The following is a 119,939-nucleotide window of genomic DNA, read 5'->3' as shown; positions in this document are numbered from 1 at the left end:
AGTATTCGTCAAAGCTCTGTGAGCTCCCCTGGAAATACCTCGTTTTGATCATAAGTCCACGTAAGAACTTAGGCACGTGTGATTTTTGATCCCGTTGATAAGGTCTACATTAACGCTCAGTCCTATTAATACACTTAACAGAACGTCACGCAGACTGAAGTTGAATGTCTAAGAGAAGTCTGAATATTCCAAACCGTTACCATCATAAACCACATTAACAATGCAGTAAAAAGAATAATTTTACTACACCTATTTGGCACAAAACCGTGATGACTGACAGTATTTTTGCTCCTGCCTTCTATTCCCTACCGCTTTGAATCAGTAGAGAACGGGGGGGTGAACAAGAATGTCAGTACTACGGGAAGTTTGCTCCATTGCGCTGCTCTCCTTGCCTCGTGCTGGAGTAGCTATACCACGTTTGTACAACTGATGGTTAGACGTGAGTCCATACGTTTATTTTTTGGCGCTGTCCGAATACTGACGCTAGCACACCAGCTTTTCAGTTTCTTACGCTGTTACTCTCTCCTTATGCTGAGGGTTACTGTTGTTTACTAGATCTCCAGCTAGGGAATCTGCACAGGCGTCTTTGTGACAGCGCGAAGGGTCCCATTCAGAAGCACTTTGTCGATCTGACCGTAAATGTAATCCTGATCTGAGCTTCTGAACTTTGGTTGTGTGCTTGGTGTTCACATCTTCAAAACTGTAACCTCTCTCCTGGGCAGAAGCAAGTTGAAATTGCTTTTTTTCAGAGAGCAGAATAAGAAGAGGCGACACGGGGCTAAGACACATGCAAACCAGAGCCAGCATTGCATAAGGTGCCATTTTATTTCTGTTCCGTTATGTTAGCTTTAATTGTGTGTAGCTCAATCTTTACGTCCTTTTATTTTGTTTGAGTAGCTGCCCTAGGATAGATGCGTCCCAGTAGAAGTCTTGCTCTTCCAGGATTATTCATTTCTTGTTTGGGCTTCCGAAAAGGAGGGTCACAGTTCATACACATGCACAGGTCTCTCTCCTTGCCCGTGTTTTTGTTCTCGCATACTCCTATTTTGTCCCCAGAAATCATTTGCTTTATAGGCTCGAATACTCATCGTAAGGTGAGGCGTGTGACAGCACCAGCTGAATCTGAGAGGAATATGGGTAAAAGGCAGGGAGCCGCCTTGCCCAGAGGAGTTCATCCCGTTTCTCACATCTATGAGCCTTGATTCTTTGTCTCTGGCTTGGCAGAAATCCTTCCACTAAGACAGAGAAGATCAGAGGTCCTGTTTAGACTAGGAGAAAAAAATTGAAGTTACATACAAGTTTGCTAACATTAGCTAAATTCAGTTACTTTCCTAACCAAGAGAATGCTCATGAGTAGCCACCAAAATCACATTATCAGCAATTGCTCGCCAGTTTTTTTCATTTTTAAATACTGTGTGAGTGGGTAAGCCTCATGAAGGTCCGTCTTAAGAGTTACTGAATATCAGGTTTTATTAGTTACAACCACATTTGGATATTCTGAGTTATTTATTGAGGTTATGGTATGTATATTTGTTTTAATGCAGACCTGGATATTGACTAATGGGAATCAAAGTTCTGAAACAGGTAGCCTATGAATCCCATGCTCTTAAGAGATGCAAGTGCATTATCTCATCACAGGGTAACATCTGCTGAAATAGATTCAAACCACATTTCACTGGTGTCTGGCATTCTAAATGTCCTGAGGGTTTTTCATTAAAGAAAATCAAGCCAAAAACATCTCGGACTTTCTCAGATAAAAATGCGTTACCCAACTCTTATGTGACCCCAGAATTATTTCTTAAATATCCTTATACCATGGTAATCTTTATGCCCAAAGGACCTCTGATGGCCTCCTGATAATCTTTTTTTTTGCAAAGTACGGGTTGGACGTTTCACTTGTTTTAACACAAGTTCTCCTCCCTGTCTTTATGCCATATTCATGTGTCTAAAGGAACCAGAAACACTGGAAATGCCAAAAAACTGAAACTGTGTTTAAAAAAAAAAAAAAGTTGGTCCACTAGTAAGAACGAAGTTGTTTTGTCCTTTTTACTTTGTTTTGCTGCTGCCTGCATGAATGTCAAATCCCAGTGAGATTATTTCTCTTCACTTGTTGTTTGCGTGGATGTTTTTCTATGCTTGTACGTAACCTTTGGTCTCATGTTCTTTTGATGTTGGTTCCGTATTTATACATATGTACTCAACCTAGGTGAAAGTTGTTCTGCGCAGTCATTAAATACAACTTTGCATTCCTTTTGGTTGCTCATAATCCCCAGGCCCGGAAGAAAATGTAATTTGGCAATTGAGGCAGGGTGTTTTTCTGTCTTTAGGTAACTGAAGGAAAAGGTCAGGCTCTGCTAGGTTAATTCAATTTTTATCCATCCATCCATCCATCCATCCATCCATCCATCCATCCATCCATCCTTATTCACATTTCTAGTATACCTAACTGGAAGACTCGACAGCTGATAAAAGTTTAACCCCTATTGTATCTAGAAAAGATAAGACTTCTACTGTGCTTTCCCTCTTGACTAGTTCATGAGTAAGGAGAGGCTATGTTCTTCTCAGCTGACCGTTGGAGGCTGAGCACTTTATTACTAGAGGTATTTCTGCAGCATAGACGTTGTTCCTATTATTTTATCTTAGTTTTCATCATTATAGATCTTTTAGCATGTGTTGCTATTCATTCCTCATCTCCGGTCACAGAAATTGTTCTCTTTTGTCTCTTCAGGCAGAGCAGTCGGTAGCAGAGTTGACGGGGGCTCAGAATAAGCTGACTGCTGAAATAGCTGATCTCCGTGGTGCAGCAGCGAACGTGGGCAGCATCAACGAAGCTCTCGCATTGGATGAAGTGCAACTGAACAAACTTGTGCTGCAGGTGAGCAGAGTTGCCAAAGGTCTTGCCAGGTGTTTGTCTCCAGCTGCTGCTTCTTCTCAGACTTCTTGCCTTCCGGCAGCATGGCTGACTGAATATGGAAACGTTGTTCCTTTTTCCGTCCAAGGCAAACCTCCTACAGGGTAAATCTTACTGTCTTTTCCTTCCTCTGTGCTTCCGTGATTGCAGCTGGAGCAAGAGAATGAAGTTCTGTCGGGTAAAGTGGACGAGATGGAGAGAGCAAAGATCTGTGACCAGGAGAAGCTGAACTTGTGTGAAAGAACAAATGAAGAGCTCTGCGCAGAGAAAGCCCACCTGGAGCAGCTGCTGAAGAAAGCAGAGGAGCAACAGGGCATCACTGCAAGGAGATTTCTGCTCAGAGCCTGTGCACTGTTTTGGAGAAATCAGTGTATTGAAAAAATAAAACCAGACAAAAGGTGTTTGTATGCAGTACAGAAACCGACAGGAACAACCTAATGTGCAGGGCTGTGTGGAGACTGACAAGGCACGCTGCGATGGAGTGCTCTGGACGAGAAAGAAATTTTACCTGCTCATCAGGTTCACCCTGCTTTTCCAGGCTTACGACTGACCCCATCCACACAAGCCAGCACCAGTTTTGTCCCAGCACTGCTTCTGCTGGGGAATCTGCAGTGAACACTGTGCTCTGAACCTTCATCTTACTTTGGGACTCATGCCTTGAACCAAGCCCCCTGCCACAGTTCACCTGCTCCAGCAGGTCCCTAACTTGGCTCCTGCTGAGGCCTTTTGCCGTACACTGGTCCTGTTACCTCAGGTCATCGCTTCTGGCAGATCCGGCTGTTGAATGCAACGGCTGTCTCTCAGGAGACTGATGGTCCGGAGGTATCAGTGCCAAGTTAAGGTTCAGAGACCGATCCAGCTGCCGGGTCTCTGCCTCCAGCACAGCAGCTTCGGGCTCCCTGACCACGGCTGCTAAGGAATAAGAGAGCTCTTGGTGAAGGTCTGACAGCTCCTGGCTGGTCTTTGCGCAGCACTCAATATAGTCCTGCTTGTATTTTCGTTCTCGTGCCAGCTGCGTCTGCAGAAGGGACACCTGAAAGAGGCAAAAGGCCGCGCTCAGCCAAGCCCACGCCGTTAGGACCATCCGTAGCCCCACTGTACCGGCTGTCAGGGAAGACGCACCCTCTAACTCCAGCCCTGGCAAAACTTTGTCCTTGTGGAACGGGAAGTAACAGGTTCCCAGAGTCGCCCTGAACTGAACTCAGATTATCAACAGTCCGAGTTTCTCTCTGGCATACCATTCACATGTGCAACACCGAGACATGACATGTATATTAGAGAGAGAGGTTCCTACAGGAAACTTGACAGCTAGCACATGAAAAGGGAGCAAACTCTCATTTTTCCTAACTTTAGAGCATGTCACAAATGAGCTGAGCATAATTTGATGAACACAGCCCAGGGGGGGAAATGAGCCTTAAAAGACTGCCGAAGCCTTGAAACTCCTCAAATTCTATTCTTTCCTGACAACACGGTGTTGTGCCTGCTGGGCTTTTTGGTGGGAGAGACCCAGCTGCTCTCACCTCCTCTTAGGTTTGCAGGGCAGGCAGGCACAACAGTCACACGGGGAAGGGGGTTCAGTTAGTTAACGGTAGCAACAGAACTTCAGACACTGAGGCTTCCTGGTGAAAACAGCCTTAGGATATACCTTGATGGCTTCAGCAGTATTCTCGGCTCACTTGCCAGAGCTAAGCATCATGTACTTTACTGACATAAATATTATATGCGTTTTGCCTTGAACGCCTGTGAAGATTCACCTCCTCAGGGAGGCCAGGCTGTACCAGACCCGTAAAAGTACATGGAAGAGAAGTCTGGCGACTGCTGCTGCTGCTGCCAGTACCGCTCTCAAAGGATGCAATAGGGTTCAGTAGCTGGAACGTACATTCTTACACTGATAAAACAAACGTACATACGGTGCTTAGGTCTCTGACTCGGTCAGATACTGGGATCGTGATTAGCACAGCATGGCAATACGAGACTAACGATTGCCTGAAGGCTCTGATATGACGCAAGCTCCACTGTTAACGGAGCCAAGGGAAAACGGAAACAGTCGACAAGACGAGTAAGACTCAAGGGGAGCACCCTTAGAATATTCTCTATTTTCAGGCAAGTTCCAGTTTTCTGAATTGCCTCCAATCCCTCTCCCACCCTGCCTGACCTTTAGGCAAGCCAGAGACTAGAGCTAGGTGAATGATGTCTGGCCGTGGCCAACAGGTGTGTCGAAGTGACACTGCCTGGTGTAGTCACTTCCTGACAGCCCAACCCAAAACTCGGGCCATAGCATCAGGCAAAGTTGTGCCCATCAGTACAGCCACAGTGGCTTTTGGTGACAGCTTTCCTACTCCTCACCTGGTCCTGTAACTCAGCTAATCGATGACTGCAGTGATCATGAGACTCCTCCTGTGAAGAAAAGGCAAGGATTTCTGTTAAGTCTCCAGTCTGGTCAGGGCCGTGGTCTATATTCAACTTCTATTAGGTCGATACCGGGGGGCTGCTGCTGCCACTGGGATTTGCCATCGTTCCTCCGTACGGCCAGAGCCTCCTCCCACCAACTAAGATTCTGTTCTCACCTGTCTAGAAGCAGGCATCTTGTGCTGGTCAGACTGGGAGAGAGAAAATCCGCATGCATCTGGCAGCGACCGACCACCATAAGCTCTCTTCAGCCTCCTCCGTTCACGTTCCACCTGCACGTTGGATAGGAGAAAGGGTCACAGAAACCTGCCACCAAACAAGGAGCAAAAGGACCTCTGGATGTCGTGGCAAGGAGATGTCCGCTCAGAGACCGTTAATTGCACCAGAGAACGTTGGGGCTAAGAAGTACTCAGTGTAGGCTATCGAAAAGAAAGAGCAAGAGGAAACAGTTCCTGACACAAGAGAATCAAATGTGTGTGTATGGGGACGCTGGTGCAACAAGGGTGGTACCGGCGTGAATGTACATTTGTGAAGGCAACGGGGTGCCAGAAGAGAGAGAAAATACAAAAGTGTGTGTCCACAGGGGGAAGTGGGAGAGGGAAGGAAACAAGCAGAGGACTCCAAAGTGCTGTCTGTGGAAACGTGGTGTTGTTCCAGAGGACCATGAGGCTTTGCAGAGGCAGCGAAAGCCTGTTCTACCTGCTCAAGAGTCCGCCTGAGCTCAGCATTGAGTTGCTTCAACTCCGTCTTCTCCTGCTCCAGCCTTGCAACATCTCGCTGCAGACATTCCAGCCGCTGCGACAGGAGTCTCTTCTCTGAGAGCCAGGATAGCTGCTCGCCTTCTGCAATAGCCTGCTGCGTATTCAGAGAGGAGATTCTGTGAGCTGGTGCCACATAAAGGTTAGGAGGGCCAGAATTAACACATCAGGGAGAGCGACCGGACTCAGCAATGGACAGCGCTAAGTCCCTTCTTCTCCTCCTGGTCCGCGGGCCAAAACAACACACTCTTTTCCTAGGGGCCCTCCTCCCGATCACCTTGGAGAAATGGAGTTGCTTGTTCTGGACATGCTTCCTGCTAGCTTTGTTCAGTGTCCCCCATTCTGGTTTTGAGAGAGACTGGAAACATTCATTTCCTATTCAGCCACTTAATGGTTTTACAAAGGTCCCTAGCATTTCCCGTTCCCTCTCTCTCAGCCATTTCTTGTCCATCATGAAGACTTCCACGTTGACCTGTCCCTCTTGGGGAAGCCATGTAACATCTTTGGTCATCCTCTTTGACCTTCACTGCATGTCCTCCTGTCTACAGTTCTACTCTCTGCCCTCGGACAACCAAACAATATGCAAGATGTGGGTGAAGCATGTATTTCTGCAGTGATAAAATACTACCGTTTTGTTCTCTGTTCCCTTTGCCTGTTACATCATCATTACAGAACCGCTCTTTGGAAAAAATCACGTTACCAACCAAGCCCTCTGCACTGCTCTGAAACTAGCCAAGAGCCCCCTCCCCTCTCATGCGTTTCTTGATGAACTGCTCCTAGAAGCAATTTCTGACAGCATCGATGAATGTAGTCTTGATATCAGGACTATACCGATCTATATGGCTGCAACCGCATTACCTGATCTAATGCTGCTGCGTACCTGATCTATGCGGATGCAGCCGAAATCTCCCATTGTTTTCACGTTCCCTGCCCTTGTCACTGCTTTGCCTCCCATCAGCAGATCACAATACCTGTCACCATCCTGATCAGGCTGGTAGTAATATTCCTCAAGTAACGTATAAATGTATGATGCACAACTAGAGTATTTTATTAGTAGCATTTTTTATATGCCTGTATACTAACGTAATGCTAAAAGTACTGGCAGAGTCCCCGGCAAGTTTGCAGCCCAGGCTGTTGCAGCTGTTCCACCAGCAGCACCCGAGTCAGATCACCTTGCAGAAATCCAAGCAAGTTTGCCTTCGTGCTTTTTGGACTGCGGCACAGGTACATCCTATCCTGATCAGGCAACGGTACGAATTCCGTTCTTTTCAGTACACCAGAAAAGCCGTACCTCAGAAATCTACACCTCTGAAAGCATCCTCTAAGCACCATCAGTGTAGCTGCTGTTCAGCCATCGTTATATAATTCGACTAAGTTTAGTGCGTTAGTCTGGTCAACTGTGCCCTTTCCTTTCCATGCCAAATCCTAACCACAACACGTTGGCTAAGCTTGCCTAGACAGGAGAGAACCAATTACCCACCTCCAGCCTTTGGACTTGATTTAATTTTAACAGCAAGCTCTGCAAAGTTCTTTCAGTAGTTCCGGGCTTGACAGGCAACTTTCTGGCCGGAGCTATACAGACAGGCAAACCTGCTGGCTGGAGTCACGGCTTCTTTGGCCAAGCAGGTCATATATTTATGGGAACATATGTTCCCATATCTTTATGGGAAACATCATGAGAATCCTTTATAGACACATTTTAGTTGACTGGTGATCAGTCACAGTGCCTACCTGAAGACGAAACCGGTCCTTGTCCCTCTCTGAAACCATACTCCGCAGGATAGCTATTTCTTCCCTCAGGGTCTCACTGGCCATTTCACTCTTGGTAAGGGCAAGAGTCAGTGCTCGTGCCTTCTCTTTCCATTTGTCTTCTCCGCTTTCATTCTGCTTCAAAATAGCAATCACGCGCTCCAGTTCTTCCCCCTTTGCTTTTCTCTCATCTTCCAATTGTTGCGTTAGCTCCTTCTGCCTTTTCAAGAGACAGCCTCTCTCCTGGAGACCTTTCCTCTTCTCCGCTTCCTCTCCCTCCCATTTTTGGAGCTTCTGTAGGGGGTCCCCTCCATCCTTCCATCGCAAAGCTGATGTTAATTCTTGCAGGAGTTGACTCTGCCTCCTAAGCTCTTCTTCTCTCCCTGTCAGGCTCTTCTCCAAATACCCGACTCTCTCTCTCTGGTACTTGATCTCTTCATCCTTCTTTGACAGAGTCTGCTGAACATGCTGGAGATCTTCCCGAAGACCTCTTATTTCCTCTTCTAACTCTTTTTGCTCACCTTGAGCCTTGGTCTCTCGTTCCCTCTCAGGCAAGGCTTCTTCCAGGAGCTTCTCTTGCTCGCTGTGGTGTCTAACCTCTTCATTCTTCTTGGTTAGCCTAAGCTGGAGATTCTGCAAGGTCTTCAGGTCTTCTTCTTGGCGCTGGAGTTTTTGCAGAAGAGTTTCATTGTCTTCACCTCTCTTCCTCACCACTTCCTCAAGCAGTTTCACTTGCTTCTGGCACGATGCTAGTGCTACTTTCATGCTTTCTTCACGAAGCTGGAACGTGTTCATTTGCTCTGTCTGCCTGAGGAACTCCAAATGGTTCTTCTTCACTGTTTGGCTCATCTTCTCTAGATCCTGCTGTAGACTCTTGGCCTGCTTGCCTTCTAACTCCTTCTGCGCTTGAAGGTCCTGGACGTGCTCTTGCAAAGACGCTACCTCTTGATCTCTAGCTTCTAGAGAAGATTCAGCATATTCTAGTTTTTGCAGTATGGCTTTAGTCTGCATCGCTGCCTCCTCCTTTTGCTGTTGAAGCTTAGAGATAGCCTCCTCCAGAACCTCTATCTTTTCTTCTCTTTCTTTCAGAGTCCGTTTTGTTGCTTGAAGATTTGTTTGCTCAGCTTCATGCTCTTCCTCCTTTTCCTTGCATGCCTCATGTTGCTTTCTAAGGGATAACATTTCTTGCTCTTGTTCCTTTAGTGCCACTTGAAGATGCTGCAGAGTTTCCTTCTGCCGTTCAGAGTCTTGTTCTTGTTTTTGGAAGGTCTCAATCACTTCCTTCTGAGATTCAATCACGAAATCCTTTTCTTCCAGTATTGCCTTAGTGTATTCTAAGTCTCTACGTAAGACGTTCATCCGTTCCTCTGTTTTCTCCTCATAGTTCCGTGTTTCTTGCTTTTGCATATCTATGAGTCTGTCCTTTTCTTTTAAGGTTTCTAAGGTCTGCTCCAGTTGGTCACGGACAGCCCTTAACTGCATTTCCATGACTTCTTCAGCTTCCTGCATTTGCTTTTGTTGTGACTCGAGCTCTCGATCTTTTTTAGATAAAGAAAGTGCCATCTTTTCTACTTTACCATGAAGCTCTTGCAGGTGCCCCTCTTGCTCTTCCTTGTACTGCTGGAAGAGCTTTAACTGATCCCTTTGAGAATCGCACTCACTCTCTCTGACCTTAAGAACTGCCCTCAGGTGTTCAAGGCTTGCGTGCAGAGATTTCACCTCTTCTCTCTCCTTTTCTAGTTCCCGGATCTGCTGAGTCTGAGACATAAGCTCTACGTTTTTCTCCTTCAAGCTTCCTTTCATACGATCAAGATCCATGAGCAGATTTCTCACTTGTGATGCACCGTGTTGTTCTAGAATCATTATTTTCCCCTCCTGGAATTTGATCTCCTGGTCTCTCTCCTCCAGCTCTTTGCTCATCTTGCTCACAGCAGCCCTCTGCATTTCTCGCTGCTTCTCCAGCTCCGATATCAGTTCTTGCTGGGATCTGATCTCCTGGTCTCTCTCCTCCAGCTCTTTGCTCATCTTGCTCACGGCAGTCCTCTGCATTTCTCGCTGCTTCTCCAGCTCCGATATCAGTTCTTGCTGGGATCTGATCTCCTGGTCCCTCTCTTCCAGCTCTTTGCTCATCTTGCTCACAGCAGCCCTCTGCATTTCTCGCTGCTTCTCCAGCTCCGATATCAGTTCTTGCTGGGATCTGATCTCCTGGTCCCTCTCTTCCAGCTCTTTGCTCATCTTGCTGACAGCAATCCTTTGGTTTTTTTCGTGCTTATCCAGCATTCTCATCTGTTCCTGGTGTAACTTGACTTCTCCCTCCCTCTCTGACAGGATGGCAGTCATACGAGTGAGATTCTCCTGCAAAGCTTTTACCTCTGCTGCCTCTTTCTGTAGCATCTGGATTTTCTCCCACTGCGTTTCCAACACCTCATTTTTAATTTTTAAAAGAGACAGTGTAGTTTGGAGTTCTTGTTCAAGGGAGTGATTCATATCTGTTGCTGTATTTGCTCGGGTTTCAGAGGCTGTGACTGAATCCTGAAGAAGTTTGATCTCCCATACCAGTTTTTCTTTAACTGCTTGCAGTCTGTCCCGTTCATGCTGCAAAACAGGGAGGAAAAGATTCAGTAACTCCATCTATATATGTTTGGTTTTCATACTAGGTTTGAACTCCTGCTCCAGTGGCAGTCAAGGGCTGAAGTTTGAGCTTTTAGTAGAAAATTCGAGCTATTCAGTTGGTTTCCCTGTTCAATGCAAGTTTTCTACTGTCACTGAAAAAAGATTTGAGAACTGTACTGTATTTGTCAAACTCTGTCCATAACTGATTTTTGGAGTCATTGTAAATGGAGAAGGAGGAAAATATTGATCATGTAAGAACAGCTGCACTGGCTCACATGTCTAGGCTAGTATCCTGTACGTAACAGTGCCTCCAAGTGCATACCCAGGGAAGAAAGCCTAAGAGTGGGGTAGACTTCCATGATACCTCCCCTTCCCAACCCCAGCACTGTTCCATCTTGTGAGAACTTTCACAAGTCTCCTCCTGACCCCATATAGACCTGCTGTGTTTACAACGCCCTTTGTCAAGGAGTTCTCTGCTCTGCTGTAAGTATAGCACCTCCTGTCACTTGCTTGCAGCACGGCTCTCACTACCTTCATCAGACGGCTGTTGCTCCTCTCTTGGAAAAGAGAGTGAACAACCGCTGCCCCTCTCCCTCTGCTTCTCAGGATGTTGTAGACCTTTCCTGCGCCACTCTTTAGGTTGCGTCTTTCCTAGCTTACTCAGCTACTCCCACCTTTCTTTTTGCCATTCTCTGAACCTCTTCTGGCTCTAGTGAGTTCTTTTGGGGAGGAGCTGCCAGCACTGCAGCCAGGATTTACAGTCCAGACTAAGCATGATTTAGGCAGTGGCATGACGGTGTTCTCTCTATTAGGAAGGGAAGAGAGACCAACCCAACATTCGATTTACCTTTTTTTTTTTTTTTTTGAGAGCAACCCCAGGATTTCATTTACCTTTTTTTGTTGTTTTTGGACCTCTACTGTGTAGAATTTTCATGGTACCATCCTCTAGAACCCCACTGTCCCCTCTTGAAGGAGTAATGGTCAGATCACAGTCTGTCATTCTATTTCAAATCAGAACTAGTTTTCCCCTCACAGACACACAAATTTAGCTGGATCAGCACTTTGGTTTCTCAAACGTCTCTATTTTTTCCCCACTGTCTGTTCTCAGATGGGCAATGTTGAACAGCTTTCTGTTATTAGCAAACTTGGTCTTCTCACCCCTTTTTCCATATCCAGATATTTAGACATCTAAATATGGATTTGGACACAAACAATTAGAGACAAGTTTGAAGATTACTTTGACTAAAGCTTCAAGGGCAGAAATCTTCAGGATTGAGGAAAATAAGCACCCTGAATCATAACTGAGTTTTATATGGCTATAGCATCTTTTCCTACTTATTCAGAAGAATGCAACTGGAAAAATTAAACCAAAAAACAAGTTGCTCCTTAGGATTATTAACAGAAGGCCAAAAAATATGTAAGAAATGGCCCTTCGTGGCATCTGCCAGCCTCACCAGGACATCCTTTCTTTGCTTCTCCGTGCTCTCGAGTTTCCTTTCCAAAGACGCCACTTCTTGATGTAGAGTCATAGCTTCCTTCTTTAGAGACTCTTCAGAGGCTGCTAGCTGAGATGTCAACTCTTCCACCTCAAGTAGAACAATAACAAAGCAGTCAAAGACTACAGCTTGTCACTGTTAGCCCTACATATACGGTGAAGAAAGGGAAAGAACAACTTTAAAGTTCACCCTATCATGAGAGTACCAGATTCACAATGGATACAGCTGACTTGTTTAAAAATCGAAGTGGGTCACCATATTCCTCTGAAAAACCACCTTAAAAAACAAGGCTAGCAGTAAGAGGCCAGCAGAAATCCATTCTGATGATTGCTGGCAAACAGCCAAAAGGACTAGCCCCTCTGTGCAGGGCAGCAGCTGAGATTCAGCTGACCAGTAAGTCTGCTTCAGACCAGCTGAGAGAGGCCACAGTCTGATGGCAGTCAGAGGGATTACCCCATCAGCCTGCTCTGCAATGGAAAGGCAAGAAGGGGAGAGACCACCTGTTTGATGACGGGAGTTATCTACTGCTGTTTCAGTCACCTGTTTTTGTAGACCATCCCTCTGCTGAAGAAGGATATTCATTTCCTCTTTGATGGTTTTGATTTCTTCTTTGTGCCTATTCTCCACTGCCTTGATCTTACGCTGAGTTTCCTGCAGCTCTGCTTGCAGCTTTTCTGTGATGTTCTGTGAACACAAAGGGAGAGAGCAAGTTACTGGGACCTGCCGTCAGTTTCAGCTTTTTCCTCTTTCTGTCTCAAAATGACATTCCTTCAGCCGCTCCTTTCTGCTTTTCTACCCAGCTCTGCTTCCACTGTCACCCTTCCTCCCTGTTGCTGATCTCTGGAGCTTACCAGGCTCTTCTGTGCTTTCAGTGCCTGCAGTAGTCCTTACCTCCTCAGTCCCTGGACTTACATTTTATTTCCTTGTTACTGCCCTTCACTCTGTTACCTGGCTCTCTCAGTCTCTCCCTCAGCTTATGTCCAATTGCCAACTGCCTGTTCTTTCAACCTGCCCTACTAGTCAGACTTACCTGCCCATTATCTTGCTGCTCTTTCATCCCCTGCCTGAGCTGCTCTAGCTGCTGGCAGGCTTCTCTTAGCTCTCCTTGAGTTTGGAGTAGCATCTCTAAGAGAGCATCCTTCTCACTCTCCTTTTCTAGCAGGACCTGCACAGAAATAAAGACAAGACGGGCTTAAACTTCCCATACAAAATTTGTGTGGCAAGACCCCAATACTGATGGGCTCAGACATTCTCAGAGGACTATGCTGCTGGTCTCCTAGGTCATTATCTGCCCACTTGGAGACACAGCTTCCTAAGTGAGACTGGCAGTATAAACACAGTCCATCCATGGTCCATCTGTGATTGACATTCCAATAAACTCTTAGTCATCTAACAGGAAAATGTGTGGCATTTCTCAAGTGTCTCATCTTGCTGGTGAGGGTATCCCTTGTCTTCTGCTGTGTCCCATTTGTCTTTCAATAGAGACTTTTGCACCGAGTTAACAGTAGAGAAAATGCAAGGCTGCCAGAGGGCTGAAGCTAGCAGCTCCTTCAGAAAACTCCTGTATGCTAAGAGGGGTTTGGTGAAAATGCCTTCGGTTTTAAGGTATTCTATAGACTTTGGTAAAGTACTGACATTACAGGCACACACTGTCATCTCTGAGCACTGCCCTGTCACTTCAATACCTGTAGACACAGTTGGGGGTACCGTCTGCATAAAGAGGACTTTGGGTAGGACATAAGGAGGACTCTCAGTATATGACAGGGTTGCTTTTGGCACAGGAGATCTGGGCACAAAATAGCTTACCAGCAAGTGACTTAAAACACAGCCCAGAAGTCACCTCTGTTTTACTGCTCAGAAATATTTCAGAGGAGTCTTTAAAAAGATTTTTCTTTTGGCAACAATCCTGCTGCACCCCTCCCCGTGCCCCCCAAACAAAAACCCCGTCCTCGTGGGGGTTCAGTCCTACAAACTCTGTTTGGTCCTTAATGGAGTTAAGGCTATAAACACGTATCAATAAACATCAAAAGAGGACCGTTAAGACAACGGTGAAAATACTCTGAGGTAAGTCTTAAAAAAAACCAGAATACAATAGCAGCACAAAAATCTAAAATGAAAGGTGACATTTCTACCTGGCTTCCTATGAGAGGTCTCATTCCTAGTCCCAAAGATAGCCCTGCACACCTTTCACCTCACCAAATTCCATGCAGAAAATATGTAGGGCATGCTCTACACAGCCCGATATCCAGCCACCTCCCACAGCTCTAGCCTTGCAAAAAAACCCAAACAAATTCTCCTTTCACAGTCTTTACTTCTTGCGTGGCATTTTCGACTCTGGTTCGTTCCTCCTCTTGTTGAGCTTGCATGGTAGCAACTTTCTGCTTCATATCTAACAGCTTCTTCTCGTGCTCCCCTTCGGTCTCTGCCTTCTCCTTTTCCCATCTGTCCAGCATCTCCTGCAGCTCTGAATGGTGCCCTTCACGCTCGCTTGCCTGATGAGTAGAGAAAAAGACTTCAAGATGGACTCCCAAACAAGCTCCTCAAAAAAATGTGACGCTTCGTCCCTCCCACAACCCCCCACCTGAACAGTGCACAGTAGTGGCTTTGTGCCCTCCGCAAATCACGTCCTATCGAGAAAAGGAGCTGCGACCTTTCCCTCTCTGATGGTCGCCTGTTTCCTAGCACCACTCTCTTCAGGATTTCTCTCGATTCTCAGAGTCTCCATTTTCAAAGCTTACCTCCCTTTTCATCAATGAAAAGGTGCAGGTGGACTGCAGGGTGAGAAAGAGACCAGTACCCTGATGTCCTAGTTACAAGACAGGCCACAAACTGAAGTACCAGGAACAAGGGGCCTGTTCTATGTGCTTCAAGGCCAAATTCAAGCCCATACCTCTGTCAACCATGAAAGCACAGAACGAAAGGAACAAAGTTTCCATGACTGCAGTTCGCAGCAATGTTAGGAGTCTACTTCATGGTAGACAGGAGTCTGGTAAGATCCTACCCCTTTGCTGCCATGCTTTGGGTGGGGACCACGCAACCTTCTGTCAAACTCGTCTTACGCCCACACTGAATCTGTGGCTGCATTTACTGTCCCAGCATCGTCCTGTGGGTCTTCATGTGTCTTCAAGTATGAGCCATTGGCTCTGCTGCCCGGCCTAGCAACATGTGGCCTATGACAGACGACTGCTGCCAGTTCACACGCTCAGGCTATTATTCTTCTAAAGCCAGCCCACAAAGCTTGCTTGAAGAATTCAGAAGTATATTGTTTCCTACCAGGTCTTGCAGGAGCTTGTTTATTTCCACTTCATGATCAGTTTCCTGAAGTTTGAGGGTACTGTTATACTGCTGTTCTGTCCGCAAGAGCTGTTGCGCCATGTTTTCCCATTCCTGCTTCATGAGGGATCTCTCCGCTTCCAGCTCACACTGAAGGCACTTCACTTCCCCTGCAAATGTGACAAATGACAAGATTCAGAATTTACACAAACAATGGTTCTGCCTTTACTGACCTTAAGCCATTTGAATTTCAGTGTAGGAGGGATCTGCTTCTACCTCCTTCACTCCTCAGGAGCACTGTGGACAGAGGGCTGTTTTTATACCACCTTGCCTAGGCAGGGGGATCACCAGAAACAAGGCTCTCACCTTGTATCACCTCCTTGGCCTGCATGACTGCGTGAAGTTGGATTTCAAGCTGACTCCTGCTGATCTCCAGCTGAGATAAACGCTGCTGAGCCTCAAACAGGCTGGATTCCATGGTCTCCTTCACTGACCTGCAAGTTGTGAATACGGAGAGAAATTAGTCTCTTGCTCCCGACACCCACAGGGAGTCTCTCCAGTAAGAAGCCGTCCAAGATCCCTCCACCAGACTATGGAAAATGGGTAGCATGGAAACCTGTATAAAGAAAATACATTGCTACTGTTTAAAATAGCAGTGCAGGCCCCTCCGAGGGAACGTCTAGGGTTTCCTTATGACCTAGCATAACACAGAAAGCCCAGCCAAATTTGATCTCAATAGCCAAACTTTAAATTGCTGTTGTCTGATCTATGACATGCAGGTAGCTGTGCTCACAAAGTCTGTTCCAGCAAGCAAAAGCCCGGTCTCTGCTCACAGCCCTTATCTCATCAGCACTTCCAAGTTCCTCTGCAGGGGGACAGAATAAGAGTATCTCCCTGGCTGACTCGTGGCTTTTTAATACTGTTCATAGTGTAGGTATAGGTAGGTAATTTTCCAAACTCTCTATATTTAAAAGGGACTAAAGAAATACCTCAGATGATACAGTAAAATCTCATGCTTGTAGCAGCATTTGTAAGAAATGAGAACTAGATTTTATCTGAACAAGAACCATCTGACAGGAGAGACAGGTATCCTTCGGTTTAAGCTGTTGGAAGTTCAAGAGAAAAACTTGCTACCTTTATTTAAGTGTTGCTAACTAAGTAGGCAGTAGCCCAAATGACCTGTCATTCTTTAAAAGGGAAGGTGCTGTACTGCAGATGCAAACTGTTACATCCATAGACTTCAAACAACTGGTGCATGTGACACACAGGATTCTGGAATCAGGAGCTGAAGTTACCTCCCTGACCTAACACAGCGTCCTGTGTGCCAGTTTCCTACACTACACAGCACTGCCTCACTCCTACAGGGGTGCAATCAGGGTAACATCCTTCAAGGTAGAGGGGCACCTGAGTGGTACAACAATAAAACCCACAGGAGAAGGATTTCACTACTTTGGTGGACAATGGAGGATATATCTTCAAGAAGGAGAACAAGCACGTATTTCTAATCGTACCAATCTCTGGCAGTCCAAAGTAAATATGCTCCATTTTAAGGACAAATAGAAGTCAGTCTCTAAAACAGAACAGAAAGGATAGAGTCCAAAACTATGACAACAAAAGGCTCTTGAGAACAACATCTGTCACGAATAGTTGCTGATTTTTGGTTATCTATTGCCAAAGGTTCTTCAGAAATCATTTATCCCTTTTTAAAAAAATAATTTATCCCTTAAAAAAAAAAAAAGGAGGAGCTGAATATTTAATAATCTCATATCAGCCCAATAATTGACCAAACATAATTCAGCTGGATCAAATAAGAGAAGCTGGAGCTCAGAAGCAGCAGCAGATCTCGAGAAACACACTGAGTCAAAATGGTGTTTATAAGCCTTGCTAACAACATACTCTGGAGTGGTAAAGCGTAAAAGTCAGGAAGTGTGACAAACTATTTCTAAAACATCATTTGTACAGCTCTGCCACCTCAGCAGGTTTCTAAACAACACCTAAGAGGAGGACAAATATCTCTATACTTTTTTCCTTTTTTTTTTTCTTTTTCTTCCTTTTTTGCCCCTTTTTTCTTTTTTTTTCCTTTTATTTTCCTTTTTTTCCCCTTTTCTTCCCCCTTTTCTTTCTCCTTTTTTTTTTCCTTTTTCCTTTTTTTTTTCTTTTTTTTTTTTCTTTTTTTTTTTTCTGGAAAAACAGAACTTGTCACAATTAAATCCAGTTGGCAGCCAGTCACAAGTAGTGTTCCCCAGGGCTCAGTATTGGGGCCAGTCCCATTTAATATCTTTACCAATGATCTGGACGACAGGATCCAGTGCGCCCTCAATAAGTTTGCAGACGACACCAAGGTGGCCGGCAGTGTCGATCTGCTGGAGGGTAGGAAGGCTCCACAGAGGGATCTGGACAGGCTGGATCGATGGGCCAAGGCCAACTGTGTGAGGTCAACAAGGCTCAGTGCCGGGTCCTGCACTTGATTCACAACAAGCCCATGCAACACTACAGGCTTGGGGAAGAGTGGCTGGAGAGCTGCCTGGTGGAAAAGGACCTGGGGGTGCCGGTCGACAGCTGGCTGAATAGGAGCCAGCAGTGTGCCCAGGTGGCCAAGAAGGCCAATAGCATCCTGGCAGTGCTACGTTAACGGTTGGACTTGATGATCTTAAAGGTCTTTTCCAACCTAAACGATTCCATGATTCTGTGATTCGATCCTAGAAATCTGATACAGCAGAAGCACAGAATCTTCTTCCTTCCCTATGTAACTTCTCCATGATGTCTGTCCCTAAACAGCAGGTGGTAAGGAGTACAGGACCCCGACATGAATGATGGGCAAGAATCCCCGAAGACTGTTGAGAACTCAAAAGACGTTTCCCTGCTGCTGGTGTAACCAACTCTAGGTCCTGCACCACACTTAACAAGAGTTAGCTTAGAAACAGAAGGCCCTCAGGATTTTCAGCATGAGCCTCTAGCTTCACCCTGAATGGCAGTGTCCTACTCACAACGTCCGTATGTAATAGCCTTGAATTCTGAAGAGCCCACGTCCAACTACTTGAGAAGCAAAGATCTACGTTCAAATGCTCAGAACAAGAAACCAAAACCAGAGAGAAGCTTCAGGTTTCCGTAAACGACTGCACGGTTGAAGTATTACTCAATTCAGGGCCAAGTTGGCTTGCTTTGGACTTCACACAGGAAAACGCAAGGGGGCATAAACATGAGCCCAAGGCTCAGGAGAGCTCTGCTAGCTGTAGCTGTCAGAAAAATAACATCCAAAGCATGGTCTAGGGTTTTTTTCCCCCCTTGAGATTCTTCCATTTTCTGTCCAGGCAAGGTGAAAACATCTGAAAAGCACGCAGGGTGCAATGCAGTAAACCCCCGTGTAATGATTACCACCTTTATAATTACAGACATTAAACCACGTCCTGCCTAGGACATGCCTCCCTGCCTTTACCTGGCCTCTGCCAGCTGCTCTGAAAGGCCTTGTCGGTCCCGCTCCATGGCTGCCAGTCGCACCTCTAGGGCAGCCTTCTCATGCACCAGCAATTCCTTCTCTTTGGACACCTTGGCCAGCGCGTGCCCTTGGCGAGAGGACTCCTGGCGCAACTGCTCCAGACCACTGCTAGCCCACTCTTGCTGGCGGTAAACCTGAAAGCGGGACAAAATACGGTTAGAGTCCTTTCTCTGGAGTTCTGTGCAGAGCCAGCCAGTGCCACTGCAGAATCGGCTAGAGGAGAAAGAGCTCCTGTACTGCGGGCTGAAAGTTTAAGAGCATCTGCTGTATACCGCCCTAATACCCTGGGCTGCCAAAAGGCACTGGCACTGTTAACTTGAAAGGGACGTGTAAGGCCATACTGGGTTGCCTGGGACCAGACAGCTCCTTCACGACAAACATACATACCCCAGGCTATGTGTTTTCATGCAAAAATACTGCATTTTCCAGAACTGCCACCTTGCAAACTAAAATTCTATCAGAATCTATGCCAGTGCTGGACATTTTCAGGAAAGGTTGAGCAAAAGCAACTTTGCTCGCTGAAGAAAGCAAAATGAAACACGTGGTTTCTCCTTCTAGGAAAAACAAAAACAAAAACAAAAACAAAAACAAAAACAAAAACAAAAACAAAAACAAAAACAAGAACAAAAACAAAAACAAAGAAGAGATCAAAGTGTCACCTGCTTCAGTGTGTAAAGCAGTTGGATGCAATGAGGTGATGCTCGGCAGGGAAACAGCCCTTGCGGTGAGCAGTGGCATTTAGTGGTTTATGAAAGTCTGGCTGATGTGGCCAAAGAGATGGTAGGCTCTGTTTGTACAGTAGTTCATGTCAGCAATACCGTTTACTTGTCTCACACAAAGAAGTTGTCTGATATACCTTGCCGGCATTCAAGTTTGAAGGTTAACTGTGATTTTTTAGCTTTTTTTTCTTCAGTGCAACACCTCTGCTGGATATTTGCCAAACATCCCACCTACTCCAAACCTAAGACTACCTAACAGAGAACAGACCATCGGAAACAAACAATTCTCTCAAAGTTATCCCATAACACTGTACACTATGAAACTGATGTTTAAATGATGACAAACTCCCTGGTCTCCTCCAGTGACGTGATTCTCCCAAGCTCTTTTGCCAGGCTACCAAAATCAGTCAGTCCAGAGTGCAGAGTCTTGTGTGATCACCTCTGTCTCATCTTCTTCCTCAAAGCCGACAGAGGTTCTAGCAATTCATAGAATCACTTAGTCTGGAAGATGACCGAGTCCAACTGTAAACCTAACACTGCCAAGTCCACCACTAAACCATGTCCCTAAGTGCTACGTCCACACGTCCTTTAAATACCTCCGGGGATGGGGATTCACCCGCTTCCCTGGGCAGCCTGTTCCAATGCTTCATAAGCCTTTCAGTGAAGAAATCTTTCCGAATAGCCTATCTGAACCTCCCCTGGCACAACTTGAGGCCGTTTCCTCTCGTCCTATCACTTGCTACTTCGGAAAAGAGACCGACCCCCACCGCGCTACAACCGCCTTTCAGGCAGTTGTAGAGAGCGAGAAGGTCTCCCCTCAGCCTCCTTTTCTCCAGGCTAAACAACCCCAGCTCCCTCAGCCGCTCCTCATAAGACTTGTGCTCTGGACCCTTCACCAGCTTCCTTGCCCTCCTCTGGCCACGCTCCAGCACCTCAATGGCTTTCTTGTAGTGAGGGGCCCAGAACTGAACACAGGATTTGAGGTGCGGCCTCACCAGGGCCAAGTACAGGGGGACGATCACTGCCCTAGCCCTGCTGGCCACACTGTTTCTGATACAAGCCAGGCTGCTATTGGCCTTCTTGGCCACCTGGGCACGCTGCCGGCTGATATTGAGCCGGGTGTCAACCAGCGCCCCCAGGTCCTTTTCCCCCAGGCAGCTTTCCAGCCACAAAGTTGCCTCTATGTCTTCAAATGCAATTTCAACCATTTCGGGACGTCATTCCCATTCTCAGCAACACGAGACAGCAGACACTGACTTGCAGCTTTGTCCCGCTCTCTAGGCTCAAACCAATGGAGTTCTGAAACTTGCAGACTTCCCAACAAAAAGCATAAATAGAAACATGCAGCCCTGGGTTTTGCCTCAGAAAAAGGATTCAGAGCATCACGGTTTGTTTCTTTTGCCACACGTGAGAGTAGCAGCCCCACTCAGACTCAGGGACAACACAGTCGTCTCTTTGCAGCTCATCAAAAGCCAAAAAAGAGGCCAACACAGAGAGGTGGATTAAAAGAATCTGTAGAAGCAGAGAACAACTCGGAGAATTGCAGAACAACTCTGCAAGCCATCAACACGTTTCCAAAAAGAAGTAAACTAAGCCTTCTGACCTCCAGCACTACCAAGGGTCTCCTTGACAAAAGCACTGCAGGATCCAACAGGTAAGAGCTTCACTGAGCCAAGCAGCCAAATGCCCACCCAGAAGCACCAGGTTTTTGGTCTCACCTGACTGAGTTTCTCTTGGGTTTCTTCCTTCTCCTCTGCCAGTATCGTCAGCTCTACCCGCAGCCCCTCCTGTTGCTCCTCTGCTTTCTTCAGCAGCTGCTCCAGGTGGGCTTTCTCTGCGCAGAGCTCTTCATTTGTTCTTTCACACAAGTTCAGCTTCTCCTGGTCACAGATCTTTGCTCTCTCCATCTCGTCCACTTTACCCGACAGAACTTCATTCTCTTGCTCCAGCTGCAATCACGGAAGCACAGAGGAAGGAAAAGACAGTAAGATTTACCCTGTAGGAGGTTTGCCTTGGACGGAAAAAGGAACAACATTTCCATATTCAGTCAGCCATGCTGCCGGAAGGCAAGAAGTCTGAGAAGAAGCAGCAGCTGGAGACAAACACCTGGCAAGACCTTTGGCAACTCTGCTCACCTGCAGCACAAGTTTGTTCAGTTGCACTTTATCCAATGCGAGGGCTTCGTTGATGCTGCCCACGTTCGCTGCTGCACCACGGAGATCAGCTATTTCAGCAGTCAGCTTATTCTGAGCCCCCGTCAACTCTGCTACCGACTGCTCTGCCTGAAGAGACAAAAGAACAACGTGACAACAAAGGCAGGAAAATCCCTGACTTCAAGCAGCAACTCCACATCCCCTGCGTGTCTCTGACATACTCCCAGTTCAGCGCTCCCAGTAAGCACGTGGGGACTGACCACCCCAAAGAGCCTGCGTGGTCTGACCACCATTTTCCAAGGAGAACAACATTTTCCCCGTCTTCTGCTGCCAGCAACAGCAGCTGCGCTGGTCTTGCTATCACAACTCCCTCTCCCACAAGTGCCACCCAGGAATAAGGTGACCATACCTTCTCCAGTGCCGTGGAAAGCTCCTGTTTCTCTTGCTCCAGCAGATCCCTCTGAAGGTGCGATTCCTCCAGCGCCTCTCTCGCGACTACCAACTCGCTCTGTAACAATGAATGTTTTCCTTCCAGTGCAGCCAAGTCCTTCAGTCTACGAGAAGGGGAAAGACAAACAAGTTTTTAATGTAAAAACATTCTCATTTCCAAAACCAAGGGCCCGTACTGTGTCCCAGATACGGCAGTTTGAATGGTTCACAACAGCTTTCTATTGACACCTAAAGAACGCCGGCATTTCCTGACTAGAGCTGCATCGCTCTTGGTCATTGATGTAGGTGCAACGTGCGTCACTGAGGAAGCAGAACAAGCTTCCAGAAATCACAGAACGTTTCCAAAAAGTTCAGGTACTCTCAACTTAACAGAACTTCCTGCCGGTTAGTTCTCTCTCTCCTTTTTGATACACTCGATACAAGACTTTCCAAAGTTCTTCTTTGGGTAAGGCAGACTTTTTAAGTCCAGATAAACGTTCCCGCAATTACTCTTGCCTTCGGCAGGGAAACAATGAAAGAGCCTGCAGTCTGTTTGGGGAGGAGATGTGTATGAATTTCCAATCCCATAACGACAGGATCACAGGACGATTCAGGCTGGCAAGGACCCCAGCAGGCCTCTAGCCCAATCTCTTTGGCTCAAAGCAGCTGGGGTCAGCTCTGGGATCAGTCTGGGTTGCTCAAGGCTCTAGCCGGTTGGGTCGTCCGGATCTCCAGGGATGGAATCCGCACCACCTCTCTGAGCAACCTGTTCTGCTGCGTGACTGCCTTCACGGTTCAATTTTTTGTTCTCCTTAAATCCAGTCTGAACCTCTCTGGTTTCAGCTTATGCCTGTCCTCAACTACTCCGGTCAGGTAGGATTTGGAATGATTTTTTAAAAGGGTCGTAAAGAAAGTACAAGCAGGCAGCTATGCTGTACGTTAGTAGGTAGCCAGACCTGCCCGCGTGCTCCCTTCACCCTTCTGTGCTACGAACGACGAGCATGCAAAATTCATTCTTTTACGGCGGGCCTCCTGAAGTCCACCCATGCCCACCCCTGCCCAGAGGAAGCTTTAACACTCACAGGAGCTCCTGGTCACGACGCGCTCTCTCCATCGTCTGTTGCTGCTCCGCCTTTTCCCCCTGGGCTGAATCTTCCTTCAGCTGCAATTCAGCGTTACTTTGACGCAGACGCGAGGCTTCTTGCTCCGTTACTTCAAGCTGTTGCTGTAGCTCTTCCCTGGTTTTCTCGAGGTTTGCACAGTCACTGCAGAGACAAAGCTCGGTCAGAAGAATGAAGAGGCCTGAAGAGTCACGGATCCCATTCTCATCATTCCAGGGTGGAGTTGTGGGGAGCACGGTAAGGAAGAACTTGCTCTTGCCCTCACAAGGAAACTGAAGAGGGAAAGAGAAAGGAAGGCGGGCTTTTGCCTTCATTCGGTGAGAAGCAGTGGCTAGGACAGGGCACCCAAAGAACAGAATTCAGAGAAGCAGCACGTCAAGAGGGAGGCGCCTTGTATCCCAACCTCACGCTGAGTCTGCAAGACAGCCTTAGGATTCACAGCAGAGCACGAAAAGCAGGGACAGGAGGATGCTAAAGTGCCAAACGGAGGCATACGCGTGGTAGGGCAGGCGAGTTCTTTGCCCGTAACACCTCTGAAGTCCCGGAACTGGAAGCAGATTGCCTCTAGAAGGCAGGAGAAGGAGGAAACACTCACCTTCTGAGTGCTTCTACCAGAGACCGGAGGTGCTGCAGGTGGCTGCTGGATGTCTTGCATTCCTCCTCCAGTTGCTCGAGCCTTTGCTGCAGGTTCCTGCACTTCTCTTCCTGCTGCCTGTGCTGGTGCTGCAGGAAATGGATGGAGTCCTGCCTGGCAGAAAGCTCTTCTCTTAGGGCCTGCAAGGAATGGGCAGGGGAAGAGCACAAACAAGCAGTAAGGAGCAGGGAAGATGGCTCCAGGTAGCTGGGAGAAGAAACAAGCAGCGACACAGCTCACCTGAAGGCAAAAGCTGTGATGAGGGGGTGGAGATCAAGGAGAGAAAAGCAGAAGAACACAGAGCTGGTGAGACTGGCAAGGCAATACGGTACCAAGAGTGGGAACGCTTGAAAGAAACTGGCTAAACAGGCTAAAGTGAATGGAAGGGTTTCAAGCTAAGTGAGGCATTAGCAGCTGAGCCTGTGGCCAGTGGTGAAGACAAGCAGAAATTCTCACCTGTGTTGCTCCTCGCCTCCTTGCCAGTGCTTCCTGAACCACTACAAAGGCATGCTCTGCATCAAGGGAGCTCAGACAAGAGAGGATGTTGCTAGACTCTGCGTGCCGGGAACTGTCAGTGCAGATAATGCTGACCGTGCTGGCACTGTCATCTAACACCACCTGAAAGCCCACATCAAGCTGTTACTCTTTGCTCCTTCTACTTGGTTTTCTTCATCTATTCCTCCTTTTTCCCCCACTTCACCCTAGAGTCTTTAAAAGCTCATTTCCTCAGTCAACAAAGAAGTTTTGTCCCTGTGGCCGCAGGTGCTCCAGAGGTTTCTGAGTACAGCTACTATAAACACGAAGAGACAAGTGGGAAGGGGCTGGAGGCTGCCTGATCGCTCCATTTCTTGAAGCTCTCAGGAATGACTTTGGTCTCCTTCAGCTTTTTAGAGCCACATACACGAGCACCAGATCGACACTGGAAATAGCAATGAAAGGAAACATTAACGCTGCCCAGGGAAGAAGGAAGCTGATGAATACTGGAAAACAGCAATGAAAAAGCTGATGTTTATAATGACTCTGAGCAGTAGCACAAGAGGATAAAAATGACTACCTAAGGGGAAAGAACTGACTTTGTGAGAGGCCGTGTAAAAAATCTGATGATTAAACCGCCCCTCCCCAGAGTGAAGTGTAGGACTAAGTTAAAGTTTCCCCCTAAACAGTTAGACCAGTTGCGATTCTGGGCAGATAATAATGGTCAGTGAATGCAGAGTGAAGGAGCAGAGTTGGCAAGTGCGCTGACTGAGTCGGTGACCTTTTATAAAAATCTGAAGAACAACAGAGTCATTGTTCAAGGAGGGTGGGGGCAGCCTGCAAGCAACACTGGAATACAAATGTCAAGTAGGCAGCTCAGAAAGCACAGTCCAAGAGAGACCTTAGCCGGACGGTGAAGGCGAATGTATTGAAACTTGTAGAGACTCAGCTGAAGTGTCACACGGCAGCCAACTTGGAAGTTATAACAGGTTTTATGTCAGAAAAGTGGTATAAAAATTAAACAGCCAGTAGCATTTAACAGAGACAGTCTACAACATACATCTCTGTTTCCTGGGCTAGTCTGTTGCCTTCCACAAGTACTTTTAAATCAAAATTACAGGGGTGTGGTCCCAACTCTGTACTCACCTCGGTTATATCTTTTATCAGCTTTTGGAGAGAAACATTCTCTTCTTTGGCACTTTTAGTCAGCGAAGCTTCATATTCTTTCTCTAACCAACTTGCTTCCTGAGAACAGAATAAGAAAAAGGTGGGCAGTGAAGAGCTGCTCCCCTCTGTAGCGTTCCCATCCTCAGTAGCATTGTCATGCCGATAAGCCTCAGCCCTAGAGATTCCAGTATATTCCTTCCCAGTTCTGTTCAATTTCTCCTCTGCTAAAACTAAGAGGAGAAAGACGAATAGCTACTTTTTACAGACTGCTATGAAGCTGTCAGTTCCAAGGAACTTTGATCCCTAGAGACTTAAAGCCACAGGCAAAATAGCATTGGTGCAACCCCCCTCAGGAAGACACCTCAGTTGTCTGCAGCTCCCCTGCCACTGCCTGAACCTGGGCGGACTCCACGTGTGCCAAACACACAAGGAGTATTTTGGCAATGTGCCTGATGTTAGTTAGACAGTTAGCATCTTTACCACTCTTTCTCTTGAGGTAGCCACACCTCTTTGTGCTAAGGCTGCAGAGCAAACACTGGGCTATCTCCCAGATAAAGGTAAAACATACTAGAATCTCCACAGTGTCATTAAGTGCTTTCATGGTCTTCTCCTTCTCCTCGTTCTGCTTCTGAGACTGTGCAAGCAAGGCTGAGAGCTCCATCACCCTGAGAAGAGAAGGTCCACGTGCCATTCCAAAAGCATTGCACACCGTCACCTGTCAAAGAGCTAAGCAGCTCCCAGAAGCATAGCAGAGAAAGTCCAACCCAGAAAATACAGCAAAGGCAGCGTTCATCTCTACAGCTTAATATGCTTGATGTTGCAAAATGGCACTTCTTGCCCCAAAGGCCGCCTGCACTCAGTCTAGCAAGGAACTGTCAGTACAGAGGTGCTGCATTGCTTACGATGGCCCTGGGCTAATTCCTCCCAACTCCCTTTAGCACAGCCCTGGGTGGCAAAAGGGCTGTACAAGAGACACAGCTCTCTTTATACTGGTCTCAGTTTCTTACCAACAATCAGTTAACGGCAAAAGCATTGTAATACGCAATCTCTTTTCTTTCTTGTCTTACTCAGAAGAGCTTCTCTCAGTCAGACAGTTTTTTTCTGTCCTTTCTGTTGAAGGCAATAGTTTGACTAGAGACAGAAACAAGGCTGTGCAGAATGGGTCTGTTTTTTAAATGTGAACACAGCCCACCTATGAATCAGCGAAGATGATGTTGTTAATAGCAGAGATTAAACCACCTTTACCTGTCTTGAAGCTCCTTCTTCTCCAGGTCCCCCTTGACTTGTAAGCACATCGCTTCCTGCATCGTCTGGCTTATTTCGTGTTCCGCTTGCTGCTGGGCCTCATCCTTCGGGACAGGTCTACCCAAAGTGATGCAATCCCAGCGCTGGACACCAGACTTTAGACGGGAGCAGTTCACAAGTACAGATCCAGAAAGCCTCATTTGCTCTGCCTTCAGCTCTGACAAATCTCTGAAGAAGAATAAAGAAAGAGCTGAAGTTCACACCACCATCTTTAGCAGCTGACACAATTCTGAAGCACGTCATTGCACAACAGTAGCAGCTGGCAGGAAAGACGGCCTCTTTGCCGTCTAAATGAGTCCATTTAGCTGACACTTTGGGATAAGGACACATCTTGACAGCTGAGCAATGACTCGACTGGATAGTTAAGGAATCATTCTGTTCTCTCCTCAGAGACAAGAAGAAATGTATGGCACAGCCAAAAGGTGTCCAGGACCTCTAATTACTCTTATTAACTGTTGCTCCTGCTCCGTCTTCTTAGCATACTCTAATTATCATTAATAGATGTAAGGAATTTACCAAGGTCCCCAGCTTTTATACCTAGGGGATCAGCCTTAAGCGACCGATTATTATCAGCACTTGGACTGCTAAGAGGCTCGTGGCAATATCTCCATAACAAACGTTTCAGGGAGGTGGTGTAAGAATAAGCCTAAAATGTGGTAACAAAAAAGCACAAATAATACAAGAATTAAATAGTAGGTCAGGCGTACTCTCACATGGTGGAAGGCTTATCAGCAAGTAAGATAAATGGCTGACAGTAACCCAGAGTTTGAAATTGCATGCTGACACCAGAAGAATGTACTCTTAAGGCTCCGCTATTTTTGTTTGTGTAGAAGGCAACCTCAGAGAGCCCAAGAACAACAAAACAGACTGTCAAAGGAGAAATCACATCCCTAGCCGCAACTAACATAACACTGAGGCTCAAAAAGCAGGTGTGAAGGGAAGCGACATTTTTTTCTGCAAGAGATCTAGCCTTAACTTCTACTCACCGGTCAGTGGCAGTCTTCATTTCCAGGAAATGACGGCGGAAGGTTACCACCTGACGCCACAGGCTGAGCAGGCGGTTATGTTCACCCTTTAAGTAGTTTTCATAAAGCTAAACATGCAAAGACAAAAAGAAATGCCAATTCAGCCTTCACTGTCACTGTACGAGTCTTTCAGATAGGGGAACGTACAACCACCATCACCAGGTCTTCTTGAATAACTATTGCAACACGGGCATCAAGGACTGAAGAGGCACCAGAGAAGCATCCTCAGTAGACCTGCCGCCTGACTTCATGATTCGTCATCTCGCCTTGCAGAGGTGTCTAACAGTCTCGGTGGAGGAAGACAAAACCAAGCCCCTCCAAGACGGGTGTCAGATTTGCTTACAACAGGCTACTGGTAAGGGAGGCCTGTCTTGTTCTTCTGTTGACTACTCTCAACGTGAAAACACACAGACCTCTCTGGCCTCCCCTGCTCTAGACGGAGATTTAAGAACTATTAAAAAGATGAGCGGCCCTGTGTGACTGCCCTACAGTGCCCAGCAACAGCAAGCGTTTGCCTTTAGGAGCGAGCAGTATGGTCACAGCAGGTCGGCATCTTCCATCACCACAATTTCCTGACACTCCTCCAGCTCACACCCCTGTCTTCTGCTCGTCAACACCACTACACCTTCAACAGAGCCACAACTTTCCCACAGCAAGTTCTCTGTGCCAGAAATAAAACGCATTCTCATTCCACTCTGGCATCGCGTCTGACATCCCTGTAGCCTGTACTTACCTCACGTTCATTGCGCCATTCACTCTCCTTCAATTCCAGCTCCTCCCGGGCCCTCATCCAATCCGCCGTCAGTTTTCCAACATCTTCTTTAAGGGCTGAATTGACCTCATTCGCTTTATCGAGGCGCTCCCGCAGGAGACTGTTCACTTCGGCCAGATTCTCACACCTTGGAAAGGGAGAAACAGCAAAGAGGTCACTGAACAACTGCCATCCACAATTTCCATCTACAGTTTTCGTTTCCCTTTCCTCCTCAACTTTGATGATGCCCACAGTTAACGGCTTGCCTCCCCTTTGTGCTCTCTCATCGCTGGATGCATCACCTTTCTCTAGCATTGTCCCTAGATTGCATTGGCTCACCTACTGAGCCACAGAATAATTTAGGCTGGAAAGGGACCTTTGGAGGTCACCCGGAATAACCCCCCGCTCAAAACAGAGCCGTTCAGCACACAACACTCCTACTGCACCACAGAAAACAGACTGTGGACCTTTCTCGAAACTCTGCTTCAGGGAAACCTAGGGTCGAGCCTGAGGGGAGAGCAGGGGCCCGAGGGTGAGTGTGTGAGTGAGCGAGGAGTCGAAAAGGGGCACCCGTCAGCTCAGCGGAGCTGCCCGCTGCAAGGGGACTCCGGTCCTAGCAGTTAAAGTCTCGGGTGCTGTGCGTGCGGCTCCCTGAATGGTGTGTGAATGCTCGGGCAGCTGCTGCTCCTTAAACGCTCCGTTCAAAGCGGCTGGCCCAACCGCTTCCCTTGGGAAGACGAGGTAGCACTGACAGGTTTTCCCTCACTTCCATGACCATCCAGGATACCAGCTATGAGGGAACGCTTCTTCCTTGTACCTTTGCTGCTCCTCTTCCACCTGAAGCAGTGCTTTCTCCAGGCTGTGGTCTTCTGTGGCTTCCCACCTGCCTGGGAGGGATCCCTAAAGAAGAAAGGAAAGGTTTAGTCAAATTCTTGTGTTCCCTTCACTACTGCTAGCGTCCATCGCTTTCCCCTCCGCTGGTTGGGTATCTCAGGAGCTCGTGGCTTCTTCCAGGCATGACGGTGTCGTGACTACGCAGGGGAAGGGCGTTACTCAATGGGAGTAGCTCTCCTCAGTCTCCCGCTGTTGCACTCTCACAGCTCATGACCTCGAGTGCCCACTTCGACTTGAAGCCTGCAAACGCTCTCCTACTCTCCTGCCTTTTGTTTCCTAAGTTTACTTTAGCCGTGAAGCAGAAAGAAAAGCACAGGGCCAGCTCCGTATGTTGAACGCCAGCATGCTCGCCTTCCAAAATGCCATGTTTCAACCGATCCTTTTTCAGAGACAGCCATATAATGTAACAGACCTAGGACAAAATGTTACGCCAGCAATAAAGCACTCTTTCACAAAACTAAAATCCTTCTCGATAGGGTTTTCTGGACTGGCATTTCTGGGACTACTGGCTGCTCTAAGAACGCCAACGGGACAAAACACTGATGGGCAAACTTACGGCACTTCTTTAAACCCTCAGGCAGCAAAATCTTGGTTTCCTCTGTCATTGCTTTGGGCAGCTTTTTTTCCCAGCGTTAACGAAAGCTGCATACGCTATCTTTAGTTAGCAGCCTGCACACTCACCCCTCCTGCTTCCACTTGCTGCTCCAACTCTCGACACCAAGTCCGGTACTGCAGCACCTAGATGGATACGCAGAATGAAGATGAGCGAATGCAGCTTGTAACAGGCTCACTAGCTTTTCGCTAAGTCTTTACAAGCCCAAGCACAGTACGTTTCACAGTGCTGCTGCTGATACAGTCAACAAGAAGTCCTTACGATATCGGGAAGCTTCACTTTATCTAACAGTAAGGAAAGCGAGACAGGGTTTCTTCTACACGTAGCGCTATCTGCTCATCCTAAGACAGCGATGGCAAGCAGAACGACGAGACAGACGTAGCCAGCCATGCCTGGCCAATGGCCACCAGGTACCCCAGATCATTAGTTCCTGCGGGCTAAAAGGCCAGTGGGTCGCTGAAGCTAGAGAAATGAGTTTTCAAAACTGCTTTTCAATATTTCGCAAGTAAAGTTAGTTCTGACCACAGTCCTGCTCAGCCACTGCAGAATGCGGATTTCTGTTCAGCTGCAGAAGACAAGCACGGGCCACAAAAGCAGGGTGCCCTCACCGCAGCGCCGTGACCACCGCCGGGCGCTGGGCCGGGCCCGGCACGGCCTGCCCCGACCCTCCGCCCAGCTCTGGCACCCTCCTCGCTGCCAGCGCTCCCGCGCCCCGGGCGAACCGGGCCGGCGCCGCCTCCGCCCGGGGCCGCCCCAAACCACCCCCGCCGCCCCGACTCCTGCCTCGGGGACAGCCCCCTGCTCACGTGGCCAAACGCGGGCGTTGGCGGGCCAGGCGCCTGTACTCTACTACGGGGAAGACCTAACGCGAGGCTCGGGAGGGTGGCGGCGGCACAGCGAGGCGCCCAGCGGGCCGGGCCGGGCCGGGCCGGGCCGGGCGGAGCAGGGCGGCTCCCGGGGCCTCCCCCGAGCTCCGGGCTCGGCGCCGGCCCGGCCGCGGCAGCGGCAGCGGCAGCGGCAGCGGCAGCGCCGGGGAGGGCCCCGTTGGGGCCGCGCGTTCGCCCCCGAGATCGCCGCCGCCGAGTCCCCTCTCAGCGCGGCGCGGGCGGCCCGGGCACCCCGACCCCGACCCCGCGGCCCGGCCCCGGGCAACCCCCCGCCCCGGGCAGGCGCCCCCGCTCCTCACCTTCGCCTGCAGCTTCCGCACCAGCACCGCTTGACGGTGCTGCGCCTCCTGCGAGCTCTGCAGCCGGCGCCGCAGGGAGGCCTGGCTCCGCGCCGCCTCCCCGGCCCCCGCCGCCATGGCCTGCTCGGCAGCCGGGCCCGCCGCCCGCGCGGCTGCGCCCCGCCGCCTGACAGGCCCCTTGGCGGGGGCTGCTCCGCCGCCTGCCCCGGCGGACCGCGCTCAGGCGGCCCCGGGCCGCGGCCTGGCGCCTGCCGGGGCGGGCGGAGCGGCTCACCCTGCCCGCCGGGCGCGACCGGGAGCCGGGCCGCGGGGCCGGAGAGCCGGGCTCGCTCGGGGCCGCTCTTTGGCAGCGCTTCGCTTCTCGCTGACGGTGCCGCGCCGGGCTGCGGTGCTATCCGCGGGGGAGAGGCCGCCCTGGCTGCGGTTGCTCCAGCAAGTTCTGCTCGAGACCGTTAACGGTCCCGGAGAACGTTGGGGCAGAAGGCGGTCCCTGTAGAATCTGGGAGAGAAGGAGCAGGAGGAAACGGTCCCCGACACCAAAGTGTTGGATGGGGGGCATGGGGCCACTCAGGCAAGAAAGGGTGGGACTGCAGTGAGAGCAGAAAAGGTCCATCGCGCAGGGAAACCAACTGAATAGCTAGAACTTTCTAGAAAAAGCTTACACTTCAGCCCTTGACTGCCACTGGAGCAGGAGTTCCAATCTAGTAGGAAACCCAAACATACGTAGATGGAATTCTTTAATCTTTTCCTCCCTGTTTTGCAGTATGAATGGGACAGACTGCAAGCAGTTAAAGGAAAACTGGTACGGGAGAGAAAAATTCAAATTCACAGGACAACATCCTCTGTGAATGAAACTTTATTTCATGAGCTCATGAAGAAATGCAACAAACACACATGACAAAGACGGTTCAGTCTCCTTTGCCCAGACTAGTCTGTTACATGAATTCACTTATTCACCACAAAAGTCATGAGGTTTTGTAATTTATAACCTGTAACAATTCGTGTGCTTATGATAAAAAAAAGCCAACAGTGACTGCTCATCCTTCCTCCTCCATCATGGTGCGGGCGTCCCCCGTATCGCTCTGGGAAGCACGCAAGCCTCAGCAGTCCAGCTGCTGTAGGGTCTGCTTCAAAGGCTTTTTGGGTAATGCCACAGAGGTACATCATTGAAACTAACCCAAACGAAGGACAAGCTCAAACACCTTCATTTCACAAGACAACCAAAACCACACAACATAAACCACTGAGAAACAGGGGTAAACCACAATCAATCAACACTCCAATAACCAATGGCCAAGAAGGCCAATAGCAGCCTGGCTTGTATCAGAAACAGTGTGGCCAGCAGGGCTAGGGCAGTGATCGTCCCCCTGTACTTGGCCCTGGTGAGGCCGCACCTCAAATCCTGTGTTCAGTTCTGGGCCCCTCACTACAAGAAAGCGATTGAGGTGCTGGAGCGTGGCCAGAGGAGGGCAAGGAAGCTGGTGAAGGGTCCAGAGCACAAGTCTTATGAGGAGCGGCTGAGGGAGCTGGGGTTGTTTAGCCTGGAGAAAAGGAGGCTGAGGGGAGACCTTCTCGCTCTCTACAACTGCCTGAAAGGCGGTTGTAGCGCGGTGGGGGTCGGTCTCTTTTCCGAAGTAGCAAGTGATAGGACGAGAGGAAACGGCCTCAAGTTGTGCCAGGGGAGGTTCAGATAGGCTATTCGGAAAGATTTCTTCACTGAAAGGCTTATCAAGCATTGGAACAGGCTGCCCAGGGAAGCGGGTGAATCCCCATCCCCGGAGGTATTTAAAGGACGTGTGGACGTAGCACTTAGGGACATGGTTTAGTGGTGGACTTGGCAGTGTTAGGTTTACAGTTGGACTCGGTCATCTTCCAGACTAAGTGATTCTATGAATTGCTAGAACCTCTGTCGGCTTTGAGGAAGAAGATGAGACAGAGGTGATCACACAAGACTCTGCACTCTGGACTGACTGATTTTGGTAGCCTGGCAAAAGAGCTTGGGAGAATCACGTCACTGGAGGAGACCAGGGAGTTTGTCATCATTTAAACATCAGTTTCATAGTGTACAGTGTTATGGGATAACTTTGAGAGAATTGTTTGTTTCCGATGGTCTGTTCTCTGTTAGGTAGTCTTAGGTTTGGAGTAGGTGGGATGTTTGGCAAATATCCAGCAGAGGTGTTACACTGAAGAAAAAAAAGCTAAAAAATCACAGTTAACCTTCAAACTTGAATGCCGGCAAGGTATATCAGACAACTTCTTTGTGTGAGACAAGTAAACGGTATTGCTGACATGAACTACTGTACAAACAGAGCCTACCATCTCTTTGGCCACATCAGCCAGACTTTCATAAACCACTAAATGCCACTGCTCACCGCAAGGGCTGTTTCCCTGCCGAGCATCACCTCATTGCATCCAACTGCTTTACACACTGAAGCAGGTGACACTTTGATCTCTTCTTTGTTTTTGTTTTTGTTCTTGTTTTTGTTTTTGTTTTTGTTTTTGTTTTTCCTAGAAGGAGAAACCACGTGTTTCATTTTGCTTTCTTCAGCGAGCAAAGTTGCTTTTGCTCAACCTTTCCTGAAAATGTCCAGCACTGGCATAGATTCTGATAGAATTTTAGTTTGCAAGGTGGCAGTTCTGGAAAATGCAGTATTTTTGCATGAAAACACATAGCCTGGGGTATGTATGTTTGTCGTGAAGGAGCTGTCTGGTCCCAGGCAACCCAGTATGGCCTTACACGTCCCTTTCAAGTTAACAGTGCCAGTGCCTTTTGGCAGCCCAGGGTATTAGGGCGGTATACAGCAGATGCTCTTAAACTTTCAGCCCGCAGTACAGGAGCTCTTTCTCCTCTAGCCGATTCTGCAGTGGCACTGGCTGGCTCTGCACAGAACTCCAGAGAAAGGACTCTAACCGTATTTTGTCCCGCTTTCAGGTTTACCGCCAGCAAGAGTGGGCTAGCAGTGGTCTGGAGCAGTTGCGCCAGGAGTCCTCTCGCCAAGGGCACGCGCTGGCCAAGGTGTCCAAAGAGAAGGAATTGCTGGTGCATGAGAAGGCTGCCCTAGAGGTGCGACTGGCAGCCATGGAGCGGGACCGACAAGGCCTTTCAGAGCAGCTGGCAGAGGCCAGGTAAAGGCAGGGAGGCATGTCCTAGGCAGGACGTGGTTTAATGTCTGTAATTATAAAGGTGGTAATCATTACACGGGGGTTTACTGCATTGCACCCTGCGTGCTTTTCAGATGTTTTCACCTTGCCTGGACAGAAAATGGAAGAATCTCAAGGGGGGAAAAAAACCCTAGACCATGCTTTGGATGTTATTTTTCTGACAGCTACAGCTAGCAGAGCTCTCCTGAGCCTTGGGCTCATGTTTATGCCCCCTTGCGTTTTCCTGTGTGAAGTCCAAAGCAAGCCAACTTGGCCCTGAATTGAGTAATACTTCAACCGTGCAGTCGTTTACGGAAACCTGAAGCTTCTCTCTGGTTTTGGTTTCTTGTTCTGAGCATTTGAACGTAGATCTTTGCTTCTCAAGTAGTTGGACGTGGGCTCTTCAGAATTCAAGGCTATTACATACGGACGTTGTGAGTAGGACACTGCCATTCAGGGTGAAGCTAGAGGCTCATGCTGAAAATCCTGAGGGCCTTCTGTTTCTAAGCTAACTCTTGTTAAGTGTGGTGCAGGACCTAGAGTTGGTTACACCAGCAGCAGGGAAACGTCTTTTGAGTTCTCAACAGTCTTCGGGGATTCTTGCCCATCATTCATGTCGGGGTCCTGTACTCCTTACCACCTGCTGTTTAGGGACAGACATCATGGAGAAGTTACATAGGGAAGGAAGAAGATTCTGTGCTTCTGCTGTATCAGATTTCTAGGATCGAATCACAGAATCATAGAATCGTTTAGGTTGGAAAAGACCTTTAAGATCATCAAGTCCAACCGTTAACGTAGCACTGCCAGGATGCTATTGGCCTTCTTGGCCACCTGGGCACACTGCTGGCTCCTATTCAGCCGGCTGTCGACCGGCACCCCCAGGTCCTTTTCCACCGGGCAGCTCTCCAGCCACTCTTCCCCAAGCCTGTAGCGTTGCATGGGCTTGTTGTGAATCAAGTGCAGGACCCGGCACTGAGCCTTGTTGAACCTCACACAGTTGGCCTTGGCCCATCGATCCAGCCTGTCCAGATCCCTCTGTGGAGCCTTCCTACCCTCCAGCAGATCGACACTGCCGGCCACCTTGGTGTCGTCTGCAAACTTATTGAGGGCGCACTGGATCCCGTCGTCCAGATCATTGGTAAAGATATTAAATGGGACTGGCCCCAATACTGAGCCCTGGGGAACGCTACTTGTTACCGGCTGCCAACTGGATTTAATTGTGACAAGTTCTGTTTTTCCAGAAAAAAAAAAATGAAAAAAAAAAAAGAAAAAAAAAAGGAAAAAGGAAAAAAAAAAGGAGAAAGAAAAGGGGGAAGAAAAGGGGAAAAAAAGGAAAATAAAAGGAAAAAAAAAGAAAAAAGGGGCAAAAAAGGAAGAAAAAGAAAAAAAAAAGGAAAAAAGTATAGAGATATTTGTCCTCCTCTTAGGTGTTGTTTAGAAACCTGCTGAGCTGGCAGAGCTGTACAAATGATGTTTTAGAAATAGTTTGTCACACTTCCTGACTTTTACGCTTTACCACTCCAGAGTATGTTGTTAGCAAGGCTTATAAACACCATTTTGACTCAGTGTGTTTCTCGAGATCTGCTGCTGCTTCTGAGCTCCAGCTTCTCTTATTTGATCCAGCTGAATTATGTTTGGTCAATTATTGGGCTGATATGAGATTATTAAATATTCAGCTCCTCCTTTTTTTTTTTTAAGGGATAAATTATTTTTTTAAAAAGGGATAAATGATTTCTGAAGAACCTTTGGCAATAGATAACCAAAAATCAGCAACTATTCGTGACAGATGTTGTTCTCAAGAGCCTTTTGTTGTCATAGTTTTGGACTCTATCCTTTCTGTTCTGTTTTAGAGACTGACTTCTATTTGTCCTTAAAATGGAGCATATTTACTTTGGACTGCCAGAGATTGGTACGATTAGAAATACGTGCTTGTTCTCCTTCTTGAAGATATATCCTCCATTGTCCACCAAAGTAGTGAAATCCTTCTCCTGTGGGTTTTATTGTTGTACCACTCAGGTGCCCCTCTACCTTGAAGGATGTTACCCTGATTGCACCCCTGTAGGAGTGAGGCAGTGCTGTGTAGTGTAGGAAACTGGCACACAGGACGCTGTGTTAGGTCAGGGAGGTAACTTCAGCTCCTGATTCCAGAATCCTGTGTGTCATATGCACCAGTTGTTTGAAGTCTATGGATGTAACAATTTGCATCTGCAGTACAGCACCTTCCCTTTTAAAGAATGACAGGTCATTTGGGCTACTGCCTACTTAGTTAGCAACACTTAAATAAAGGTAGCAAGTTTTTCTCTTGAACTTCCAACAGCTTAAACCGAAGGATACCTGTCTCTCCTGTCAGATGGTTCTTGTTCAGATAAAATCTAGTTCTCATTTCTTACAAATGCTGCTACAAGCATGAGATTTTACTGTATCATCTGAGGTATTTCTTTAGTCCCTTTTAAATATAGAGAGTTTGGAAAATTACCTACCTATACCTACACTATGAACAGTATTAAAAAGCCACGAGTCAGCCAGGGAGATACTCTTATTCTGTCCCCCTGCAGAGGAACTTGGAAGTGCTGATGAGATAAGGGCTGTGAGCAGAGACCGGGCTTTTGCTTGCTGGAACAGACTTTGTGAGCACAGCTACCTGCATGTCATAGATCAGACAACAGCAATTTAAAGTTTGGCTATTGAGATCAAATTTGGCTGGGCTTTCTGTGTTATGCTAGGTCATAAGGAAACCCTAGACGTTCCCTCGGAGGGGCCTGCACTGCTATTTTAAACAGTAGCAATGTATTTTCTTTATACAGGTTTCCATGCTACCCATTTTCCATAGTCTGGTGGAGGGATCTTGGACGGCTTCTTACTGGAGAGACTCCCTGTGGGTGTCGGGAGCAAGAGACTAATTTCTCTCCGTATTCACAACTTGCAGGTCAGTGAAGGAGACCATGGAATCCAGCCTGTTTGAGGCTCAGCAGCGTTTATCTCAGCTGGAGATCAGCAGGAGTCAGCTTGAAATCCAACTTCACGCAGTCATGCAGGCCAAGGAGGTGATACAAGGTGAGAGCCTTGTTTCTGGTGATCCCCCTGCCTAGGCAAGGTGGTATAAAAACAGCCCTCTGTCCACAGTGCTCCTGAGGAGTGAAGGAGGTAGAAGCAGATCCCTCCTACACTGAAATTCAAATGGCTTAAGGTCAGTAAAGGCAGAACCATTGTTTGTGTAAATTCTGAATCTTGTCATTTGTCACATTTGCAGGGGAAGTGAAGTGCCTTCAGTGTGAGCTGGAAGCGGAGAGATCCCTCATGAAGCAGGAATGGGAAAACATGGCGCAACAGCTCTTGCGGACAGAACAGCAGTATAACAGTACCCTCAAACTTCAGGAAACTGATCATGAAGTGGAAATAAACAAGCTCCTGCAAGACCTGGTAGGAAACAATATACTTCTGAATTCTTCAAGCAAGCTTTGTGGGCTGGCTTTAGAAGAATAATAGCCTGAGCGTGTGAACTGGCAGCAGTCGTCTGTCATAGGCCACATGTTGCTAGGCCGGGCAGCAGAGCCAATGGCTCATACTTGAAGACACATGAAGACCCACAGGACGATGCTGGGACAGTAAATGCAGCCACAGATTCAGTGTGGGCGTAAGACGAGTTTGACAGAAGGTTGCGTGGTCCCCACCCAAAGCATGGCAGCAAAGGGGTAGGATCTTACCAGACTCCTGTCTACCATGAAGTAGACTCCTAACATTGCTGCGAACTGCAGTCATGGAAACTTTGTTCCTTTCGTTCTGTGCTTTCATGGTTGACAGAGGTATGGGCTTGAATTTGGCCTTGAAGCACATAGAACAGGCCCCTTGTTCCTGGTACTTCAGTTTGTGGCCTGTCTTGTAACTAGGACATCAGGGTACTGGTCTCTTTCTCACCCTGCAGTCCACCTGCACCTTTTCATTGATGAAAAGGGAGGTAAGCTTTGAAAATGGAGACTCTGAGAATCGAGAGAAATCCTGAAGAGAGTGGTGCTAGGAAACAGGCGACCATCAGAGAGGGAAAGGTCGCAGCTCCTTTTCTCGATTGGACGTGATTTGTGGAGGGCACAAAGCCACTACTGTGCACTGTTCAGGTGGGGGGTTGTGGGAGGGACGAAGCGTCACATTTTTTTGAGGAGCTTGTTTGGGAGTCCATCTTGAAGTCTTTTTCTCTACTCATCAGGCAAGCGAGCGTGAAGGGCACCATTCAGAGCTGCAGGAGATGCTGGACAGATGGGAAAAGGAGAAGGCAGAGACCGAAGGGGAGCACGAGAAGAAGCTGTTAGATATGAAGCAGAAAGTTGCTACCATGCAAGCTCAACAAGAGGAGGAACGAACCAGAGTCGAAAATGCCACGCAAGAAGTAAAGACTGTGAAAGGAGAATTTGTTTGGGTTTTTTTGCAAGGCTAGAGCTGTGGGAGGTGGCTGGATATCGGGCTGTGTAGAGCATGCCCTACATATTTTCTGCATGGAATTTGGTGAGGTGAAAGGTGTGCAGGGCTATCTTTGGGACTAGGAATGAGACCTCTCATAGGAAGCCAGGTAGAAATGTCACCTTTCATTTTAGATTTTTGTGCTGCTATTGTATTCTGGTTTTTTTTAAGACTTACCTCAGAGTATTTTCACCGTTGTCTTAACGGTCCTCTTTTGATGTTTATTGATATGTGTTTATAGCCTTAACTCCATTAAGGACCAAACAGAGTTTGTAGGACTGAACCCCCACGAGGACGGGGTTTTTGTTTGGGGGGCACGGGGAGGGGTGCAGCAGGATTGTTGCCAAAAGAAAAATCTTTTTAAAGACTCCTCTGAAATATTTCTGAGCAGTAAAACAGAGGTGACTTCTGGGCTGTGTTTTAAGTCACTTGCTGGTAAGCTATTTTGTGCCCAGATCTCCTGTGCCAAAGCAACCCTGTCATATACTGAGAGTCCTCCTTATGTCCTACCCAAAGTCCTCTTTATGCAGACGGTACCCCCAACTGTGTCTACAGGTATTGAAGTGACAGGGCAGTGCTCAGAGATGACAGTGTGTGCCTGTAATGTCAGTACTTTACCAAAGTCTATAGAATACCTTAAAACCGAAGTAATTTTCACCAAACCCCTCTTAGCATACAGGAGTTTTCTGAAGGAGCTGCTAGCTTCAGCCCTCTGGCAGCCTTGCATTTTCTCTACTGTTAACTCGGTGCAAAAGTCTCTATTGAAAGACAAATGGGACACAGCAGAAGACAAGGGATACCCTCACCAGCAAGATGAGACACTTGAGAAATGCCACACATTTTCCTGTTAGATGACTAAGAGTTTATTGGAATGTCAATCACAGATGGACCATGGATGGACTGTGTTTATACTGCCAGTCTCACTTAGGAAGCTGTGTCTCCAAGTGGGCAGATAATGACCTAGGAGACCAGCAGCATAGTCCTCTGAGAATGTCTGAGCCCATCAGTATTGGGGTCTTGCCACACAAATTTTGTATGGGAAGTTTAAGCCCGTCTTGTCTTTATTTCTGTGCAGGTCCTGCTAGAAAAGGAGAGTGAGAAGGATGCTCTCTTAGAGCTGCTACTCCAAACTCAAGGAGAGCTAAGAGAAGCCTGCCAGCAGCTAGAGCAGCTCAGGCAGGGGATGAAAGAGCAGCAAGATAATGGGCAGGTAAGTCTGACTAGTAGGGCAGGTTGAAAGAACAGGCAGTTGGCAATTGGACATAAGCTGAGGGAGAGACTGAGAGAGCCAGGTAACAGAGTGAAGGGCAGTAACAAGGAAATAAAATGTAAGTCCAGGGACTGAGGAGGTAAGGACTACTGCAGGCACTGAAAGCACAGAAGAGCCTGGTAAGCTCCAGAGATCAGCAACAGGGAGGAAGGGTGACAGTGGAAGCAGAGCTGGGTAGAAAAGCAGAAAGGAGCGGCTGAAGGAATGTCATTTTGAGACAGAAAGAGGAAAAAGCTGAAACTGACGGCAGGTCCCAGTAACTTGCTCTCTCCCTTTGTGTTCACAGAACATCACAGAAAAGCTGCAAGCAGAGCTGCAGGAAACTCAGCGTAAGATCAAGGCAGTGGAGAATAGGCACAAAGAAGAAATCAAAACCATCAAAGAGGAAATGAATATCCTTCTTCAGCAGAGGGATGGTCTACAAAAACAGGTGACTGAAACAGCAGTAGATAACTCCCGTCATCAAACAGGTGGTCTCTCCCCTTCTTGCCTTTCCATTGCAGAGCAGGCTGATGGGGTAATCCCTCTGACTGCCATCAGACTGTGGCCTCTCTCAGCTGGTCTGAAGCAGACTTACTGGTCAGCTGAATCTCAGCTGCTGCCCTGCACAGAGGGGCTAGTCCTTTTGGCTGTTTGCCAGCAATCATCAGAATGGATTTCTGCTGGCCTCTTACTGCTAGCCTTGTTTTTTAAGGTGGTTTTTCAGAGGAATATGGTGACCCACTTCGATTTTTAAACAAGTCAGCTGTATCCATTGTGAATCTGGTACTCTCATGATAGGGTGAACTTTAAAGTTGTTCTTTCCCTTTCTTCACCGTATATGTAGGGCTAACAGTGACAAGCTGTAGTCTTTGACTGCTTTGTTATTGTTCTACTTGAGGTGGAAGAGTTGACATCTCAGCTAGCAGCCTCTGAAGAGTCTCTAAAGAAGGAAGCTATGACTCTACATCAAGAAGTGGCGTCTTTGGAAAGGAAACTCGAGAGCACGGAGAAGCAAAGAAAGGATGTCCTGGTGAGGCTGGCAGATGCCACGAAGGGCCATTTCTTACATATTTTTTGGCCTTCTGTTAATAATCCTAAGGAGCAACTTGTTTTTTGGTTTAATTTTTCCAGTTGCATTCTTCTGAATAAGTAGGAAAAGATGCTATAGCCATATAAAACTCAGTTATGATTCAGGGTGCTTATTTTCCTCAATCCTGAAGATTTCTGCCCTTGAAGCTTTAGTCAAAGTAATCTTCAAACTTGTCTCTAATTGTTTGTGTCCAAATCCATATTTAGATGTCTAAATATCTGGATATGGAAAAAGGGGTGAGAAGACCAAGTTTGCTAATAACAGAAAGCTGTTCAACATTGCCCATCTGAGAACAGACAGTGGGGAAAAAATAGAGACGTTTGAGAAACCAAAGTGCTGATCCAGCTAAATTTGTGTGTCTGCGAGGGGAAAACTAGTTCTGATTTGAAATAGAATGACAGACTGTGATCTGACCATTACTCCTTCAAGAGGGGACAGTGGGGTTCTAGAGGATGGTACCATGAAAATTCTACACAGTAGAGGTCCAAAAACAACAAAAAAAGGTAAATGAAATCCTGGGGTTGCTCTCAAAAAAAAAAAAAAAAAGGTAAATCGAATGTTGGGTTGGTCTCTCTTCCCTTCCTAATAGAGAGAACACCGTCATGCCACTGCCTAAATCATGCTTAGTCTGGACTGTAAATCCTGGCTGCAGTGCTGGCAGCTCCTCCCCAAAAGAACTCACTAGAGCCAGAAGAGGTTCAGAGAATGGCAAAAAGAAAGGTGGGAGTAGCTGAGTAAGCTAGGAAAGACGCAACCTAAAGAGTGGCGCAGGAAAGGTCTACAACATCCTGAGAAGCAGAGGGAGAGGGGCAGCGGTTGTTCACTCTCTTTTCCAAGAGAGGAGCAACAGCCGTCTGATGAAGGTAGTGAGAGCCGTGCTGCAAGCAAGTGACAGGAGGTGCTATACTTACAGCAGAGCAGAGAACTCCTTGACAAAGGGCGTTGTAAACACAGCAGGTCTATATGGGGTCAGGAGGAGACTTGTGAAAGTTCTCACAAGATGGAACAGTGCTGGGGTTGGGAAGGGGAGGTATCATGGAAGTCTACCCCACTCTTAGGCTTTCTTCCCTGGGTATGCACTTGGAGGCACTGTTACGTACAGGATACTAGCCTAGACATGTGAGCCAGTGCAGCTGTTCTTACATGATCAATATTTTCCTCCTTCTCCATTTACAATGACTCCAAAAATCAGTTATGGACAGAGTTTGACAAATACAGTACAGTTCTCAAATCTTTTTTCAGTGACAGTAGAAAACTTGCATTGAACAGGGAAACCAACTGAATAGCTCGAATTTTCTACTAAAAGCTCAAACTTCAGCCCTTGACTGCCACTGGAGCAGGAGTTCAAACCTAGTATGAAAACCAAACATATATAGATGGAGTTACTGAATCTTTTCCTCCCTGTTTTGCAGCATGAACGGGACAGACTGCAAGCAGTTAAAGAAAAACTGGTATGGGAGATCAAACTTCTTCAGGATTCAGTCACAGCCTCTGAAACCCGAGCAAATACAGCAACAGATATGAATCACTCCCTTGAACAAGAACTCCAAACTACACTGTCTCTTTTAAAAATTAAAAATGAGGTGTTGGAAACGCAGTGGGAGAAAATCCAGATGCTACAGAAAGAGGCAGCAGAGGTAAAAGCTTTGCAGGAGAATCTCACTCGTATGACTGCCATCCTGTCAGAGAGGGAGGGAGAAATCAAGTTACACCAGGAACAGATGAGAATTCTGGATAAGCACGAAAAAAACCAAAGGATTGCTGTCAGCAAGATGAGCAAAGAGCTGGAAGAGAGGGACCAGGAGATCAGATCCCAGCAAGAACTGATATCAGAGCTGGAGAAGCAGCGAGAAATGCAGAGGGCTGCTGTGAGCAAGATGAGCAAAGAGCTGGAAGAGAGGGACCAGGAGATCAGATCCCAGCAAGAACTGATATCAGAGCTGGAGAAGCAGCGAGAAATGCAGAGGACTGCCGTGAGCAAGATGAGCAAAGAGCTGGAGGAGAGAGACCAGGAGATCAGATCCCAGCAAGAACTGATATCGGAGCTGGAGAAGCAGCGAGAAATGCAGAGGGCTGCTGTGAGCAAGATGAGCAAAGAGCTGGAGGAGAGAGACCAGGAGATCAAATTCCAGGAGGGGAAAATAATGATTCTAGAACAACACGGTGCATCACAAGTGAGAAATCTGCTCATGGATCTTGATCGTATGAAAGGAAGCTTGAAGGAGAAAAACGTAGAGCTTATGTCTCAGACTCAGCAGATCCGGGAACTAGAAAAGGAGAGAGAAGAGGTGAAATCTCTGCACGCAAGCCTTGAACACCTGAGGGCAGTTCTTAAGGTCAGAGAGAGTGAGTGCGATTCTCAAAGGGATCAGTTAAAGCTCTTCCAGCAGTACAAGGAAGAGCAAGAGGGGCACCTGCAAGAGCTTCATGGTAAAGTAGAAAAGATGGCACTTTCTTTATCTAAAAAAGATCGAGAGCTCGAGTCACAACAAAAGCAAATGCAGGAAGCTGAAGAAGTCATGGAAATGCAGTTAAGGGCTGTCCGTGACCAACTGGAGCAGACCTTAGAAACCTTAAAAGAAAAGGACAGACTCATAGATATGCAAAAGCAAGAAACACGGAACTATGAGGAGAAAACAGAGGAACGGATGAACGTCTTACGTAGAGACTTAGAATACACTAAGGCAATACTGGAAGAAAAGGATTTCGTGATTGAATCTCAGAAGGAAGTGATTGAGACCTTCCAAAAACAAGAACAAGACTCTGAACGGCAGAAGGAAACTCTGCAGCATCTTCAAGTGGCACTAAAGGAACAAGAGCAAGAAATGTTATCCCTTAGAAAGCAACATGAGGCATGCAAGGAAAAGGAGGAAGAGCATGAAGCTGAGCAAACAAATCTTCAAGCAACAAAACGGACTCTGAAAGAAAGAGAAGAAAAGATAGAGGTTCTGGAGGAGGCTATCTCTAAGCTTCAACAGCAAAAGGAGGAGGCAGCGATGCAGACTAAAGCCATACTGCAAAAACTAGAATATGCTGAATCTTCTCTAGAAGCTAGAGATCAAGAGGTAGCGTCTTTGCAAGAGCACGTCCAGGACCTTCAAGCGCAGAAGGAGTTAGAAGGCAAGCAGGCCAAGAGTCTACAGCAGGATCTAGAGAAGATGAGCCAAACAGTGAAGAAGAACCATTTGGAGTTCCTCAGGCAGACAGAGCAAATGAACACGTTCCAGCTTCGTGAAGAAAGCATGAAAGTAGCACTAGCATCGTGCCAGAAGCAAGTGAAACTGCTTGAGGAAGTGGTGAGGAAGAGAGGTGAAGACAATGAAACTCTTCTGCAAAAACTCCAGCGCCAAGAAGAAGACCTGAAGACCTTGCAGAATCTCCAGCTTAGGCTAACCAAGAAGAATGAAGAGGTTAGACACCACAGCGAGCAAGAGAAGCTCCTGGAAGAAGCCTTGCCTGAGAGGGAACGAGAGACCAAGGCTCAAGGTGAGCAAAAAGAGTTAGAAGAGGAAATAAGAGGTCTTCGGGAAGATCTCCAGCATGTTCAGCAGACTCTGTCAAAGAAGGATGAAGAGATCAAGTACCAGAGAGAGAGAGTCGGGTATTTAGAGAAGAGCCTGACAGGGAGAGAAGAAGAGCTTAGGAGGCAGAGTCAACTCCTGCAAGAATTAACATCAGCTTTGCGATGGAAGGATGGAGGGGACCCCCTACAGAAGCTCCAAAAATGGGAGGGAGAGGAAGCGGAGAAGAGGAAAGGTCTCCAGGAGAGAGGCTGTCTCTTGAAAAGGCAGAAGGAGCTAACGCAACAATTGGAAGATGAGAGAAAAGCAAAGGGGGAAGAACTGGAGCGCGTGATTGCTATTTTGAAGCAGAATGAAAGCGGAGAAGACAAATGGAAAGAGAAGGCACGAGCACTGACTCTTGCCCTTACCAAGAGTGAAATGGCCAGTGAGACCCTGAGGGAAGAAATAGCTATCCTGCGGAGTATGGTTTCAGAGAGGGACAAGGACCGGTTTCATCTTCAGGTAGGCACTGTGACTGATCACCAGTCAACTAAAATGTGTCTATAAAGGATTCTCATGATGTTTCCCATAAAGATATGGGAATATATGTTCCCATAAATACATGACCTGCTTGGCCAAAGAAGCCGTGACTCCAGCCAGCAGGTTTGCCTGTCTGTATAGCTCCGGCCAGAAAGTTGCCTGTCAAGCCCGGAACTACTGAAAGAACTTTGCAGAGCTTGCTGTTAAAATTAAATCAAGTCCAAAGGCTGGAGGTGGGTAATTGGTTCTCTCCTGTCTAGGCAAGCTTAGCCAACGTGTTGTGGTTAGGATTTGGCATGGAAAGGAAAGGGCACAGTTGACCAGACTAACGCACTAAACTTAGTCGAAATATATAACGATGGCTGAACAGCAGCTACACTGATGGTGCTTAGAGGATGCTTTCAGAGGTGTAGATTTCTGAGGTACGGCTTTTCTGGTGTATTGAAAAGAACAGAATTCGTACCGTTGCCTGATCAGGATAGGATGTACCTGTGCCGCAGTCCAAAAAGCATGAAGGCAAACTTGCTTGGATTTCTGCAAGGTGATCTGACTCGGGTGCTGCTGGTGGAACAGCTGCAACAGCCTGGGCTGCAAACTTGCCGGGGACTCTGCCAGTACTTTTAGCATTACGTTAGTATACAGGCATATAAAAAATGCTACTAATAAAATACTCTAGTTGTGCATCATACATTTATACGTTACTTGAGGAATATTACTACCAGCCTGATCAGGATGGTGACAGGTATTGTGATCTGCTGATGGGAGGCAAAGCAGTGACAAGGGCAGGGAACGTGAAAACAATGGGAGATTTCGGCTGCATCCACATAGATCAGGTACGCAGCAGCATTAGATCAGGTAATGCGGTTGCAGCCATATAGATCGGTATAGTGCTGATATCAAGACTACATTCATCGATGCTGTCAGAAATTGCTTCTAGGAGCAGTTCATCAAGAAACGCATGAGAGGGGAGGGGGCTCTTGGCTAGGTTCAGAGCAGTGCAGAGGGCTTGGTTGGTAACGTGATTTTTTCCAAAGAGCGGTTCTGTAATGATGATGTAACAGGCAAAGGGAACAGAGAACAAAACGGTAGTATTTTATCACTGCAGAAATACATGCTTCACCCACATCTTGCATATTGTTTGGTTGTCCGAGGGCAGAGAGTAGAACTGTAGACAGGAGGACATGCAGTGAAGGTCAAAGAGGATGACCAAAGATGTTACATGGCTTCCCCAAGAGGGACAGGTCAACGTGGAAGTCTTCATGATGGACAAGAAATGGCTGAGAGAGAGGGAACGGGAAATGCTAGGGACCTTTGTAAAACCATTAAGTGGCTGAATAGGAAATGAATGTTTCCAGTCTCTCTCAAAACCAGAATGGGGGACACTGAACAAAGCTAGCAGGAAGCATGTCCAGAACAAGCAACTCCATTTCTCCAAGGTGATCGGGAGGAGGGCCCCTAGGAAAAGAGTGTGTTGTTTTGGCCCGCGGACCAGGAGGAGAAGAAGGGACTTAGCGCTGTCCATTGCTGAGTCCGGTCGCTCTCCCTGATGTGTTAATTCTGGCCCTCCTAACCTTTATGTGGCACCAGCTCACAGAATCTCCTCTCTGAATACGCAGCAGGCTATTGCAGAAGGCGAGCAGCTATCCTGGCTCTCAGAGAAGAGACTCCTGTCGCAGCGGCTGGAATGTCTGCAGCGAGATGTTGCAAGGCTGGAGCAGGAGAAGACGGAGTTGAAGCAACTCAATGCTGAGCTCAGGCGGACTCTTGAGCAGGTAGAACAGGCTTTCGCTGCCTCTGCAAAGCCTCATGGTCCTCTGGAACAACACCACGTTTCCACAGACAGCACTTTGGAGTCCTCTGCTTGTTTCCTTCCCTCTCCCACTTCCCCCTGTGGACACACACTTTTGTATTTTCTCTCTCTTCTGGCACCCCGTTGCCTTCACAAATGTACATTCACGCCGGTACCACCCTTGTTGCACCAGCGTCCCCATACACACACATTTGATTCTCTTGTGTCAGGAACTGTTTCCTCTTGCTCTTTCTTTTCGATAGCCTACACTGAGTACTTCTTAGCCCCAACGTTCTCTGGTGCAATTAACGGTCTCTGAGCGGACATCTCCTTGCCACGACATCCAGAGGTCCTTTTGCTCCTTGTTTGGTGGCAGGTTTCTGTGACCCTTTCTCCTATCCAACGTGCAGGTGGAACGTGAACGGAGGAGGCTGAAGAGAGCTTATGGTGGTCGGTCGCTGCCAGATGCATGCGGATTTTCTCTCTCCCAGTCTGACCAGCACAAGATGCCTGCTTCTAGACAGGTGAGAACAGAATCTTAGTTGGTGGGAGGAGGCTCTGGCCGTACGGAGGAACGATGGCAAATCCCAGTGGCAGCAGCAGCCCCCGGTATCGACCTAATAGAAGTTGAATATAGACCACGGCCCTGACCAGACTGGAGACTTAACAGAAATCCTTGCCTTTTCTTCACAGGAGGAGTCTCATGATCACTGCAGTCATCGATTAGCTGAGTTACAGGACCAGGTGAGGAGTAGGAAAGCTGTCACCAAAAGCCACTGTGGCTGTACTGATGGGCACAACTTTGCCTGATGCTATGGCCCGAGTTTTGGGTTGGGCTGTCAGGAAGTGACTACACCAGGCAGTGTCACTTCGACACACCTGTTGGCCACGGCCAGACATCATTCACCTAGCTCTAGTCTCTGGCTTGCCTAAAGGTCAGGCAGGGTGGGAGAGGGATTGGAGGCAATTCAGAAAACTGGAACTTGCCTGAAAATAGAGAATATTCTAAGGGTGCTCCCCTTGAGTCTTACTCGTCTTGTCGACTGTTTCCGTTTTCCCTTGGCTCCGTTAACAGTGGAGCTTGCGTCATATCAGAGCCTTCAGGCAATCGTTAGTCTCGTATTGCCATGCTGTGCTAATCACGATCCCAGTATCTGACCGAGTCAGAGACCTAAGCACCGTATGTACGTTTGTTTTATCAGTGTAAGAATGTACGTTCCAGCTACTGAACCCTATTGCATCCTTTGAGAGCGGTACTGGCAGCAGCAGCAGCAGTCGCCAGACTTCTCTTCCATGTACTTTTACGGGTCTGGTACAGCCTGGCCTCCCTGAGGAGGTGAATCTTCACAGGCGTTCAAGGCAAAACGCATATAATATTTATGTCAGTAAAGTACATGATGCTTAGCTCTGGCAAGTGAGCCGAGAATACTGCTGAAGCCATCAAGGTATATCCTAAGGCTGTTTTCACCAGGAAGCCTCAGTGTCTGAAGTTCTGTTGCTACCGCTAACTAACTGAACCCCCTTCCCCGTGTGACTGTTGTGCCTGCCTGCCCTGCAAACCTAAGAGGAGGTGAGAGCAGCTGGGTCTCTCCCACCAAAAAGCCCAGCAGGCACAACACCGTGTTGTCAGGAAAGAATAGAATTTGAGGAGTTTCAAGGCTTCGGCAGTCTTTTAAGGCTCATTTCCCCTGGGCTGTGTTCATCAAATTATGCTCAGCTCATTTGTGACATGCTCTAAAGTTAGGAAAAATGAGAGTTTGCTCCCTTTTCATGTGCTAGCTGTCAAGTTTCCTGTAGGAACCTCTCTCTCTAATATACATGTCATGTCTCGGTGTTGCACATGTGAATGGTATGCCAGAGAGAAACTCGGACTGTTGATAATCTGAGTTCAGTTCAGGGCGACTCTGGGAACCTGTTACTTCCCGTTCCACAAGGACAAAGTTTTGCCAGGGCTGGAGTTAGAGGGTGCGTCTTCCCTGACAGCCGGTACAGTGGGGCTACGGATGGTCCTAACGGCGTGGGCTTGGCTGAGCGCGGCCTTTTGCCTCTTTCAGGTGTCCCTTCTGCAGACGCAGCTGGCACGAGAACGAAAATACAAGCAGGACTATATTGAGTGCTGCGCAAAGACCAGCCAGGAGCTGTCAGACCTTCACCAAGAGCTCTCTTATTCCTTAGCAGCCGTGGTCAGGGAGCCCGAAGCTGCTGTGCTGGAGGCAGAGACCCGGCAGCTGGATCGGTCTCTGAACCTTAACTTGGCACTGATACCTCCGGACCATCAGTCTCCTGAGAGACAGCCGTTGCATTCAACAGCCAGATCTGCCAGAAGCGATGACCTGAGGTAACAGGACCAGTGTACGGCAAAAGGCCTCAGCAGGAGCCAAGTTAGGGACCTGCTGGAGCAGGTGAACTGTGGCAGGGGGCTTGGTTCAAGGCATGAGTCCCAAAGTAAGATGAAGGTTCAGAGCACAGTGTTCACTGCAGATTCCCCAGCAGAAGCAGTGCTGGGACAAAACTGGTGCTGGCTTGTGTGGATGGGGTCAGTCGTAAGCCTGGAAAAGCAGGGTGAACCTGATGAGCAGGTAAAATTTCTTTCTCGTCCAGAGCACTCCATCGCAGCGTGCCTTGTCAGTCTCCACACAGCCCTGCACATTAGGTTGTTCCTGTCGGTTTCTGTACTGCATACAAACACCTTTTGTCTGGTTTTATTTTTTCAATACACTGATTTCTCCAAAACACTGCACAGGCTCTGAGCAGAAATCTCCTTGCAGTGATGCCCTGTTGCTCCTCTGCTTTCTTCAGCAGCTGCTCCAGGTGGGCTTTCTCTGCGCAGAGCTCTTCATTTGTTCTTTCACACAAGTTCAGCTTCTCCTGGTCACAGATCTTTGCTCTCTCCATCTCGTCCACTTTACCCGACAGAACTTCATTCTCTTGCTCCAGCTGCAATCACGGAAGCACAGAGGAAGGAAAAGACAGTAAGATTTACCCTGTAGGAGGTTTGCCTTGGACGGAAAAAGGAACAACGTTTCCATATTCAGTCAGCCATGCTGCCGGAAGGCAAGAAGTCTGAGAAGAAGCAGCAGCTGGAGACAAACACCTGGCAAGACCTTTGGCAACTCTGCTCACCTGCAGCACAAGTTTGTTCAGTTGCACTTCATCCAATGCGAGAGCTTCGTTGATGCTGCCCACGTTCGCTGCTGCACCACGGAGATCAGCTATTTCAGCAGTCAGCTTATTCTGAGCCCCCGTCAACTCTGCTACCGACTGCTCTGCCTGAAGAGACAAAAGAGAACAATTTCTGTGACCGGAGATGAGGAATGAATAGCAACACATGCTAAAAGATCTATAATGATGAAAACTAAGATAAAATAATAGGAACAACGTCTATGCTGCAGAAATACCTCTAGTAATAAAGTGCTCAGCCTCCAACGGTCAGCTGAGAAGAACATAGCCTCTCCTTACTCATGAACTAGTCAAGAGGGAAAGCACAGTAGAAGTCTTATCTTTTCTAGATACAATAGGGGTTAAACTTTTATCAGCTGTCGAGTCTTCCAGTTAGGTATACTAGAAATGTGAATAAGGATGGATGGATGGATGGATGGATGGATGGATGGATGGATGGATAAAAATTGAATTAACCTAGCAGAGCCTGACCTTTTCCTTCAGTTACCTAAAGACAGAAAAACACCCTGCCTCAATTGCCAAATTACATTTTCTTCCGGGCCTGGGGATTATGAGCAACCAAAAGGAATGCAAAGTTGTATTTAATGACTGCGCAGAACAACTTTCACCTAGGTTGAGTACATATGTATAAATACGGAACCAACATCAAAAGAACATGAGACCAAAGGTTACGTACAAGCATAGAAAAACATCCACGCAAACAACAAGTGAAGAGAAATAATCTCACTGGGATTTGACATTCATGCAGGCAGCAGCAAAACAAAGTAAAAAGGACAAAACAACTTCGTTCTTACTAGTGGACCAACTTTTTTTTTTTTTTAAACACAGTTTCAGTTTTTTGGCATTTCCAGTGTTTCTGGTTCCTTCAGACACATGAATATGGCATAAAGACAGGGAGGAGAACTTGTGTTAAAACAAGTGAAACGTCCAACCCGTACTTTGCAAAAAAAAAGATTATCAGGAGGCCATCAGAGGTCCTTTGGGCATAAAGATTACCATGGTATAAGGATATTTAAGAAATAATTCTGGGGTCACATAAGAGTTGGGTAACGCATTTTTATCTGAGAAAGTCCGAGATGTTTTTGGCTTGATTTTCTTTAATGAAAAACCCTCAGGACATTTAGAATGCCAGACACCAGTGAAATGTGGTTTGAATCTATTTCAGCAGATGTTACCCTGTGATGAGATAATGCACTTGCATCTCTTAAGAGCATGGGATTCATAGGCTACCTGTTTCAGAACTTTGATTCCCATTAGTCAATATCCAGGTCTGCATTAAAACAAATATACATACCATAACCTCAATAAATAACTCAGAATATCCAAATGTGGTTGTAACTAATAAAACCTGATATTCAGTAACTCTTAAGACGGACCTTCATGAGGCTTACCCACTCACACAGTATTTAAAAATGAAAAAAACTGGCGAGCAATTGCTGATAATGTGATTTTGGTGGCTACTCATGAGCATTCTCTTGGTTAGGAAAGTAACTGAATTTAGCTAATGTTAGCAAACTTGTATGTAACTTCAATTTTTTTTCTCCTAGTCTAAACAGGACCTCTGATCTTCTCTGTCTTAGTGGAAGGATTTCTGCCAAGCCAGAGACAAAGAATCAAGGCTCATAGATGTGAGAAACGGGATGAACTCCTCTGGGCAAGGCGGCTCCCTGCCTTTTACCCATATTCCTCTCAGATTCAGCTGGTGCTGTCACACGCCTCACCTTACGATGAGTATTCGAGCCTATAAAGCAAATGATTTCTGGGGACAAAATAGGAGTATGCGAGAACAAAAACACGGGCAAGGAGAGAGACCTGTGCATGTGTATGAACTGTGACCCTCCTTTTCGGAAGCCCAAACAAGAAATGAATAATCCTGGAAGAGCAAGACTTCTACTGGGACGCATCTATCCTAGGGCAGCTACTCAAACAAAATAAAAGGACGTAAAGATTGAGCTACACACAATTAAAGCTAACATAACGGAACAGAAATAAAATGGCACCTTATGCAATGCTGGCTCTGGTTTGCATGTGTCTTAGCCCCGTGTCGCCTCTTCTTATTCTGCTCTCTGAAAAAAAGCAATTTCAACTTGCTTCTGCCCAGGAGAGAGGTTACAGTTTTGAAGATGTGAACACCAAGCACACAACCAAAGTTCAGAAGCTCAGATCAGGATTACATTTACGGTCAGATCGACAAAGTGCTTCTGAATGGGACCCTTCGCGCTGTCACAAAGACGCCTGTGCAGATTCCCTAGCTGGAGATCTAGTAAACAACAGTAACCCTCAGCATAAGGAGAGAGTAACAGCGTAAGAAACTGAAAAGCTGGTGTGCTAGCGTCAGTATTCGGACAGCGCCAAAAAATAAACGTATGGACTCACGTCTAACCATCAGTTGTACAAACGTGGTATAGCTACTCCAGCACGAGGCAAGGAGAGCAGCGCAATGGAGCAAACTTCCCGTAGTACTGACATTCTTGTTCACCCCCCCGTTCTCTACTGATTCAAAGCGGTAGGGAATAGAAGGCAGGAGCAAAAATACTGTCAGTCATCACGGTTTTGTGCCAAATAGGTGTAGTAAAATTATTCTTTTTACTGCATTGTTAATGTGGTTTATGATGGTAACGGTTTGGAATATTCAGACTTCTCTTAGACATTCAACTTCAGTCTGCGTGACGTTCTGTTAAGTGTATTAATAGGACCGAGCGTTAATGTAGACCTTATCAACGGGATCAAAAATCACACGTGCCTAAGTTCTTACGTGGACTTATGATCAAAACGAGGTATTTCCAGGGGAGCTCACAGAGCTTTGACGAATACTAGTGAAGATCTTTATCTGTAATCAAAGGGGAAAAAACCCTCCTTCTTTCTGTAAACTGGGGGGGGGGGGAGCGGGAGGAGGACTATGAAGAAAGGTTCTCCTGAGGCAGAAAGCCTCGGCTTCACGTACAAAAAAAGGACCAGGCTCTGAGCTGTCCCTTTCCCTCGGGGGTCAGGGAAAACCTGGTGGTTGGTTGGTGCCATGAAAACATTGTCCAGGAAAAGGTTGGGGGAAAAAAAAAGGGGGGGGAAATCAAATGTTATGAATAACTGGGAAAGCAAGAGAGAACAAAAGGAAGAAAATCATTATGCCACTGCCTACGTCATGCTTAGCCTGGATCTTAATCCTGGGTGCAGTCTGGTACCTCCAGACAGAGCTGAACTGAAAGAGGTTCAGAGAAATGCAGCAAGGAAGCTCAGAGGTCGAACGGCTTCCACAAAGGACCATCTGCGTAAGCTGGGACTCCTCAGTGGGGGAAAGACCTGGCCTGTAGGCTGGCACACAGGGAAGGTCTACGACGTTCATGGGGAGATGGGAAAAGTAGCTGGAAGAGAGCCGCTGAGGACTCGGGAGATCCCGAGAGCTGAGAACAGTTGCACATGGAGAACAGTATTAGGAGCCTTTATTCCTCGTTATTGAATGTGACAAAATTCCCAGAAAGTGGGAAGGTTGTCTGCCTGTCATTCCTCCTCCTGCTCCTCTTCACTGTCCTCAAAACACTAATCTTGCTAACAGTGCCTCCAAAAGGTTTGCAGTAACTACGTAGTCCTTTCTGGTTTTTACCTGTATTTTCCCCCGTGTAAAAGCCCTTCATTTTTCAGTTCAGTTGTGCAAGACTCCTGGGGCACATGCAGTCAGAGAGCTATCCTGACCTCACCCCCTCCTCTACGTACACAAAGTACTTGCTCTCAGGACGGCCAGCTTGCATTCACGCCTATTACAGAGAATAGATGCAATGCAGAGACGCTTCTCGTTAACTTAGATACGTGCTGTGAAGCTGTAAATCCCGTACAGCTGTAGTACGGTTGCTGTTGTCACGCGAGTTCAAGCACACAAAGCAAGTTCTGCGGGGAGAAGTCAAATATTTCATTAGAACAACTGATATTGTGGGGAAAAACAGGCCAGGTTTTTGCACAAAAGTGCTTCTTCATTTCAGCTTTAGAAACTGTGCTAAAAAGCTTGCTAGTTTTTCTCCAAATACACCAGCTACTCTCACAAAGCACATTCACATTCTCCCCCTGACCTCTGCCCCAGTGGTACAAGTTAAACTGGAGTGAGCGATAGGAAGGGGAAAAAAAGTCAGGCTGAAACTAAAGCTCTTTCTGAAGCCTTTACTACAAACTCCACGCTTCAAAAACTTGATCAAGGGAACTGCAAACGTTCCACTAAACCACAAATCTTTTAGTCAAGTTCCTGTTAAGGATACAAGGCATAAACTACCATTATTGCTCCGGCCACTGTGCATTTATATATATACTTGCCAAAGTCCCTTACAAGTTACAGGTTACTCCAAAAGTCCTGAATTGCTTTAAAATTCTCATGAGATACTCTCCAAAGTAGCCCTTCCAGAGATACTGATATTCAGGTCCTGGACCGAACACCTTACTCGGTGCTTCGGTTGTTTTACAGCAGAGCAGCACAGTTTTACGGACGAAGTGAGACTGTTTCTGCGCAGTCTCTCAGTCTCCTCCAAGTTCTTCCGCACCCATGGGGCAGCACCTCCAGAAACCACTTTTCTATTTGTTCCTGATGGTTCTAAACCTCTGTAACAAAACTTCAACAACGTCCTCCCCACTGAAGCACTCCTGTTACTATTATGGATAGCAATGCAAAGATACTCAAAGGAAACGGTCAGATACGCTTGGAAGCTAAAGGCCGCGATAAACGGGAAAAGAAAACACCATGTACGTGAGACCGTTGCAAACTTTTTCCTGGTGCAAAGTGAAAATTTCCAGCTACCTGCAGGAGACAGTAATCTTTCCTTAAAAGGTCTGAATCTGTATAAATAAAGCAGCGGTACTGCTTGGATTTTTAAAATTTTGTTTAAACAAGATAGACACCGAGCAACTCCTTTTCACAGGTGCCAATATCAGCAGATGTTGTCCTAAAAGAGGTATGAATTTCCCCTGTTCCTCACAGGCAGTCATGTTGAAAGGCGTCATTATATACTGATGTTGATAATGACTGCTCTATGCAGATTATTTTAGTGGACATAAAAATGGGAAGAAGGAGGAATCACCTCTCCTGCGAGGGAACTGACTGTTGCTGCAGGAAATACAAAAGAGTCATCACAGAAACGAAGTGGAGAAAGCAACTGAGAGGGAGAGTGAGCAGGGTAAAAAAACCCATTAATACAGTAAACAACAGTGATCCAATGCATACACTCATGAAAAGAAGCCGCATGCAAAACTAAAGCACTACACCACCACCACCACCACCACCACATAAAAAGGTTGTTAAAACTTCATCCTGGAATTTGAAAGGGATATGGCTATTGGGTGCCAGTCCTCACTGACACTTCCTAGCAGTCATACACACTCTCCCCTGGAACATCGCAACATCCCAAGCTCACGCGCTACATTACGCATTCAGTGTCTGTGCAACCCTGTTGCTTACGTTAACTGCAGACCTGATGAGAATGGAGCTGTGCAAAATTCCAAGTGCCTAACAAATGCACCTTCAAATGACAGGGTAATTACACAATTATTTGGTATATCTCATACTACATTTTCATACACCGGTTGCAAAAACCAGCTCTCTGAGCATGTTCAGCTTTGACGACCAACTCAAATAGTCTTGCTTCCACTGTTTTTCTAGAGAAGATAACAGTAATCAACAACTTGCCAGCAGAGATGCGGGAGAGAATGAAATGTTATCTCCAGCATCCACTGTTGGTCTCTGTTTTAAGACTAGAAGGGCAGGTGGGGCAATGTAACCTCAAAGAAGCTGCCTCTCCTCCTCCACAAACCTCGGCAAAAAGACTCGCTAGCTGGATGGTAGGAAAAGCTAGGCTTCTCCAGCCGGCATGCTTCCCACCAGCCTGCACAACGACAACACAGAATTATCCCCGTCCCACTGCTTTTCCTGATTCTCCTGCTGAACCCCCTTACGGGCACAAGTACCTTGCTGAGCCCAGGGGTTATTATACTACAGTGCTGTGAACACCTAAAGCTGGAAAAGGCGAGGAACTCTGCTTTTTCGCAGTTCTCACCATCATGCAGCATGTTTACAGCAAAGCCCATCTCTTGCCTTGCTGACCTCTAGGAAACCATACACTTGGCAGCCCTCGTTCTTCTGCACTTGCATTTTCTGGCTAAATCCTTCCCTCGTGCGCTGCTCTATGGTATCCAGGTTCTTGAAGGCCCAGCCTCACCACCTGCATGCTTCTCTGACATCGTCACAAGTGTTACAACACCTGCAAAAGCACAAGCACCATCTTACCATCTTCATCACTAGAAAGAGATGCTCCAGCTCAGGACCTGAATCCTCGGCAGATTCTTCGTCAACAAAGCAATAAAGCAAACAGCAGGGACTGGACCTTGAAAGCTGGCCTAACGCTCCTGAAGGAGCTCGAGCTTCTTGATATACTTGTTTAGATTTTGGCATGAGGATGCAAGCTGTTTGAATGCAGTTCTTGAGTCTGAAAAGGACTTTGCCTGTCCATTTAGACAGTCACATTTACGGGACAACCAGGGGATCGGGCCCAGCCAGCATGGGTTGACGAAAGGCAGGTCCTGCTTGACTAACCTGATCTCCTTCTATGACAAGGTGACCCGCTTAGTGGATGAGGGAAAGGCTGTGGACGTTGTCTACCTGGACTTCAGGAAAGTCTTTGACACCGTTCCCCACAGCATTCTCCTGGAGAAACGGGCTGCTCATGGCTTGGACGGACGTATGCTTCGCTGGGTAAAAAAAAAAAGCTGGCTGGGTGGCCAGGCCCAAAGAGTTGTGGTGAATGGAGTTAAATCCAGTTGGCGGCCAGTCACAAGTAGCGTTCCCCAGGGCTCAGTATTGGGGCCAGTCCCATTTAATATCTTTACCAATGATCTGGACGACGGGATCCAGTGCGCCCTCAATAAGTTTGCAGACGACACCAAGGTGGCCGGCAGTGTCGATCTGCTGGAGGGTAGGAAGGCTCCACAGAGGGATCTGGACAGGCTGGATCGATGGGCCAAGGCCAACTGTGTGAGGTTCAACAAGGCTCAGTGCCGGGTCCTGCACTTGATTCACAACAAGCCCATGCAACGCTACAGGCTTGGGGAAGAGTGGCTGGAGAGCTGCCCGGTGGAAAAGGACCTGGGGGTGCCGGTCGACAGCCGGCTGAATAGGAGCCAGCAGTGTGCCCAGGTGGCCAAGAAGGCCAATAGCATCCTGGCAGTGCTACGTTAACGGTTGGACTTGATGATCTTAAAGGTCTTTTCCAACCTAAACGATTCTATGATTCTGTGATTCGATCCTAGAAATCTGATACAGCAGAAGCACAGAATCTTCTTCCTTCCCTATGTAACTTCTCCATGATGTCTGTCCCTAAACAGCAGGTGGTAAGGAGTACAGGACCCCGACATGAATGATGGGCAAGAATCCCCGAAGACTGTTGAGAACTCAAAAGACGTTTCCCTGCTGCTGGTGTAACCAACTCTAGGTCCTGCACCACACTTAACAAGAGTTAGCTTAGAAACAGAAGGCCCTCAGGATTTTCAGCATGAGCCTCTAGCTTCACCCTGAATGGCAGTGTCCTACTCACAACGTCCGTATGTAATAGCCTTGAATTCTGAAGAGCCCACGTCCAACTACTTGAGAAGCAAAGATCTACGTTCAAATGCTCAGAACAAGAAACCAAAACCAGAGAGAAGCTTCAGGTTTCCGTAAACGACTGCACGGTTGAAGTATTACTCAATTCAGGGCCAAGTTGGCTTGCTTTGGACTTCACACAGGAAAACGCAAGGGGGCATAAACATGAGCCCAAGGCTCAGGAGAGCTCTGCTAGCTGTAGCTGTCAGAAAAATAACATCCAAAGCATGGTCTAGGGTTTTTTTCCCCCCTTGAGATTCTTCCATTTTCTGTCCAGGCAAGGTGAAAACATCTGAAAAGCACACAGGATGCAGTGCAGTAAACCCCCGTGTAATGATTACCACCTTTATAATTACAGACATTAAACCACGTCCTGCCTAGGACATGCCTCCCTGCCTTTACCTGGCCTCTGCCAGCTGCTCTGAAAGGCCTTGTCGGTCCCGCTCCATGGCTGCCAGTCGCACCTCTAGGGCAGCCTTCTCATGCACCAGCAATTCCTTCTCTTTGGACACCTTGGCCAGCGCGTGCCCTTGGCGAGAGGACTCCTGGCGCAACTGCTCCAGACCACTGCTAGCCCACTCTTGCTGGCGGTAAACCTGAAAGCGGGACAAAATACGGTTAGAGTCCTTTCTCTGGAGTTCTGTGCAGAGCCAGCCAGTGCCACTGGAGAATCGGCTAGAGGAGAAAGAGCTCCTGTACTGCGGGCTGAAAGTTTAAGAGCATCTGCTGTATACCGCCCTAATACCCTGGGCTGCCAAAAGGCACTGGCACTGTTAACTTGAAAGGGACGTGTAAGGCCATACTGGGTTGCCTGGGACCAGACAGCTCCTTCACGACAAACATACATACCCCAGGCTATGTGTTTTCATGCAAAAATACTGCATTTTCCAGAACTGCCACCTTGCAAACTAAAATTCTATCAGAATCTATGCCAGTGCTGGACATTTTCAGGAAAGGTTGAGCAAAAGCAACTTTGCTCGCTGAAGAAAGCAAAATGAAACACGTGGTTTCTCCTTCTAGGAAAAACAAAAACAAAAACAAAAACAAGAACAAAAACAAAAACAAAGAAGAGATCAAAGTGTCACCTGCTTCAGTGTGTAAAGCAGTTGGATGCAATGAGGTGATGCTCGGCAGGGAAACAGCCCTTGCGGTGAGCAGTGGCATTTAGTGGTTTATGAAAGTCTGGCTGATGTGGCCAAAGAGATGGTAGGCTCTGTTTGTACAGTAGTTCATGTCAGCAATACCGTTTACTTGTCTCACACAAAGAAGTTGTCTGATATACCTTGCCGGCATTCAAGTTTGAAGGTTAACTGTGATTTTTTAGCTTTTTTTTCTTCAGTGCAACACCTCTGCTGGATATTTGCCAAACATCCCACCTACTCCAAACCTAAGACTACCTAACAGAGAACAGACCATCGGAAACAAACAATTCTCTCAAAGTTATCCCATAACACTGTACACTATGAAACTGATGTTTAAATGATGACAAACTCCCTGGTCTCCTCCAGTGACGTGATTCTCCCAAGCTCTTTTGCCAGGCTACCAAAATCAGTCAGTCCAGAGTGCAGAGTCTTGTGTGATCACCTCTGTCTCATCTTCTTCCTCAAAGCCGACAGAGGTTCTAGCAATTCATAGAATCACTTAGTCTGGAAGATGACCGAGTCCAACTGTAAACCTAACACTGCCAAGTCCACCACTAAACCATGTCCCTAAGTGCTACGTCCACACGTCCTTTAAATACCTCCGGGGATGGGGATTCACCCGCTTCCCTGGGCAGCCTGTTCCAATGCTTGATAAGCCTTTCAGTGAAGAAATCTTTCCGAATAGCCTATCTGAACCTCCCCTGGCACAACTTGAGGCCGTTTCCTCTCGTCCTATCACTTGCTACTTCGGAAAAGAGACCGACCCCCACCGCGCTACAACCGCCTTTCAGGCAGTTGTAGAGAGCGAGAAGGTCTCCCCTCAGCCTCCTTTTCTCCAGGCTAAACAACCCCAGCTCCCTCAGCCGCTCCTCATAAGACTTGTGCTCTGGACCCTTCACCAGCTTCCTTGCCCTCCTCTGGCCACGCTCCAGCACCTCAATGGCTTTCTTGTAGTGAGGGGCCCAGAACTGAACACAGGATTTGAGGTGCGGCCTCACCAGGGCCAAGTACAGGGGGACGATCACTGCCCTAGCCCTGCTGGCCACACTGTTTCTGATACAAGCCAGGCTGCTATTGGCCTTCTTGGCCATTGGTTATTGGAGTGTTGATTGATTGTGGTTTACCCCTGTTTCTCAGTGGTTTATGTTGTGTGGTTTTGGTTGTCTTGTGAAATGAAGGTGTTTGAGCTTGTCCTTCGTTTGGGTTAGTTTCAATGATGTACCTCTGTGGCATTACCCAAAAAGCCTTTGAAGCAGACCCTACAGCAGCTGGACTGCTGAGGCTTGCGTGCTTCCCAGAGCGATACGGGGGACGCCCGCACCATGATGGAGGAGGAAGGATGAGCAGTCACTGTTGGCTTTTTTTTATCATAAGCACACGAATTGTTACAGGTTATAAATTACAAAACCTCATGACTTTTGTGGTGAATAAGTGAATTCATGTAACAGACTAGTCTGGGCAAAGGAGACTGAACCGTCTTTGTCATGTGTGTTTGTTGCATTTCTTCATGAGCTCATGAAATAAAGTTTCATTCACAGAGGATGTTGTCCTGTGAATTTGAATTTTTCTCTCCCGTACCAGTTTTCCTTTAACTGCTTGCAGTCTGTCCCATTCATACTGCAAAACAGGGAGGAAAAGATTAAAGAATTCCATCTACGTATGTTTGGGTTTCCTACTAGATTGGAACTCCTGCTCCAGTGGCAGTCAAGGGCTGAAGTGTAAGCTTTTTCTAGAAAGTTCTAGCTATTCAGTTGGTTTCCCTGCGCGATGGACCTTTTCTGCTCTCACTGCAGTCCCACCCTTTCTTGCCTGAGTGGCCCCATGCCCCCCATCCAACACTTTGGTGTCGGGGACCGTTTCCTCCTGCTCCTTCTCTCCCAGATTCTACAGGGACCGCCTTCTGCCCCAACGTTCTCCGGGACCGTTAACGGTCTCGAGCAGAACTTGCTGGAGCAACCGCAGCCAGGGCGGCCTCTCCCCCGCGGATAGCACCGCAGCCCGGCGCGGCACCGTCAGCGAGAAGCGAAGCGCTGCCAAAGAGCGGCCCCGAGCGAGCCCGGCTCTCCGGCCCCGCGGCCCGGCTCCCGGTCGCGCCCGGCGGGCAGGGTGAGCCGCTCCGCCCGCCCCGGCAGGCGCCAGGCCGCGGCCCGGGGCCGCCTGAGCGCGGTCCGCCGGGGCAGGCGGCGGAGCAGCCCCCGCCAAGGGGCCTGTCAGGCGGCGGGGCGCAGCCGCGCGGGCGGCGGGCCCGGCTGCCGAGCAGGCCATGGCGGCGGGGGCCGGGGAGGCGGCGCGGAGCCAGGCCTCCCTGCGGCGCCGGCTGCAGAGCTCGCAGGAGGCGCAGCACCGTCAAGCGGTGCTGGTGCGGAAGCTGCAGGCGAAGGTGAGGAGCGGGGGCGCCTGCCCGGGGCGGGGGGGGGTTGCCCGGGGCCGGGCCGCGGGGTCGGGGTCGGGGTGCCCGGGCCGCCCGCGCCGCGCTGAGAGGGGACTCGGCGGCGGCGATCTCGGGGGGCGAACGCGCGGCCCCAACGGGGCCCTCCCCGGCGCTGCCGCTGCCGCTGCCGCTGCCGCTGCCGCGGCCGGGCCGGCGCCGAGCCCGGAGCTCGGGGGAGGCCCCGGGAGCCGCCCTGCTCCGCCCGGCCCGGCCCGGCCCGGCCCGGCCCGCTGGGCGCCTCGCTGTGCCGCCGCCACCCTCCCGAGCCTCGCGTTAGGTCTTCCCCGTAGTAGAGTACAGGCGCCTGGCCCGCCAACGCCCGCGTTTGGCCACGTGAGCAGGGGGCTGTCCCCGAGGCAGGAGTCGGGGCGGCGGGGGTGGTTTGGGGCGGCCCCGGGCGGAGGCGGCGCCGGCCCGGTTCGCCCGGGGCGCGGGAGCGCTGGCAGCGAGGAGGGTGCCAGAGCTGGGCGGAGGGTCGGGGCAGGCCGTGCCGGGCCCGGCCCAGCGCCCGGCGGTGGTCACGGCGCTGCGGTGAGGGCACCCTGCTTTTGTGGCCCGTGCTTGTCTTCTGCAGCTGAACAGAAATCCGCATTCTGCAGTGGCTGAGCAGGACTGTGGTCAGAACTAACTTTACTTGCGAAATATTGAAAAGCAGTTTTGAAAACTCATTTCTCTAGCTTCAGCGACCCACTGGCCTTTTAGCCCGCAGGAACTAATGATCTGGGGTACCTGGTGGCCATTGGCCAGGCATGGCTGGCTACGTCTGTCTCGTCGTTCTGCTTGCCATCGCTGTCTTAGGATGAGCAGATAGCGCTACGTGTAGAAGAAACCCTGTCTCGCTTTCCTTACTGTTAGATAAAGTGAAGCTTCCCGATATCGTAAGGACTTCTTGTTGACTGTATCAGCAGCAGCACTGTGAAACGTACTGTGCTTGGGCTTGTAAAGACTTAGCGAAAAGCTAGTGAGTCTGTTACAAGCTGCATTCGCTCATCTTCATTCTGCGTATCCATCTAGGTGCTGCAGTACCGGACTTGGTGTCGAGAGTTGGAGCAGCAAGTGGAAGCAGGAGGGGTGAGTGTGCAGGCTGCTAACTAAAGATAGCGTATGCAGCTTTCGTTAACGCTGGGAAAAAAGCTGCCCAAAGCAATGACAGAGGAAACCAAGATTTTGCTGCCTGAGGGTTTAAAGAAGTGCCGTAAGTTTGCCCATCAGTGTTTTGTCCCGTTGGCGTTCTTAGAGCAGCCAGTAGTCCCAGAAATGCCAGTCCAGAAAACCCTATCGAGAAGGATTTTAGTTTTGTGAAAGAGTGCTTTATTGCTGGCGTAACATTTTGTCCTAGGTCTGTTACATTATATGGCTGTCTCTGAAAAAGGATCGGTTGAAACATGGCATTTTGGAAGGCGAGCATGCTGGCGTTCAACATACGGAGCTGGCCCTGTGCTTTTCTTTCTGCTTCACGGCTAAAGTAAACTTAGGAAACAAAAGGCAGGAGAGTAGGAGAGCGTTTGCAGGCTTCAAGTCGAAGTGGGCACTCGAGGTCATGAGCTGTGAGAGTGCAACAGCGGGAGACTGAGGAGAGCTACTCCCATTGAGTAACGCCCTTCCCCTGCGTAGTCACGACACCGTCATGCCTGGAAGAAGCCACGAGCTCCTGAGATACCCAACCAGCGGAGGGGAAAGCGATGGACGCTAGCAGTAGTGAAGGGAACACAAGAATTTGACTAAACCTTTCCTTTCTTCTTTAGGGATCCCTCCCAGGCAGGTGGGAAGCCACAGAAGACCACAGCCTGGAGAAAGCACTGCTTCAGGTGGAAGAGGAGCAGCAAAGGTACAAGGAAGAAGCGTTCCCTCATAGCTGGTATCCTGGATGGTCATGGAAGTGAGGGAGAACCTGTCAGTGCTACCTCGTCTTCCCAAGGGAAGCGGTTGGGCCAGCCGCTTTGAACGGAGCGTTTAAGGAGCAGCAGCTGCCCGAGCATTCACACACCATTCAGGGAGCCGCACGCACAGCACCCGAGACTTTAACTGCTAGGACCGGAGTCCCTTTGCAGCGGGCAGCTCCGCTGAGCTGACGGGTGCCCCTTTTCGACTCCTCGCTCACTCACACACTCACCCTCGGGCCCCTGCTCTCCCCTCAGGCTCGACCCTAGGTTTCCCTGAAGCAGAGTCTCGAGAAAGGTCCACAGTCTGTTTTCTGTGGTGCAGTAGGAGTGTTGTGTGCTGAACGGCTCTGTTTTGAGCGGGGGGTTATTCCGGGTGACCTCCAAAGGTCCCTTTCCAGCCTAAATTATTCTGTGGCTCAGTAGGTGAGCCAATGCAATCTAGGGACAATGCTAGAGAAAGGTGATGCATCCAGCGATGAGAGAGCACAAAGGGGAGGCAAGCCGTTAACTGTGGGCATCATCAAAGTTGAGGAGGAAAGGGAAACGAAAACTGTAGATGGAAATTGTGGATGGCAGTTGTTCAGTGACCTCTTTGCTGTTTCTCCCTTTCCAAGGTGTGAGAATCTGGCCGAAGTGAACAGTCTCCTGCGGGAGCGCCTCGATAAAGCGAATGAGGTCAATTCAGCCCTTAAAGAAGATGTTGGAAAGCTGACGGCGGATTGGATGAGGGCCCGGGAGGAGCTGGAATTGAAGGAGAGTGAATGGCGCAATGAACGTGAGGTAAGTACAGGCTACAGGGATGTCAGACGCGATGCCAGAGTGGAATGAGAATGCGTTTTATTTCTGGCACAGAGAACTTGCTGTGGGAAAGTTGTGGCTCTGTTGAAGGTGTAGTGGTGTTGACGAGCAGAAGACAGGGGTGTGAGCTGGAGGAGTGTCAGGAAATTGTGGTGATGGAAGATGCCGACCTGCTGTGACCATACTGCTCGCTCCTAAAGGCAAACGCTTGCTGTTGCTGGGCACTGTAGGGCAGTCACACAGGGCCGCTCATCTTTTTAATAGTTCTTAAATCTCCGTCTAGAGCAGGGGAGGCCAGAGAGGTCTGTGTGTTTTCACGTTGAGAGTAGTCAACAGAAGAACAAGACAGGCCTCCCTTACCAGTAGCCTGTTGTAAGCAAATCTGACACCGGTCTTGGAGGGGCTTGGTTTTGTCTTCCTCCACCGAGACCGTTAGACACCTCTGCAAGGCGAGATGACGAATCATGAAGTCAGGCGGCAGGTCTACTGAGGATGCTTCTCTGGTGCCTCTTCAGTCCTTGATGCCCGTGTTGCAATAGTTATTCAAGAAGACCTGGTGATGGTGGTTGTACGTTCCCCTATCTGAAAGACTCGTACAGTGACAGTGAAGGCTGAATTGGCATTTCTTTTTGTCTTTGCATGTTTAGCTTTATGAAAACTACTTAAAGGGTGAACATAACCGCCTGCTCAGCCTGTGGCGTCAGGTGGTAACCTTCCGCCGTCATTTCCTGGAAATGAAGACTGCCACTGACCGGTGAGTAGAAGTTAAGGCTAGATCTCTTGCAGAAAAAAATGTCGCTTCCCTTCACACCTGCTTTTTGAGCCTCAGTGTTATGTTAGTTGCGGCTAGGGATGTGATTTCTCCTTTGACAGTCTGTTTTGTTGTTCTTGGGCTCTCTGAGGTTGCCTTCTACACAAACAAAAATAGCGGAGCCTTAAGAGTACATTCTTCTGGTGTCAGCATGCAATTTCAAACTCTGGGTTACTGTCAGCCATTTATCTTACTTGCTGATAAGCCTTCCACCATGTGAGAGTACGCCTGACCTACTATTTAATTCTTGTATTATTTGTGCTTTTTTGTTACCACATTTTAGGCTTATTCTTACACCACCTCCCTGAAACGTTTGTTATGGAGATATTGCCACGAGCCTCTTAGCAGTCCAAGTGCTGATAATAATCGGTCGCTTAAGGCTGATCCCCTAGGTATAAAAGCTGGGGACCTTGGTAAATTCCTTACATCTATTAATGATAATTAGAGTATGCTAAGAAGACGGAGCAGGAGCAACAGTTAATAAGAGTAATTAGAGGTCCTGGACACCTTTTGGCTGTGCCATACATTTCTTCTTGTCTCTGAGGAGAGAACAGAATGATTCCTTAACTATCCAGTCGAGTCATTGCTCAGCTGTCAAGATGTGTCCTTATCCCAAAGTGTCAGCTAAATGGACTCATTTAGACGGCAAAGAGGCCGTCTTTCCTGCCAGCTGCTACTGTTGTGCAATGACGTGCTTCAGAATTGTGTCAGCTGCTAAAGATGGTGGTGTGAACTTCAGCTCTTTCTTTATTCTTCTTCAGAGATTTGTCAGAGCTGAAGGCAGAGCAAATGAGGCTTTCTGGATCTGTACTTGTGAACTGCTCCCGTCTAAAGTCTGGTGTCCAGCGCTGGGATTGCATCACTTTGGGTAGACCTGTCCCGAAGGATGAGGCCCAGCAGCAAGCGGAACACGAAATAAGCCAGACGACGCAGGAAGTGATGTGCTTACAAGTCAAGGGGGACCTGGAGAAGAAGGAGCTTCAAGACAGGTAAAGGTGTTTTAAACCTTGCTATTAACAACATCATCTTCGCTGATTCATAGGTGGGCTGTGTTCACATTTAAAAAACAGACCCATTCTGCGCAGCCTTGTTTCTGTCTCTAGTCAAACTATTGCCTTCAACAGAAAGGACAGAAAAAAACTGTCTGACTGAGAGAAGCTCTTCTGAGTAAGACAAGAAAGAAAAGAGATTGCGTATTACAATGCTTTTGCCGTTAACTGATTGTTGGTAAGAAACTGAGACCAGTATAAAGAGAGCTGTGTCTCTTGTACAGCCCTTTTGCCACCCAGGGCTGTGCTAAAGGGAGTTGGGAGGAATTAGCCCAGGGCCATCGTAAGCAATGCAGCACCTCTGTACTGACAGTTCCTTGCTAGACTGAGTGCAGGCGGCCTTTGGGGCAAGAAGTGCCATTTTGCAACATCAAGCATATTAAGCTGTAGAGATGAACGCTGCCTTTGCTGTATTTTCTGGGTTGGACTTTCTCTGCTATGCTTCTGGGAGCTGCTTAGCTCTTTGACAGGTGACGGTGTGCAATGCTTTTGGAATGGCACGTGGACCTTCTCTTCTCAGGGTGATGGAGCTCTCAGCCTTGCTTGCACAGTCTCAGAAGCAGAACGAGGAGAAGGAGAAGACCATGAAAGCACTTAATGACACTGTGGAGATTCTAGTATGTTTTACCTTTATCTGGGAGATAGCCCAGTGTTTGCTCTGCAGCCTTAGCACAAAGAGGTGTGGCTACCTCAAGAGAAAGAGTGGTAAAGATGCTAACTGTCTAACTAACATCAGGCACATTGCCAAAATACTCCTTGTGTGTTTGGCACACGTGGAGTCCGCCCAGGTTCAGGCAGTGGCAGGGGAGCTGCAGACAACTGAGGTGTCTTCCTGAGGGGGGTTGCACCAATGCTATTTTGCCTGTGGCTTTAAGTCTCTAGGGATCAAAGTTCCTTGGAACTGACAGCTTCATAGCAGTCTGTAAAAAGTAGCTATTCGTCTTTCTCCTCTTAGTTTTAGCAGAGGAGAAATTGAACAGAACTGGGAAGGAATATACTGGAATCTCTAGGGCTGAGGCTTATCGGCATGACAATGCTACTGAGGATGGGAACGCTACAGAGGGGAGCAGCTCTTCACTGCCCACCTTTTTCTTATTCTGTTCTCAGGAAGCAAGTTGGTTAGAGAAAGAATATGAAGCTTCGCTGACTAAAAGTGCCAAAGAAGAGAATGTTTCTCTCCAAAAGCTGATAAAAGATATAACCGAGGTGAGTACAGAGTTGGGACCACACCCCTGTAATTTTGATTTAAAAGTACTTGTGGAAGGCAACAGACTAGCCCAGGAAACAGAGATGTATGTTGTAGACTGTCTCTGTTAAATGCTACTGGCTGTTTAATTTTTATACCACTTTTCTGACATAAAACCTGTTATAACTTCCAAGTTGGCTGCCGTGTGACACTTCAGCGAGTCTCTAGAAGTTTCAATACATTCGCCTTCACCGTCCGGCTAAGGTCTCTCTTGGACTGTGCTTTCTGAGCTGCCTACTTGACATTTGTATTCCAGTGTTGCTTGCAGGCTGCCCCCACCCTCCTTGAACAATGACTCTGTTGTTCTTCAGATTTTTATAAAAGGTCACCGACTCAGTCAGCGCACTTGCCAACTCTGCTCCTTCACTCTGCATTCACTGACCATTATTATCTGCCCAGAATCGCAACTGGTCTAACTGTTTAGGGGGAAACTTTAACTTAGTCCTACACTTCACTCTGGGGAGGGGCGGTTTAATCATCAGATTTTTTACACAGCCTCTCACAAAGTCAGTTCTTTCCCCTTAGGTAGTCATTTTTATCCTCTTGTGCTACTGCTCAGAGTCATTATAAACATCAGCTTTTTCATTGCTGTTTTCCAGTATTCATCAGCTTCCTTCTTCCCTGGGCAGCGTTAATGTTTCCTTTCATTGCTATTTCCAGTGTCGATCTGGTGCTCGTGTATGTGGCTCTAAAAAGCTGAAGGAGACCAAAGTCATTCCTGAGAGCTTCAAGAAATGGAGCGATCAGGCAGCCTCCAGCCCCTTCCCACTTGTCTCTTCGTGTTTATAGTAGCTGTACTCAGAAACCCCTGGAGCACCTGCGGCCACAGGGACAAAACTTCTTTGTTGACTGAGGAAATGAGCTTTTAATGACTCTAGGGTGAAGTGGGGGAAAAAGGAGGAATAGATGAAGAAAACCAAGTAGAAGGAGCAAAGAGTAACAGCTTGATGTGGGCTTTCAGGTGGTGTTAGATGACAGTGCCAGCACGGTCAGCATTATCTGCACTGACAGTTCCCGGCACGCAGAGTCTAGCAACATCCTCTCTTGTCTGAGCTCCCTTGATGCAGAGCATGCCTTTGTAGTGGTTCAGGAAGCACTGGCAAGGAGGCGAGGAGCAACACAGGTGAGAATTTCTGCTTGTCTTCACCACTGGCCACAGGCTCAGCTGCTAATGCCTCACTTAGCTTGAAACCCTTCCATTCACTTTAGCCTGTTTAGCCAGTTTCTTTCAAGCGTTCCCACTCTTGGTACCGTATTGCCTTGCCAGTCTCACCAGCTCTGTGTTCTTCTGCTTTCCTCTCCTTGATCTCCACCCCCTCATCACAGCTTTTGCCTTCAGGTGAGCTGTGTCGCTGCTTGTTTCTTCTCCCAGCTACCTGGAGCCATCTTCCCTGCTCCTTACTGCTTGTTTGTGCTCTTCCCCTGCCCATTCCTTGCAGGCCCTAAGAGAAGAGCTTTCTGCCAGGCAGGACTCCATCCATTTCCTGCAGCACCAGCACAGGCAGCAGGAAGAGAAGTGCAGGAACCTGCAGCAAAGGCTCGAGCAACTGGAGGAGGAATGCAAGACATCCAGCAGCCACCTGCAGCACCTCCGGTCTCTGGTAGAAGCACTCAGAAGGTGAGTGTTTCCTCCTTCTCCTGCCTTCTAGAGGCAATCTGCTTCCAGTTCCGGGACTTCAGAGGTGTTACGGGCAAAGAACTCGCCTGCCCTACCACGCGTATGCCTCCGTTTGGCACTTTAGCATCCTCCTGTCCCTGCTTTTCGTGCTCTGCTGTGAATCCTAAGGCTGTCTTGCAGACTCAGCGTGAGGTTGGGATACAAGGCGCCTCCCTCTTGACGTGCTGCTTCTCTGAATTCTGTTCTTTGGGTGCCCTGTCCTAGCCACTGCTTCTCACCGAATGAAGGCAAAAGCCCGCCTTCCTTTCTCTTTCCCTCTTCAGTTTCCTTGTGAGGGCAAGAGCAAGTTCTTCCTTACCGTGCTCCCCACAACTCCACCCTGGAATGATGAGAATGGGATCCGTGACTCTTCAGGCCTCTTCATTCTTCTGACCGAGCTTTGTCTCTGCAGTGACTGTGCAAACCTCGAGAAAACCAGGGAAGAGCTACAGCAACAGCTTGAAGTAACGGAGCAAGAAGCCTCGCGTCTGCGTCAAAGTAACGCTGAATTGCAGCTGAAGGAAGATTCAGCCCAGGGGGAAAAGGCGGAGCAGCAACAGACGATGGAGAGAGCGCGTCGTGACCAGGAGCTCCTGTGAGTGTTAAAGCTTCCTCTGGGCAGGGGTGGGCATGGGTGGACTTCAGGAGGCCCGCCGTAAAAGAATGAATTTTGCATGCTCGTCGTTCGTAGCACAGAAGGGTGAAGGGAGCACGCGGGCAGGTCTGGCTACCTACTAACGTACAGCATAGCTGCCTGCTTGTACTTTCTTTACGACCCTTTTAAAAAATCATTCCAAATCCTACCTGACCGGAGTAGTTGAGGACAGGCATAAGCTGAAACCAGAGAGGTTCAGACTGGATTTAAGGAGAACAAAAAATTGAACCGTGAAGGCAGTCACGCAGCAGAACAGGTTGCTCAGAGAGGTGGTGCGGATTCCATCCCTGGAGATCCGGACGACCCAACCGGCTAGAGCCTTGAGCAACCCAGACTGATCCCAGAGCTGACCCCAGCTGCTTTGAGCCAAAGAGATTGGGCTAGAGGCCTGCTGGGGTCCTTGCCAGCCTGAATCGTCCTGTGATCCTGTCGTTATGGGATTGGAAATTCATACACATCTCCTCCCCAAACAGACTGCAGGCTCTTTCATCGTTTCCCTGCCGAAGGCAAGAGTAATTGCGGGAACGTTTATCTGGACTTAAAAAGTCTGCCTTACCCAAAGAAGAACTTTGGAAAGTCTTGTATCGAGTGTATCAAAAAGGAGAGAGAGAACTAACCGGCAGGAAGTTCTGTTAAGTTGAGAGTACCTGAACTTTTTGGAAACGTTCTGTGATTTCTGGAAGCTTGTTCTGCTTCCTCAGTGACGCACGTTGCACCTACATCAATGACCAAGAGCGATGCAGCTCTAGTCAGGAAATGCCGGCGTTCTTTAGGTGTCAATAGAAAGCTGTTGTGAACCATTCAAACTGCCGTATCTGGGACACAGTACGGGCCCTTGGTTTTGGAAATGAGAATGTTTTTACATTAAAAACTTGTTTGTCTTTCCCCTTCTCGTAGACTGAAGGACTTGGCTGCACTGGAAGGAAAACATTCATTGTTACAGAGCGAGTTGGTAGTCGCGAGAGAGGCGCTGGAGGAATCGCACCTTCAGAGGGATCTGCTGGAGCAAGAGAAACAGGAGCTTTCCACGGCACTGGAGAAGGTATGGTCACCTTATTCCTGGGTGGCACTTGTGGGAGAGGGAGTTGTGATAGCAAGACCAGCGCAGCTGCTGTTGCTGGCAGCAGAAGACGGGGAAAATGTTGTTCTCCTTGGAAAATGGTGGTCAGACCACGCAGGCTCTTTGGGGTGGTCAGTCCCCACGTGCTTACTGGGAGCGCTGAACTGGGAGTATGTCAGAGACACGCAGGGGATGTGGAGTTGCTGCTTGAAGTCAGGGATTTTCCTGCCTTTGTTGTCACGTTGTTCTTTTGTCTCTTCAGGCAGAGCAGTCGGTAGCAGAGTTGACGGGGGCTCAGAATAAGCTGACTGCTGAAATAGCTGATCTCCGTGGTGCAGCAGCGAACGTGGGCAGCATCAACGAAGCCCTCGCATTGGATAAAGTGCAACTGAACAAACTTGTGCTGCAGGTGAGCAGAGTTGCCAAAGGTCTTGCCAGGTGTTTGTCTCCAGCTGCTGCTTCTTCTCAGACTTCTTGCCTTCCGGCAGCATGGCTGACTGAATATGGAAATGTTGTTCCTTTTTCCGTCCAAGGCAAACCTCCTACAGGGTAAATCTTACTGTCTTTTCCTTCCTCTGTGCTTCCGTGATTGCAGCTGGAGCAAGAGAATGAAGTTCTGTCGGGTAAAGTGGACGAGATGGAGAGAGCAAAGATCTGTGACCAGGAGAAGCTGAACTTGTGTGAAAGAACAAATGAAGAGCTCTGCGCAGAGAAAGCCCACCTGGAGCAGCTGCTGAAGAAAGCAGAGGAGCAACAGGAGGGGCTGCGGGTAGAGCTGACGATACTGGCAGAGGAGAAGGAAGAAACCCAAGAGAAACTCAGTCAGGTGAGACCAAAAACCTGGTGCTTCTGGGTGGGCATTTGGCTGCTTGGCTCAGTGAAGCTCTTACCTGTTGGATCCTGCAGTGCTTTTGTCAAGGAGACCCTTGGTAGTGCTGGAGGTCAGAAGGCTTAGTTTACTTCTTTTTGGAAACGTGTTGATGGCTTGCAGAGCTGTTCTGCAATTCTCCGAGTTGTTCTCTGCTTCTACAGATTCTTTTAATCCACCTCTCTGTGTTGGCCTCTTTTTTGGCTTTTGATGAGCTGCAAAGAGACGATTGTGTTGTCCCTGAGTCTGAGTGGGGCTGCTGCTCTCACGTGTGGCAAAAGAAACAAACCGTGATGCTCTGAATCCTTTTTCTGAGGCAAAACCCAGGGCTGCATGTTTCTATTTATGCTTTTTGTTGGGAAGTCTGCAAGTTTCAGAACTCCATTGGTTTGAGCCTAGAGAGCGGGACAAAGCTGCAAGTCAGTGTCTGCTGTCTCGTGTTGCTGAGAATGGGAATGACGTGCCGAAATGGTTGAAATTGCATTTGAAGACATAGAGGCAACTTTGTGGCTGGAAAGCTGCCTGGGGGAAAAGGACCTGGGGGCGCTGGTTGACACCCGGCTCAATATCAGCCGGCAGCGTGCCCAGGTGGCCAAGAAGGCCAATAGCAGCCTGGCTTGTATCAGAAACAGTGTGGCCAGCAGGACTAAGGGCAGTGATCGTCCCCCTGTACTTGGCCCTGGTGAGGCCGCACCTCAAATCCTGTGTTCAGTTCTGGGCCCCTCACTACAAGAAAGCCATTGAGGTGCTGGAGCGTGGCCAGAGGAGGGCAAGGAAGCTGGTGAAGGGTCCAGAGCACAAGTCTTATGAGGAGCGGCTGAGGGAGCTGGGGTTGTTTAGCCTGGAGAAAAGGAGGCTGAGGGGAGACCTTCTCGCTCTCTACAACTGCCTGAAAGGCGGTTGTAGCGCGGTGGGGGTCGGTCTCTTTTCCGAAGTAGCAAGTGATAGGACGAGAGGAAACGGCCTCAAGTTGTGCCAGGGGAGGTTCAGATAGGCTATTCGGAAAGATTTCTTCACTGAAAGGCTTATGAAGCATTGGAACAGGCTGCCCAGGGAAGGGGGTGAATCCCCATCCCCGGAGGTATTTAAAGGACGTGTGGACGTAGCACTTAGGGACATGGTTTAGTGGTGGACTTGGCAGTGTTAGGTTTACAGTTGGACTCGGTCATCTTCCAGACTAAGTGATTCTATGAATTGCTAGAACCTCTGTCGGCTTTGAGGAAGAAGATGAGACAGAGGTGATCACACAAGACTCTGCACTCTGGACTGACTGATTTTGGTAGCCTGGCAAAAGAGCTTGGGAGAATCACGTCACTGGAGGAGACCAGGGAGTTTGTCATCATTTAAACATCAGTTTCATAGTGTACAGTGTTATGGGATAACTTTGAGAGAATTGTTTGTTTCCGATGGTCTGTTCTCTGTTAGGTAGTCTTAGGTTTGGAGTAGGTGGGATGTTTGGCAAATATCCAGCAGAGGTGTTACACTGAAGAAAAAAAAGCTAAAAAATCACAGTTAACCTTCAAACTTGAATGCCGGCAAGGTATATCAGACAACTTCTTTGTGTGAGACAAGTAAACGGTATTGCTGACATGAACTACTGTACAAACAGAGCCTACCATCTCTTTGGCCACATCAGCCAGACTTTCATAAACCACTAAATGCCACTGCTCACCGCAAGGGCTGTTTCCCTGCCGAGCATCACCTCATTGCATCCAACTGCTTTACACACTGAAGCAGGTGACACTTTGATCTCTTCTTTGTTTTTGTTTTTGTTCTTGTTTTTGTTTTTGTTTTTGTTTTTGTTTTTGTTTTTGTTTTTGTTTTTGTTTTTCCTAGAAGGAGAAACCACGTGTTTCATTTTGCTTTCTTCAGCGAGCAAAGTTGCTTTTGCTCAACCTTTCCTGAAAATGTCCAGCACTGGCATAGATTCTGATAGAATTTTAGTTTGCAAGGTGGCAGTTCTGGAAAATGCAGTATTTTTGCATGAAAACACATAGCCTGGGGTATGTATGTTTGTCGTGAAGGAGCTGTCTGGTCCCAGGCAACCCAGTATGGCCTTACACGTCCCTTTCAAGTTAACAGTGCCAGTGCCTTTTGGCAGCCCAGGGTATTAGGGCGGTATACAGCAGATGCTCTTAAACTTTCAGCCCGCAGTACAGGAGCTCTTTCTCCTCTAGCCGATTCTGCAGTGGCACTGGCTGGCTCTGCACAGAACTCCAGAGAAAGGACTCTAACCGTATTTTGTCCCGCTTTCAGGTTTACCGCCAGCAAGAGTGGGCTAGCAGTGGTCTGGAGCAGTTGCGCCAGGAGTCCTCTCGCCAAGGGCACGCGCTGGCCAAGGTGTCCAAAGAGAAGGAATTGCTGGTGCATGAGAAGGCTGCCCTAGAGGTGCGACTGGCAGCCATGGAGCGGGACCGACAAGGCCTTTCAGAGCAGCTGGCAGAGGCCAGGTAAAGGCAGGGAGGCATGTCCTAGGCAGGACGTGGTTTAATGTCTGTAATTATAAAGGTGGTAATCATTACACGGGGGTTTACTGCACTGCATCCTGTGTGCTTTTCAGATGTTTTCACCTTGCCTGGACAGAAAATGGAAGAATCTCAAGGGGGGGAAAAAAAACCCTAGACCATGCTTTGGATGTTATTTTTCTGACAGCTACAGCTAGCAGAGCTCTCCTGAGCCTTGGGCTCATGTTTATGCCCCCTTGCGTTTTCCTGTGTGAAGTCCAAAGCAAGCCAACTTGGCCCTGAATTGAGTAATACTTCAACCGTGCAGTCGTTTACGGAAACCTGAAGCTTCTCTCTGGTTTTGGTTTCTTGTTCTGAGCATTTGAACGTAGATCTTTGCTTCTCAAGTAGTTGGACGTGGGCTCTTCAGAATTCAAGGCTATTACATACGGACGTTGTGAGTAGGACACTGCCATTCAGGGTGAAGCTAGAGGCTCATGCTGAAAATCCTGAGGGCCTTCTGTTTCTAAGCTAACTCTTGTTAAGTGTGGTGCAGGACCTAGAGTTGGTTACACCAGCAGCAGGGAAACGTCTTTTGAGTTCTCAACAGTCTTCGGGGATTCTTGCCCATCATTCATGTCGGGGTCCTGTACTCCTTACCACCTGCTGTTTAGGGACAGACATCATGGAGAAGTTACATAGGGAAGGAAGAAGATTCTGTGCTTCTGCTGTATCAGATTTCTAGGATCGAATCACAGAATCATAGAATCGTTTAGGTTGGAAAAGACCTTTAAGATCATCAAGTCCAACCGTTAACGTAGCACTGCCAGGATGCTATTGGCCTTCTTGGCCACCTGGGCACACTGCTGGCTCCTATTCAGCCAGCTGTCGACCGGCACCCCCATGTCCTTTTCCACCGGGCAGCTCTCCAGCCACTCTTCCCCAAGCCTGTAGTGTTGCATGGGCTTGTTGTGAATCAAGTGCAGGACCCGGCACTGAGCCTTGTTGACCTCACACAGTTGGCCTTGGCCCATCGATCCAGCCTGTCCAGATCCCTCTGTGGAGCCTTCCTACCCTCCAGCAGATCGACACTGCCGGCCACCTTGGTGTCGTCTGCAAACTTATTGAGGGCGCACTGGATCCTGTCGTCCAGATCATTGGTAAAGATATTAAATGGGACTGGCCCCAATACTGAGCCCTGGGGAACGCTACTTGTTACCGGCTGCCAACTGGATTTAATTGTGACAAGTTCTGTTTTTCCAGAAAAAAAAAAATGAAAAAAAAAAAAGAAAAAAAAAAGGAAAAAGAAAAAAAAAAGGAAAAAAAAAAGGGGGAAGAAAAGGGGAAAAAAAGGAAAATAAAAGGAAAAAAAAAGAAAAAAGGGGCAAAAAAGGAAGAAAAAGAAAAAAAAAAAGGAAAAAAGTATAGAGATATTTGTCCTTCTCTTAGGTGTTGTTTAGAAACCTGCTGAGGTGGCAGAGCTGTACAAATGATGTTTTAGAAATAGTTTGTCACACTTCCTGACTTTTACGCTTTACCACTCCAGAGTATGTTGTTAGCAAGGCTTATAAACACCATTTTGACTCAGTGTGTTTCTCGAGATCTGCTGCTGCTTCTGAGCTCCAGCTTCTCTTATTTGATCCAGCTGAATTATGTTTGGTCAATTATTGGGCTGATATGAGATTATTAAATATTCAGCTCCTCCTTTTTTTTTTTTTAAGGGATAAATTATTTTTTTAAAAAGGGATAAATGATTTCTGAAGAACCTTTGGCAATAGATAACCAAAAATCAGCAACTATTCGTGACAGATGTTGTTCTCAAGAGCCTTTTGTTGTCATAGTTTTGGACTCTATCCTTTCTGTTCTGTTTTAGAGACTGACTTCTATTTGTCCTTAAAATGGAGCATATTTACTTTGGACTGCCAGAGATTGGTACGATTAGAAATACGTGCTTGTTCTCCTTCTTGAAGATATATCCTCCATTGTCCACCAAAGTAGTGAAATCCTTCTCCTGTGGGTTTTATTGTTGTACCACTCAGGTGCCCCTCTACCTTGAAGGATGTTACCCTGATTGCACCCCTGTAGGAGTGAGGCAGTGCTGTGTAGTGTAGGAAACTGGCACACAGGACGCTGTGTTAGGTCAGGGAGGTAACTTCAGCTCCTGATTCCAGAATCCTGTGTGTCACATGCACCAGTTGTTTGAAGTCTATGGATGTAACAGTTTGCATCTGCAGTACAGCACCTTCCCTTTTAAAGAATGACAGGTCATTTGGGCTACTGCCTACTTAGTTAGCAACACTTAAATAAAGGTAGCAAGTTTTTCTCTTGAACTTCCAACAGCTTAAACCGAAGGATACCTGTCTCTCCTGTCAGATGGTTCTTGTTCAGATAAAATCTAGTTCTCATTTCTTACAAATGCTGCTACAAGCATGAGATTTTACTGTATCATCTGAGGTATTTCTTTAGTCCCTTTTAAATATAGAGAGTTTGGAAAATTACCTACCTATACCTACACTATGAACAGTATTAAAAAGCCACGAGTCAGCCAGGGAGATACTCTTATTCTGTCCCCCTGCAGAGGAACTTGGAAGTGCTGATGAGATAAGGGCTGTGAGCAGAGACTGGGCTTTTGCTTGCTGGAACAGACTTTGTGAGCACAGCCACCTGCATGTCATAGATCAGACAACAGCAATTTAAAGTTTGGCTATTGAGATCAAATTTGGCTGGGCTTTCTGTGTTATGCTAGGTCATAAGGAAACCCTAGACGTTCCCTCGGAGGGGCCTGCACTGCTATTTTAAACAGTAGCAATGTATTTTCTTTATACAGGTTTCCATGCTACCCATTTTGCATAGTCTGGTGGAGGGATCTTGGACGGCTTCTTACTGGAGAGACTCCCTGTGGGTGTCGGGAGCAAGAGACTAATTTCTCTCCGTATTCACAACTTGCAGGTCAGTGAAGGAGACCATGGAATCCAGCCTGTTTGAGGCTCAGCAGCGTTTATCTCAGCTGGAGATCAGCAGGAGTCAGCTTGAAATCCAACTTCACGCAGTCATGCAGGCCAAGGAGGTGATACAAGGTGAGAGCCTTGTTTCTGGTGATCCCCCTGCCTAGGCAAGGTGGTATAAAAACAGCCCTCTGTCCACAGTGCTCCTGAGGAGTGAAGGAGGTAGAAGCAGATCCCTCCTACACTGAAATTCAAATGGCTTAAGGTCAGTAAAGTTAGAACCATTGTTTGTGTAAACTCTGAATCTTGTCATTTGTCACATTTGCAGGGGAAGTGAAGTGCCTTCAGTGTGAGCTGGAAGCGGAGAGATCCCTCATGAAGCAGGAATGGGAAAACATGGCGCAACAGCTCTTGCGGACAGAACAGCAGTATAACAGTACCCTCAAACTTCAGGAAACTGATCATGAAGTGGAAATAAACAAGCTCCTGCAAGACCTGGTAGGAAACAATATACTTCTGAATTCTTCAAGCAAGCTTTGTGGGCTGGCTTTAGAAGAATAATAGCCTGAGCGTGTGAACTGGCAGCAGTCGTCTGTCATAGGCCACATGTTGCTAGGCCGGGCAGCAGAGCCAATGGCTCATACTTGAAGACACATGAAGACCCACAGGACGATGCTGGGACAGTAAATGCAGCCACAGATTCAGTGTGGGCGTAAGACGAGTTCGACAGAAGGTTGCGTGGTCCCCACCCAAAGCATGGCAGCAAAGGGGTAGGATCTTACCAGACTCCTGTCTACCATGAAGTAGACTCCTAACATTGCTGCGAACTGCAGTCATGGAAACTTTGTTCCTTTCGTTCTGTGCTTTCATGGTTGACAGAGGTATGGGCTTGAATTTGGCCTTGAAGCACATAGAACAGGCCCCTTGTTCCTGGTACTTCAGTTTGTGGCCTGTCTTGTAACTAGGACATCAGGGTACTGGTCTCTTTCTCACCCTGCAGTCCACCTGCACCTTTTCATTGATGAAAAGGGAGGTAAGCTTTGAAAATGGAGACTCTGAGAATCGAGAGAAATCCTGAAGAGAGTGGTGCTAGGAAACAGGCGACCATCAGAGAGGGAAAGGTCGCAGCTCCTTTTCTCGATTGGACGTGATTTGTGGAGGGCACAAAGCCACTACTGTGCACTGTTCAGGTGGGGGGTTGTGGGAGGGACGAAGCGTCACATTTTTTTGAGGAGCTTGTTTGGGAGTCCATCTTGAAGTCTTTTTCTCTACTCATCAGGCAAGCGAGCGTGAAGGGCACCATTCAGAGCTGCAGGAGATGCTGGACAGATGGGAAAAGGAGAAGGCAGAGACCGAAGGGGAGCACGAGAAGAAGCTGTTAGATATGAAGCAGAAAGTTGCTACCATGCAAGCTCAACAAGAGGAGGAACGAACCAGAGTCGAAAATGCCACGCAAGAAGTAAAGACTGTGAAAGGAGAATTTGTTTGGGTTTTTTTGCAAGGCTAGAGCTGTGGGAGGTGGCTGGATATCGGGCTGTGTAGAGCATGCCCTACATATTTTCTGCATGGAATTTGGTGAGGTGAAAGGTGTGCAGGGCTATCTTTGGGACTAGGAATGAGACCTCTCATAGGAAGCCAGGTAGAAATGTCACCTTTCATTTTAGATTTTTGTGCTGCTATTGTATTCTGGTTTTTTTTAAGACTTACCTCAGAGTATTTTCACCGTTGTCTTAACGGTCCTCTTTTGATGTTTATTGATACGTGTTTATAGCCTTAACTCCATTAAGGACCAAACAGAGTTTGTAGGACTGAACCCCCACGAGGACGGGGTTTTTGTTTGGGGGGCACGGGGAGGGGTGCAGCAGGATTGTTGCCAAAAGAAAAATCTTTTTAAAGACTCCTCTGAAATATTTCTGAGCAGTAAAACAGAGGTGACTTCTGGGCTGTGTTTTAAGTCACTTGCTGGTAAGCTATTTTGTGCCCAGATCTCCTGTGCCAAAGCAACCCTGTCATATACTGAGAGTCCTCCTTATGTCCTACCCAAAGTCCTCTTTATGCAGACGGTACCCCCAACTGTGTCTACAGGTATTGAAGTGACAGGGCAGTGCTCAGAGATGACAGTGTGTGCCTGTAATGTCAGTACTTTACCAAAGTCTATAGAATACCTTAAAACCGAAGGCATTTTCACCAAACCCCTCTTAGCATACAGGAGTTTTCTGAAGGAGCTGCTAGCTTCAGCCCTCTGGCAGCCTTGCATTTTCTCTACTGTTAACTCGGTGCAAAAGTCTCTATTGAAAGACAAATGGGACACAGCAGAAGACAAGGGATACCCTCACCAGCAAGATGAGACACTTGAGAAATGCCACACATTTTCCTGTTAGATGACTAAGAGTTTATTGGAATGTCAATCACAGATGGACCATGGATGGACTGTGTTTATACTGCCAGTCTCACTTAGGAAGCTGTGTCTCCAAGTGGGCAGATAATGACCTAGGAGACCAGCAGCATAGTCCTCTGAGAATGTCTGAGCCCATCAGTATTGGGGTCTTGCCACACAAATTTTGTATGGGAAGTTTAAGCCCGTCTTGTCTTTATTTCTGTGCAGGTCCTGCTAGAAAAGGAGAGTGAGAAGGATGCTCTCTTAGAGATGCTACTCCAAACTCAAGGAGAGCTAAGAGAAGCCTGCCAGCAGCTAGAGCAGCTCAGGCAGGGGATGAAAGAGCAGCAAGATAACGGGCAGGTAAGTCTGACTAGTAGGGCAGGTTGAAAGAACAGGCAGTTGGCAATTGGACATAAGCTGAGGGAGAGACTGAGAGAGCCAGGTAACAGAGTGAAGGGCAGTAACAAGGAAATAAAATGTAAGTCCAGGGACTGAGGAGGTAAGGACTACTGCAGGCACTGAAAGCACAGAAGAGCCTGGTAAGCTCCAGAGATCAGCAACAGGGAGGAAGGGTGACAGTGGAAGCAGAGCTGGGTAGAAAAGCAGAAAGGAGCGGCTGAAGGAATGTCATTTTGAGACAGAAAGAGGAAAAAGCTGAAACTGACGGCAGGTCCCAGTAACTTGCTCTCTCCCTTTGTGTTCACAGAACATCACAGAAAAGCTGCAAGCAGAGCTGCAGGAAACTCAGCGTAAGATCAAGGCAGTGGAGAATAGGCACAAAGAAGAAATCAAAACCATCAAAGAGGAAATGAATATCCTTCTTCAGCAGAGGGATGGTCTACAAAAACAGGTGACTGAAACAGCAGTAGATAACTCCCGTCATCAAACAGGTGGTCTCTCCCCTTCTTGCCTTTCCATTGCAGAGCAGGCTGATGGGGTAATCCCTCTGACTGCCATCAGACTGTGGCCTCTCTCAGCTGGTCTGAAGCAGACTTACTGGTCAGCTGAATCTCAGCTGCTGCCCTGCACAGAGGGGCTAGTCCTTTTGGCTGTTTGCCAGCAATCATCAGAATGGATTTCTGCTGGCCTCTTACTGCTAGCCTTGTTTTTTAAGGTGGTTTTTCAGAGGAATATGGTGACCCACTTCGATTTTTAAACAAGTCAGCTGTATCCATTGTGAATCTGGTACTCTCATGATAGGGTGAACTTTAAAGTTGTTCTTTCCCTTTCTTCACCGTATATGTAGGGCTAACAGTGACAAGCTGTAGTCTTTGACTGCTTTGTTATTGTTCTACTTGAGGTGGAAGAGTTGACATCTCAGCTAGCAGCCTCTGAAGAGTCTCTAAAGAAGGAAGCTATGACTCTACATCAAGAAGTGGCGTCTTTGGAAAGGAAACTCGAGAGCACGGAGAAGCAAAGAAAGGATGTCCTGGTGAGGCTGGCAGATGCCACGAAGGGCCATTTCTTACATATTTTTTGGCCTTCTGTTAATAATCCTAAGGAGCAACTTGTTTTTTGGTTTAATTTTTCCAGTTGCATTCTTCTGAATAAGTAGGAAAAGATGCTATAGCCATATAAAACTCAGTTATGATTCAGGGTGCTTATTTTCCTCAATCCTGAAGATTTCTGCCCTTGAAGCTTTAGTCAAAGTAATCTTCAAACTTGTCTCTAATTGTTTGTGTCCAAATCCATATTTAGATGTCTAAATATCTGGATATGGAAAAAGGGGTGAGAAGACCAAGTTTGCTAATAACAGAAAGCTGTTCAACATTGCCCATCTGAGAACAGACAGTGGGGAAAAAATAGAGACGTTTGAGAAACCAAAGTGCTGATCCAGCTAAATTTGTGTGTCTGCGAGGGGAAAACTAGTTCTGATTTGAAATAGAATGACAGACTGTGATCTGACCATTACTCCTTCAAGAGGGGACAGTGGGGTTCTAGAGGATGGTACCATGAAAATTCTACACAGTAGAGGTCCAAAAACAACAAAAAAAGGTAAATGAAATCCTGGGGTTGCTCTCAAAAAAAAAAAAAAAAAGGTAAATCGAATGTTGGGTTGGTCTCTCTTCCCTTCCTAATAGAGAGAACACTGTCATGCCACTGCCTAAATCATGCTTAGTCTGGACTGTAAATCCTGGCTGCAGTGCTGGCAGCTCCTCCCCAAAAGAACTCACTAGAGCCAGAAGAGGTTCAGAGAATGGCAAAAAGAAAGGTGGGAGTAGCTGAGTAAGCTAGGAAAGACGCAACCTAAAGAGTGGCGCAGGAAAGGTCTACAACATCCTGAGAAGCAGAGGGAGAGGGGCAGCGGTTGTTCACTCTCTTTTCCAAGAGAGGAGCAACAGCCGTCTGATGAAGGTAGTGAGAGCCGTGCTGCAAGCAAGTGACAGGAGGTGCTATACTTACAGCAGAGCAGAGAACTCCTTGACAAAGGGCGTTGTAAACACAGCAGGTCTATATGGGGTCAGGAGGAGACTTGTGAAAGTTCTCACAAGATGGAACAGTGCTGGGGTTGGGAAGGGGAGGTATCATGGAAGTCTACCCCACTCTTAGGCTTTCTTCCCTGGGTATGCACTTGGAGGCACTGTTACGTACAGGATACTAGCCTAGACATGTGAGCCAGTGCAGCTGTTCTTACATGATCAATATTTTCCTCCTTCTCCATTTACAATGACTCCAAAAATCAGTTATGGACAGAGTTTGACAAATACAGTACAGTTCTCAAATCTTTTTTCAGTGACAGTAGAAAACTTGCATTGAACAGGGAAACCAACTGAATAGCTCGAATTTTCTACTAAAAGCTCAAACTTCAGCCCTTGACTGCCACTGGAGCAGGAGTTCAAACCTAGTATGAAAACCAAACATATATAGATGGAGTTACTGAATCTTTTCCTCCCTGTTTTGCAGCATGAACGGGACAGACTGCAAGCAGTTAAAGAAAAACTGGTATGGGAGATCAAACTTCTTCAGGATTCAGTCACAGCCTCTGAAACCCGAGCAAATACAGCAACAGATATGAATCACTCCCTTGAACAAGAACTCCAAACTACACTGTCTCTTTTAAAAATTAAAAATGAGGTGTTGGAAACGCAGTGGGAGAAAATCCAGATGCTACAGAAAGAGGCAGCAGAGGTAAAAGCTTTGCAGGAGAATCTCACTCGTGTGACTGCCATCCTGTCAGAGAGGGAGGGAGAAATCAAGTTACACCAGGAACAGATGAGAATTCTGGATAAGCACGAAAAAAACCAAAGGATTGCTGTCAGCAAGATGAGCAAAGGATTGCTGTCAGCAAGAGAGGAGCTGGAAGAGAGGGACCAGGAGATCAGATCCCAGCAAGAACTGATATCGGAGCTGGAGAAGCAGCGAGAAATGCAGAGGGCTGCTGTGAGCAAGATGAGCAAAGAGCTGGAAGAGAGGGACCAGGAGATCAGATCCCAGCAAGAACTGATATCAGAGCTGGAGAAGCAGCGAGAAATGCAGAGGGCTGCTGTGAGCAAGATGAGCAAAGAGCTGGAAGAGAGGGACCAGGAGATCAGATCCCAGCAAGAACTGATATCGGAGCTGGAGAAGCAGCGAGAAATGCAGAGGGCTGCCGTGAGCAAGATGAGCAAAGAGCTGGAGGAGAGAGACCAGGAGATCAGATCCCAGCAAGAACTGATATCGGAGCTGGAGAAGCAGCGAGAAATGCAGAGGGCTGCTGTGAGCAAGATGAGCAAAGAGCTGGAGGAGAGAGACCAGGAGATCAAATTCCAGGAGGGGAAAATAATGATTCTAGAACAACACGGTGCATCACAAGTGAGAAATCTGCTCATGGATCTTGATCATATGAAAGGAAGCTTGAAGGAGAAAAACGTAGAGCTTATGTCTCAGACTCAGCAGATCCGGGAACTAGAAAAGGAGAGAGAAGAGGTGAAATCTCTGCACGCAAGCCTTGAACACCTGAGGGCAGTTCTTAAGGTCAGAGAGAGTGAGTGCGATTCTCAAAGGGATCAGTTAAAGCTCTTCCAGCAGTACAAGGAAGAGCAAGAGGGGCACCTGCAAGAGCTTCATGGTAAAGTAGAAAAGATGGCACTTTCTTTATCTAAAAAAGATCAAGAGCTCGAGTCACAACAAAAGCAAATGCAGGAAGCTGAAGAAGTCATGGAAATGCAGTTAAGGGCTGTCCGTGACCAACTGGAGCAGACCTTAGAAACCTTAAAAGAAAAGGACAGACTCATAGATATGCAAAAGCAAGAAACACGGAACTATGAGGAGAAAACAGAGGAACGGATGAACGTCTTACGTAGAGACTTAGAATACACTAAGGCAATACTGGAAGAAAAGGATTTTGTGATTGAATCTCAGAAGGAAGTGATTGAGACCTTCCAAAAACAAGAACAAGACTCTGAACGGCAGAAGGAAACTCTGCAGCATCTTCAAGTGGCACTAAAGGAACAAGAGCAAGAAATGTTATCCCTTAGAAAGCAACATGAGGCATGCAAGGAAAAGGAGGAAGAGCATGAAGCTGAGCAAACAAATCTTCAAGCAACAAAACGGACTCTGAAAGAAAGAGAAGAAAAGATAGAGGTTCTGGAGGAGGCTATCTCTAAGCTTCAACAGCAAAAGGAGGAGGCAGCGATGCAGACTAAAGCCATACTGCAAAAACTAGAATATGCTGAATCTTCTCTAGAAGCTAGAGATCAAGAGGTAGCGTCTTTGCAAGAGCACGTCCAGGACCTTCAAGCGCAGAAGGAGTTAGAAGGCAAGCAGGCCAAGAGTCTACAGCAGGATCTAGAGAAGATGAGCCAAACAGTGAAGAAGAACCATTTGGAGTTCCTCAGGCAGACAGAGCAAATGAACACGTTCCAGCTTCGTGAAGAAAGCATGAAAGTAGCACTAGCATCGTGCCAGAAGCAAGTGAAACTGCTTGAGGAAGTGGTGAGGAAGAGAGGTGAAGACAATGAAACTCTTCTGCAAAAACTCCAGCGCCAAGAAGAAGACCTGAAGACCTTGCAGAATCTCCAGCTTAGGCTAACCAAGAAGAATGAAGAGGTTAGACACCACAGCGAGCAAGAGAAGCTCCTGGAAGAAGCCTTGCCTGAGAGGGAACGAGAGACCAAGGCTCAAGGTGAGCAAAAAGAGTTAGAAGAGGAAATAAGAGGTCTTCGGGAAGATCTCCAGCATGTTCAGCAGACTCTGTCAAAGAAGGATGAAGAGATCAAGTACCAGAGAGAGAGAGTCGGGTATTTGGAGAAGAGCCTGACAGGGAGAGAAGAAGAGCTTAGGAGGCAGAGTCAACTCCTGCAAGAATTAACATCAGCTTTGCGATGGAAGGATGGAGGGGACCCCCTACAGAAGCTCCAAAAATGGGAGGGAGAGGAAGCGGAGAAGAGGAAAGGTCTCCAGGAGAGAGGCTGTCTCTTGAAAAGGCAGAAGGAGCTAACGCAACAATTGGAAGATGAGAGAAAAGCAAAGGGGGAAGAACTGGAGCGCGTGATTGCTATTTTGAAGCAGAATGAAAGCGGAGAAGACAAATGGAAAGAGAAGGCACGAGCACTGACTCTTGCCCTTACCAAGAGTGAAATGGCCAGTGAGACCCTGAGGGAAGAAATAGCTATCCTGCGGAGTATGGTTTCAGAGAGGGACAAGGACCGGTTTCGTCTTCAGGTAGGCACTGTGACTGATCACCAGTCAACTAAAATGTGTCTATAAAGGATTCTCATGATGTTTCCCATAAAGATATGGGAACATATGTTCCCATAAATATATGACCTGCTTGGCCAAAGAAGCCGTGACTCCAGCCAGCAGGTTTGCCTGTCTGTATAGCTCCGGCCAGAAAGTTGCCTGTCAAGCCCGGAACTACTGAAAGAACTTTGCAGAGCTTGCTGTTAAAATTAAATCAAGTCCAAAGGCTGGAGGTGGGTAATTGGTTCTCTCCTGTCTAGGCAAGCTTAGCCAACGTGTTGTGGTTAGGATTTGGCATGGAAAGGAAAGGGCACAGTTGACCAGACTAACGCACTAAACTTAGTCGAATTATATAACGATGGCTGAACAGCAGCTACACTGATGGTGCTTAGAGGATGCTTTCAGAGGTGTAGATTTCTGAGGTACGGCTTTTCTGGTGTATTGAAAAGAACGGAATTCGTACCGTTGCCTGATCAGGATAGGATGTACCTGTGCCGCAGTCCAAAAAGCACGAAGGCAAACTTGCTTGGATTTCTGCAAGGTGATCTGACTCGGGTGCTGCTGGTGGAACAGCTGCAACAGCCTGGGCTGCAAACTTGCCGGGGACTCTGCCAGTACTTTTAGCATTACGTTAGTATACAGGCATATAAAAAATGCTACTAATAAAATACTCTAGTTGTGCATCATACATTTATACGTTACTTGAGGAATATTACTACCAGCCTGATCAGGATGGTGACAGGTATTGTGATCTGCTGATGGGAGGCAAAGCAGTGACAAGGGCAGGGAACGTGAAAACAATGGGAGATTTCGGCTGCATCCGCATAGATCAGGTACGCAGCAGCATTAGATCAGGTAATGCGGTTGCAGCCATATAGATCGGTATAGTCCTGATATCAAGACTACATTCATCGATGCTGTCAGAAATTGCTTCTAGGAGCAGTTCATCAAGAAACGCATGAGAGGGGAGGGGGCTCTTGGCTAGTTTCAGAGCAGTGCAGAGGGCTTGGTTGGTAACGTGATTTTTTCCAAAGAGCGGTTCTGTAATGATGATGTAACAGGCAAAGGGAACAGAGAACAAAACGGTAGTATTTTATCACTGCAGAAATACATGCTTCACCCACATCTTGCATATTGTTTGGTTGTCCGAGGGCAGAGAGTAGAACTGTAGACAGGAGGACATGCAGTGAAGGTCAAAGAGGATGACCAAAGATGTTACATGGCTTCCCCAAGAGGGACAGGTCAACGTGGAAGTCTTCATGATGGACAAGAAATGGCTGAGAGAGAGGGAACGGGAAATGCTAGGGACCTTTGTAAAACCATTAAGTGGCTGAATAGGAAATGAATGTTTCCAGTCTCTCTCAAAACCAGAATGGGGGACACTGAACAAAGCTAGCAGGAAGCATGTCCAGAACAAGCAACTCCATTTCTCCAAGGTGATCGGGAGGAGGGCCCCTAGGAAAAGAGTGTGTTGTTTTGGCCCGCGGACCAGGAGGAGAAGAAGGGACTTAGCGCTGTCCATTGCTGAGTCCGGTCGCTCTCCCTGATGTGTTAATTCTGGCCCTCCTAACCTTTATGTGGCACCAGCTCACAGAATCTCCTCTCTGAATACGCAGCAGGCTATTGCAGAAGGCGAGCAGCTATCCTGGCTCTCAGAGAAGAGACTCCTGTCGCAGCGGCTGGAATGTCTGCAGCGAGATGTTGCAAGGCTGGAGCAGGAGAAGACGGAGTTGAAGCAACTCAATGCTGAGCTCAGGCGGACTCTTGAGCAGGTAGAACAGGCTTTCGCTGCCTCTGCAAAGCCTCATGGTCCTCTGGAACAACACCACGTTTCCACAGACAGCACTTTGGAGTCCTCTGCTTGTTTCCTTCCCTCTCCCACTTCCCCCTGTGGACACACACTTTTGTATTTTCTCTCTCTTCTGGCACCCCGTTGCCTTCACAAATGTACATTCACGCCGGTACCACCCTTGTTGCACCAGCGTCCCCATACACACACATTTGATTCTCTTGTGTCAGGAACTGTTTCCTCTTGCTCTTTCTTTTCGATAGCCTACACTGAGTACTTCTTAGCCCCAACGTTCTCTGGTGCAATTAACGGTCTCTGAGCGGACATCTCCTTGCCACGACATCCAGAGGTCCTTTTGCTCCTTGTTTGGTGGCAGGTTTCTGTGACCCTTTCTCCTATCCAACGTGCAGGTGGAACGTGAACGGAGGAGGCTGAAGAGAGCTTATGGTGGTCGGTCGCTGCCAGATGCATGCGGATTTTCTCTCTCCCAGTCTGACCAGCACAAGATGCCTGCTTCTAGACAGGTGAGAACAGAATCTTAGTTGGTGGGAGGAGGCTCTGGCCGTACGGAGGAACGATGGCAAATCCCAGTGGCAGCAGCAGCCCCCCGGTATCGACCTAATAGAAGTTGAATATAGACCACGGCCCTGACCAGACTGGAGACTTAACAGAAATCCTTGCCTTTTCTTCACAGGAGGAGTCTCATGATCACTGCAGTCATCGATTAGCTGAGTTACAGGACCAGGTGAGGAGTAGGAAAGCTGTCACCAAAAGCCACTGTGGCTGTACTGATGGGCACAACTTTGCCTGATGCTATGGCCCGAGTTTTGGGTTGGGCTGTCAGGAAGTGACTACACCAGGCAGTGTCACTTCGACACACCTGTTGGCCACGGCCAGACATCATTCACCTAGCTCTAGTCTCTGGCTTGCCTAAAGGTCAGGCAGGGTGGGAGAGGGATTGGAGGCAATTCAGAAAACTGGAACTTGCCTGAAAATAGAGAATATTCTAAGGGTGCTCCCCTTGAGTCTTACTCGTCTTGTCGACTGTTTCCGTTTTCCCTTGGCTCCGTTAACAGTGGAGCTTGCGTCATATCAGAGCCTTCAGGCAATCGTTAGTCTCGTATTGCCATGCTGTGCTAATCACGATCCCAGTATCTGACCGAGTCAGAGACCTAAGCACCGTATGTACGTTTGTTTTATCAGTGTAAGAATGTACGTTCCAGCTACTGAACCCTATTGCATCCTTTGAGAGCGGTACTGGCAGCAGCAGCAGCAGTCGCCAGACTTCTCTTCCATGTACTTTTACGGGTCTGGTACAGCCTGGCCTCCCTGAGGAGGTGAATCTTCACAGGCGTTCAAGGCAAAACGCATATAATATTTATGTCAGTAAAGTACATGATGCTTAGCTCTGGCAAGTGAGCCGAGAATACTGCTGAAGCCATCAAGGTATATCCTAAGGCTGTTTTCACCAGGAAGCCTCAGTGTCTGAAGTTCTGTTGCTACCGCTAACTAACTGAACCCCCTTCCCCGTGTGACTGTTGTGCCTGCCTGCCCTGCAAACCTAAGAGGAGGTGAGAGCAGCTGGGTCTCTCCCACCAAAAAGCCCAGCAGGCACAACACCGTGTTGTCAGGAAAGAATAGAATTTGAGGAGTTTCAAGGCTTCGGCAGTCTTTTAAGGCTCATTTCCCCCCCTGGGCTGTGTTCATCAAATTATGCTCAGCTCATTTGTGACATGCTCTAAAGTTAGGAAAAATGAGAGTTTGCTCCCTTTTCATGTGCTAGCTGTCAAGTTTCCTGTAGGAACCTCTCTCTCTAATATACATGTCATGTCTCGGTGTTGCACATGTGAATGGTATGCCAGAGAGAAACTCGGACTGTTGATAATCTGAGTTCAGTTCAGGGCGACTCTGGGAACCTGTTACTTCCCGTTCCACAAGGACAAAGTTTTGCCAGGGCTGGAGTTAGAGGGTGCGTCTTCCCTGACAGCCGGTACAGTGGGGCTACGGATGGTCCTAACGGCGTGGGCTTGGCTGAGCGCGGCCTTTTGCCTCTTTCAGGTGTCCCTTCTGCAGACGCAGCTGGCACGAGAACGAAAATACAAGCAGGACTATATTGAGTGCTGCGCAAAGACCAGCCAGGAGCTGTCAGACCTTCACCAAGAGCTCTCTTATTCCTTAGCAGCCGTGGTCAGGGAGCCCGAAGCTGCTGTGCTGGAGGCAGAGACCCGGCAGCTGGATCGGTCTCTGAACCTTAACTTGGCACTGATACCTCCGGACCATCAGTCTCCTGAGAGACAGCCGTTGCATTCAACAGCCAGATCTGCCAGAAGCGATGACCTGAGGTAACAGGACCAGTGTACGGCAAAAGGCCTCAGCAGGAGCCAAGTTAGGGACCTGCTGGAGCAGGTGAACTGTGGCAGGGGGCTTGGTTCAAGGCATGAGTCCCAAAGTAAGATGAAGGTTCAGAGCACAGTGTTCACTGCAGATTCCCCAGCAGAAGCAGTGCTGGGACAAAACTGGTGCTGGCTTGTGTGGATGGGGTCAGTCGTAAGCCTGGAAAAGCAGGGTGAACCTGATGAGCAGGTAAAATTTCTTTCTCGTCCAGAGCACTCCATCGCAGCGTGCCTTGTCAGTCTCCACACAGCCCTGCACATTAGGTTGTTCCTGTCGGTTTCTGTACTGCATACAAACACCTTTTGTCTGGTTTTATTTTTTCAATACACTTGATTTCTCCAAAACACTGCACAGGCTCTGAGCAGAAATCTCCTTGCAGTGATGCCCTGTTGCTCCTCTGCTTTCTTCAGCAGCTGCTCCAGGTGGGCTTTCTCTGCGCAGAGCTCTTCATTTGTTCTTTCACACAAGTTCAGCTTCTCCTGGTCACAGATCTTTGCTCTCTCCATCTCGTCCACTTTACCCGACAGAACTTCATTCTCTTGCTCCAGCTGCAATCACGGAAGCACAGAGGAAGGAAAAGACAGTAAGATTTACCCTGTAGGAGGTTTGCCTTGGACGGAAAAAGGAACAACGTTTCCATATTCAGTCAGCCATGCTGCCGGAAGGCAAGAAGTCTGAGAAGAAGCAGCAGCTGGAGACAAACACCTGGCAAGACCTTTGGCAACTCTGCTCACCTGCAGCACAAGTTTGTTCAGTTGCACTTTATCCAATGCGAGGGCTTCGTTGATGCTGCCCACGTTCGCTGCTGCACCACGGAGATCAGCTATTTCAGCAGTCAGCTTATTCTGAGCCCCCGTCAACTCTGCTACCGACTGCTCTGCCTGAAGAGACAAAAGAGAACAATTTCTGTGACCGGAGATGAGGAATGAATAGCAACACATGCTAAAAGATCTATAATGATGAAAACTAAGATAAAATAATAGGAACAAAGTCTATGCTGCAGAAATACCTCTAGTAATAAAGTGCTCAGCCTCCAACGGTCAGCTGAGAAGAACATAGCCTCTCCTTACTCATGAACTAGTCAAGAGGGAAAGCACAGTAGAAGTCTTATCTTTTCTAGATACAATAGGGGTTAAACTTTTATCAGCTGTCGAGTCTTCCAGTTAGGTATACTAGAAATGTGAATAAGGATGGATGGATGGATGGATGGATGGATGGATGGATGGATGGATGGATGGATAAAAATTGAATTAACCTAGCAGAGCCTGACCTTTTTCTTCAGTTACCTAAAGACAGAAAAACACCCTGCCTCAATTGCCAAATTACATTTTCTTCCGGGCCTGGGGATTATGAGCAACCAAAAGGAATGCAAAGTTGTATTTAATGACTGCGCAGAACAACTTTCACCTAGGTTGAGTACATATGTATAAATACGGAACCAACATCAAAAGAACATGAGACCAAAGGTTACGTACAAGCATAGAAAAACATCCACGCAAACAACAAGTGAAGAGAAATAATCTCACTGGGATTTGACATTCATGCAGGCAGCAGCAAAACAAAGTAAAAAGGACAAAACAACTTCGTTCTTACTAGTGGACCAACTTTTTTTTTTTTTTAAACACAGTTTCAGTTTTTTGGCATTTGCAGTGTTTCTGGTTCCTTCAGACACATGAATATGGCATAAAGACAGGGAGGAGAACTTGTGTTAAAACAAGTGAAACGTCCAACCCGTACTTTGCAAAAAAAAAAGATTATCAGGAGGCCATCAGAGGTCCTTTGGGCATAAAGATTACCATGGTATAAGGATATTTAAGAAATAATTCTGGGGTCACATAAGAGTTGGGTAACGCATTTTTATCTGAGAAAGTCCGAGATGTTTTTGGCTTGATTTTCTTTAATGAAAAACCCTCAGGACATTTAGAATGCCAGACACCAGTGAAATGTGGTTTGAATCTGTTTCAGCAGATGTTACCCTGTGATGAGATAATGCACTTGCATCTCTTAAGAGCATGGGATTCATAGGCTACCTGTTTCAGAACTTTGATTCCCATTAGTCAATATCCAGGTCTGCATTAAAACAAATATACATACCATAACGTCAATAAATAACTCAGAATATCCAAATGTGGTTGTAACTAATAAAACCTGATATTCAGTAACTCTTAAGACGGACCTTCATGAGGCTTACCCACTCACACAGTATTTAAAAATGAAAAAAACTGGCGAGCAATTGCTGATAATGTGATTTTGGTGGCTACTCATGAGCATTCTCTTGGTTAGGAAAGTAACTGAATTTAGCTAATGTTAGCAAACTTGTATGTAACTTCAATTTTTTTTCTCCTAGTCTAAACAGGACCTCTGATCTTCTCTGTCTTAGTGGAAGGATTTCTGCCAAGCCAGAGACAAAGAATCAAGGCTCATAGATGTGAGAAACGGGATGAACTCCTCTGGGCAAGGCGGCTCCCTGCCTTTTACCCATATTCCTCTCAGATTCAGCTGGTGCTGTCACACGCCTCACCTTACGATGAGTATTCGAGCCTATAAAGCAAATGATTTCTGGGGACAAAATAGGAGTATGCGAGAACAAAAACACGGGCAAGGAGAGAGACCTGTGCATGTGTATGAACTGTGACCCTCCTTTTCGGAAGCCCAAACAAGAAATGAATAATCCTGGAAGAGCAAGACTTCTACTGGGACGCATCTATCCTAGGGCAGCTACTCAAACAAAATAAAAGGACGTAAAGATTGAGCTACACACAATTAAAGCTAACATAACGGAACAGAAATAAAATGGCACCTTATGCAATGCTGGCTCTGGTTTGCATGTGTCTTAGCCCCGTGTCGCCTCTTCTTATTCTGCTCTCTGAAAAAAAGCAATTTCAACTTGCTTCTGCCCAGGAGAGAGGTTACAGTTTTGAAGATGTGAACACCAAGCACACAACCAAAGTTCAGAAGCTCAGATCAGGATTACATTTACGGTCAGATCGACAAAGTGCTTCTGAATGGGACCCTTCGCGCTGTCACAAAGACGCCTGTGCAGATTCCCTAGCTGGAGATCTAGTAAACAACAGTAACCCTCAGCATAAGGAGAGAGTAACAGCGTAAGAAACTGAAAAGCTGGTGTGCTAGCGTCAGTATTCGGACAGCGCCAAAAAATAAACGTATGGACTCACGTCTAACCATCAGTTGTACAAACGTGGTATAGCTACTCCAGCACGAGGCAAGGAGAGCAGCGCAATGGAGCAAACTTCCCGTAGTACTGACATTCTTGTTCACCCCCCCGTTCTCTACTGATTCAAAGCGGTAGGGAATAGAAGGCAGGAGCAAAAATACTGTCAGTCATCACGGTTTTGTGCCAAATAGGTGTAGTAAAATTATTCTTTTTACTGCATTGTTAATGTGGTTTATGATGGTAACGGTTTGGAATATTCAGACTTCTCTTAGACATTCAACTTCAGTCTGCGTGACGTTCTGTTAAGTGTATTAATAGGACTGAGCGTTAATGTAGACCTTATCAACGGGATCAAAAATCACACGTGCCTAAGTTCTTACGTGGAATTATGATCAAAACGAGGTATTTCCAGGGGAGCTCACAGAGCTTTGACGAATACTAGTGAAGATCTTTATCTGTAATCAAAGGGGAAAAAACCCTCCTTCTTTCTGTAAACTGGGGGGGGGGGGGCGGGAGGAGGACTATGAAGAAAGGTTCTCCTGAGGCAGAAAGCCTCGGCTTCACGTACAAAGAAAGGACCAGGCTCTGAGCTGTCCCTTTCCCTCGGGGGTCAGGGAAAACCTGGTGGTTGGTTGGTGCCATGAAAACATTGTCCAGGAAAAGGTTGGGGGAAAAAAAAAGGGGGGGGAAATCAAATGTTATGAATAACTGGGAAAGCAAGAGAGAACAAAAGGAAGAAAATCATTATGCCACTGCCTACGTCATGCTTAGCCTGGATCTTAATCCTGGGTGCAGTCTGGTACCTCCAGACAGAGCTGAACTGAAAGAGGTTCAGAGAAATGCAGCAAGGAAGCTCAGAGGTCGAACGGCTTCCACAAAGGACCATCTGCGTAAGCTGGGACTCCTCAGTGGGGGAAAGACCTGGCCTGTAGGCTGGCACACAGGGAAGGTCTACGACGTTCATGGGGAGATGGGAAAAGTAGCTGGAAGAGAGCCGCTGAGGACTCGGGAGATCCCGAGAGCTGAGAACAGTTGCACATGGAGAACAGTATTAGGAGCCTTTATTCCTCGTTATTGAACGTGACAAAATTCCCAGAAAGTGGGAAGGTTGTCTGCCCGTCATTCCTCCTCCTGCTCCTCTTCACTGTCCTCAAAACACTACTATTGCTAACTGTGCCTCCAAAAGGTTTGCAGTAACTACGTAGTCCTTTCTGGTTTTTACCTGTATTTTCCCCCGTGTAAAAGCCCTTCATTTTTCAGTTCAGTTGTGCAAGACTCCTGGGGCACATGCAGTCAGAGAGCTATCCTGACCTCACCCCCTCCTCTACGTTCACAAAGTACTTGCTCTCAGGACGGCCAGCTTGCATTCACACCTATTACAGAGAATAGATGCAATGCGGAGACGCTTCTCGTTAACTTAGATATGTGCTGTGAAGCTGTAAATCCCGTACAGCTGTAGTACGGTTGCTGTTGTCACGCGAGTTCAAGCACATAAAGCAAGTTCTGCGGGGAGAAGTCAAATATTTCATTAGAACAACTGATATTGTGGGGAAAAACAGGCCAGGTTTTTGCACAAAAGTGCTTCTTCATTTCAGCTTTAGAAACTGTGCTAAAAAGCTTGCTAGTTTTTCTCCAAATACACCAGCTACTCTCACAAAGCACATTCACATTCTCCCCCTGACCTCTGCCCCAGTGGTACAAGTTAAACTGGAGTGAGCGATAGGAAGGGGAAAAAAAGTCAGGCTGAAACTAAAGCTCTTTCTGAAGCCTTTACTACAAACTCCACGCTTCAAAAACTTGATCAAGGGAACTGCAAACGTTCCACTAAACCACAAATCTTTTAGTCAAGTTCCTGTTAAGGATACAAGGCATAAACTACCATTATTGCTCCGGCCACTGTGCATTTATATATATACTTGCGGAAGTCCCTTACAAGTTACAGGTTACTCCAAAAGTCCTGAATTGCTTTAAAATTCTCCTGAGATACTCTCCAAAGTAGCCCTTCCAGAGATACTGATATTCAGGTCCTGGACCGAACACCTTACTCGGTGCTTCGGTTGTTTTACAGCAGAGCAGCACAGTTTTACGGACGAAGTGAGACTGTTTCTGCGCAGTCTCTCAGTCTCCTCCAAGTTCTTCCGCACCCATGGGGCAGCACCTCCAGAAACCACTTTTCTATTTGTTCCTGATGGTTCTAAACCTCTGTAACAAAACTTCAACAACGTCCTCCCCACTGAAGCACTCCTGTTACTATTATGGATAGCAATGCAAAGATACTCAAAGGAAACGGTCAGATACGCTTGGAAGCTAAAGGCCGCAATAAACGGGAAAAGAAAACACCATGTACGTGAGACCGTTGCAAACTTTTTCCTGGTGCAAAGTGAAAATTTCCAGCTACCTGCAGGAGACAGTAATCTTTCCTTAAAAGGTCTGAATCTGTATAAATAAAGCAGCGGTACTGCTTGGATTTTTAAAATTTTGTTTAAACAAGATAGACACCGAGCAACTCCTTTTCACAGGTGCCAATATCAGCAGATGTTGTCCTAAAAGAGGTATGAATTTCCCCTGTTCCTCACAGGCAGTCATGTTGAAAGGCGTCATTATATACTGATGTTGATAATGACTGCTCTATGCAGATTATTTTAGTGGACATAAAAATGGGAAGAAGGAGGAATCACCTCTCCTGCGAGGGAACTGACTGTTGCTGCAGGAAATACAAAAGAGTCATCACAGAAACGAAGTGGAGAAAGCAACTGAGAGGGAGAGTGAGCAGGGTAAAAAAACCCATTAATACAGTAAACAACAGTGATCCAATGCATACACTCATGAAAAGAAGCCGCATGCAAAACTAAAGCACTACACCACCACCACCACCACCACCACATAAAAAGGTTGTTAAAACTTCATCCTGGAATTTGAAAGGGATATGGCTATTGGGTGCCAGTCCTCACTGACACTTCCTAGCAGTCATACACACTCTCCCCTGGAACATCGCAACATCCCAAGCTCACGCGCTACATTACGCATTCAGTGTCTGTGCAACCCTGTTGCTTACGTTAACTGCAGACCTGATGAGAATGGAGCTGTGCAAAATTCCAAGTGCCTAACAAATGCACCTTCAAATGACAGGGTAATTACACAATTATTTGGTATATCTCATACTACATTTTCATACACCGGTTGCAAAAACCAGCTCTCTGAGCATGTTCAGCTTTGACGACCAACTCAAATAGTCTTGCTTCCACTGTTTTTCTAGAGAAGATAACAGTAATCAACAACTTGCCAGCAGAGATGCGGGAGAGAATGAAATGTTATCTCCAGCATCCACTGGTGGTCTCTGTTTTAAGACTAGAAGGGCAGGTGGGGCAATGTAACCTCAAAGAAGCTGCCTCTCCTCCTCCACAAACCTCGGCAAAAAGACTCGCTAGCTGGATGGCAGGAAAAGCTAGGCTTCTCCAGCCGGCATGCTTCCCACCAGCCTGCACAACGACAACACAGAATTATCCCCGTCCATTTCCAAGAGGATAAAAATGACTACCTAAGGGGAAAGAACTGACTTTGTGAGAGGCTGTGTAAAAAATCTGATGATTAAACCGCCCCTCCCCAGAGTGAAGTGTAGGACTAAGTTAAAGTTTCCCCCTAAACAGTTAGACCAGTTGCGATTCTGGGCAGATAATAATGGTCAGTGAATGCAGAGTGAAGGAGCAGAGTTGGCAAGTGCGCTGACTCAGTCATCACTCTTTCTCTTGAGGTAGCCACACCTCTTTGTGCTAAGGCTGGAGAAGAAATGACTCGGACCAAGCAGGTGCTGGGCTACTTCCCAGATAAAGGTAAAACATACTAGAATCTCCACAGTGTCATGAAGCGGTCTTCTCCTTCTCCTTGTTGTTCTGCTTCTGAGACTGTGCAAGCAAGGCTGAGAGCTCCATCACCCTGAGAAGAGAAGGTCCACGTGCCATTCCAAAAGCATTGCACACCGTCACCTGTCAAAGAGCTAAGCAGCTCCCAGAAGCATAGCAGAGAAAGTCCAACCCAGAAAAAACAGCAAAGGCAGCGTTCATCTCTACAGCTTAATATGCTTGATGTTGCAAAATGGCACTTCTTGCCCCAAAGGCCGCCTGCACTCAGTCTAGCAAGGAACTGTCAGTACAGAGGTGCTGCATTGCTTACGATGGCCCTGGGCTAATTCCTCCCAACTCCCTTTAGCACAGCCCTGGGTGGCAAAAGGGCTGTACAAGAGACACAGCTCTCTTTATACTGGTCTCAGTTTCTTACCAACAATCAGTTAACGGCAAAAGCATTGTAATACGCAATCTCTTTTCTTTCTTGTCTTACTCAGAAGAGCTTCTCTCAGTCAGACAGTTTTTTTCTGTCCTTTCTGTTGAAGGCAATAGTTTGACTAGAGACAGAAACAAGGCTGTGCAGAATGGGTCTGTTTTTTAAATGTGAACACAGCCCACCTATGAATCAGCGAAGATGATGTTGTTAATAGCAAGGTTTAAAACACCTTTACCTGTCTTGAAGCTCCTTCTTCTCCAGGTCCCCCTTGACTTGTAAGCACATCACTTCCTGCGTCGTCTGGCTTATTTCGTGTTCCGCTTGCTGCTGGGCCTCATCCTTCGGGACAGGTCTACCCAAAGCGATGCAATCCCAGCGCTGGACACCAGACTTTAGACGGGAGCAGTTCACAAGTACAGATCCAGAAAGCCTCATTTGCTCTGCCTTCAGCTCTGACAAATCTCTGAAGAAGAATAAAGAAAGAGCTGAAGTTCACACCACCATCTTTAGCAGCTGACACAATTCTGAAGCACGTCATTGCACAACAGTAGCAGCTGGCAGGAAAGACGGCCTCTTTGCCGTCTAAATGAGTCCATTTAGCTGACACTTTGGGATAAGGACACATCTTGACAGCTGAGCAATGACTCGACTGGATAGTTAAGGAATCATTCTGTTCTCTCCTCAGAGACAAGAAGAAATGTATGGCACAGCCAAAAGGTGTCCAGGACCTCTAATTACTCTTATTAACTGTTGCTCCTGCTCCGTCTTCTTAGCATACTCTAATTATCATTAATAGATGTAAGGAATTTACCAAGGTCCCCAGCTTTTATACCTAGGGGATCAGCCTTAAGCGACCGATTATTATCAGCACTTGGACTGCTAAGAGGCTCGTGGCAATATCTCCATAACAAACGTTTCAGGGAGGTGGTGTAAGAATAAGCCTAAAATGTGGTAACAAAAAAGCACAAATAATACAAGAATTAAATAGTAGGTCAGGCGTACTCTCACATGGTGGAAGGCTTATCAGCAAGTAAGATAAATGGCTGACAGTAACCCAGAGTTTGAAATTGCATGCTGACACCAGAAGAATGTACTCTTAAGGCTCCGCTATTTTTGTTTGTGTAGAAGGCAACGGTGAGAAAGAACCTCAGAGAGCCCAAGAACAAGAAAACAATTATAAAAACAGGTATCAAAACAAGCAAAATAAATCGGATAAATGCAGTAACAGGGTAGAGAAGCTATTTCTTCTCTCAACAATGATAGTACAGGAATAAGCGGATACACACTGACCAGAATAAATGTAAGCTGGAAACGAGAAGAAAAAAAAATATATATATATATTCATGAATGATCTTTCCATCGGAAGCAGTGGAAAAAGAAACTCAATGCGATTTATGGCAGATTTTCATCATTCTATGAAAGGGACTGCTCTACGTGCTGCATGCATAGCTTTGGTGAGTCTCTTCCAATGTGTCCATAGTTGCCTGTGTCTTTGTTAATACGCCCAAACATCACCACAGCCCAGTTATCTGTTCAGGGCCTCTGCATTGCTTATAGCCCAAGCCCCACAGTTTTATCTGAGAACCAGCATCAAACAAAAAGATTCTGAAAAGAGCCTGCTTAATGCTTAATGCCATTGCTTCAGACTGTCAAAGGAGAAATCACATCCCTAGCCGCAACTAACATAACACTGAGGCTCAAAAAGCAGGTGTGAAGGGAAGCGACATTTTTTTCTGCAAGAGATCTAGCCTTAACTTCTACTCACCGGTCAGTGGCAGTCTTCATTTCCAGGAAATGACGGCGGAAGGTTACCACCTGACGCCACAGGCTGAGCAGGCGGTTATGTTCACCCTTTAAGTAGTTTTCATAAAGCTAAACATGCAAAGACAAAAAGAAATGCCAATTCAGCCTTCACTGTCACTGTACGAGTCTTTCAGATAGGGGAACGTACAACCACCATCACCAGGTCTTCTTGAATAACTGTTGCAACACGGGCATCAAGGACTGAAGAGGCACCAGAGAAGCATCCTCAGTAGACCTGCCGCCTGACTTCATGATTCGTCATCTCGCCTTGCAGAGGTGTCTAACAGTCTCGGTGGAGGAAGACAAAACCAAGCCCCTCCAAGACCGGTGTCAGATTTGCTTACAACAGGCTACTGGTAAGGGAGGCCTGTCTTGTTCTTCTGTTGACTACTCTCAACGTGAAAACACACAGACCTCTCTGGCCTCCCCTGCTCTAGACGGAGATTTAAGAACTATTAAAAAGATGAGCGGTCCTGTGTGACTGCCCTACAGTGCCCAGCAACAGCAAGCATTTGCCTTTAGGAGCGAGCAGTATGGTCACAGCAGGTCGGCATCTTCCATCACCACAATTTCCTGACACTCCTCCAGCTCACACCCCTGTCTTCTGCTCGTCAACACCACTACACCTTCAACAGAGCCACAACTTTCCCACAGCAAGTTCTCTGTGCCAGAAATAAAACGCATTCTCATTCCACTCTGGCATCGCGTCTGACATCCCTGTAGCCTGTACTTACCTCACGTTCATTGCGCCATTCACTCTCCTTCAATTCCAGCTCCTCCCGGGCCCTCATCCAATCCGCCGTCAGCTTTCCAACATCTTCTTTAAGGGCTGAATTGACCTCATTCGCTTTATCGAGGCGCTCCCGCAGGAGACTGTTCACTTCGGCCAGATTCTCACACCTTGGAAAGGGAGAAACAGCAAAGAGGTCACTGAACAACTGCCATCCACAATTTCCATCTACAGTTTTCGTTTCCCTTTCCTCCTCAACTTTGATGATGCCCACAGTTAACGGCTTGCCTCCCCTTTGTGCTCTCTCATCGCTGGATGCATCACCTTTCTCTAGCATTGTCCCTAGATTGCATTGGCTCACCTACTGAGCCACAGAATAATTTAGGCTGGAAAGGGACCTTTGGAGGTCACCCGGAATAACCCCCGCTCAAAACAGAGCCGTTCAGCACACAACACTCCTACTGCACCACAGAAAACAGACTGTGGACCTTTCTCGAGACTCTGCTTCAGGGAAACCTAGGGTCGAGCCTGAGGGGAGAGCAGGGGCCCGAGGGTGAGTGTGTGAGTGAGCGAGGAGTCGAAAAGGGGCACCCGTCAGCTCAGCGGAGCTGCCCGCTGCAAAGGGACTCCGGTCCTAGCAGTTAAAGTCTCGGGTGCTGTGCGTGCGGCTCCCTGAATGGTGTGTGAATGCTCGGGCAGCTGCTGCTCCTTAAACGCTCCGTTCAAAGCGGCTGGCCCAACCGCTTCCCTTGGGAAGACGAGGTAGCACTGACAGGTTCTCCCTCACTTCCATGACCATCCAGGATACCAGCTATGAGGGAACGCTTCTTCCTTGTACCTTTGCTGCTCCTCTTCCACCTGAAGCAGTGCTTTCTCCAGGCTGTGGTCTTCTGTGGCTTCCCACCTGCCTGGGAGGGATCCCTAAAGAAGAAAGGAAAGGTTTAGTCAAATTCTTGTGTTCCCTTCACTACTGCTAGCGTCCATCGCTTTCCCCTCCGCTGGTTGGGTATCTCAGGAGCTCGTGGCTTCTTCCAGGCATGACGGTGTCGTGACTACGCAGGGGAAGGGCGTTACTCAATGGGAGTAGCTCTCCTCAGTCTCCCGCTGTTGCACTCTCACAGCTCATGACCTCGAGTGCCCACTTCGACTTGAAGCCTGCAAACGCTCTCCTACTCTCCTGCCTTTTGTTTCCTAAGTTTACTTTAGCTGTGAAGCAGAAAGAAAAGCACAGGGCCAGCTCCGTATGTTGAACGCCAGCATGCTCGCCTTCCAAAATGCCATGTTTCAACCGATCCTTTTTCAGAGACAGCCATATAATGTAACAGACCTAGGACAAAATGTTACGCCAGCAATAAAGCACTCTTTCACAAAACTAAAATCCTTCTCGATAGGGTTTTCTGGACTGGCATTTCTGGGACTACTGGCTGCTCTAAGAACGCCAACGGGACAAAACACTGATGGGCAAACTTACGGCACTTCTTTAAACCCTCAGGCAGCAAAATCTTGGTTTCCTCTGTCATTGCTTTGGGCAGCTTTTTTTCCCAGCGTTAACGAAAGCTGCATACGCTATCTTTAGTTAGCAGCCTGCACACTCACCCCTCCTGCTTCCACTTGCTGCTCCAACTCTCGACACCAAGTCCGGTACTGCAGCACCTAGATGGATACGCAGAATGAAGATGAGCGAATGCAGCTTGTAACAGACTCACTAGCTTTTCGCTAAGTCTTTACAAGCCCAAGCACAGTACGTTTCACAGTGCTGCTGCTGATACAGTCAACAAGAAGTCCTTACGATATCGGGAAGCTTCACTTTATCTAACAGTAAGGAAAGCGAGACAGGGTTTCTTCTACACGTAGCGCTATCTGCTCATCCTAAGACAGCGATGGCAAGCAGAACGACGAGACAGACGTAGCCAGCCATGCCTGGCCAATGGCCACCAGGTACCCCAGATCATTAGTTCCTGCGGGCTAAAAGGCCAGTGGGTCGCTGAAGCTAGAGAAATGAGTTTTCAAAACTGCTTTTCAATATTTCGCAAGTAAAGTTAGTTCTGACCACAGTCCTGCTCAGCCACTGCAGAATGCGGATTTCTGTTCAGCTGCAGAAGACAAGCACGGGCCACAAAAGCAGGGTGCCCTCACCGCAGCGCCGTGACCACCGCCGGGCGCTGGGCCGGGCCCGGCACGGCCTGCCCCGACCCTCCGCCCAGCTCTGGCACCCTCCTCGCTGCCAGCGCTCCCGCGCCCCGGGCGAACCGGGCCGGCGCCGCCTCCGCCCGGGGCCGCCCCAAACCACCCCCGCCGCCCCGACTCCTGCCTCGGGGACAGCCCCCTGCTCACGTGGCCAAACGCGGGCGTTGGCGGGCCAGGCGCCTGTACTCTACTACGGGGAAGACCTAACGCGAGGCTCGGGAGGGTGGCGGCGGCACAGCGAGGCGCCCAGCGGGCCGGGCCGGGCCGGGCCGGGCCGGGCCGGGCGGAGCAGGGCGGCTCCCGGGGCCTCCCCCGAGCTCCGGGCTCGGCGCCGGCCCGGCCGCGGCAGCGGCAGCGGCAGCGGCAGCGGCAGCGGCAGCGCCGGGGAGGGCCCCGTTGGGGCCGCGCGTTCGCCCCCCGAGATCGCCGCCGCCGAGTCCCCTCTCAGCGCGGCGCGGGCGGCCCGGGCACCCCGACCCCGACCCCGCGGCCCGGCCCCGGGCAACCCCCCCCCGCCCCGGGCAGGCGCCCCCGCTCCTCACCTTCGCCTGCAGCTTCCGCACCAGCACCGCTTGACGGTGCTGCGCCTCCTGCGAGCTCTGCAGCCGGCGCCGCAGGGAGGCCTGGCTCCGCGCCGCCTCCCCGGCCCCCGCCGCCATGGCCTGCTCGGCAGCCGGGCCCGCCGCCCGCGCGGCTGCGCCCCGCCGCCTGACAGGCCCCTTGGCGGGGGCTGCTCCGCCGCCTGCCCCGGCGGACCGCGCTCAGGCGGCCCCGGGCCGCGGCCTGGCGCCTGCCGGGGCGGGCGGAGCGGCTCACCCTGCCCGCCGGGCGCGACCGGGAGCCGGGCCGCGGGGCCGGAGAGCCGGGCTCGCTCGGGGCCGCTCTTTGGCAGCGCTTCGCTTCTCGCTGACGGTGCCGCGCCGGGCTGCGGTGCTATCCGCGGGGGAGAGGCCGCCCTGGCTGCGGTTGCTCCAGAGTGGGTGTGTGTGCCAGCCTGCCCGCCATCAGTTGTGCCGGTCACACAGGGAAATCCGGAGCGGTGATCACCCATTGCAGCGGGGGTTTCTGCTGGGCATGAGGAGAAACTCCTGAATCGTCTGTGATTGTGTAAGGTCCTCTGCATGCAAAGATAACCTGCGCACCCCGCTCTCACCCAGCGAGTAGGACGAGTGCCTATAGCAGTTTCTGTGAGAAGGACAAAAGTACTTGAACTGCAGAAGGTGTCGCTAAGCCAAGAGCTCTCTGAGCTTTTCCAGCAAAAACCACTCCAGTAAATAGCAGCAAAAGTAGCCACAGCTGCCACAGCCTTCGCAGTGGTTTGTGTGGAAGACATTTTCACTTGCACGTAGCAGCCAGTTGGAAGTGTGGCTGCGTGCAAATGGTGCAAGGTGGTGAAGCAATTACCAGATCATTACTGCTAAGTGTGACTTTCTACAGTTCTAGTGTGTATCTTATTTTTCTTGTGGCTATTAAAAGACTGTCTAGATAATCATCTCCAACACAGTGGAAGCCTAAATATAATTGAGATGGATTCAGCTCCATGTATTTTAACATAGCTGAAGCATCATTAGTAATCTAGGCAAAACCAAAAATACTCAGAACTGGGGTAGTGTCTTGTGAAGCAGTGATTGCAAAAAAGGGTTTAGGGAATGAGCTCTGAAAACTCTTTATACGAAGCGGCTAAGGAGCTCTAGCTTCTTGATCAGAAGATGGAGAGGTTAATTTAAAGCCATAAATTGTAGTCAATTGAGACAAAGATGGGAAAGAAATCAAATTTCTGAAACTGCAGCTAGACAAGTTCAATCTATAAATATGGTGCCCTTCTGTGTATAGCAGTGGTGCTGGGTCAGTGGATTATTTTACACTGTCTCAAATTTTCATATCTTCCTGAAGTGCTGCTCTGTAAGAGCTCAGAGCCTCTGCTTGTGTCTAAGCACCATGTCGGACTCGGTCTCCAAAGGGACTCCCTGTCAGAGTCACAGCAAGCGGCTGGATGGCTCCAACCATGCACTCTCTCACACACCTCCGGGCCTGCTGTGCCTAGGTGTGGGGAGCTCTGAGCACTCTAAGGCTGCTGCGTCCTTGGATCTACAGTGGAAACAAGTTCTCCAGCCTTGCTAGCAAAATGCTGCGGCCTCAGCTGGGCTGTCATCATGGGGCTTGATTCCCAGTGGCCCAGCTTCATTCTTGCCTGTAGTGTTTCAGGTGAACTTCTTGCATAAAGTCTCCTGAGATTCTTTCTTGTTCCAGATCTTCACTGTTTTGAGACTACTCAGATCCCAAGACAACTGGCTTTCCATTGATTCCAAGTAACATCCAAAAATGCTGTTTCCTTTTTCATGCTGTGCCTGACTTTCTGGACCTATCACATATGCATCATTGCAGCAGACAGACACTTTTTAGTACTAGCGTTCTTGAGACAGAACATGTAGTGGATAGTACCCCTGTGCTTTTCTCTAGGCTTGTCGCATCTGTAGCTCACTACTCTTCAGGGGCATAGCCAAGTCTTTTGATAACCAATGACACAATTCTTTCTTTGGACTTCCAATTTTTATTTATCATCACAACATTGTAGCACAGTCTTTTAAAATTATGCCACAATTTCCCATGTTAGTAGGAAATTTATTTTTGTTTTGCTCTGGCCCAAAACAAGACCAATTTTTAATTATTGCGTCTCTGAGTTTTCTGTAATTATTTTATTTCAAAAAGCATGGAGCTGTTAAGTTCCTTCCTAAAGTTATCTTTTCATACTTTTAAAAATCAGTCCCCAAAAAGCTATGGTGCAGAGGTCTAAATTCTCACAGAAATAAAATGTTAATTAGTTTCAATAAGGAAAAGCAATGTGACAGCAAATGGCTTAATATATGGAGTTTACTCAACTAAATCCTATAAGTCCTTTCTGGAAATTAGTTCACCTGGGAAAGGACAATGAAATTCCTGATATATCACTGGAATAAAGATTTCCATGTGCAGCTCAAACCACAAGTTTGCAGCAGTGAACGAATTCTGACTCTTGGGATCACGTATCCAACGGAACCTCCTTGGAGCCATGCTGGGGTTACCGACTGTATAGGGTGTATTTTAGAGTGCACCCAGGGAGTTCTGGGCTCTGTGGGCAAGCCCAGCATTTTCTGTTTGGCTCAGCCCCTGCCTTCGTTTCACAGCGTCCTCTGGCAGATCAGGCAGGTGATCTGAGCTTTCCCTGGAACGACCCTGCTGCTGCCTGCTGCAACACTGGGTAGGATGTCAGCTGGCTCGAGTTCAGCGGCAGTGCGGCATCCCAATGACAAACATCTACAGGTGGCAATATGATCACAAGGTGTGTGTTTCAGGTGTTAGTGTGTGCCTGTGCCCAAGCATTAAAGAAAAGTATACACAGAAGCCTGTATCCTGGAAGGGGCCCGTGCACTGTGGCTTCAGCGTGTACCTCATTGTCGCATGGAACATGCAAGTACGTTGACGTGGGTAGAGCATTTTATTGTCAGGGAATGGCAACTTTTTCAACACCAGTTCCTTTGGCTCCCCAGAGTGGATGTCCAGAGGGACTCACTGAAATTGTCTGTTTGAGAAGGTGGGACAGCTCATGTGGACATAATCTTACCATAATCTTACCGTCTGGAGAACAGGAGGCAATGCACTTCCAAGGAGCAGGGACCCAGGTAGTCCTCCCTTTTCGAATCCCTACACACACTGTGTGAGGAGCTGCCTTTACAGAATGGGCCAAGAATGGTCTTATTCAAGGCCAATGTTCCACTCCGGGGGCCATGGGGCTCAGTGCACTCTGTACATCAACCCTCCTTCCATGGCTCCAAGCACCTAGATGGAGAGTGCCTCAAGAGAGCCTCTTCTAAAGAGAGAGAATAGTTTGCACAGCTTGCTTTGCTTGCTTTTGCTCTTTTTTTTTCTGTCTAGACCTGACCAGCCCACTAAGATACATTGATCTCAGACATGTAAATATTGTTTGAACATGTGATTGATAGTGCTTTTAATCTGATTTACTAAGAGACAAGGCCCGTGTAATCACATTGTCTTACCTCCTGCTCTTTCCTGTCCATCTCTTAAATAATTTGTAAATCTGTTTGCAAATCTCAGCCAAGTTTGATAGAGCAATAGAGCTCTTAAAGATATTAAATTCTTACAAGTGGTGTGAAAACTGGAAGCTGGATAGATTAAAAGTGGGAACTCAACATTTAGCTGGTTTTGTGGCCTTTGGCAAGCTAATCAATACCTCCGTAGCTCAGAACCAGACACAGCACACTACCTCCTGCCCAGCAGGAAGGTGGGCGATGTGGGAAGGATAAAAGGATGGCATGGTTGGGGGGGCCGTGGGGACAGCGTGGAGTGACTGCTGGGGAATGGTTTCGTCAGAATTAATTCGGTGAAAAGCTGCTTTATTTTGATGGGGAATATCAAAACTACAACTGACATCAGAGGAAGGGCCATTAGATCAAAATCAGGAGGGTGGGTTTTTGGATCTACCTTATTTGTGACATCTGTGAAATCACTGAACTCTTCTATCCTTCACTTCCTCCATCAAAACAAGGTAGAGCATTCAGAGCTCCTCATGGAGAAAGGGCTGCAGGTTGTTATTTATGGAAGTAGTTTGGTGTTTCTGATATTAGTCAGGGTGGGAAGTGCTACAGCATGCACAAATCAAGCTAAAAAGTGTTCTATCTTTTCCCTTCTTGCTTCAGAAATAAAAACAACTGAGGGAGGAGGACTGGGCTTAGCATCAGTGCAAGATGAGAGAAGGGTCCCATTAATCCCTGTTGAATCCAGCCCAGTGCCTCATTTCCCAAAGGCTCATTTAGAACAACAACAGCTCATTTTTTTGCAGCTTATGACAGACACGCTTGCTCCACACTCTCTTTTGTACGGCTGAAAGCAGCAGGATAGCCTTGACACGTAAGTAACGCTGGTTTCTAACTACCGGCCTTCTTGTGGCCGTGGGGTAGGCGGCTCTTGAAAATTTTGCGTCTAATTTTAAAACAAAGGCTGGCGTTCAGCAGCCTCTGGAGGAAAGACTGGGCTTTGGGAGTGTCTCCAGCTCCCCGAGCGGCTCCGGCCAGAGGAGGAGGTTGGCTGCCTGCAGGGTGCACTGCTGCCCCGCACTGCGCCGCCGCCCACCCGCAGGGCATCCCCACCGGCAGAAGCTTCTCCTCCACCTGGGCTTACATGGATTTTTTTAAAGCATAGCAATAAATACACCAAAAACCACTGACTGCAGGCATGGCTGTGTTGTGTTTGTGAAAAATTAAACTTTACCCTTGTTAAGTGCCTGCGTTGCCAGCTCAGCCCTTGAGTCGCTGGAGGACAAAGTGAAGCCACTGTTACAGTTCTCTGGAAAAAGAGCTAAACGAATCATACTTAGATATTTTAATGTATGTGTCCAGTGGACTGTATGACAGGTCTCAGTTGTTGATCTTGCAGTTTGTCCTGTTTAAACGTGAAGTTCACCGAAGGCTAAGGTAGAGGTCGTATTGCCACTTGAAAAGTCATCCTCTGGAGTTTTGAGCCTGTGGAGCTGTTTCACATGAGGCAGAGTATGACTCATGCTAATGAAAAGGGTAAAGAAGATTTTTTTAAAGAAATATATCGCAGTTAAATTAGTTTAGACAGCATGACATCAGAGAGTAATTAAATAGGTTTGTTGGAATTCCGTTTCCAATTCCTGAGTTCAGGTTTGTAAAAGATTTCTGAGCACCTGCAGGTCTCTGTGTGTGAAATATTTTCACTGGAAAGGATTCAAAACTTTAAAAAAACCTTTTAACACAGAGGCAGCATTACGCCATTCTTCCTTCTTGGAAAAAAACCCCTTGGATTTAAACAGGACTCCTTCAAGTTTTCAGTCAGTTTTACAGAAGAAAACGAGGTGGTAAACTTTCTCTTTTCAAGAACAAGTTCTTTATAGCTGCTAACTGAAGTCAGGGGAGATCGTATCTGAGTACATGAGCATTTCCACTATGGGACTGGATACAAGTATTGAACAACGAGATTTGAAATGTTTTAATCTCAAACGAAAACCATTTTTGCTGACTTTGGTTTTTAATTTCTTTCATGTTTTCTTCTGCCAAACTGGAGGAACCTTTTCTGATTTTTTCTTTAGTGGCATTCAGAGGAAGACCAGAGGATGAAAATCCTGCATTTTCTCACTTTACTGCTTTGGCATTTGACTTGGCTGTCTCTGGATCTAGTTCCTGGAGCGCTGAGTAATTCTGAAGCAGGCCAGAGTAATCCAGGATCTAAACTAGGTTTTTTAAAAGCAGAAGGAAAAGAGAGGAATCCCTCAGCACGGGCAGGTACACTGAGGACTGCAAGCCATGGATATAGTACTGGGACCTCAAAGGCTAGGACTAAAAGCAGTCCTGTTCAGGCTGGAGCTCTGTTGGCCAAGAACGATGAATCAAAGAAGGTTCTCTCAAGAACAGCAGCCACGGAGGGCAAGGTAGGACATCTTCCCAGCAGACCTTCTGGAGTAAGGACAGTGACTCCAAAGGTTCAAAATCTTAGCAGCAAGGTGGCTTTGAAAAAAACTGGCACAAGCAGTACTGACACTGATTCTTTCAAAACCAAAAAGACTAAAGAGCCTATAACCCAGAGGGAAACTAAGGAAACTTTCAGACATCCCCCTATAACGCCACATGAATACATGCTCTCTTTGTACAGGACTCTCTCAGATGCAGAAAGAAAAGGTGTCAATGGAAGTGTAAAACTGGAGGCTGGACTTGCCAATACAATAACCAGCTTTATAGACAAAGGACAAGGTAAGAAGGGAGCTCGTGTGTATGTGTGTGTGGACAGAGAGAGATGTCTGAGTGTCTATATACATGTAGAGAGTATTAGAAAATAATCATACTTTGTTAAAGTCAAATAGCTCTTTTTAATGTAAATGAAATCGTACAACTCTGCTGCAGATTTTGTCTTCCTGCCTTATCTTGGAAAATTCATTTAGAGGCAGATCTAGATGGTTGTGTGGCAGCCAAACAAAACATTTACAAAATATTTTAGATGCATATTGTTAAAAATCAATCAGTCTTTGCATGCTTAGGTGTTTGAAAACCTTTTACATTTTTGTCTTATTTTCTTTCCATAACTAGCTCCTGGAAACTGCTAACATTAGATTATTGTAAAGTATGTCTGAAAACACATGATATGCTAAGAACAGGGCTATTCCATGAAAAAAAACCCCACCAAGTTTCAGTATCAAAGGGTCAGCCTGACTCGTTCAAGGTAGAATTGAGAGGAACTGCACTGTAGACCCCGGATTCATTATAGCAAAGGGTGGTGTATCTGTACTAGCTTGAAGCTCATGCTTTCAGGTACCACCAAACTTCTATCCACAGAAGCCCACAGCTAAGCACAGACTAACAAGAGTAAATAACTTCTGGGACTCCAGAATTTGCAGTTCAACATTCTGGTTCCACACTTTTTTTGGAAATTTGGACTAGTGTCTGCTTTCACACAAGAAATAACCAGGCTCCCAAAGAATGATGTTCACCTTACCACTCTGGCTGGAGAGCCCCATGTTGCTTCCAGTGACGTTAGTAAGAGTTTTGTCAGGTACTTAAGGAAGCAACACAGGCTACAGCTGATAAGGTAATGGTGATGGAAGACTCAGCCAGAACTGGATTTATTTGCCATTTATTTATTAATAGCTTGGCTTCTGGGAAGGGATGATACGCTGCTGCTCACAAGTGCTGCACTCAGGTTCTCAGCTCGCCACTAGAAGGCATTGTTAATGTAACGTTGCTAAAATGTTGGCTCAGCCATGTTCCTTGTTAGTGCTGCTCATGAGCTTAACCAAGCAAATGTAACATCAGGTTAAAGGGAGGTACGGTTTTCTGCGCAATTTGAAAAAGTTGTGAATCATGTGGAGTTAAGTTAATAAGGCAATTATCCGTGTGTCTGGCAGTTCCTGAGGGATGTTGGTTTTAAAGGACTAATTCACTATTGTATCGTCTAAGGGTAAATTTGCTCATGTTTGGAGCCAGCATGAGGCCTGGGCACCACTGAAGCTCTGTTTTGGTAATTTAAGTAGGATATAAGTGGTGAATAGGCCCTGTGAGTGCTCAGCCTTGAAAAAGGACTATTTTTCAATTGGCTAATTGCTACTTTGAAGCTAGAAAATGCCTGTTGGTGAAATAAATGAGATTCCTACAATGCAAACTCAGAAACTCATTTTCCTGTTGATTCACTGAGTTCTTCTGGGTCCCTGCACAGAGCTGATCCCTTAGACAAAAATTGCTTTTTCTGTTTGGTGGGCTAATTAAGAAAACTTCTAGGCTTATGAGCAAACTTCAGGAAAATCATTAAGAATTGAATAACTGATATTGATCTGTGCTTGATATACATTTTAAAATGTGTGTGCTTTTTTTAGATGAGCGAGCGCCAACTGTAAGAAAACAAAAATATATTTTTGACATCAGTGCATTAGAAAAAGATGGTTTGCTGGGAGCAGAGCTTCGAATATTGAGGAAAAAGCCTTCTGATACGTGGAAGTCTCATTCTTCTGGAAAAACTTCCCAAGTGAAGTTATTTAGTTGCTCTACAAACAGACAAGCAGCAACACTCCTGGACTCTCGTACTGTCAGTATCACAGATACACCAAAGTGGGAAGTGTTTGACATCTGGAAACTTTTCAGGAACTTTAAAAACTTGGTTAACTTGTGTTTTGAACTGGAAACTTTTGACAGGGGGAGAGCTGTTGATCTCAGGAGTGTGGGATTTAACAGAACAGGAAGACAGGTCAATGAAAAGGCTCTCTTCTTGGTATTTGGGAGGACAAAAAAAAGAGACTTATTCTTCAATGAAATCAAAGCTAGATCCGGCCAAGATGACAAAACTGTTTATGAATACTTATTCAATCAGAGGCGGAAGAGAAGAGCTCCTCTAGCAACACGGCAAGGGAAGAGGCCCACTAAGAATCTGAAGGCAAGGTGTAGCAGAAAAGCCCTCCACGTGAATTTTAAGGATATGGGCTGGGATGACTGGATAATAGCCCCTCTAGAGTATGAAGCGTATCACTGTGAAGGGCTTTGTGAATTTCCCCTTCGATCCCATCTGGAGCCCACCAATCACGCAGTTATCCAAACATTAATGAACTCAATGGACCCAGAATCGACACCCCCGACTTGCTGTGTCCCAACCAGGCTGAGTCCTATTAGCATTCTTTTCATTGACTCTGCAAACAACGTGGTCTACAAGCAGTATGAGGACATGGTGGTGGAGTCATGTGGTTGTAGGTAGCAGAACAGTTGCTCATGTGAATATGTTATGAAAGGTAATATGACATATTGAACATAACCTCTCCTCAAACAAGGTTAACTAGACTTCTTACCTCTAGGGTAAGTACGTTTACAAGGATGTAGCAATAAATCCAGTGCTTCTATGTCTCTCCACCGTGGGCTTATTTCAGTAACATTTGGATGCTGTCATGCGGCCTGATAGAAGGCCTTGTGTCGGTGACACGAGACCGGCTCTAACTGAAGTCCATGATAGAGAAGATTATACTGCCACACCTCTAGATCGCCTGCTTTTAGCCTCGAGGCAGTGGGTAAAGATGGTATCAGTGAGCTGTGGATATGACCTGTTTGAGCCTTTGAACAATGTTCTTGAGACTGAATTTATGTCCGAGTCCCATGTGCTTTGTCCATTAAGAAATGTAAGAAAAGAGTCCTGATGTCTAGAAGAGAAGGTTGTGTTCTGGTGTGCTCCCATCTTGGTGTAAATAGTTACACTGTAATATGATTTCTTTGTGATTAGCTCTTGAAACTATGCATATATAAAAAAGGAGTCATTAAATAGAATATGTTGATTTAGTTTTAAGTTTTACATGGAGCAGGAGGTGATGCAGGAGGTTATTTGCTTCCATGTATGTTTTCCTCCAAGCTACATATCTTTCTTAAGTATCCACCTTTCCATTATTATGTAGCAAGGTATATTACTCTGTATAAGGTCCAAGTTGTTCTCAAATGCTCATAGTAAAAGTGTTCAATTATGGCATAAGATGTAATAAATTATTGACACAGTGCTACATTGTGTCTAGCTGTCCAACGCTGCATAATTATAATGCTATTAAGAAATTGTTTTTAATGTTTTCGTACAATAAATACACGTGAAAGGGACTTTTCAGTGCAGCAGGATACCAGTGGTATGCAAAACCTGTCCATGTATTTTGCTTGCCTCTAACTTTGCTGCCACAGAGAGAAACTGGGGAAACATTGGAAGAAAGATCTGAAAGTATGGCATGGTTTGAGCTGGTGGGGAATGCCACTATCACTTGATGTAGCTGGGGCAAAAATGAGTTAAGCAGATGATTGCAAAAGAGCTCTGGTATCCTTGTATTCCACCCTCCAAGGGCTGTGTGTTTGCAGATCCCCTTTATCTATTCTAGACACGGATTATAAATTCATTGTGGGATTACTCTGGGTATGTTTCCACCTACAAAACTAGGTACCAGATGTTCAACTGTAGACAGATCAGAAAGGCCGTAAGAACCATCAGAAATTATTGAAGTAGCTTATTAGTGGTATAAAATATAAATGCTAGGTTTTGATATTCTTTCATCACAGTTTAAACCATCAAGTCACATGACTTTCTGTATCTGAGCTCTCCTCTGCACAGCATCACTGGTGTGGGTAGTGACAGAGAGCTGAATATGGCCCCTGAGGTCCTCCTGGTCAATACCCCAGACTGAACATGCTCTAGCTCACACTAGCGGCAAACCGTCCTAAATTCCTGGTCAATAGCCATAGAGAAACAGTGACAAAAAGCTCTGCCCTTCCTCCTGCACTCGCTAGGCAGCTGAGCCTTTAACCAGCTTAAAATACCTGGTTAAGCAGCCTTGCTGCCAGACGCATGGGGTTCCCCTCTGCAGGCAGACCTGCATAACCTACAGCACGGTGATAAAGAAAAAGCACTGCGGGGAGCTTTCATATGTATGATGTCTTTGTAATAGCTTAGCGCCATGATTTCTACCTGCAGGAATTGATATTGCTTGGTGCAGGCCATGCGATAACACAAAACGAGATGGGTCAGAAGGTTGTGCTTGACCGAAGGGTGAATTACTAGTTAGCAGGTTAACAGGCATGTAGAATGACGATCACTTGAAGCTACTTTGTAACACGTGCATGAGAAATTCTGGCATCTTATGGATCTATTTTGTGGGTGAGGGCTGTCCCCAGGGCTCCTCTGTCTTCCTACTGGACTCTCAGTGTGTGCGCTTCCCAGGTCCTGCTCTTCCTCGTCCTGATGGAGTCTTAGGCCAGGACCAACAGTTACTGTCCTCTGCACTAACTGCTTATCACCAGCCAGTCCGATATGACTTTCAAAACAACACGGAGTTTTTAATTCTAAGCTTTACTACAAGCTTATTTAGATATAATTTACCATTGCTACAGTAGGAGATAAAACATTCTCCTGCCCAGTCCACAGCGAAGAGGGCACCTCAGACTTGTTTTGCCCATTCTGTTCAAGCAGTTCTTTTCTTCTTGGTGGCTGTTTTCTAGGTGACTGGCTTGCAACTTTTAAGGATCCCTTCTTTAGCACTGACCACAGCTACCTTCCGGAGAGGTTGGCTAGAAGACCATGAGAAAGGGTTGTCTCCTTTCCTCCTTGTGTGAAAGAGTGCTGCTCCCCATGCGTATGCCTGCTTGCACATTCCCAGTGAAACCTCTGTTCTCACGTATGACAGACACAACTGTGCCATGCCATTTATTAACCACACGGGCACATTCCTCAATGGCTTAGGGTGATCAGTTTAAAAGAGCAAATACTGCCTATTTAAATTCACTTGAAGCAAATCTATGTTGTCTTAACAGAAGTTAACTCCTGGGATTATAACTGCCTGCAAAGGGCAGTTTGCTTCAGTTCCAGCTGGGTTTGTGAGATGTTGCAACAGCTTTGGAGGAAGGTAGCGTTGGTGTTACACGCAATCCATTTTAGTTTGGAAATCCGAGAAGGAAAATTGCTATATGCTTCACGCTGCAGAGCTGTTGATCAGCCTGAGGATCCTGGTGAGGCTGGTCATGATAAAAAGTTTTAAAAACCTCCTAAGTATCTCTCTGGGGTTCTTGCTTCCTGTCCTTGTATGAATTTCTCAATACATGAATAAAGCAAGATAAAGATTCAGGTAAATGGTAATTAAATTGAGTATGTATCAGCATCTAAATGGAAAAAAATGCTAAGGTTTTCAATTATCCCAAAGTGAACCGTATGAACTGAGAAAAAATTAAAATAAATACTGAAATACTGAAGTCTTAAAAAGCACCCTTTGGTCATGGTTCAAAAACCAAAATTCTGCTAGGTAGTAGTTATACCTTGAAGGGAAAAGGAAAAAAAAAAAAAAACAACTAGTAGGTCTTTAATATCAGTTTAAACAAATTTGAAAGTACAGACACTAAAATGCTAGAATTATAATGGATTATTACGGCATCAAAATTGCCAGATATTGGGTTTGCTGTAAACAGAAGCAATTGCGGTCGAAGTGTTCGGGTTAGGAGGCAACATGACATTCACTTTGCTTAGCTGGTAGCTCAAATCTGGTGACATCCAGAAGGGACGGTCCTGGCACTACTCAAGTTTGGTCCAGCTCAAAGTGAGGAGTTCATAATGGTGGGCATAGTAGATGGCAGGATTAGGGTAGTTTTTTCACTTTTAACTCTCAAATTTAATATCCTTGGTTTATAGCACTGGTTATAAACCAGTGCTGCAATGTCCAGAGTATCCTTTTGCATTTACGTTACTGAAATTGTTTGATAACTCTGGGAATTCCAGTTCAACGCTATTTTATTCTGGAGTGGTCTGCTGACTTTCACCATGGTGTAAATGTAAACTAGCCTATAGGTGTTTTATTGGTTTATTGTTTGAGCCATTGGGATCATCTGGCATAGACTTCTGTCTCTGTAATTAATTCTACGATACTTAGTGAATGGTTATGATCACTTAAATCTACAGTGTTGAAGGGAGTGACCTCTTTCACTGCTCTTCTCAAGGCAGTTTGTTATTCTTAATTCACTTAAAATTTCAATAGCAACAAAAAGATGCCGTCCCAGTGGGCGGTCATTTTTGTTCTGAATTCCACATACCCATTCAATTTCTACTCACAAACCATTGCAAATCTTGTCAAGACTTTACGTGGATATCTACAGTGTCAGTTATCTGGCGTGAGGACAGAAACACATCAAATCTTCCCAAGATGTGTGAATGGTGGCCGTTACAAACATTCATTATCACCGATAAGCACGAAAGCACAACCCAGGCGGACCTCACTCAGCCCTCATTCCTCTCTGAACACAGAGGTTTAGGGATAGGGCACAGTTCGGGGCTGACACACAGCAAAGAACTGGAAAGAAATGGAGGACCTTGAAATTGCAGGTTTGGCACAACTTTCTTTAGCCTGGTCATTATAAAATGTGCAAAGATAGACACCCTAAATTATTGTTATGGCTTTCTTCCCATGGGTGAATTGGTGTTAGCAACGGGATGGTAGAAATGCAGAGAAACCTGAGCTGTAAAGCAATACAGGTTAAAAGTTCAGCTTTCCACCTTTATGATGGCAGGTTTCACTCTCTCACTGAGAATGCTTCATTTGTATTTACTTTTTAGGGTCATTATCTGTCCCATGAGAGTCTTTGTGAAGGTCCAAATTTCAAATAAACAGTACACTATAAGACAGGTATGTGTGGATAATTTTTGTTGTATTTGGCTAAAATATGGGTACTAAGCTCAATAGGTAAACATAAAAGTATGCCATTTAAAACAATGCATTCCCATTAGTGTTTGAATATGTGCCTAAACTCCATGTACACTTTTACATGGTTGTGTCATTTCCTGTGTAAAATGTGCTTGTTTATACAGCAGCCATATGAAAGATGCAGTAACCTGCTATGTGGGCTATTTGAAGCTTTCTTTAAGAAACATAAAAACCCCTTGACCCTTGTATAATAAAAGGTGTTAAAAGATACTGCTTTTATAACATCTTAGCCAAGACTAATAAGAATGTACAAAGCAAACAATTTCTTTTTACTTCATAGTCCTGGTTAATCACGTGTTATTTTATGAATTTACTGTTGCTGTTGGGTAGTAAAATGATATTTAAAAATAAAATTGCATGAGATTTCATTGCTTCTCAACAAATTTAATAAACAAAGAAATCTTAACATTTTTTGAAAAACAGTAAATACAGTGCAGTAAATATACTTCGCTGAGTGCTCAGAATAGCCCATTTATTCTGTCATTCTGAGTTCACTGATGTCCCTCTTTTGCTGGGCTTTTATTTTTTCAGAACTAGTTTCAAGTTTCTGCAATGATTTGGCTAGCTGAAGTAATGCAAATGGATTCGGTTTTCCCTGATGTCATTTTGAAGGCCACAGCTGTCAAGAAAAAATCACCCCATTAATAATAATAATAGTGATTAATTGGCTGACCCTCTGCTAGGGGACAGAAAATGCTCTTTTCACTGTTTTTTCTCTAAGAGTCTCTTTGCTATAATATCTCGTGCCAGGCTTTGCCATTCAGGAATCCAGGCTGAGCAGACTCTGCCCATTGTAGTGCCAGAGAAATGCCATTAAACCGAGGGTATCGCTTCTGCACGTTCAGTTACCGTCTGCCTGGTTTTTACAAGTTGCCATTTATCATGGCATAAAGTCAGAAATAAGCCTTTTATTGATAAAAGCAGACACATTTAATTTTATTCGTGCAAATGGCTTCACAACATTAATCTTTCTCCAGAAATGCTGGAAGAGAAACACAACTTGGGTCCTCCACGGGCTTAGAGAAGGGGCTGTATATCATCACAGGAGCTCTGTTTTCTGCGAAGGTGCAGTAAGACTCATAAACTTTAGATGGCAAAGAAGCCATTAACTCACATGGTTAGTGATCAGGTTACAGGAACCCAGCTAGAGAGGATAAAAGGCTAACAGTAGCGTGGGGAGAAGCACATGCTGCAGGAGGAGGTGCTCCAAAGAAACACTCAAGGGAATGTGGCTTGGGAGAAAGGACTCACGGAGCAGCAGCTTTCGGGGGGAGGCAGACAGGCAGTCCCACAGCAGTGGAGGACAGCAGGGGCTGAGGACTGGGTGAAAGATTGAATAAGAAGATGGACTGAATGCAGGAGCAACTGTAGAGGGAAGGTACACCCAAATGGAACAAGAGATGGGTTGGGTGGCAGTGCTGCTGGTGGGAATAGACTTGTCTACATGCCTACCCAGAAAAAAAACTTTTTCTGAGGGCTTGGTGTGAGTAATTCTTCTTTCTTTCCACTTGCCTGTCCTTATGCTAGTGGCTTTCAGGGCTTTACTCAGACCTCTGGCCCAGAAGCTGCTGCAGGCTTAGAGCAAGAGCAGGCTGCTGAAGTCCAGCAAAGGCAAATAGCTTCTGACAGTGGCATTGAACAGCCAGAAACAGTGGTGGCTTTAGCACAATACTGACTGTGGCCATGTGCGCTGTTGTGGGAGGTCGAAAGCAACAGAGCTGAGAAGCCTGAGCCTGGATGATGAGGCACTTTCATTTACAAGATTTTCAGACGGATCACAAATTTCACTGCTGGGCCACAGACAGACAAGCAGTCTGTCTTCTCCAGGCCATGTGCAGCCTGAGGTTAAAAAGACTGATCATGCAGCTCTGGACAGTTACTTCGAGTGCCTGACTTTGGCATTTTGGAGCTTTTCACAACAGCCCTTGTCTCCAGCAGGCTGATTCAGAGCACTAAAGTAAGTGGCTTCCCAGAGAGTCAGAGGGAAGAGCCAGGCCCTGGGAGAGCAAACTGAAGCATCTGTGTGCTGAGCAGTGAGCTGATGGGTGACACCAGGCACAGTGCCCTAAATGAGTCTCCTCTCTGGGGACAGGTACATGCAGATTGGGTCCCTCTGTCCTTTTGGGAATCTGCTGCAGGCATGAGAGGGTCTTAGTGTCTAGGAAACAGAAACAGTGGTGAGGCTCCTCTTAAACATAATAGTCCCTGGTTTTGTTGGTTTTGTTTTTTTTTCACTTGCCCAGGGTGTGGAGGGCTTGGGCCCAGTTCCTTCTCCCTGCTGCACTTCCACCTGGCTGGAGGCACCTGGAGGGGGGAGCTCTTCATGTCTCCCACCGCTCACCTGCATTTGGACTGCTACTTGGGAAAGTTACATTCCTGCCTGCACCCTACAATATGAAGCCAGACAGCTTGCAAACGAGGGCTGAGATAGACATCTACCCCAGCACACCCTGCAGGGAGTGTGCCCTTTGGGGAACAGGTGGTCTGACCTAGATTGCTGATATAAGTCACACAGAGGAAGAACTTGTACTAAATGCTTCCACATTCAACTGATTCCTTTTGCTGCTGGGTCCTTACCTGAACAGCTGTGTTACAGACAGCCTGATATTTTAGATGCATTGCAAGAACAGCTGCTGGATGAGTCCTACAGGCAAGAAATACCGAGCGTGAGGAAGGAGAGAGGAGAGAAAGAAAGGACCTGAGCAATTGGCAGCAGCATAGTTGATACTCGGGCGCCAGGCACGCATCCAAGCAGCTACTCTAGCACATGAACGCGTTTGCAAGAAGGTGTCACTGACACCAGTGATGACACATGTCAGTATTTTTAAAGATACCTGAGCTGTAGCCTGGCATCCAGGCTCAGTCAAGGCTGAGATGTTTGAACATCTAGTGCCTATAGTTCATGCATCTTCACTTCGTAGCATCTCTACTGGAATTTAAACCCACTTGGTGTGGGTCGGTGATGGAAGATGAATCTCAGATGTATGCAGAAATATTACAGAAATGGGGCAAGTTTATTGATGACTTCATTTTTTTTCGTATGGAAAAATGTTGTGTGAATAATATTTGATCAATAAGTTCCAGAAAATGTAAGCTGGAACCTTTCTGAGGCATAGAAACTTTAAAAACAGATTGATTCTTTGGAGTTCTAAGAAAAATGACCTGCTATTTATCTCAAAATATAAATGCAGTGGAGCTATCTGTCTCCCAAAACATTATAATATTTTTGGTAAGAGAAAAAGCCATAAGAAATAACTCACTTCTTGCAACAGTAATGAAATATTCCCCATGCCAGTAAGATAAGAAAGTGATGAGGAGCATGTGCTGGCGTTGTCAGAGTTTTAAAACATTTAACCTGCACCAATAAGCCTACTGATTTTTAATAAATCTTGGAATTCTGGGGAAATTCCAGAGGTTTGGGAGACTCAGGAGAAGGAATTTAATTCAGTACTATAAAGCGTCACTGTGCTGACCTGGCAATTATAAGAAAATTATGGGACTGTTGATACTGACTGAATCTTATAATGTGATTGAAGGATGGTAGTTTAATTCACAGGTGGTAAGGGCAGGAAGAACAATTAAGATCATTTAGCCTGATGAGCCCTGCTTACCCTAGGTAAAAAATTTTACCTCTGAGTCCCTGAATGTCAGCTCATTTTCTACAGCAATCAAGGTAGCAAACACAACTTTAGGAATTACTGGGAGAGAAATAGAGAACAAATGAGAAAACAATATGCAGGCACTCCAGGGATTTACACGACTCTTGAACACTTTGTGATACAGTAGAGCTGGAGAAGGGCAATAAGGATGACTGAAAGTATGAAAGAGCTTCTGTGAGAGGAGTAATGAGATAGACTGTAACCCTTCAGTGAGAGGTGACTGGGGCAAGAAGGAAAAGTGATGAGGGCTAAGAGTGTGAACTGGGAACAAGTTTTCTCCCAAATAAGAACCACAATGCGCCAAATGAAACCAGTCCAGAACAGGTTTGAAACAAGCAGAAAGATACTGATTCCTACAGTGTAGCCCAGCTGCAGAACTCCTGTCCACACCCTGGTTTGGATGCTAAAAGTCTATATATGTTTAAAAATAACGCGAATAAGTTCATGGAAGAAAAATCCATGAAAAGCTGCTGAACATGAGTCCATGGGACTTTCTGAGCCACTGGTACCTGGAAGCTGAGAAGCCGTGCTGGGAAAACCTCACTGCACATTTGTCCTGTCCTTATTTTCTTTTCAGGGATCTGCTGTTGCCTATAGGAGATGGGCTAGATGGATTCATGGTCTGACTTGGCAAAACCATTCTTATGTCCTACATGAAGCCCAAAACTTGCAGTGAACAAGTACAGTGGAACCTCCTGGCTTAATCTGTTGAGTAGGACTTAACAGGGCTTTTGTCACTGTCCTGTTAGAGAAGCATGGCTTTCTGATGTGGTATCTCTTTTCCCACCATTTCTTTTTTTAAAGGAAGCATATTTTTGAAGTTCCTTGGAATTAAATGACGCTACAAAATAGCTGGGTATTATGTATTTGGAAAGAGAGATCCAGGATTGATTTAAAGACCAAAAGTTTTAAAAAGCTCACCACATTCAGGTCTAAGCTAATTCTGTGAATATTAGTACTTCATTTTTTAACAAGCTGCTCTTTTTACCTACTGTCCAGTTTCCACTTTGAATCAGTGAATTGGCTTCTTTGTCTGCTACATGAAAAAACTTACTCCCATGGGCATTGTTCTACCTATGCAGACTGTGATGAGTTTTTTCTTTTGTTTTCTATGGAAGAGGTAGATCAACTTGGTTATGCTTTTGCTGGACACCTTCCTTACCAGATTTTTTTTTTCTTCTTCTTGTGTTTTTTTCTTTAGACTCACTTCTCCAAGTACTTTTTGTAGCGTGAACACCAGAACTCATTTAATGTTGCAGTTACAGTCTCATCAATACCACAGAGACACTACTAGCTCTGTACTTGTACTGGATTTTGACCTGTCCAGGGTTCAGCTTTCCCGCTCAGCTACAGCACAGGAGTTCAAACTCAGCCTTCTGTTATGACCAACACTGCTTTTCCATAATCACTGC

At 47.2% G+C, this 119,939-nt stretch overlaps 5 protein-coding genes across 23 annotated transcripts; 3 read left to right on the top strand and 2 right to left on the bottom strand.

The window, feature by feature from the left end:
* Window positions 1–226: 226 nt before the first annotated feature.
* Window positions 227–31,734, bottom strand: LOC104019969 (uncharacterized). Of its 9 annotated transcripts, none has more exons than XM_087749557.1 (27): window positions 31,177–31,732; window positions 30,059–30,115; window positions 29,301–29,383; window positions 28,466–28,631; window positions 27,694–27,800; window positions 26,648–26,875; window positions 25,971–26,067; window positions 25,382–25,480; window positions 24,218–24,379; window positions 23,723–23,901; window positions 23,089–23,271; window positions 21,987–22,131; window positions 21,560–21,706; window positions 21,143–21,373; window positions 18,646–18,839; window positions 15,576–15,703; window positions 15,210–15,379; window positions 14,249–14,428; window positions 12,967–13,101; window positions 12,477–12,620; window positions 11,895–12,026; window positions 7,810–10,422; window positions 6,020–6,172; window positions 5,479–5,592; window positions 5,258–5,308; window positions 3,661–3,944; window positions 227–1,268 (listed from the first exon to the last, which is right to left on the bottom strand). In XM_087749557.1, exons 1-27 carry the CDS (start codon window positions 31,291–31,293, stop codon window positions 1,190–1,192), a joined length of 6,378 nt encoding a protein of 2,125 aa, XP_087605683.1. In that variant the 5' UTR covers window positions 31,294–31,732; the 3' UTR covers window positions 227–1,189. The 9 variants fall into 9 exon arrangements, with proteins under 9 accessions (XP_087605683.1, XP_087605684.1, XP_087605685.1 ...); XM_087749558.1 differs by having other exon boundaries at window positions 2,443–3,944; window positions 6,020–6,175; window positions 31,177–31,731; XM_087749559.1 differs by having other exon boundaries at window positions 2,448–3,944; window positions 6,020–6,175; window positions 31,177–31,731.
* A 1,671-nt stretch (window positions 31,735–33,405) lies between these two features.
* Window positions 33,406–52,712, top strand: LOC148056512 (uncharacterized). Its single transcript, XM_087750314.1, has 14 exons — window positions 33,406–33,416; window positions 34,000–34,302; window positions 37,244–37,371; window positions 37,568–37,737; window positions 38,519–38,698; window positions 39,845–39,979; window positions 40,326–40,469; window positions 40,920–41,051; window positions 42,524–45,136; window positions 46,771–46,926; window positions 47,354–47,467; window positions 47,637–47,687; window positions 48,998–49,281; window positions 51,671–52,712. Exons 1-14 carry the CDS (start codon window positions 33,406–33,408, stop codon window positions 51,747–51,749), a joined length of 4,500 nt encoding a protein of 1,499 aa, XP_087606440.1. The 3' UTR covers window positions 51,750–52,712.
* Window positions 52,713–60,921: 8,209 nt separating this feature from the next.
* On the top strand, window positions 60,922–92,331 carry LOC148056511 (uncharacterized). 10 transcript variants are annotated; one of them, XR_015702920.1, is made up of 27 exons: window positions 60,984–61,251; window positions 62,317–62,373; window positions 63,048–63,130; window positions 63,800–63,965; window positions 64,631–64,737; window positions 65,556–65,783; window positions 66,364–66,460; window positions 66,951–67,049; window positions 68,051–68,212; window positions 68,529–68,707; window positions 69,159–69,341; window positions 70,299–70,443; window positions 70,724–70,870; window positions 71,057–71,287; window positions 73,586–73,779; window positions 76,723–76,850; window positions 77,047–77,216; window positions 77,998–78,177; window positions 79,324–79,458; window positions 79,805–79,948; window positions 80,399–80,530; window positions 82,003–84,741; window positions 86,376–86,531; window positions 86,959–87,072; window positions 87,243–87,293; window positions 88,607–89,131; window positions 91,290–92,331. XR_015702920.1 is itself a non-coding variant. In XM_087749548.1 (27 exons), exons 1-27 carry the CDS (start codon window positions 61,135–61,137, stop codon window positions 91,366–91,368), a joined length of 6,504 nt encoding a protein of 2,167 aa, XP_087605674.1. In that variant the 5' UTR covers window positions 60,984–61,134; the 3' UTR covers window positions 91,369–92,331. The 10 variants fall into 10 exon arrangements, 9 of the variants coding, with proteins under 9 accessions (XP_087605681.1, XP_087605674.1, XP_087605673.1 ...); XM_087749548.1 differs by having other exon boundaries at window positions 86,379–86,531; window positions 88,607–88,890; XM_087749547.1 differs by having other exon boundaries at window positions 88,607–88,890.
* Window positions 89,337–102,411, bottom strand: LOC148056510 (centrosome-associated protein CEP250-like). 2 transcript variants are annotated; one of them, XM_087749567.1, is made up of 9 exons: window positions 101,658–102,411; window positions 100,525–100,581; window positions 99,767–99,849; window positions 98,933–99,098; window positions 98,161–98,267; window positions 96,631–96,858; window positions 95,959–96,050; window positions 89,677–89,823; window positions 89,337–89,490 (listed from the first exon to the last, which is right to left on the bottom strand). In XM_087749567.1, the coding sequence occupies exons 1-7, from the start codon at window positions 101,772–101,774 to the stop codon at window positions 95,975–95,977; spliced, it is 834 nt and encodes a 277-aa protein (XP_087605693.1). In that variant the 5' UTR covers window positions 101,775–102,411; the 3' UTR covers window positions 89,337–89,490; window positions 89,677–89,823; window positions 95,959–95,974. The 2 variants fall into 2 exon arrangements, with proteins under 2 accessions (XP_087605693.1, XP_087605694.1); XM_087749568.1 differs by lacking the exons at window positions 89,337–89,490; window positions 89,677–89,823; window positions 95,959–96,050 and adding an exon at window positions 96,453–96,516.
* Window positions 102,412–105,841: 3,430 nt separating this feature from the next.
* On the top strand, window positions 105,842–110,941 carry GDF5 (growth differentiation factor 5). Its single transcript, XM_009473258.2, has 3 exons — window positions 105,842–106,020; window positions 107,222–107,879; window positions 109,493–110,941. Exons 2-3 carry the CDS (start codon window positions 107,246–107,248, stop codon window positions 110,359–110,361), a joined length of 1,503 nt encoding a protein of 500 aa, XP_009471533.1. The 5' UTR covers window positions 105,842–106,020; window positions 107,222–107,245; the 3' UTR covers window positions 110,362–110,941.
* Window positions 110,942–119,939: the final 8,998 nt, after the last annotated feature.

This window comes from Nipponia nippon, unplaced genomic scaffold (assembly GCF_047370975.1).
Source record: "Nipponia nippon isolate SJK-2023a ecotype South Korea unplaced genomic scaffold, ASM4737097v1 scaffold_13, whole genome shotgun sequence".
NCBI classification, from domain to species: domain Eukaryota; kingdom Metazoa; phylum Chordata; class Aves; order Pelecaniformes; family Threskiornithidae; genus Nipponia; species Nipponia nippon.
Note: the sequence above shows the minus strand (reverse complement) of the source record. Positions and strands in the feature narration are given on the sequence as shown.

Bases quoted from the DNA above. Each gene is read 5' to 3' on its own strand.
- LOC104019969 (XM_087749556.1), bottom strand. From the start codon at position 31,293: ATGGCGGCGGGGGCCGGGGAGGCGGCGCGGAGCCAGGCCTCCCTGCGG. The intron at 15,704-18,645 runs GTAAAGGCAGGG...CACAACTTGCAG, and splicing joins GAGCAGCTGGCAGAGGCCAG to GTCAGTGAAGGAGACCATGG. The intron at 12,621-12,966 runs GTAAGTCTGACT...TTGTGTTCACAG, and splicing joins AGCAGCAAGATAATGGGCAG to AACATCACAGAAAAGCTGCA.
- LOC148056512 (XM_087750314.1), top strand. The intron at 37,738-38,518 runs GTAGGAAACAAT...TCTACTCATCAG, and splicing joins ACAAGCTCCTGCAAGACCTG to GCAAGCGAGCGTGAAGGGCA. The intron at 41,052-42,523 runs GTGAGGCTGGCA...CCTGTTTTGCAG, and splicing joins AGCAAAGAAAGGATGTCCTG to CATGAACGGGACAGACTGCA.
- LOC148056511 (XM_087749547.1), top strand. From the start codon at position 61,135: ATGGCGGCGGGGGCCGGGGAGGCGGCGCGGAGCCAGGCCTCCCTGCGG. The intron at 62,374-63,047 runs GTGAGTGTGCAG...TTTCTTCTTTAG, and splicing joins AGCAAGTGGAAGCAGGAGGG to GGATCCCTCCCAGGCAGGTG. The intron at 71,288-73,585 runs GTGAGACCAAAA...TCCCGCTTTCAG, and splicing joins CCCAAGAGAAACTCAGTCAG to GTTTACCGCCAGCAAGAGTG.
- LOC148056510 (XM_087749567.1), bottom strand. From the start codon at position 101,774: ATGGCGGCGGGGGCCGGGGAGGCGGCGCGGAGCCAGGCCTCCCTGCGG. The intron at 99,099-99,766 runs GTACAAGGAAGA...TCCCTTTCCAAG, and splicing joins GTGGAAGAGGAGCAGCAAAG to GTGTGAGAATCTGGCCGAAG. The intron at 96,859-98,160 runs GTGAGTAGAAGT...ATTCTTCTTCAG, and splicing joins ATGAAGACTGCCACTGACCG to AGATTTGTCAGAGCTGAAGG.
- GDF5 (XM_009473258.2), top strand. From the start codon at position 107,246: ATGAAAATCCTGCATTTTCTCACTTTACTGCTTTGGCATTTGACTTGG. The intron at 107,880-109,492 runs GTAAGAAGGGAG...TGCTTTTTTTAG, and splicing joins CTTTATAGACAAAGGACAAG to ATGAGCGAGCGCCAACTGTA.